The 110,869-nt window shown below is 38.5% G+C and overlaps 6 protein-coding genes and 1 long non-coding RNA gene across 12 annotated transcripts; 4 read left to right on the top strand and 3 right to left on the bottom strand.

Annotated features, from left to right (window-relative positions):
• The first annotated feature begins 8,418 nt into the window (after positions 1 to 8,418).
• On the top strand, positions 8,419 to 18,469 carry LOC139327506 (veficolin-1-like). The gene is made up of 8 exons (XM_070957349.1): positions 8,419 to 8,551; positions 9,586 to 9,723; positions 10,381 to 10,443; positions 11,516 to 11,551; positions 12,214 to 12,347; positions 14,014 to 14,143; positions 17,628 to 17,762; positions 18,157 to 18,469. The coding sequence occupies exons 1-8, from the start codon at positions 8,452 to 8,454 to the stop codon at positions 18,405 to 18,407; spliced, it is 987 nt and encodes a 328-aa protein (XP_070813450.1). The 5' UTR covers positions 8,419 to 8,451; the 3' UTR covers positions 18,408 to 18,469.
• A 3,817-nt stretch (positions 18,470 to 22,286) lies between these two features.
• LOC139327505 (uncharacterized) lies at positions 22,287 to 24,414 on the top strand. Its single transcript, XR_011601666.1, has 2 exons — positions 22,287 to 22,668; positions 24,225 to 24,414. It is a non-coding gene; the product is annotated as an uncharacterized lncRNA (long non-coding RNA).
• A 4,172-nt stretch (positions 24,415 to 28,586) lies between these two features.
• PSMD13 (proteasome 26S subunit, non-ATPase 13) lies at positions 28,587 to 41,615 on the bottom strand. The gene is made up of 13 exons (XM_070957348.1): positions 41,434 to 41,615; positions 39,857 to 39,935; positions 39,017 to 39,051; positions 38,882 to 38,937; positions 37,788 to 37,831; positions 36,050 to 36,136; positions 34,713 to 34,884; positions 34,162 to 34,241; positions 33,955 to 34,080; positions 31,650 to 31,712; positions 30,767 to 30,847; positions 30,322 to 30,438; positions 28,587 to 29,388 (listed from the first exon to the last, which is right to left on the bottom strand). The coding sequence occupies exons 1-13, from the start codon at positions 41,526 to 41,528 to the stop codon at positions 29,293 to 29,295; spliced, it is 1,131 nt and encodes a 376-aa protein (XP_070813449.1). The 5' UTR covers positions 41,529 to 41,615; the 3' UTR covers positions 28,587 to 29,292.
• A 215-nt stretch (positions 41,616 to 41,830) lies between these two features.
• Positions 41,831 to 55,531, top strand: SIRT3 (sirtuin 3). 4 transcript variants are annotated; one of them, XM_070957345.1, is made up of 10 exons: positions 41,831 to 41,856; positions 44,882 to 44,929; positions 45,905 to 46,000; positions 46,393 to 46,582; positions 48,336 to 48,533; positions 51,109 to 51,341; positions 51,485 to 51,585; positions 52,640 to 52,801; positions 53,456 to 53,665; positions 54,728 to 55,531. In XM_070957345.1, the coding sequence occupies exons 3-10, from the start codon at positions 45,925 to 45,927 to the stop codon at positions 54,746 to 54,748; spliced, it is 1,191 nt and encodes a 396-aa protein (XP_070813446.1). In that variant the 5' UTR covers positions 41,831 to 41,856; positions 44,882 to 44,929; positions 45,905 to 45,924; the 3' UTR covers positions 54,749 to 55,531. The 4 variants fall into 4 exon arrangements, with proteins under 4 accessions (XP_070813446.1, XP_070813447.1, XP_070813445.1 ...); XM_070957346.1 differs by lacking the exons at positions 52,640 to 52,801; positions 54,728 to 55,531 and having other exon boundaries at positions 53,456 to 53,747; XM_070957344.1 differs by lacking the exons at positions 41,831 to 41,856; positions 44,882 to 44,929; positions 54,728 to 55,531 and having other exon boundaries at positions 45,836 to 46,000; positions 53,456 to 53,747.
• Positions 55,532 to 56,330: 799 nt separating this feature from the next.
• On the bottom strand, positions 56,331 to 84,564 carry RIC8A (RIC8 guanine nucleotide exchange factor A). 3 transcript variants are annotated; one of them, XM_070932117.1, is made up of 12 exons: positions 84,473 to 84,564; positions 77,124 to 77,191; positions 76,731 to 76,912; positions 73,742 to 73,789; positions 68,708 to 69,322; positions 67,264 to 67,358; positions 65,749 to 65,899; positions 64,077 to 64,172; positions 63,312 to 63,456; positions 62,372 to 62,516; positions 60,823 to 60,942; positions 56,331 to 59,219 (listed from the first exon to the last, which is right to left on the bottom strand). In XM_070932117.1, the coding sequence occupies exons 3-12, from the start codon at positions 76,812 to 76,814 to the stop codon at positions 59,084 to 59,086; spliced, it is 1,635 nt and encodes a 544-aa protein (XP_070788218.1). In that variant the 5' UTR covers positions 76,815 to 76,912; positions 77,124 to 77,191; positions 84,473 to 84,564; the 3' UTR covers positions 56,331 to 59,083. The 3 variants fall into 3 exon arrangements, with proteins under 3 accessions (XP_070788218.1, XP_070788234.1, XP_070788226.1); XM_070932133.1 differs by lacking the exon at positions 77,124 to 77,191; XM_070932125.1 differs by lacking the exon at positions 84,473 to 84,564 and having other exon boundaries at positions 76,731 to 77,316.
• An 86-nt stretch (positions 84,565 to 84,650) lies between these two features.
• Positions 84,651 to 88,100, top strand: BET1L (Bet1 golgi vesicular membrane trafficking protein like). The gene is made up of 4 exons (XM_070932146.1): positions 84,651 to 84,879; positions 85,614 to 85,705; positions 85,948 to 86,004; positions 87,127 to 88,100. Exons 1-4 carry the CDS (start codon positions 84,861 to 84,863, stop codon positions 87,292 to 87,294), a joined length of 336 nt encoding a protein of 111 aa, XP_070788247.1. The 5' UTR covers positions 84,651 to 84,860; the 3' UTR covers positions 87,295 to 88,100.
• Positions 88,101 to 89,697: 1,597 nt separating this feature from the next.
• Positions 89,698 to 99,584, bottom strand: CIMAP1A (ciliary microtubule associated protein 1A). The gene is made up of 6 exons (XM_070957343.1): positions 99,476 to 99,584; positions 96,292 to 96,489; positions 95,164 to 95,265; positions 94,274 to 94,395; positions 91,457 to 91,594; positions 89,698 to 89,775 (listed from the first exon to the last, which is right to left on the bottom strand). The coding sequence occupies exons 1-6, from the start codon at positions 99,582 to 99,584 to the stop codon at positions 89,698 to 89,700; spliced, it is 747 nt and encodes a 248-aa protein (XP_070813444.1).
• Between the last annotated feature and the right edge of the window lie 11,285 nt (positions 99,585 to 110,869).

The raw sequence follows: 110,869 nt of genomic DNA, 5'->3' as shown, positions 1-110,869 counted from the left end.
CTGAAACCAGTGAACAGATATTTTTCCCCCTTCACTGTTCTGTCCCCAGATATTTTTATGATAACCTCACAAGCACACCAGTGAGCCATGACAGGATCCTAGTGCAATTATTAGTACCATCACCTCAGCATTGCTTTGTACGGTGCAGGGAGGAGAGGGAGATTTTAAGAGGATGCTGAAGCCAAATTTCCAGGAGCTCTAGCTGCTGTGACCAATTCAAAGCAATCTGACATGAGTTCAGATTCCCTGCCATCGGCACTATATTTTATCAAGGCGCATTTACACATTGATATTGCAGTAATGGGGAAGAGGAACAATTCATTTGTAAACCTAGAATGTACAGCTTATTATACATCATTTGAAAATAAATTGCTACTGAGAAATTCCTAATATTTGAATTCTGCTGTTTCTTTGCTATACTACATAGTAATGTCGTGAAATCGTAATATTCATGTTTGGATCCCCTCATTCTGTATATTTTTGTGAACATTCCTCTCATGCATGTGTATAACATCAAACCTACACTGCAACACCCTTTTAATAACTTCCTGCCAGACTGCGACTTGTAACTTCTTGCTGGATTCTCCACTGACTTTGGTTATGGGAAGCTAGCAGGAAGTAGCTTGACTTTACAAATCAGTTAATGATGGCAGCTGGGACTACAAGATTGCTATTGTTTAGCAATGTGGTTATTATGGAAGTCTAGGAACTGACACGGAATTCCGGGATCAAACAGAAAAGGTTTATTGCGCAAGGTTCAGTGGCAACACAAGAAGCAAAAACTGAACCCCGAAGGGTTCTGATGTAGTTACTCTTATACATACTTTTGACATCTTATGATTGGTTACAGTTCTGACAGTCCACAGCCCCCTCCCTTGTTGCTACACCATACTCTTTAGCTAGCCTTCCTTTGTTTCTTAAGCAGAAAACTCCATGTGGGTTAGTTCTGCAATTTGACACAAGTGCTTCTGCGGTTTGAATTCTTGAACTCTCCAACTGTAGAATGGTGAGCTAACCTGTGATTTGAGTAACCTTGCGGTTTAACTTTTTGAACCCAGTATTTGTCTCTTATATTTATTAGTTAAAGGACCCTTCAGAGATCCTCTAGGCTGACCCCATATTATTTCACTTTTATATCCAATTTCATTATTCTATATTATGGTCACGCTTTATGATAATACTCAGGGACATCAATTCTGGTCTCCTCCCTTCATGTACAGAACCACCACAGCTGGCCAGGGGGTCATGAGAGGAGGAGGAGGGGAGGGGGAGGGGGAGGAGGAGGAGGAGGGGGAGGAGGAGGAGGAGGAAAGTCTCGGCTGCGGGTTCCTTGGTTCCTCAGCCAGCCCGGATTTCCAAAAGGAAGAAAGAAAAATGGGTAACGAAAAGCCCCAAGGAGAGCACTCAGGGCTTTCCAAGAGAGCAAGAAGGGACACAGAGATGGGGAGCAAGAGATACACACACGCGCGCACATACACACAAAGACACAGAGAAGGGGGAGAAAGCAAGAGAGGGAAAGAAAGAATGAGAGAGAGAGATGAGGGAGAGGGGGATGAGGAAGATAGAGAGAAAAAAGAGACGAGAGGAAGGGAGACAGAAAAAGAAAGATGAGAGAGTGAAAGAGAGACAGAGAGAAAAAGAGAAATGAGAGAGGGAGGAGAGAAAGAGAGAGAGAGAGGGTGATAGAGAGTGAGATAGAGAGAAAAAGAAACATATGAGAGAAAGGGAAAGATGAGAGGGAGAGGGACATAGAGAAAGAGAGATGAGAGAGAGGGAGCGAGCGAGAAAGAAGAGGGAGGGAAAGAGGAAGATACCTATTTCCCATAGAAAACATGGGGAGTCAGAAAACCTGGGTAGGCATGGCTGGGGGGCAGTCATGTGACTGGGTGGAGTGAGTGATGTCGAGTTGGCCACGCCCACCCAGGTTTTGTTGCTCCCTGTGTTTTGTTTTCTGTGGGAAACAGGCCCAAGTGGCTCTTTGAGTGTTTAAGGTTATAAACCCCTGTCCTAGGCAATGAAGATCCCCCTCTCCATAATTGATCCTGGGATCACACAGCTCCAGAATGCTCTTTCCATATCCCATGTGTGAACTTCCACAAAATTATTTCTGGATGCAAAATTCTAGGATGGAGTTTTATAGCCAATGCTTATGAATTTATGCTAACTTTTTATTTTGCTAAAATACCGCAACCATGTTTATTTCTACTTCTTATTATTTAATTACTTCTGGAATAATTAAATTATCTGCATTGTTATGTTTTGGCACAGAAATTCAGTGTGCAACTGATTTTGTTTGCAACTTAATAAGAATCTACAGCCCCAGAGAAATAATACGATTACTGACTGTGCCTATATAAGAGCCAAACACATATAATTGTTACACAGGACGCTAATATATTTGTTTATAGCAAATGTGTTCCTGTGTTTCTTTATAATAGTGCACTTATTCAAAGTAAGTTAAAAAGTCTCCTATGGAGATGGATGTAAGATTGTGTAAGATGTGTGGAAGTAGCTAGGAATTGTGCATGGATAATTGGCAATTGGGCCATAATAAGGATGAATGATTTTAGCTCTGTCATTTTGTAAATCTAAATCCCACATCCTTTACTTAAGGTTAATTAAATTTCCTTGAAGTTGACCAAAGGATACCGAATCTGGCTTTCAGGATCTTAGACTGAGCAGTTTCTAAAGTAGAGACATTCTTATAATTACAAAGTTGTGCACTATATAACAACGGACTCAGAATATTTGCTTTATACAATTTCATTGTTACATGGATATTATTACTGCCAGGAAGACTGGCATACTTTAAGATTATGTTAACAACTTTTTGAGCTCTAATAGAAAGCTCATTCACTTCGTTATTCCAATGGGTGAAGGTAACCAATTTACTTTAAATCTTGATTCATTTGTTTTTTAAATTGATTTCCTATGTAACAGAGGAATTAAAGTCCATTCTAGAGAAAACCAGAACCTTTATTTTTGAGTAATTGATTTCAAGAAATTCCCTGGAAGAATAAAACACTAAAGCATCTAGGCCCACTTGGGTTACAGATAAATAAGGTGCCCACTTATCAAGATGATTTCAATCTTCTTTAGAAGAAGATGGATATAGGACAGTTGACAAGCATTATGGGGTAAAATCAGGGGTGAAATGTAAAATTTGTTACTACCGGATCTGTGGGCATGGCTTGGTTGGGGTAGGGGGGTAATGTGACTGGGTGGGCATGGCCAACTTTTTTTTTTAACTTTTCAAAGCATTTTTTCTAATGCTTTGAAAAGCCTCTGCCGATCAGGCAACTCAACTGGGGTCATCAGAGAGGCTTTTTAAAAAATACCTCTCTGCCGATCAGGCAACTCAACTGGGGTCATCAGAGAGGCTTTTTAAAAAATACCTCTCTGCCGATCAGGCAACTCAGCTGGAATAATCAGAGACTTTTCAAAGCATTTTTTTTACCACTCTTCAGCCAAGAGGTTGCAGAAAAAAATGCTTTGAAAAACCTCTGACAATCCCAGCTGAGCTGCGCGATCATCAGAGGCTTTTTTTTTAACTTTTAAAAGCATTTTTTCGTCGGAAGAGGTTGTAGAAAAAATGCTTTTAAAAGTTAAAAAAAGCCTCTGATGATTGTGCGGCTCAGCTGGGCATGGGGGGGAGGCGCGCAGGGATTTTTGCTACCGGTTCTCCGAACCACCGTCCGCCATCGCTACCAGGTAGGGCGATCCAATCCGAACCGGGAGCATTTCACCCCTGGGTAAAATCCTAATTTAGAAAAAACTGTAATTGTGTTGTTTATATAGAAGTTGACTAAAGAACAAGGATATAGCCCTAACTCTTACGAAGATGGGAGTGGTTAAAACATCATTACAGATGCCTCTAAACTGTGATATAGATTTGAATCTAACAGAAGGAAGCAACGAAAATGGATTTTTTTACTCTGACTTTGATCAAGAAAGTAAATATATTTTGATTGTTAGGATTAGTGAAGTGAAGCAGCATCTTATCAGCTCATTTCAATAGTATTATGACTAGATACAGTATAATCACTGATATTATGAAACAAAGAATTCAGAAGATAAAATGAATAACGTGTCACAGATTACAAACAGCAGAATCTGATCTTCATAAACAGAATTTGAAATGTAAAACATTTCAGAAGAGAGCAATTCTTGGGCATATATAACAGCTGCTTAGAAATTTGCCTGGTATTGCAGACATGGAGGAAGCTGAGGTGGAGTACGTGATGAAACAGAGGAAGTTGAGAAAGTAAGTTGAGCAATGCAGCAGTTTCTGTTTGATGGTGGACTTTGTGTGGTGGAAAGATGATTTATGTGTGTGTATTTGTGTGTGTGTGCACATGTGCCTGACTTTGTAAAGCAACTTCGAAGTCGGCTTCACTTGAACTTTCATGTTAGCAGGGCAACTCTTTTTTCTAAATAATTTTATTGCATAAATTGCATAATAAACAACATAAATTAATGAACAAAGAAATGATAAAGAGTAAAAAAAAGAACAGGGACAGAAGTGTAAAAAAGAAAAAAACACAAATTATACAAAGAATGACTTCCGTCTTCTTCTTCCGAGGCTAGAGATTGGCTCTAGATTGACTATCCAAAGATGCAGAGGTACCGAAGCTCTTTGTTCCTGGATAGCACAAATGGGGCTTTTGTTGAACAAGCTGAATAGACTTGGGTGGACTTGGAAGCTGGGTCAGGCTTGAGGAACACTATTGAGTTTAAGCAGGGAGACTTGAGCTTCAACAAAAGTTCTCCTAAGAAGGAGCTCCAAAGCTGGAAGGGACATCGATTTCTAGTGACTGACTGCCCTGGTTGCTTGAACCTTCCTTGTGACAGAGTTCCCGGTAGAGTAAGTCATCACAGATTGGACCCTGATTGCTGCCTTCCTTTGGGCTCTGTATTGGTTTGGTTGTTCTCCACTGAGCTGGGTGTAGCTCATTCTGGCTTCAAAATTAAGCTGTCCAGTGATACCTTTATCTCTCCCAGTTCCCTAACCCAGACAGAACAGAACAAACCATTGTTAATCAAACATTCAATACATTGTCATTTTGTCCTCTGTCCCAATGAGGGGAGATCAAAAAGTCAACATGGCAACCATAACTTCACAATCAAAGTTCCACCTTTTTAAAGTATCCAATGATATTCATGGCAGATTTATTTATCCATGTGTTCAAAGTTGAACACACAGTAGTTATCCATCTCCGACTGACTCTTCAAAAATTAAAAAGCTGTGGGGTTTCAGTTGCATGTTTCCCTTCCCCCCTCATCCTCAAGTACCAATTACACAGAAATTGCAATTGAAGTCAGGAAAAAAACTAACCATTACCTGGAATGAAAAAAAATTAAACTGGAGGTATGAAAAAAATAGGTTCCAACGGCAATTGGGATCAGAATTTCCATTACTAAGCGATGCAGTTGTAAAGCATGATGTTACAAAAGGACCATTCTCTCTCCCAACCTTCTCCTCTACAATGGAAAAACTAGGGAAGGTCTCTTCTGAGCCTCTTGCCATATCCACTCTCTAGCTGCAGGCTATGCTGTCCCTTGGTAACATCTCTTCACCTACTGTCCCAAGATCTTTCTCACATTTTTTTTATTTATTTAACTTATTTGTCGAGTATGTATTAGATAATATATATAAGTATAAGCATGAATTCAATACATAAAATGAATACAACTAAAGGGAACATTAGGACAGGGACTGTAGGCACGCTGGTGCTCTTATGCATGTCCCTTACAGACCTCTTAGGAATGGGGTGAGGTCAACAGTACCAGTTTAAGGTTAAGATTTTGGGGGGTTTGGGATGAAACCACAGAGTCAGGTAGTGCATTCCAGGCATTGACCACTCTGTTGCTGAAGTCATATTTTCTGCAATTGAGTTTGGAGCAGTTCATTTTAAGTTTGTATCTATTGTGTGCTCCTGTATTGTTGTGGTTGAAGCTGAAGTAGTCATTGACAGGTAGGACATTGTAGCAGATGATTTTATGAGCTATGCTTAGGTTATACCGAAGGCAGTGTAGTTCTAAATTCTCTAAGCCCAAAATTTCAAGTCTGGTGGCATAAGGTATTTTGTTGTGAGAGGAGGAGTGGAGCACTCTTCTTGTGAAATATTTCTGGACACGTTCAATTGTATTAATGTCCAATATGCAGTACGGGTTCCAGACAGATGAGCTGTATTCGAGAATTGGTCTAGCAAATGTTTTGTATGCGCTAGTTAGTAGTGTAATATTACCAGAGAAGAAGCTATGCAAGATTAGGTTTACAACCCTTAATGCCTTTTTGGCAATGTTGTTACAGTGGGCTTTGGCACTTAGATCATTTGATATGAGTACTCCAAGGTCCTTGACAGAGTGAGGGCCATCTACAAGATCGTGTCCACTCAGCTTGTACTTTGTGTTCTCATTCCTTTTGCCAATGTGTAAAACAGAGCATTTGTTGGTTGAGATTTGGAATTGCCAATTTTTTTACCATTCTGACACAAAATCAAGGTCTTTTTGAAGGGTAGCAGCATTGTTAGTGGTGTTAAATAGTTTTACATCATCGGCGAAGAGAACACAATTACTTATAATATGATCACAAAGGTCATTTATGAAGAGTGTTGGTCCTAGAATGCTGACTTGGGGGACACCGCTATTAACAGGTGCAGGATTTGATAGAGCACTCCCTATTTTGACCACTTGTTGTCTGTTTGACAGGAACACGGTTATACAATTATGGAGGGGTCCGGAGATGCCATAGGATTGTAGTTTTAGAAGTAGTTTGTCATGTACCACTGAATCAAAGGCTTTACAGAAGTCTATGTAAATTGCATCTATTGCTTTGCCCTGATCAAGATTTATAGTCCATTTGTTTTTGCAGTGTAGAAGTTGTAGATTACAGAATAATTTTTTTCTGAAACCAAATTGTTTATTAGAGAGTAAGTTGTTTGTTTCTAGGTGGAGGGTAATGGATTGGTTGATGATTGATTCCATGACTTTGCAGGTAACACAGCATAAAGAGATTGATCTGTGATTTTCGACTAGGCTGGGGTCTCCCTTTTTGAAGATAGGGATGACCATGGCTAGTGACCATAGGTTGGGTAGGGAGCTGGTCCTGAAAGATTTTTCAACGATTATGCTTAGAGGTTCTGCTATAGCAGTGGAAAGCTTTTTTAAGAAGTATGCACATAGTTCATCAGGTCCAATAGATAGAGATGGTTTAAGTCTACGTAGTGGCTTTTCAATGTTATCTTCTGTGAAATCTATTTGTGTTAGATCGTTGTAGTTATTGGTGGTACGATTAGGGAATGTTGGGCATGAGCAATTGCTGTTTACAAAGAGTGAACCGAAGAATATGTTAAAGAGGTTTCCTTTAACTGCTTCATCATTGCATTTGTTACTGTTAGGTCCTTTTAGGGGTGGAATGGATCTCAAGTCTTTAAGCTTGTTATTTACAAAATTATAAAAGGTGAGTTTGGATTTCGTGCGCAGAAGGTTTTCTTCTTGTTTGATGTGGTAATTGGTGCGTTCAGTCTTTATTTGATGGCATATATTTTTGTAGTGGCTTTTAAAGTTAGCTATATAGCCAGTTTTGTTTTTTCGCCAGAGGGATTTTTTTGGGATTGGAGCTTTCTTACTGATATGGGTAATTTGTCTTTCCTGTTTTTTTTTTAATTTGACCTGCTTTTATGGCAAGACTGGCGAGGCTAGCACAAATTGCCTTTTTGAGAACAGCCTAATAGATATTGATATTGTCTAGGTGTAAAATACCTGGGCTGGCTTGAGCTAAATTTTAAATTGGTTTTAAATTGGGTTGTTTTAATTTACGGCCAGAATATCTAATTATTTTAATACTGTTTTTTAAATTTTGTATGCTTTGTTTTTACTTAGGCTGTGCACCGCCCTGAGTCCTATTTGGAGAAGGGCGGTATAGAAATTTAAACAAATAAATAAATAAATAAATAAATAATCCATAAGTACATATGAAAATAGCAGAAGAGATTAATGAACAGCTCTTAAATTACATACAATCAACTTGCAAGATAATTGGGGTATTGTCAGTCTTTGTCAGGGTGTATCTATCCAAGAAGGAAAATTGTAAAAGCTGACGTATTTGTTTACCTGAAGTGCAGCTCACTCATGTTTCTTCTCTCCCTCTGATAACCAAGGTTAAAGATCCACATTGTACCACAGAAAATTCTCAAGGAAAGACAAAGGGTGGGGAAAGTAATGCAATGCAGAGATTTCTATTTTTTTCTAGAGTTCCATCCCTCATCTGAAAATATTGCCAAGATTTGTGAAAGCAGGTGTTGCAAGAGAAGAAAGAGAAGGAAATTCTATTATTTCCCCATTACTCTGTTTACAGAATAGCCATTGCTATAAATACAAGAACGCCAATTCCCCAGCCCAGTTCAAAGACATATTTAAAGGACAGCAAACTAGGTTTCCTGAGGCAAGATGACAACTTGGATTGGTTTTTGCTTCCTATTCCTGATTGCTCTGTCTGCAGAGAGGGGACTATCCACACAGGAGGAGACAGAAACCAGCTGCTGTGCACGTGAGTCTCAATTGGTCCTTTCTGGGGTGAGAAAGTTAATTAAGATAGATTGCTCTAGAGAGCTTCTCCCATAACCGCAGGACACCAGTGGGAACTCCATCTCCCCTCTTGTTTCACGTTCCAGCTGCTGGGACTTCCCCTCCCTTTAAGGAAGGTGCTGTTTGGCACTTTTGCCACACCTGCAGGCTATGGTTAATTTTCTTTTTATTTTTTCCTCATTGTGAAACCCAAACACAACAATGTGGGGAAGGCATTGTCTAGTAGCCATTTTCTGATTGGTTATTGGCCAGAGGGAGGAATGGATGTTCAAGGAGCAACGTTGGCAGACCACAGAAGGAGCTTTAGTGAAATTACAGCCATTCTAGAAGGGTTTAAAGGATGGGGAAAGAAATAGACCAGTGGAGTTTGTCTTTGGCCAAAAAGTGTGTAAGGTAATCAACTAGAATATTTGAAAGGAAAATGTGTACATCATAATAACAGGGTTTGTTTCCTAAGAGTATTCTGTACATGTCATTGTTCTTTTGCCTTCTCACCCTTCCTCTTGCAGTTCAAAAAATGCAGGCTTTAAAAGCTTGCAAAGGCTCAGTAAAAAATAAGAGTGAACTTGTCTAAAATTCCCCAAAATAGAAACCCAATGTTATCTGCTGCATCATGCTGGTTTTCTAGCATCTAAACCAGTGGTGAAATTCAATTTTTTTTACTACCAGTTCTGTGGGCGTGGCTTAGTGGGCATGGTGTGGCTTGGTGGGCATGTCTTAGTGGGTATGCAAAATCTCCATTTCCATCCCACTTCAGGGGAAGGATACTGCAAAATCTCCATTCCCACCCCACTCTGGGACCAGACAGAGGGGGTATTTGCTGGTTCTACAAACTACTCAAAATTTCCGCTACTGGTTTTCAAGAACCTGTCAGAACCTACTGGATTTTGCCCCTGATCCAAACTAGGGCCACTGTATGATTTGTCAGACTGTGAGAAAAACCTTCTTGCTTTTGTTTAGTTTCTCATTCGGTTTATGCTCTTTCTTCTATTCCAGAGCTGAAGAGCTTAGCACAATGTGGGAGTGACAAGATTGTTCTCCAGGGCCAGGCAGGGATACCTGGAATTCCAGGTGTGCCAGGAACAAATGGTCTTTCTGGAGCCAAGGGTGAGCCAGGACCTCAGGGGCCCCCAGGTAAGTTGATACCTACTTCTGTTGTCAATTGATGTCAAAAAGATCTAGCAGCTTATTTGCTCTGTTACTAGGAAACTCAAAGCCTGGACAGTCTAGAAGAAAGGATGTTGGAGAAAGCATCACCAAGGTTACTTGGCAGAGGGATGAAAAACATGCCCTGCCCCTCAAATTCCAGCTAGGAAGGGAGGGTGCTGTACTAGGAAGGTTGCATTTCAGGTCAGGAAGAGGATTTTAAAAATGCTGATGGTTGTACAATAGTAGCAGTTGGGAATGCCTCTGTAGTTGGAACTTCTAGTTCTTTTTTAGGGAGGATGGATTGTATCATTTTGTTAAAAGAACTATTCTTATGCCCATCAGCTTCCTTCCTTTCCAGGGATCAGTCAGTTCTTTCCTAGCAAGGTGTTACGGTCTTTACAGTGCTTGAGAAAGATGAGGAAAACCTGAAAAACAATGCAAGTTCAGAATAGTTATACATCCTTCCATTATGTGGAAAGTGTGTAGGTAGCTCTCCTGTTTATGAAAGGGTTGTTGCCCCCTTTTTGCAAACTGAGAGATAAAAGCCTCTGTGATTGTCTTGCTTTTTACAAAGACAAGATTTGGAAAACTCTTGGTATATTCTAGGTGTTCTTTTAAGGAGCTTTGTTCTGTTCTCCTTAGGTGAAAAGGGCTCTGCTGGGATACCTGGAAAAGCTGGACCAAAGGGAGACAAAGGAGACAAAGGTAATGTATCTCCAATGAGGGAAATATATGGAAATCCTAAAGCCTCTTGGCCTCCAAACAAATATTCTTACTGAAGCTTCTACTTTGGTGATCACTCTGCAAGACAAGTTCTTTGCAGGTGGATTTTCTACCTGTCTATTCCTCTAGGCAAGAAAATAGATAAGGAACTTGCATAAAGAGAGGTGTTGATAAACAGATAGTTCTCAATGCATGACCACAATTGAGCCCAAAATTTCCATTGCTAAGACGGGGGAAAACTCACTTAACAACCGTCTTTTATGACCTTTTGTGCCACAGTTGATAAGTGAATTGCTGCAGATGTTAGTAAATCTGGCTTCCCCAGTGGATTTGATTGTCAGAATGTTGCCAAGGTGATGACAAGGCTCTGGGACACTGCAGCCATTATGAGCCAGTTGCCAAGCTTCCAATTATTATTTTTTTTGAAATTTTTTTTATTTATTTTTAAACATAGATAAAATACATCTTTTAGAGCAAGGGTTTGATCCGGTATAAAATAAGTACAATTGCTCACATTCCCTTCCAAATTTCATCCATTAACATCTTAAAAAGGTGAGGGGGGGAGAGAAAAAGACACAAAGAAATCCAAACCCAATTTTTATCACTCAATCTAACATCTTATTCTAAATATTTGGCATTCTGCTATATCACCCTAAATCTTAAACTCCAACTATAGACAGCTCTTTGTTATATTCATTTATCATTTTAACAATCAGTATTTCATATATGTTCCTTACTTCTAAGACCCAAATCAAATCAATATTTTCTTAAATCACATCTAATGTCCATAGTTTTAACATAAAATATTTTACTCCTCTCTTAAAATCCTTTCAGGATTCCAAATCTCCGAATTTTGATAGTGTGAATACAGAGATGCTGCAACAGTTGTCATAAGTCACTTTTTTCAGTGCCTTTGTAACTCCAAATTGTCATTAAATGAATGGTTGTAAGTTGAGGGGAAACTGTGAAATAGTTCTCATCTTCATATTTCCTTTGACTTGGAGCCCTGAGTCTGTTCAGCTCAAAAGCAGTTTTTTTTTCCCTCTTTCCACAGGGGAACCGTGCCAATTAGAAGGCTGTCAGCCGGAAGGTATGTCTAAGCATTCTCCCCTTGCTTATTCAGTCACTTCAAACTTCTCCAGATAATTGGCACAAATGCCATCAGCTTGATTTTATCTTCATTTTTTCTCTTTATCTCTCTTTTTATGACCTTTACACTCAGGATAATAAATGCAAAACTGCCTGAACAGGCTAGAATGGATGTTTGGAATAGTACAAATTGTCTGATCACAGTTTAAGAATCATTGTGATGCATTTCATCTGCACATATCAGCTTTCCCCAACCTGTGTCTTCTAAGAATGTTAGACTCTATCTCCCGTAATTCCCCCCACCCTGATAATTAATGACTTTAGTTTGGAGAACCTGCTACATATGCAAATACTGTATGTCTTATTCAGGTCTTGAAGGATCTACCTATACCTATATGCTGTAAGCCACTCAGAATCATTGGATATGAGATGGATAGCATATAAATATTATAAATAAATAAGTAAATAGATATTTTCTTTAATTTTAAAAATATTATTGCATACCAACGTGTATCCATTCTCCTACAATAGGCATTATGGTGATTTCAATGAAGACATTCTTGCACAGAAACCTCTAATTGTCTCACCACATATATTTTCAGAACAGAGAGAATCTGAACTGATCCACACATTTTTAAATCCCCCCCAATATTCTTTTCTCAGAGGGAAGAGCCAGAAACTGCAAAGAGCTCCATGAACAAGGAGAGACCCTCACTGGCTGGTACACCATCTATCCAATCACAGGGAAAGTGATGGTGGTTTTCTGTGACATGGAAGTAGATGGAGGGGGCTGGTTGGTAAGTAAGAGATCTTAGAGATGTTTCCTAACATTATTCTCAACATAATGAAAGCAGGAAAATACCTTTTAATTCATTAGTAATATTCAAAGGCTAACTCGGCTTTTGTTCTGTCCCCTCCCATGAGTGGCCTTGTAGGGGCTCAAATAGCCCGGCAGTAACAAACGCAGACTAGAGAGACTGAAGCTGGCCCTTTAATAAATAGTTCTCTTTCAAAGCGTATCTCAGTCCAATAATTACCAGGCAATGTTCCAAAGGTCTTGGCAGACAGCCAGCAGGCTAATGCAGGAATGCAGACTCTTGTCAAAAAACTCCAAACTAACAGTTGTAAATCCACTATATCCAAAACGCCAACAAATTGTTCATCACGCCTTTCCAGCCCAGTCACACCCCTTTTATACTTTGTAGGGTGTGGCCCTATGTCTCCTGACCACACCTCTTGGGACGTGGCAATAGCTGTTCTCTACGACGTCTCCTATGTCTCTTTCTTGCATCCAATAGGGGCTCCCCCTCCTCGTTACCGGCCTCTGTTTCCTCGTCAATTTGGCTGGGGTCCAGAGGCACGTCAGCAACTGTCAGTTCTTGCTGACGCACCAGTGAAGACGGCCCCTCCGGCACATAGCTCGTGACAGCTTCCTCCTCCTCCATATCATCCTCCGACTCAGTATGCGAAGATAAATCAGCCTCCGGGGTCGGGGTCAAAACAGCTTTTTCCAACCTGGCTCCCTCCAGATCTGTTGGGGTGACAGTATCTAGGATTCCCAGCTGTTTGTCGTGCTGGCTGAGAATGTCAAGAGTTGTTGTCCAGCATACCTGGACAGGGCCAGAGAACCTTTGTACAGAGCACAGAATACAGAATAACGGAGTTGGCAGGGACCTTGGAGGGCTTCTAATCCAATCACCTGTTCAAGCAGGAGGCCCTATGGCCTATGCCATTCCAGATAAATGGCTGTCCAGTCTCTTCTTAAAAATCTCCAGTAACGGAACCCCCACAACTTCTGGAAGCAAGCTGTTCCACTGATTAATTGTTCTCACTGACAGGAAATTTCTCCTTAGTTCTAGCTGGGATCTCTCTTTGATAAGTTTCCATCTGTTACTTCTTGTCTTGTTCTCAGGTGCTTTGGAGGAAATTATAGAAATCTCCCTTCTACCTGCCTGAAGCAGAGTTCAGCAGATCTTGGGTTGCCCCTTCCTCAGCAGGAACCCTAACCCCTCAAGCTCTGCAAAGAAGAGAGGGCAATCCTTATTCTAGAAAAAAATAGGCAATTCTATGCCACCTCAGTTTTTCTTCATTCCTTTCTTTTGGTCCAAATGTGAGTGCAGGCAAAGGTGGCCTTTCATACTGCATTTTAGGTCCAGACAACATGGGTAGTAGTCAGTGGTGGGATTCAAGTAATTTAACAACCGGTTCTCTGCCCTAATGATTTCCTCCAACAACCAGTTTGCCAAACTGTTCAGAAAGTTAACAACCGGTTCTCCCGAAGTGGTGCGAACTGGCTGAATCCCACCACTGGTAGTAGTGCTTCCAAACAACTTTTTTAATTATGCAGTCACCCTGCCACAATGCTTTACTTTTAAAGAAGTAGTAAGAACTTGCTAAGCCAGGATGAGAGACCCAAGTGGAAATGGTATAATATTAAGAAAGCAGATTGTCTCTCTCAACCAGGTCTTCCAGAGGAGGCAGGATGGCTCTGTCAATTTCTACCGTAACTGGGAATCATACAAGAAAGGGTTTGGGAGGCAAGGATCAGAATTCTGGTTGGGCAATGATAAGATCCATCTTCTCACCAGTTCTGGTAAGTCCAAAATCTCCTCTTCTACCTGAGGCTCAGTTTGATAAATTAAATACTTTTACACTGATAACGCTCATCATTATCAGAATTAATTTATAAGGAAAGATGAATATCAGACACACACACACAAATGTTCATAGGACGTAAGCCACCATCCTTCTTACCTCGAAAGAGGACGGGTGCCGCTAAATGCGAACGACTGGGACGAATAAATCCCCGGGCCAGGTTTTTATCTATATACGTTCGCAATTCCTTCAGTTCCTGTGGTGTCATCGAGTACATACGGGGTTTTGGCAACCGGGCTCCGGGAAGTATTTCGATACCACAATCCGTATCCCGATGGGGGGGCAGGATGTCACATTCTTCCTCGCTAAATACTCGGGCGAGGTCATTATATGCTTGGGGGTATGTACCTTGTCTTGTTGTTTCTTGCTGGAGAGCCACCCTCTCTTTTGTACATGGCAGTCTGAGCCTACGATAACCCCCCTCCCACCATATGTGTGGTTCCCACCTGTCCAACCACGCGAGCCCAAGAATGATGGGTTCGATCATCTGGGTTACTACAATGAACCGGATCATTTCCTGATGGGCTCCTATTTGCAGGAATACGGGTTCTGTAACACTGGCAGTAGGTGTGCCTCCCAGGATGGACCCATCCATCTGCTCGAATTTAATGGGGGTACGAAGAGTCAGGATCCGAAGGCCCAAGCCCTCAGCTACCGACTGCCGCATAAGGCATCGAGTACAGCCTGTATCAATTAAGGCTTTTTGTTCACACTCCTTCTTAGTGACAGGATGTCTAAGGGTCACTGGTATCAGGAAGGGGTGTACAGGGTCACTTACCATAGGATCCTGCAACTCATCTCCGTTGTCGCTTTCTTCGGATGCGTCGGGGACACGAGCCGTCCCTGGCATGGTATTACTGGACCGGGTTGTCGGTTCTAACGAGGGCGTCTGCGTGGCTGCCCTAGAGCGTTCTGGTGTTCGTAGGGGTCGGTCACGTGGCGTGGTAGTCGGAACGGATGGCCGGGAAGTTGACAGTCGCGGGGCTGCGACGGGGCAGTCCGCAGCTCTATGACCCTCTTGGTTGCATCGAAAGCACCGGAACGGGCGTCTGTTCGCCTCGGTAGCGGTCGGCCCGAATGCCGGGGTTCCTCTAAACGCCCCGCGGTCACTGGATCTGCCACTTGGACCACGACGGGACTGGAACGGTGGTGTGTTCTGAGGCCTGAATTCTCGTAAACCAACGTCTAGGCTCACCGCTGCCTTGTACCATTCGGACAATCGTGGGCCTAGACCCCGGTATACACAGGCCTGTTTTATTTCTCTATCTAGCCCTGCCTGGAATTGGTGGATAAGTAATCGCTCTGGCCACGAATGGAGTTTTCCTGCCAGATTACGGAACTCCTTGACATAATCCTTGGCAGGGCGACCACGCTGTCGTAGGTTGACCAATTCACCTTCGATGACCTGGGTCCGAGTTTCATCCTCGAACCTATTGCGTAATGCTTCAAGGAACAGGCCCAGATCTGTTAACTCGCGGGCGTGTTCACTATGCAAATCGGCACCCATTCAGCTGCCTCCCCCGTGAGCACTGCTGTGACCGCCACGACCATGGACCACTGCGAAGGATATAATCTGCCATAAAGGTCCATATGGCTTATTACCTGACTCAGGAACAGTGCCACCTTTCCTGCAGTTCCATCAAATGCAGCCTGCACAGGCGGTAATCCCCAGGGATGTTGCTGGAGGGGGGGTGCCCAGGGACCGTGGCCCCATGCCGGTAGCGGGTCTCTGTAACGCTGTTGTGGTGGCCTATCTCCTGTGCCGGGTAGCTGTCGAGGGGCGTCTCTCACGGGATCTACTCTCCTCTCTCTCCCGGGCTGTGTAGCGGCACCGGAAGTTGCGTGGCTGCCCTCGCCCCCACCGTATGAATGTACAGCCTGTCTCCGCTCTCCACTCACCCAGCGTTGTTCACGCCCCTCCAACTTCAGCTTCGGGCTGGCAAGGCGGAATTTGCTGTCAGAACTCCCACCCGCCGTACCGCCTCCCGACCAGGAGGTGGCTCCCTCCATGCTGGGCGCCCATGGCTGCCAGGAGGGCGCGTCGCGAAAGCTCGCCTCGCCAAAACGGTCGCGTAGGATCTCTAGGGTGGAAGGCCCCAGGCCAGTGGAGTGGCTCCAGTCCCCTTCCTCGTCTTCCAGCCATCGCCGTTCCCTCCAATCCTGGAACTGGGAACCGGCATAGGGCGGGGTTTGAAGACGCATCCCACCTGTCTCTGGGCCGGGCGTCTCCCGGGCGTTGCGTTCGCGTTCCTTTCGTTCACTAGGGGCGCCGTCGACCCCGGGCTCATGCTGTTTCGGCCGCACCACCGGCGGGCTGGCCGCCCCATCCATCCCGGCGTCAACCTCCTCCTCCGCTTCGCCCACGGTCTCCGCTGTATCCTCCGGCAGCACGTCGGCCGCTACGCCCTCTGCCATCCCGTTCCTTCCTTCACGGGGGGGCGGCTCCAAAACGGCTTGTGAAAAGGGAGAGCTGCGTCTTCCTCTCGGCTCCCCTAGGACCGTGTCCACGCTCAAAGAACACGCTTAAAGCCAAGCTGGTGTATCTTCATTTAATCGTGGCAATCAGCGCTTACAGAAACCGGAATGCAAAGCTAGCAAAACAAAGACGCAGCTGTCACGCCCTTGCAAGCGAGTCCTTATATAGTTCCTTCCAGATTACATTCAGCTGGAAGGTCTCGTACTTCCTCATTTCCTTCGGACGTACTGGGATGCCGTCATTTTTCTAGAGTGTTCTCAGAGTAGTAAGCTAACCCCACGCGACCCCATAAGGCACCCGTGCACATAAACGCCTACTCGGAAGCCTATTCCACCACCATCACCCATGTGGCTCAACCCCCCCCCCTTCCAGTCGGGTATCCATGTTCTGCCGGTGCATGGACATGATGTCGAGTGCTTCTTGACGCTCGACATAGATAGATAGATAGATAGATAGATAGATAGATAGATAGATAGATAGATAGATAAATATAGATATAGATATAGATATAGATATAGATATAGATATAGATATAGATAGATATATAGATATATAGATATATAGATATATAGATATATAGATATATAGATATATAGATATATAGATATATAGATATAGATATAGATATATATGGAACCAGGACACCTCAGCATCAATCTGTATCCCTCCTCACTGCCTTACTTGCTATATATAGGTAGACAGTTATAAAAATATTGACTTTGTGAAAGCAAAGGAAAAAGTGGCAACGCATGGATGACTTTCTGGCTAATTGTGCAAAATGACCCGACAAAAATTGTGACTTTCTGACAGTGGTTTAATTTTCCTGGCTCAACTCTTGTGCTCCTTGTGGAATGAAAGTCTACTACAGCGATCAATATGCTTCCCTTCAAGGATTTCTGCATCTCTGGTATTCATTCCCTAATAACATCTAACCTTTGGTGTTTAGGAACACAGCAATTGAGAATTGATGTGGAAGATTTCAACGGTTCCACAACCTTTGCAACATATTCCAGTTTCAGAATCACAAATGAAAATGAAAACTATAAGCTAATGTTGGGCTCCTATTTGGATGGCAACATGGGTGAGTTATATAGAGGCTGTTCTTCATTTGAGTACCTGGTATGGAATAGATCATAAAACACAATTATTTTAAAACAGTTAAAAATTTGCCATATACAGCAGGTGTTTTTCTGACGGCTTTTAGCCAAGTTAGCCTCAGGGCACCATATGAATATAAAAAACATTTCTTATGGTTTTGCCTTCCACTTCTATTTATAAGAAATGTATTATTTTTTATAGTGAATTTTAGAATTACTAGTATGGCTAGTATTTCTGCATATAAGATGCATTCTATTATTTTTTATTTCCTGAATTCTTCCTAGCAGAGAATATACATTTTTCACTGTTGTAGCACTGTGACTGAAAGTAACAATACAGTAAATCATTGACTTTCTCCTCTGATTATCTTCATTCAGGGGATTCTTTCTCAGGACATAAAGGCTTGGCATTCTCTACAAAAGACAAAGACAATGATACCTATGAATCCGGAAGTTGTGCTGTGAGTTACAAGGGAGGTTGGTGGTATGGTGCCTGCCACTCTTCCAACCTGAATGGCCTGTATCACAAAGGAGAACATAGCTCTTATGCTGATGGCATCAACTGGTCTGCTGGGAAGGGGCACCATTATTCTTACAAATATGTGGACATGAAAATTAGACCTCAATAGGTGAAATATCAGTATATTCACAATTGTTCAACTCTTACTAAAAATAACTCTTCAGATTTGTTTTTCACCGGCTGTGCCAATATGATGTATCCAATAAACCTGTTCTTAGAGGAATCTACCTGCCTCGGAGTTTTGCTTTCAATGAGTGCATTATTCAGAATGCTGACAGGTAGTGTTTGACTGACAACAGCATTTGGGCCTGGAATTTCCATCACTGAGTAATATTGTCATAAAGCATGACCGCATTGCTTAGCAACAGCAATCCCTGCAATCCTGTTTTTATAGACGGGGCTATTTCAAGACACTTTCTCTTAGGCTGGTTTGCTTTCTATTGAAGGAAAGAAAGATTTTTTTCTCATCCTGGGTAATGATTGGTCAATTTCTCTTCTCTTTCTAGCGTGAGTGCAGATGCAAAGAAGGAGAGAGGGAATAGGCTCATATAGAGTTAAAAAACTAATCAGTAAGCCAGTTTAGTCTACTACTGTGTTGGCGAACCTATGGCACGCGTGCCATAGGTGGCATGCATCCCCCTCTCTGTGTGTACATGAGCTATCGCCCCAGTTCAGTCTGTCGTGCATGCGTGTGTGTCTCCCGCCGGCCAGCTGGTTTCGGGTCTCTGCTGTGCATGCAGAGCCCATGCAGGGGGGAATGCACACATGTGCAGGGGTGGGGCGCAGTGGGGCTGTGTGCATATGCACAAGCACATGCAGGGGTGTGCACATACGTGGGAGTGGGGCGCATGCACGGGGGCCATGCACGCATTGCATTTTGGGGGTTTTTTTGGGCACTCGGTCCAAAAAACATTAAAAAGCTGGTGATCTGGAAGCGCCTGGAGACAATGCAGTAGAGATAGGTTTTCTATTCTTTTCCATTAAAATTGTCTCGCACTTATTTGAATTCTCCAATCTTCCTATTGAATGTATTCCTACTGTATTACGACATATTTCTTGTGATCTACTGGAATTTACTATTGGGAAAAGACATGTAACAAATTTCTTTATGATGCAGAAAATAAGTCTGTGTCCCTAACAACGAGTGAGATAACTCATTAGATGCAAGTTTAGCAACTGCTAAAAAGTAATCAAATATTAAATGGGAATCTAGCACGTGTTCCAAATGCATACTACCGTAATATATTTGGCTACTTTAAAACCTGTGTGTAACTTCCACTTCCATCAGGGTCAGTATGCTACACAGACCTTTAAGATATCTAGAAATATAGCTATGCTGTTATAAAAGTAGAGTTGATTGGTTTATGGAATTGATTCATATGACCATTTTGCAAATGTGACTCTGGGCAGTTAACAATGTACTTAAAACAATACAAATCACAAAGCAGCATTATATAAAAATATATAAAATATATAACTGTTGCCAAGAATGAGCCCAATGAACACTCTATGGTACCAACATTTCATAGGTCATCTAATCTCATGACCCCCATGCTGGTAAATTCCATCTTGGAACACAATTTCTATAGTATCAACTAGGAGAGGGGAAAAAAAGAAAGGGAAAAGTCAAATATAAGATTTAAACATTCCAAATTGTGCTTTTAAGAGATCAACTTCAAAAGGCACTCTTCCTGTTTATATATCTCTGTGTCTCAATCAGCCGGTGAACATATTACCACCGAATATTCCAAAATTTAGGTAAGCAATAGCACCTATTATGGAGGTGTAGAAGAGTTATGTTAATGGTTAAGACCCAAAGATGTCACCATTCTGCAAACACTATAAATTATTCTTTTCTTAAAGTCAGTGAATCATGCCTCACTAGCATTAGAACAATTAGTTCCTTACTGTATTATGTGCATAAACGTAAAGGTTCCCTGCACATGCATGCTAGTTGTTTCCAGCTCTAGGGGCGGTGCTCATCTCCGTTTCTAAGCCGAAGAGCCAGCGCTGTCCGAAGACGTTTCCGTGGTCATGTGGCCAGCATGAGTAAATGCTGAAAGCGCATGGAGCACTGTTACTTTCCCACCAAAGTGGTCTCTATTTTTCTACTTGCATTTTTTACATGCTTTCAAACTGCTAGGTTGGCAGAAACTGGGACAAGTAAGGGGAGCTCATTCCATTATGCAGCACTACGGATTCGAGCCCTGAACTGCCAACCTAAGGAGCCTGGTGGCATAGCAGACTAAAGCAGACTGTTATTAACATCAGCTGCCTGCAATTACTGCAAGTTCAAATCTCACCAGGCTCAAGGTTGACTCAGCCTTCCATCCTTTCTAAGGTAGGTAAAATGAGGACCCAGATGGTGGGGGCAATAAGCTGACTTTGTATAAATATACAAAAGTATGAAGGCTATTGCTTAACGCATTGTAAGCCACCCTGAGTCTCCGGAGAAGGGCGGCATATAAATCAAATTAAAAAACAAAAACCTTTTGATCGACAAGCTCAGCATCTTAGCCACTGAGCCATCGGGTCCCTTATGTGCACAGTTGTGTTCAGTTCTCCATATTTGTATCACTGTACTGAAGTGGATCAAGTAATTGCAAATTGGTAAGATAATAAAACTGTGTAGGACTACTAAATCATACTATAATTTTGAGTTCAAAGATGGAGGAGCAGCTGTATCAAGTCATCCTTGTGCTGTTCGGATCATATCAAATTAGCTAACAGAGTCATTTCTAAGTTATGGAGAATATAAAAAGATATTGCTATTAACAATCTCTTTGAAGTGGCATGGGAGTTTGTATCCTATTCCACTATTAAAGGTCAGGAGGAGAAAAAGTCACCTGAGAAGGGATGAACCTGGCCTTTGCTACACAAATCACTCCCATTTCAGGATTTTCCACCTCTGACTGATTTTAAAAAAGCGGAGTAGGGTATGCATTACAACTCAAATCACCAATTCAACACTGCTTATTAAGCCATGAGCATAACCTGTCTTAAATAGCCTGTAAAGGAGAGTGGGGGTACTCCATGCAATGGACAATTGTGCTGGTGCTGATTTCTCTCTGTGGGAAAGGACATTAAGATGACATCCAGTGAACTCGCTCCTTTATAAGAACCTATAGGAAGCACCACTTCACGTCTTCAGAAGCTAGTCAACTTGAGGGGCTAAACTCCAAAGTCCAAGCTTAAGGACGGATATATTTTATTTTAATTTTTTTTATTTGATTTGTTTGTCAAACATATACAAGGTAGCAAGTGTAAATATGAACATGAACACGAATAAAGGAAATAAATACAGATAAATGGGGACAGTAAGACAGTGACAGTAGGCACGCTGGTGCGCTTATGCATGCCCTCTTTACGGACCTCTTAGGAATGGGGTTGGTGGGCGTGGTGTGGCTTGATGGGCATGGCTTGGTGGGCGTGGCAGAGGAAGGATACTGCAAAATCTCCATTCCCTCCCCACTCCAGAAGGATATTGCAAAATCTCCATTCCCACCCCACTCTGGGGCCAGCCAGAGGTGGCATTTGCCGGTTCTCCAAACCACTCAAAATTTCTGCTACCAGTTCTCCAGAACCCGTCAGAACCTGCTGGATTTTACCCCTGATATGAGAGTTTAAGATTGAAGCTGTGAGGGTTTATATATTATAATTAGAATTAGAATTTTATGTATGTATGTTTCTATGTATGTATGTATGTATGTATTTATTTTTACGGATTACATTAAACCGGGTATCTGAATAAATTCGTTTTCAGGAATAGATTAGTTATGGATTGATTAGAGATTCCGTCTTCCACTCTCCGGAATGATAAACTATTCTAGATAGAACGCGAAGGGAAAGAACGCGGGAGATCGGCTTCTCCCTCCTTTTCTCTTCCTCCCCCCCCCCCACCCCCACCGCGCCTCTCCTCCGAAAGCTCCGCCCCGCTGCGCCCTTTCCGTACTCTCCATAACCCAGCCCCTCCCTTCCGTCTGCTCCTCTTCCGCAGCGTGTAGCGCTGTCGTCACATCCGCTGCGTTCCGAACGAAGCACCTGCAGGCGGCGCTCCTCTCGCCGAGCCTGCGACAATCTCTCTCTTTTCTCTTTTCTTTTCTTTTTCTTTATCCCCCCTGCTGACCTTGCGCAGATCTTCCCGGCCTAGGCGCGGTCTCGGTCGGCGGCTGCAGCAGGTTCAAGGGCGGAAGGCCGTCCACGCGTTTCTCCCTCACCCCCTCCTCAAAGGGTGAGCGGGCCGAGAGGCAGCCACCGGCGCAGTCATGCCGGCTTTCCAGAGGGGGCTGCGGTTGCTGAATGGGACCGTGAGGAGCCAGATCCTCCCAAGGGCAAAGATGTCCACCAAGTCAGGAAAGAACAGCTTCTTGGTGAGAGGTTTTTTTTTCTTCCTTTCCTTAAAGCTTCCAGCACTACACACACACACACACACACACACACGACTAATGAATGTCAGTGCTGTTCGCCTTCTAGAGCAGGTTTCTGAAGGGCTCAATCGCATCTGCCAAGATTCCCCTGGCTAGCCCTAGGCTAAGAAGAGCACCGTCCGAAAGAAACACGGGGTCAGGTCAAAGGCTTCTATTTTAATTGCTCTGCTACGGGGAGGCCGTCTTATATCGTGCCTCTTTTTCCGGGACGGACTGAAATAATGTGGTGGAAGAGGAAATGCTGCTCCCAAGGACAGCGTCACGTACCTTCGTGTCTTCTCTTTAAAAGGGAATTTTAAAATGGTCGTTTAAATGCCTACGGTAAAAGTCTTCAACGTAGCTGGCTGGAGAATTCTGGGAATGGAAGTCCACAAGTCTTAAAGCTGCCAAGTTTGAAGACCTCTGGCCTATGGTATTAGGCAGAGGACCTTCACCTAGTTACATGTGGGCCGTATAGTTGCAGGAGGCCTTAATGGAAACCAATAGACATAAGCCTTAAATCCTGTCTGCATTCTTGCACTCACTTTGCTTACTAAAATAAAGATCATCATAGGAAGGCCGGAGAGATTAACTCTCCCTTCCTTCCTCAGCCGCCAATATTTTCCCCCTGAAATTCATTTAAATGTGTAAGATTTGCTCTTAATACCGGTAAATAGACTTTTAATTGCTTGTCACTTTAAGACAGTGTTTATATCCAACATTTTACAATCTGAAGCATTATATCCCCCCACCACAAATGCCCAGTGTTGTAGCAATCTGTGTTCCTGAGAGGCTGCCATGTAAGATGAAATCACAATGAAAAATAGGATAAGTGGTTTGAGCTGGTTGTTTAAAAATCATTATGATTGGTTTCTTAGTTTGGAATGCTTCCACTCGGCGCATTTGTGTTTGCTTCATAAAGAATTTTATGGGAGTAGACTAGATAGTGGCCTTTTACAGTTTTTAATCTTTTCTACATTCCCATTTTTTTCATTTCACAAGAAACTGGTAAGAGGGGAAAGTCTTACTGCCAGGAATTCTTATTTCAAGACTATCTAAATTTTAATGGTTTCTTGCAGCAAACATGAGTACATTATTTTTCATGTTGAAGATTTCCCTGCAGTAAAGCACTAACTGCATACATTTAAAATAGACTGCAATACATCTGAGATTTATGTTACCATTGTATTTGCTGTAAGAAATAAAGTAAAACGTAACAGATAGAACTTAATTTGAAGGCAGTATTCTGTAAAATTACCTCAAGGAATCTACAGGAATTTGTACTATTGAGAAAACTCAGGATCATTAAAATTACAATGAATATTGTATATGCCATAAGTTATTTGCTATATGAATTATAAATCACATGTACAGTAAATTATAGAAGTTTGCACGTAGTCCATAAGCTTTCATATATAAACTACAGTAGAAATGAAACAAACAGTCACAATTCTCACCTCACTTGTGCGTCTACTATCTTGTATGCTGCATCCTTAACACACTTTTTTTTCAATTTACAGGAAAATGCCATTGGATTCACAGTGATTTTTACTGGCGGCTTTTTCCCAATTTGTTGGGTTATGGGCAATCTGGACAGTTACTCTAAATGAGAAGAAAAAGCTTTGGGAACATGGTCACGAAGAAGAAAATATCAATGTTTGTTATTCCCAGAGGCTTTCATTATTAAAACTAAAATTTAAAAATTCACAACAGCAGGTCCAAGTTTTTATTTAGAAAAACCAGTATGCATTATCTATGATAGAAGTAAATATTGGGCTTTTCTATATTAATTACACAAATATTTTATGCAAATTCCAGACACAAATTTTTTAAAAGCTTCCCAGGAACAGAAGGCACAGTTGAAGAAAAACAAAGTAGGCCCTCATCATCATGAAATTTATATTGGCAGAGAAAGAAAGATATGATATGAAGAATAGTTTGTGACACCAGTTACAGTGTTTAAAATAATTTTTATTGGCAGGACACCCAATCTTGAACCTAGTCACCCACATCTAGCCTAACATTGTACAATTCTAGTCTGCAGTTGGTTTATAATTCAGAAGGCCATATGAAAATGTGATTGACTAAACCATGGCTAAGTAAGTGTAAGTAAATGTAAATAGTGTAAGTAAATACAACTAGTACTCGGTTAACAGCAATTGGGACTGGAATTTTTGTCACTAAGCAATATGATCTTAAAGTGAGATGTCAGATGACCACATTACTTATTCACATCAGTTCCAGCCTTTCCTGGTTGCCATTGTAATAGAATTCCATGTCATTAAGTGAGGACATTGCTGCCATTTGTGACCACCTGCTGGTTCTCATTGAGTTTGTTTGTAAGCTGGCAAACAAGGTTGCAGATGACAATCACACAATTTTGGGATACTGCGATGGCTAGAACTTTGAGGATTAGTCGTAAATACCATTTGTTCAATGCTGTCAACAGGTTAAAACTGTCAGTGAACAAGTCATTAAATGAGAACCATTTGTGTTATAAATAACCAGTCAATCTGGAAACAAATATGATTTGTAACAAAGATTGAGAGTAGGGAGCTATAGGGTTTATGAGAAAGAATGCAAGGAGTTACAGCTCAGCATTACATTTCTGTTTCTGGGTTCTATCACACTTTTTAATGTGATACCTCATAAGTATTATATGGCTAGTTAAAATGCTTTTTAGTTTTTCTGATAAAGAGAAAAATTAAGCTAGATTTTTATTTTAAGTTTTTTAACCAGGACTGTCAGCTGAACCTAATTACAGGTAGTCAACTAACAAAGGTTCATTTAGTAACCGTTCAAAGTTACATCACTGAAAAAAGTGGCATGACCATTTTTCACGTGCAGCATCTCCATGGTCACATGATCAAAATTCAGTTGGTTGGCAGTTGATTCATAAGTTGCAGTGTCCAGGGGTCATGTGATCACCTTTTGTAACTTTCTGACAAGCAAAGTTAATGGGGAAACCAGTTTCACTTGTGCGATTAACAACTAGTGATTCACTTTAACTGTGGCAAGAAAAGTCATAAAATGGGACAATACTCACTTAGCAAATGTTTCACTTAGCAATAGAAATGTTGGACTCGATTGTGGTCGTAAGTTGAGGACTACCTGTAATTTATGTTGACTTTAAAAAAATGGCATTTATTTAACCCATTTAGGCTGATTGCATTTTTACTGTTTCTATAAAATGTGAGGGTAGCATTAAATTATAATTCCTAGTATCTTTCTACATCTGGCATGCAGGGCAAAACTACTAGTGTTTATACTCTGAAAGCCACATAAATACATTAATGGTACCATAAGTACATTAGAGGTGAGTAAATAGGGCACATAATTACTGAAAAAGTAACATTAATGAGAACAGGTTTATTTAGCTGGCATATTTGAACTATGAAATAGTCTGAGGAATTAACTTTGCTTGTTCTATAAATACCCTATGTAATTTTAGATAAGCAACTGAAGTTTGGTATACCTCATTTGCTGAATTACCCTAATATCCCACAGGTCTTTATGGACTATCTTTATACATGGAGTATTCAGATTTTTAAGATAAATCTGGACAGTGAAAGCTTGACATTTGGTTGGAGAAGCTGAGATATCCTGATAATGAGATTATCTATTATGCCAAATCTATACTGGGTGGGGTAAAGTAAGCATTTAAATAAAAAGATTTGGTGAGAAAATAAGTTAATGTTTGGCAGGAAAATATAAATGGCTGTAGTTTTAAAGACATTGGACAAAAATAACATTTTGTAACGTTTTAGACCTTGGCTGAAAAATAAGACTCATTAAATGGTCTTAAGCTAGGTTCCATTACATATTACATTAAAAAATAATACAATTTTTGGATATATCTATTTGCAGGCATTATTCAACTTGTGTGGGAATAAAGCTTGCAGTTTTTGAATATAGGTTTTTAGATTCAAAAATATGTGACTTGTTTTTGTTCAGAGTAAGATAACATTTCAGATGAGCAAAGCACCGTGATTTACATCCCATCTTTTTTAAGCAGAAAAGGGTACTGTAGTTGCATTTTTTCCCACCAATCTTGTGAAATAAGCTGACTTCATTATGTATGACTCGCCTACTCATTCAATGAATTTTTGTGGCTAAATCTGGGTTTCTCTGCTCCTAGCTCAGTACTTCAATTGCATTAAATGCAAACTCTTTTCCATTAGAAAAATAAAAGGCATTCATTCCTTATCCAGCTTACATTTTTTGAAAAAAATTATGGTAGATCTGGCTGAAAGTGGTGATCTTTTTTGCAGAGCACATTTGCTTTCATCTGATACTCATATACATAAAACTGTTGGCCTTAATGCATAGGAATCCTGATTTTCCTTGTGAAAGCATGAAATTAGTTTTAAGCAGCTACGCCTGATTTCTAACCACTTAATACATAGTATAGTAAGATTGGCCAGTGATATGCAACACTGTTCACTTGATTCGGTGGAGGTGAAGCCTTATAGCAAATGCCAGAGAAGCCCATGCAATTTTGGGGACAACAATCTTAGAAGTGATTAGCCATTGCTTCTTTTCCTGGGGCTGAATGAATATGAAGTTCCCTATTGAATTTGTACTTATGGAAGGATTAAAACTGTCTTCTTGTTTCTAGCCCAATGTTCTTTCCACCACAGCAAAGTGACTCTTATTTGGAGTGTGTGTGTAGTTGCTGCAGTTTTATGCAAGATTTTCAGAAGTGGTTTGCCACTACCACCTTCTTAGGACTGGCTTTATGCCAAAGTTGGTGTCAGAGTTCAGTTTCTTTCCAGCTTAGTGCATTAACTACAGCAAACTGGCTCTCATGACATGTCCTTATTTAGTGACTGTTTGCTGTTACACCAGTGGCAACAAACTAACTTTGTGACCAATCATTGCGTTTATGGCTTTCACAGCCTTTAAGGCAAAGGAAAGCTGAATTAAGGCCATAAGCACAGTTTCACTTAGCAACCATTTCACTTAACAATGGAGTTGATGGTCCAATTGTCACTAAAGGAAGACTACGTGTATTAGAAATGTAGTGGTGCAATCATTAGGACATCTTTGCACATAATCTACACAAAAAGGCAATGAATTAAGTGAAGTATGAAAGATATGATGCTGCCAGAATTATTTTAGAAGACCCAGCCCATGTACAAAAGACATGTTAATTAATACATTTCAAATGTTATAGTATTACCCTTTAGTTTGTTTTTCTGCACCTCCAGTAGATAAGCTGTTGTAAATACCACTTATTTTCACTTGGAGACCATTCGATTTTTGTTAATACTTTTTAGAAAGCAATATTGCACATCATAGCAGAACAAGGAAAATAAATTTAGTCTTAAAATATGGCACTCTAATAAAAGCTCACTTTTCCTGTTTCCATCATAAAATGTTCAAGTATGCATTTTAATAGGACTTATTAGCGCATTACTTATTTCCATAAAAAAAATATTTGAACACATGGGTACGTTAGTCATTATATTCCAGAAAAAAGTCACAAGCACCTTTTTCCAAAAATCTGTTTTAATACAGATAAGTGTGACTGTTCAAATCACAGGGAAGGCAGGAAATTTTAACAGACCAATGGTTTTGCCTATCCTACCATTTTTTAAAAAACGGCTATGATTTTTCTCCAATGAACTTTTGAAATTTGAAATAAATACTGCGTGTAAAACAAGTATCTTTGTAAACTACAATAAAACTACAACCATTTCCCTTACTCATCCATTAAAGTTGGAAGAGACTATACCAGAAATTATATCAGCAACACTAATTCCATTCATGATCAGAATCTTTTAAAACTATTTCTACATCATTAAACAACACCTTGGATCTCTTGAAAATACTCAATTCAAAAGTCACTTTGTAAAAGAAAATCAATAGAAATGCACAAGAGGGATGGCAGAGACATTTATTCCAGCAGTTGTTTTACTGCATCATATTTCAGGATAAAATATTGTAAAACATGAGGAAACCCAAAGAAAAAAATATAAAAACAAATCCACAAAATTTATGACTTTATTCTCAGAAAACTCACGATGGGACTGAGCAATTTCCTTTATTGCAAAATATGGGGAGGCAATGGGAAAAAGTGTGAGTTCCCAGTTTTGTTACCTTTGAGCTATCAGGAAGGTTTCAAGAAAAAGATCATATTTTCGTCCACCCATCAGAAATGCCTGACAATGGTTGAAGACAGCTTTACCTTCTTGCACAATAAGTGCAAAATGGAAGTCTTGCTGCTATCCTACTGTGGAGCTAATGACCTGCACCCCTTTAGTATATGGAGCACCTAGCATTCTCCAGTGGAAACTCACAGCAAGACAAATTCGCCATTATAGACTACCAAACCCCATTTTGGTGACAACAGGATGAATGCTCCCAAGGAATACACTACTCAAATGTTAGTGCATAGGAAGGAATTCCTGACTCCAAGCACCAAAGGGTCATGCAGCAAATGCCACTTAGATCTCTGTACAAGCATGACAAAACGTTTCCCCCAGCCCCTCCCCCCTTAATAGCATTTAGTACAGAGTCAGTGGTCAGGGCACTGCCAGTTTCAGCAACAGTACAAGATATTTCCTCAGCCAGTGCAAAGTCCTCTTATGTTAGAATATCATGGGCTTGGTGTTCCACCAACATTTCCATGTTCTTCACATCTGTGCACCAGAACTCCAGACGGTCTTTCATACCCTTTATCTAGAAAACAAATCAACAATCATTAGAAATTAAGACACAAATGTGACAAACTGAGACACTTCAATTGCCATATCGAAAATTTTGCAAACAGTGCACAAGAAGCTGTAAAGGCTCTCCTAGCTCTCACATTTGGCAACCTGTGGAGCTGTACTCCTGAAATACATATTTGAAATATTCCACCTGTTCAATAGAACTTCATCTATCTAGTGAAAGGGTTGAAAATTTCTTGAAAATACCAGGACATTTGTTTTAGGTAGTTCATTTTGAGGCATTCAAATACTGATAGTGCTCTACAACAGCTAGGTGCCCCAACTTTCGCTACGGTGCTGCACTGGATGGTTGGATCATCCATATATAAAATTATATGGGGCAACTGATGAGAGGGAGAATGAGGTCCATGGGTGGAAAGCGATAGGTGAAAATAGCTGGTATAAAACCTCAAATAAAGGGATAGTAGATGTGGAGTATAGGCAGCTTCAAAAAGTTCACTCTGAAGACCTCTAAATTCTAGCATTCATTTAATCCAGACTGAAGGTGCTGTGAGAAATGTCTTTCCAATTCTAAATCAACAGGAACAAAAACTTCCAAAACACCCTACATTACTGGAGAAAGCATACTTTTTTTTTTCAACTCAGAATTCATTTCCCAATATCTTAATGGTTCCATCTGTCTTGGTAGCAACATATTACACTGATGGAAAGTGTTGATAAAAGTAGATATGCTGGAAATTAGACAGAATTAATGTGATTTCTGCTGCTCATTACAAAAATATAAGATTTCTACATTCTAAAACCGATGTGTGTGTATATATTTAAAATGTGAGGATTAAACAAGTGAAACACACTGCCAACAGCCTATTCTATTTTCCACCATAAAACTTTTTGGTATAGTTCTAAAACAAAACCTGTGACGGAGTGCATGAGGAGAGGCTACCTGTTGTAAATCCAACACACGTGGTTGAACCCATGTCATGTGAACCTTTTTATCCACTTCATCAATACTGCCTTTCACCAAGCCTACTGAGAGTGCTTTCATCACTAGCAGCTCCACCTGCACAAGAAAAGAAAACAGGGTCTTTACTGTCTTTCGAAGTAGTATCCAATATGTCCCAGGTACAACTTACTGATCTGAAAACATGGTACAGCTAAAGGTGAAATAGTGAACAAATACAGAGAACACATAGAACTTACAGGAGTTAGTTATAGCCTTGCCCAAGAGCTTAAACAACAAAAGTTACTTGAAATGAAAATGTTAAATTAAACGGTGGATTGATTTCTATTCAACTGAGTAAAAAGATGGTATATAAAGCAAATAAATAAACTGCACATCGGACCAGAACATCTGGTTACAACTGAGGTTATTTCCAAAAGTAACTCACCTCGTTTATAGTAACTTTGGCACTTCTAGCAATTTCTTCAAAAGTAAGTTGCCTGTGATTAGCTGGTCTGGTGAAGGTCATCTGTAGCCAAGAAAAGCTAGAGGATTAAAACTAATATGGACTTTAAAAAATTATAACATGCCCACTGCACAAATCTGTTTTTATCTATCCTTGCTGACCTCAGTACAAAATGTTATTGACATATAGATTTTTGATAGAAACCTTAAGAAAAAATAGTATCTTGTATTATAAATTAGAACTATATAATTATATAGTTATAGAACTATATAATGATCTCAAAAACACGACCCCCTCAAAGCAAGCTTTCAAATAAAAATTTAAATTAATTGATATTAAGCACGTGATTAACATTTAATATATATTTAATAACAACAATCAATCCATATGAAAATATTTAATATAATGGCTTCCTTTATACTGTTTTGGGGTCTAATATTTTGAACAACGGACATTAAGACTGACATACCAAATGATTTTTCCCCACTAGTATTAAATACAAGCCAATACAGAATGCAATTCAATTGAATGACATACTGTATATGGAAGGACAGTAAGCATAATATAAATATTACTAAGAAACTAACTGGTGTTCTTAAAATCCATTTATTTCAACCACCATGAGAAACAGCCACTCTTTTTGCATCATAATTTAGTTTCACAAAACTTAAATAAAGTTTCAGTGATAAGCAAGACAGTTTCCAGAATAGGGGGGAAATGATCCTTTGCAGTGAGGATGCAAATTAAAGTAAAAGCAATGTCAGTTAACAACATAAATATACATTTTTGGCCCATGATTTTGACCAAAAAAAAATTATGCTATCCAGATAGCTAGCAATGGTGCTATCTTTGTTGCAGGACCTACCTCCATTAAACACAGTAGTTGGATTTTCTGCAGCAGAAGGGTTTCATTTGCAGCCAAGTCTGGCTGTAAAACATAAATCCAAAAAAGTTAATCTGCATTATTTTACAGTACCATTCATTTTGTGTTTTGCTTCTGTGCTCAAAACTATTCTCAAGCACACTACAAAATCATTCTAAACTTCTAATAGCATCTATCAAGATGAATTAAAATATATCTTGTGAAGGGAAAGTGAAGACAAATAATAAAGAATTCCAACAGTCTTTGCAAATTATCTTTATCTCATTTTACTGGAGATTCTTAGCTCTGGATGTTAGGGATGCAGTTTTGCGGAAGAGGTTCTGCAGAACTCTCTGGAGTGTAAATCCAGCTCTTATCTGCAACTCTTTAAAGCTGCATCTTTTTCCAGGAAGGGACAGTTGCTTTAGTGAGCCAAAAAGTGTTATACATTCCAAAACATTGTACAACAAACTGTACAACAAAGTAGGCCTACACAACATGTGGAAAGCCAAGCAGATTGGTGCAGCCCATTAGCATTTTTTGAAAAACAACCAGTCCACTGACACAAAACGTCACTGCCACCAGAAAGTATCTGCTGTTATTGCCTAAGTTTTCAAGGCCTCTTCCATCCTGAAAGACTTGCTGTCAAGCCCCTAAAATGCCTCCAGGCCTCATGGACACCACTAACCCTACTCCTGCCACTGCACTACTAGCAGCCAACAACTGATCATCTCACCAGCTATTTCAATGTGATCTGTGATTATCTTTTAAGGTATAAATCTGGCCCTTTTGCCTCTACAAACTATGTAGGATTGATTTTACCGTGTTTCCCCGAAAATAAGACATGTCCTGAAAATAAAGCCAATTGGGCTTTTCAGGACATGTGATAAGCCACCCCCGCAAAATAAGCCCCCCCACCAACTACGCACCCCACTCCCCACACTGGGCATGACAGGGCTCCTGCCCCTCGTTTAGCCACCCGCCCCCTTTAGGGTGCAATTTGGGGGTGGCAGGTGGGGCGGGTGAGAAGCGACTCGCTTCTCCCCCACCCCACCTGCCACCTCTCAATAAAGAGACTGTGGGAAAGGAAAGCAGCCAGGCTGCTGTTGCCATTGGCGTGAGACACGAGACACGCATTTACCTTTCCAGCACCATCACATTCGTTGCCTTTCTGTCCAGGGAGACACGTTGTAGAAAAAACTTTCTCGTGAGTTCAAGGAATTTGACTGAATTGATGAGAAAGTTTTTTCTACAACTTGTCTCCCTGGACAGAAAGGCGAGGAACGTGATGGTGCTGGAAAGGTAAGACATGTGTCTCACGGCCCAACACGACCCCGTCCCAACCCAATGGCAACAGCAGCCTGGCTGCTTCCCTTCCCCACCGTCTCTTTATTGAGAGGGGTGGCAGGTAGGGCAGGGGAGAAACAAGATGCTTCTCGCCTGCCCCACCTGCCACCTCCTAATTGCACCCTAAAGAGGGCGGGTGGGGGCGGGTGGCTAAGTGAAGGGCAGGAGCCCTGTCATGCCCGGCGGAGGGTGGGGGAGATGAGACGGTAAGGAGAGCCACGTCTCGCTTCACGCATCTCACTTCTCCCCCGCCCCACCTGCCAGAAATGAGTCTTTGTGAGACTCGTGGTGCCACCGCCACCGCCTCGTAGAGCAGGACTCTGCAAGGTTTGTGCAGTTGCATGCAGGAACTGCAGCACAGCTGCAAGGTTCGACCTACTGGCACAGTCACAAGCAGCAGAGCGCCAGCTGTGCCAGTATGATGAAGCTCGTGGCAGTGCTGCTCCATGAGGAAGCAGCGGTGGCAGGAGACGTTAGAGCAGCGGCCAATGCGAAGAATGGGGAGGGGAGGCAATGACAACAATGGGACATCCAGTCCCACGCTTACCGCCTCCTGCACCCCCAAAATAATAAGACACACGCACATCCCTCCCGATAATAAGGCCAAGCCCTTATTTTGGGGGGGGGGTGTCAAAAGAAAATAAGACTCAGTCTTATTTTCGGGGAAACACGTTAAGTCAATCCAGGTTTGCAGGTTGAGTTCTGCTCACAGAACACAGTCAAACACGGATTGTGTTCTGCAAGATGCTCAACAGCTCTTTCAATTTTGCAATACTGGGCAGGCAGTGAAACTGGGGCCTCTTGTTAATTAATCAGCTTAACAAACCTAAGCTTGCATAAGAACTATTAAAATGATTTGATCTCTCTGAATTCATATCTTTACAGAAATAAAGAAATCGATTCATCTAAAGGTGTTTATATTGCTTTCCTAAAATGCTGCCAGGTCATGCCAATCACTAACCTGTTGGCCCCATGATGATTTCAATGCTTGGAATTTTTCCACATTGCCACTATTGAAGGCATAAAGGGTGTCAATCAGCCATTGTCTGTCAGTGTCCCTCAAAGATTCCAGTACAGGATGCATAAGCTATAGATGGAGATTAAGATATATTATTAACAGAAAACTTTTTTTAAACTCAACTGTTAAAACTAATATAACTCTACTTACCAGTTCCCCGAAGTTATAGACTCCTTCGCCCAAGAGTCCTGCCAAGCCTAAAGTAAAAGCTCTTTCCTGCTGGTCTGCCACTGAAAAGAAAAATGTTCTACTTCAGTGACTATCCCACATTCCTTCTCCCATTTCAGTAGCTGGGAGAATCCACAATTTCATAATTGCTATTTTAAACTCCATTCATATCTATTATATTTAATAAATCTAATATCTATTATATTTAATAAATACATGTAATATCTATTAAATATTTAATTCTATTAAATAATATTTAAAGCTGAAACACTGACTTTATGTATAAAATAAACACATATTAGTGTGCATTCCCCACCCTTTTGAAAAATAAGGCTGTCTCTCTCTGACCATTCTATTCATAGAAGTGCCTTGTTTTTTCCTTAAAATGTTTGATGTGTATTTTTCCATCTGTGTTAGTTTTTTATAAAAGTAAATTCTTGAGTGGAGTTGCTCCTTCTAAAGGCCTACCTTTATAAGCATTACACTGCCAAACACATTCAGTGGGGGGGTTGGGGGGGGAAAGAAATCACTACCTGGCAGGTCTTTGACATCTATGCAGCCCAGAAACCTTAATGCATCCTTATAGTAAGAGGCATGATTTCCAATTGTTTGATAATACTTGCTAGAGAGATCATAGAAGCGGCTGTGAACAGATGTCACTCCAGGAAGATTATTCAACATCTCCTCAACTTGTTCAATTGTCTCCTAAGGAAAATAAAATGGATGCCAAATCTTAATTTTCTTAATTCTTCTTCTTCTTGTGCCATATCCGTCATTGGATGTTGGTAATCAAGTTGGCAATCCTATTTTTATCAACAGCCACACAAAAAAGTGCTGTTGAGTTTTATCCAAACCAATTTTCTTAACTATATGTTATTATGGAATATATATACGGAAAGAGTATAAGTTTGCTTTTAGAAATATATACATATGCTCAATCAATTCCGAAGAAAATTATCAGTATTTGAATCAATGAACATTAGTAGATATAGCCTTGGGCTACCCATTTATTTTAGGAGTATGGCAAATAAATAGGCATTTACATGTCTCTAGAGTACATGAAGTTAGCTAGATTGTCCTGAAGAAGGCCTGGTATAATTAGGCAGGGAAATTTGTCAGAATGAGTGAACAATATCTGAAGTCGAGCAAGAGACTTCCTGGTTTCTAAAGAAGAACTAGGTCGTAATATCTGTATCTGTATATTTATTGGCAATAATTGCTTCAATTTCTCTGAACTGATATAAAGTATACTCCATTTATGTAAAGTAGAAAGGTACAACCTAAACTCTCCTGTAATTCCACATCTTAAGAGTCACTCTTAAAAATTGTCACCAGAATTGTTTAATTCTGGTGACAATTTTAATCAGAAACAAGAGAGGATGAATTATTAAAAAATTAAAAGAGAATATGTATGATTAAAAATGGAGAAAATAGAATTTGAGGGCGAAAGAAGATACTGTTTATAGAAATAAGAATAGAAATATTAGGATTTGATTAAAAAATATGGAAAAAGAACACTTTGGCAGAAACTGTAACTAAGCAAATATATTTGGATATGACAAATTGTGTATGATATGGTCATTACTCTGTTTCAAAAAATATGTGGGTGTGTATTGGGGGAAAAATTAATGAAACTTGTTTTTTTTAAAAAAAAAGAAGCAAGAGAGGAAACAATATATAGGAACAGCCATATTAACAATATTTCATTAATTTAATTAAATCAGATTTTAATTTTCATGGAATTCAATCGTAAGCACAGGAATACTGGAAAGGAGAAATACTTAAAAATTGTGAGCAACCTAAAAATATAACTATTTAATGCAAAAGGCAAAACTGAGTCAATGAACATACTAATAAAATACTGTCTCACCTTTGTAACTTGCAGGTCACCAATGTTTAATTTTAGAGCACCAATGGCTGTTTTACATAGAATTACAGCTTCATCGCTGCTTTTCACCTACAATCAATATAAATGTCAAGTCACAAAACAGCTGTTGTATATTGATACATCTATATCAAACAGTAAAAATATCAGATTAAAAATCCTAAATCTGACTTCTGCCCTTTGTCTATTTTCTTAGTGAAGAAAGCATACAAATAGATAGATCTCAGTGTGATTAATGAATCCCATAAATTAGTCATTTTTCAAATATTCAAAATATGTCTATGGAAAATAGGGTAATTGGTTTCAGTTCAAATAAGCAATTAAAATTTTTAAAGCTTACATTTATTACTGAAATACAGCTAGTTCTCATTTATCAAACATTCGGCAACTGTTCAAATTTACAAAGATGCTGAATGAATGATAAGTTACAACTACTCCTTGAAATATAGTTGTTGCAACATCTCTGTAGTCACATAATCAAAATTCAAGCACTTGGAAGGCCACCCACATTTACAACTGTAGCATGTTGTAACTCCTCCTGCAACTCCTTCAATCTCCCTCTCTCTCTCTCCCATATATGTCTTTTGGTTACCCTGCACTCTGCTGCCACCATCCATCATCTTCATCCTGCTGTTGACAAATCATGCCTGGCCTAGGCAGTTGTTGGTCCTTCACAAAGCCTTCACAACAGTCACCTATCTTCCCCCATCTCTGCCCTTTGGGCTGCCATGCATAACCTTCACAAAGGGCCAGAGACTGCCTTGGCCAGATGTACCTCATCATGAGGAGGAAGAGGATCATGAAGATCAGCTGGGCCAATGGAGGTACATGGTGGGTGCAGGATGGCTAAAAGGGCAGAAATGGAGGGGGAGGAAAGGCAGATGTGGGGACTGAAGCAGAGGGGAGAATGGCAGGGCAGGAGAATTGTACAGTCCCTCCCTAAAGACTACAACCAAGACTACCAGAACTTCTGTCACTAAGTGGCACAGCCATGTAATATTTGCCTAACAACCACTTCGCTTAATGAAAGAAATCCTGTCCCAAATTAGGGTCGTTAAGGAAGGACTACCTGTACTATACTAGAGTAAAAGGGGATAAACCTATATCCAAAGCATACCTGCTATTTTAAGTTCTTCAAAATTAGTCTCTTCTTTGAGTTAAATTTGTATTTACCAACAAAGAAATAAAGGGAGACTAGTATAGATCTATTTCAAGCTATTTAGCTCTAAATAGCTCTACGGCTATTTAGCTAGCCATACCCTTCTGAGATTCAAACCTGGGCTTGAATAAATAGCTTGAAATAGATCTATACTCCTCTCCCTTTGTCAGTAAATATAAATGTAACACAAAAATAGTTTGTCGCAAAAGTGACTGCCTGCGAAGGTTCCTGGATTGGGGCTGAAAGGCGAAAGCGGAAGCAGTATGCTCCGTCCCATATTTGGGTAGACCAGGTTACCCTGATAAAAAAACTTAGTCTCTTCTTTGAATTTTCCTCAAACAGAATTTTCCTTTTCTCCATTTTATACACGCAGCAATTAACACCTAAAACCCAAACAGCAACCTGCACTAACTGAAATGTGACCTGATATCAATTTATATTTTGTATTAAATTATTATTTGCGACCTACTTGTACATTGTATACCTGGCCAGTATAGCACATGTCTAAAACTATTTGAATTAATAAAAAATTATATATGACTGTCGATTGAGTTCTTTCCTTACCTTTTCGCGGGTCTTTTCCAGAAATGTAAGAGCAACATTAGGATCTAAAGAAATACATACCAGAGGCAACATTAAGGATTAGTTTAAAAATATATGCCATGCCCATCATGCATTTCAGCATTAACCCTTTAAAAATTATATTATGTACAATGAAACATATTAATATAAAACTTATAAAATATAATAAAATGCATTTCCACATTATTTTAAAAAGGAATTGTATACAGTGAAATATATTAATATAAAACATATAAAATAGGATAAAAGAACTTCAGGCATGCTTTTTGTATCTCTTAATTGTAATTCTCTCAAATTAAAGGAAATCTATGGCATAAATAAAAGTGGATTTCTTGCATATAATTTCATCCTATACTGAACGAACTGTAAACACAAGATAAAATCCTACAAGTAAATGAGCAATAAAATAATATTTCAATTTCAATTGAATTGAATACTTTATTTGGCCAAGTGTGATTAAACACAAGGAATTTGTTTCCAGTACAGAAGCACTCCAGAAAAGCAACAGAAAAAAATATCAATACATACCATTAAAAGAGGGGAGTAAAGAAGATAACAAGGATAAATAATGCTACAGCCACACTACATGGATAAATATACATAAACATTACATAGTACTGTGAGAATTGGGCATTCAGCAGAGTAACGGCATGAGGGGGGAAATGTCCATAAAAAATTGTTTTCAATCTATACTTTCAGAATTCAGCACTTAGCTTGCATATTAATACCATCTGTGGGCAAAATACTCAAGTTTGAAAATATTTTTTTGAAAATGTTCAAATAATGTTTGTTATCTTGGAATACTTTTGGAATAATCAAAAGTTGCACACAGCTATTCTAGATTTGAAACGGTTTACATAACACAAATACTCCTTTGCCGTATTTGATATAGGTATTTCAAAGTCAAGCAACAGTAAGTACACACAAAAGGCTAAATATATAGATGTTTTTCCCTAACAGAGTTAAAGGGTCAGATGCTACTACTTTATTGAAGGTTACTGTATACCATTCCCAGCTTCAAAATTTCAACCTGAAATTTGTTTTTAGGAAAATAATTATGTGTAAAAGGAGTTTACCTGTCATTTGCCGTACCACATGAAGAATGATTTCTACAAGGGATAAAGGGTTCACCCTGAAATAAAGAGAAATTACTATGAATCGATGAAAATAATATAGGCTTTTTAAAGTCCAGCTATATGAAAAAAAATTACCTGTGTTCAAATTCACTGATAAAGTTCTCATAAAGCTATAAGCCAAAAGAAAAAGAAGATAATTTTAAAAACACAGAAGCACATGTTAAGTATCTACAAATATTGCTACTGAGCACTTTCTTGACAATAGAAATATATCTGAACAAAAAAAGGGACGAGCAATGACAGTTCTATGAACAGTAAAGAGACAGGATAGGGGTGTGGAAATCTGGCAAAATCACTTTCCTCTGTCCCAGTTCTACAAAGATATAAGAGAGTATATAGCGGAAACCTACAAAATTAAAGTGTCTCATTAAATCAAGGATAGTATCCCATAATCTATTTTATTTTAGAAGTCATCCAAGTAAGAAAGTGCACCCCTATCTCCAGGCATTAATGTAATGCCCTTAATGTAAGAAAGATTCATTACATGCTGCATCAGTATCTTTAACTGAAACTTGTTAGTTATAATTCTTCTAAGACAGAAACCTAGTTTTGTGTCCCATTCTAAATGGTATCCTTTCAAGAGTTTGAAGAGTATCAAGTTCTCCAATAGCAAGGAAAAATATATCCATTTGATCCTTCACTGGATTTGTTTTCAAAATCACTACAAACTTTTTATTTTTGCTATATAACTTCTTCAGGACCTTACTTCATTGCAGTGACATTACATGCCATTCTACAGCAATGTGAATATCTGTGTTATAACCCTAAAAAGTAAAATCAAATTACTAAAATGAAGTTCCTTTGGATATATAAATTACAGTACTGAAAACAATAACTACTCTTTGCATTTGTTAGGGATGATTCTTAAATAAGACATTCTAATTGACACAAATTTAATAATACTAGAACACATACCTTGATAAGACCATCTCCTTGAGCAAAGCAGGGATCTTGCACAAAGTCCAAAACCTGCAATGTTAGTTGGTGCCAGAGCCTGTAACATAGACAAAAGAAATAGTATCAATATTGACAAATGTATACACGAGCAAATCCAAACTTAAAATTCACTCTAACACCTATTATATATGGAATATTTGTTTGGATAATAAGAAAACTTAAATAACATTGGTTTTAAAATAATGTACCAACAGAGTATGTTGCTTAAAATAAGAAAATAACCAATAATAACAAAATAACTTCCTAGGAAAAGTCCATCATTAAGAAATATCAGGTGGCAGGTTTTCAGGGAACTTCTGCCATTTAAACAATACTGAACAAAATAGACTCTCATTACAGAATAGCTTCAATATATCCATAGTCAATACTTTACAACAATGTATGCAGGCCATCAAAATCTGGGTAGGTATGTATGTATGTATTTATGTGTTTTCAAGTCAATGTTGATTCCTGGCAGTTGCCTGGACTGCAGTTTTTGTGGCAGGAATTTTTCAGAAATGGTTTGCCATTATTTTGGCAATACCTACATGTTGGTTGAATCTCCCAGTGGAGCAATATCCCCCACCTGTTCTCTAATATTTGAGAATTAGTAGTCTCAAATGCAGAGCAGATAAGACCTGTACAAGGGATTGCGGAAATAGAACATCAAATGGAAATCTGCTCTGAGAGAATGGAATTTTATATGCCTGGAATATATTTTAACCTTACTTTAAAAAACAAAACAAAACCAAAACGTTTTGTTTGGAGCATAAACATTTAAATATTCTGCTCAGAGGGCAGAATCAAATGCTGTACTGGCACTACCATTAGCTGCATGAAAAACCAGGAAATACAGAAACTAGCAACCAGCAGACACCCCCACCCCAATGTGCATTTCCAGAGTAGACCAAGTCAACAAGATCGGCCTGAAAGCAAGCAGGACGTAACAGGGCAGGAAGTCTTGCCAGGACAAGTGAAGCTGCCTCGCCCAGCATGAAGAAGGGGATGAGATAAAGAGACAGGTGAGTGTCCTGTCTTAAACACACACAGCCTGCTGCGAAAAATGGGGTCTTTTTTTAAAAAAAATTGATTTATATTTATATTTATATTTATATTTATATTGATTTATATTTCTCCGGAGACTCAGGGCAGCTTACAGTGCGTTAAGCAATAGCCTTCATACTTTTGTATATTTTATACAAAGTCAGCTTATTGCCCGCAGAAAATGGGTCCTCAATTGACCTACCTTAGAAAGGAGGGAAGGCTGAGTCAACCTTGAGCCTGGCGAGATTCGAACTTACTTTAATTGCAGACAGCTGGTGTTAAATTACAGTGCTTAGTCTGCAGAGCTATCCAGGCTCTTCAATCTCTCTTCAGTCTTCAAGCTCTCAATAGCTTAGCCGTTGCTTCTTGTGCTTCGGCATCTCCCGAGTAAGGCAACCCCCTTGCAGTTAGCAAAGATCTCCCCCCCCCCACCTCCCCATCTCCAAAGCACGTGTACCCATTTGCTTCGCTCCCCTTCCCCCCCGCTCTACTGAACCGATCCCCAGACTCACTTTTTATTGTAAAGCTCCTCCAGCCGGTGCCAAACGGCGGCCTGACCAGGCCCCGAGCTCTGGCTCTGCTGTAGGAAAGCTGGGACGTCCTTCATGGTAGGACCGGGAAGGGAACAACAGCACGGAAAGAACCGCCGTTCACTCCGAAGAGCAACAGAGACCGGCCCTTCTCGCCGCCGGAAATGCACACTCACTTCCGGCACTTTCAACGCGGAGCATGCCGGGTACCGTATGGCCCTGCGTAGAGTAGCCTCGCTTCAATATTCCGCCCCCGAAGAAGGATTGGTCGGTCTCTGTGCTAAGCTCTCCGAATGGTTACTTGGGAGTGTTCTTCTGAGCTGCCTTTCTCGCTCGGGCGCCCCCTGCCGGTCAGTTTGCGAAGTGACAAGAAGGCGCAGTTGGTTAGCATTGGGCAGCTGCCAGGTGGGAACGCGTCGTCGTTTCATTCCTTTCTGTCGCGTGTCGTGTCACAAGGATAGCAAGACGTAGTACGATTCATTATTGTTGCTGCCTAGGTGCGTTGACGTTACTGTAGTCTCTCTTGTAGGGGCCCAGGACTCGGTGGCCTTGCTGGCCATGGATCTTGGGTTCATACTCGTAGCAGAACCAGTAAATGGGCTGCCCGTCCTCCAATAAAGCTCTTTGCTGTTTTCTGTATATTCGGGCTTATTTTAGAATTGAGCAAATTAGAAAAAGTTAATGTTAGGAAAGACATTTCTATTCCGTTCTGTGTAGTTTGGAAAAAGCAGGTGGCCCTTGCATTTTAAAACAGTTTTGGGGAAAGATTCATGGTTTGTTTAGAAAAATGCATGTGAGGAATAGTAGGAGAGAGATTTTTAAATTTTTGTTGAATTTTTTTTGCAGAGTAAAACAGTGCAACTTTAAAGAAGGAAAAGTAGAAGCAAAAATATATAAAGAAGTATCTTCTACTCTTTACAGCAATTATAAATGCATTTATAATTTCTTTTCTATAGATATTGCTCCATTCTTTCCATATTCTTTATAATCGTCAAACCCATAAAATCACAAGTTCATTTTTATTCTATTTTCAGCTTAAAGTCCATACAGGATTCCAATCACAAAATGTAGTTGCTGCCTTTTCCCTAATCAAATAACTCATTTTTTGCCATCTCTGCAAATTCTGTCATCTTCACCAACCTCTATTGTGTGTGTTTCACAGTGTTTCCATCTTTGTGCAGGTGTTAATGATCTTGCTGCAGATAAAAAGTGAGAACAAGATTTTGACTGGCAGACAGTTTTTCTACAAGGCCTTCCAATCTATTTAATTAGCCAATCTTACAGTACATACCGTGTTTCCCCAAAAATAAGACCCTGTTTTATATTTTTTTGAACCCTGAAATAAGTGCTTGGCCTTATTTTCGGGGAGGTCTTATTATTTTGGGGTGCGTGGAGCAAGATGGGACTCCTCTTGCCATTGTAGCTGATTTCCAGCTCTGCGTTTTATTTAATTAAATTAAATTAATTAAATGTTTAATTTTCGGGGAGGGCTTGTTTTCAGGGGGAGTCTTATTTTAGTGTACGCACTCAAAAGTCCGATTGAGTTTATTATCAGGGGATTTCTTATTTTCAGGGAAACAGGGTAGCTATATAGGTGTGCCCCTATACCTAAAACAGTGCTTTTCAAACTTGCAACTTTAAAATTGTTGAACTTCAACTCATAGAATTCAACAACCAGCATTTTAAAGTGCCAAGTTTGGAAAAAAAGAACCCAAGGAATATTATTTATGGCATTAATCTTATTGGTTTTCTAAAATACAACTTTTGTTCATACAGCTGTGTTGATAATTTTAATAATCTCCGCTTTTTGGAAGGAATTTTGCTTCCAGAAATTGAGCCTTTCCACTTTACTAAGTTAAAACTCTATCTATCCATCCATCCTTAAGCTGACAGAAAAATACACCTGCATGGGATTTGCTATCCCTATTCCAGTCCCAGTCCAGTTTCTGCCAGTCACCTGTCTTGCTTCCAGAACTGTTTTAAATATCTTGATGCTGCCCTTAGTTGGTCTTGGAATAAGAAGAGAAATGTTCCTTTTGACAGTGGTACAGTTTAGGAAATGTTAAAACTATCTCACAGTGTGGGGATAAAGGCAATATTACAGATGCAAGTTTCTACTAGTTAGTTGAAAAAGGGGATATGGTTTTAGTCATGTAGGTTTCAGTGAATCTTGTCTAAGTGAAACTGACTAGAATTCATCCTGTATTTTTTTGTATGGAAATGTAGCCACTTGTTGTGATAGAGGGATGGTAGAGGACAGGAAGGCCTGAAGAAAGGGATGGTAGAGGACAAGGAGGACAGGGAGGCCTGGAGGAACGTTGTCCATGGAGTCGCAATGGGTTGGACACGACTTTGCAACTAACAAGAAGCCACTTGTTAAATTATTTAAAATTTTGGTTTTAAGTTTGTGGTGCTTAGTCAAAAAAATCTGATGATTACAGAATTATATAATGGCTAACACTGGAAATTTAAGCTTAAAGTTCCACCGAGCAAGTAACTTAATTATCACTATACTTTGAGATACTTTTTTCCCTAGTGTTTGCTGTATGTGTATTTGGTTGGTTTTCCATATGTTTTTCTTCTTGTTCAAAATTAAATAGAAAAGATGACTATGAACACTACTAAGGGAATAAATATATTCCTTTATATATGAAGAAGGGGGATAATACCCAATAACATTTTATATCATCTGAGCATTAACAGAATATTTTATGTTTTGTCAGTTTTGCCTTGCCTTTTATACTTCCATTTTCCTAACTATAGCAATGTAGTACAATGCCAATTTTCTTAATTCATGCTAAGATCTTTATTATATGCATCACATTCTGGCAAATGGCAGAACATTTCAGTTACTAATTCCCTCAGGTAACACAAACATTTGCTTAGTTTTTAATTTTACATTTACCTCGTGTCATAGCTGTGCTTTCATATTGTACAACTTCTATCATTTCTACTGAAAGGCTGATTAGCATTGTCAGCTGTAATGAAAATGATTGATAGCAGTGACTGTTAATAACGCAACTCTCCAAAAGGTGATTAGTAGTGAAGGCAGTGTTGATAACAACTAATACATGATTTAACTGATTTTTACTAAATCACAATTTATTGGCTTATTAATCATGCATTAATTCGTATGTTTTATATGTATGCTTATCCTTTATATATATATTTTAAATATTTTTGTTTTCACAATTATTAACTCTTTGTAGTCTGCCCTTTCTATTAAGACCATAATAAAGATTTGAAAAGAAGCTGTAATCACATTAAGACTTAGCTTAGTGAGTATATCTAAACTAAAATTTTGAGGCATCTAGAAAATCTTCTAGTTCAGAATCAAAATTAATTTCATATGTCAATCAATGAGTTCTGCAATAAATCAACATTTGAAAGGAACCATATATGAGAAGCAGTGTTGTGTTTTCTTCCTCAGTTCTCATATGGTGATGGGATTCAGCAGCCCCCAAACTGAATATACCAGGTGAGTTAAGCAGGCAGTTTTTCACATAGTGATGTGCCAAGTAATAAAGAGCTTTATAGGTAAAGACCAGCTCTTTAAATTTTATGTGGGAGCTACTAAAGCCAATGCTGTTTTTATACTCCATGTAAAGTAAATGATTGAAGCAAGAGGTATGCTTTGGGAGAAAAGGCGAAATCTCCTTTGGATTGAGCTCAATTCCTGGTGATTTCATGGTCAAAGTCATATACTTTGTTTAGAAACATATAGACATGGCAAGGGGAAATGGGACTGGCTGGATGCCATTTTTTTACATTCTCCCCTTGGTTAGGTAAAAGAAACATTGGCTGATTTATGTTAGTTTTTTAGTATTTCAAGATTGACTGCAGTGAGAAAAAATAGGGGTGGGTCTGAAGATGTTTCTGATGATTTTGGGGAGTGAAAGCAGGAGCCTTTTGGGAAAGCTTACATTCACCAAGGTCTATCCCAAAACACATCTTACCTCCTACTCCAACCCTCACTATTGCCTTGCCTCACCTGTAGCAGGTCCTTCGTCTTGAAAGAGAAATGATGGGGCACAAGCAAAGCAGAGCAATGCCCATTCTACAGGTTTTCACATTGGATAGAAGGGAGGCTATAACCATTTCAAACACCAGAGCTGTTTTGTGGCATAGGTGCTGCTGCGTTTCATTTCTGTTCTTATTTTTTCAGAGGTTTAGTAAGAGAGTAGTAGTGGAATCAATCACACTATTTTTATACTATGCTCAAATACTGATAAAATAGGCTGTCATTGGTCCTTCTATTAGGAACATTGTGGTAAACAGTGTTCAGCTGTGCTTCCTGGCTCAAGATAATTGAAAGCAAACAGAGCTATGCTGCTTTGCCCTATGTCCTAAATTAGTCGTTAGATCATAGCCACTGACTAAATAATGCCAGGCTTTTATCAGCCCCTATAAAAACAATACTTTAAAAATCACTTCTCTTGGTTTTCTGATTTAGGACTAGGCCACTGAAGGGAAATGAACTGGAGAATGCATTTCAGAGTCTCTGCAAGGAAAACTGTGCTTCAGACTGCCAGTTTACAGAGATTAATTGGTAAGTCTCAGACTGTTTCAGGTAGCTCGCTGGATCTGGGAAAAGCATATCGGAGTTTAGAAAGGCTATGGAGATTTGTGACAGTAGGTGGACAAATATATGGGAGTTAAAATATTATGAACAACAAAGGGAAAAGTTGAATATAGGAAACAATGCTGTTGAGATCCTCATCTAGTCACTAGGAATAAAGCTCAATTTACTTATTTTTACATTTTATTGCATAAATTGTAAGCAAATGCAACATATAATAAACAATGATAAAACTACTCCCATATGGCAAGCGTTAACCATGTACAATTTTGTTTTGCTGAGCTAAATTATTTGTCATTCCTCTACAAAATGATTCTTCACTTTCAATATTTTCCCCAAAAATGTTTTTTAATAATTTTTAGGATGGAAGTCTCTGGATCTCTGGATGTATGCCCAGCATCAGCATTTTGGAAATTCTTCCAGTCTGACAGCCAGCAAAAATCTTCCCTTAATTCCATTCAGATCTGCCGTCTGCTTTCCTCATGGAAAACATTTGCTGCAGAAGACTTCAGAAAGTAGCTTAAAAAATACAACAGACTTGTCTGGGATAAGGTAAGGCCTTGATATCCTTTGTGTAAATATTCTTTAACATGAAATTCTATTAAATCTTATTTAACAGTAAGGCTCAGTAAAACTCAGGAGATTTTTGACTGTTTGTTATGAGCCTATAATAAGCTACCTTTCAGGTTCAAAGTTCTCATTCTTATGATAGTTTTATTGCTGGCAGAAGGAAAGGATCCAGAGGACACTTTGTCTGTTTGGTATTAGATTAGAAAGCATGTAAAAAGCTATTCTCTGCATAAAATGATATATATTTTAAAATGTCATTAACTTAATAAAAAATACTTTTAAGTATTCCAATCCATAGATAATAATACAATGTACAGTTATCAGGCATACAATTTAAAAAGATTTTTTTTAAAAAAAAATAAAATTATTTAAACTAATGTAAAAAGATTTTTTGTTACAAGGACAAAATCATCCCCATTTAATGATACTGTGGAGGAAACATTTATGATGTTGGATTGTAGTCAATCTCCAGAGTATTTTTCAGAGCTGTCTTCTGTGTTTTCCATAAGAATTCAGTTTTATGGGAATCAGGGTAGAATCCTTCTTTTTCAGATCAGGTTCTAAACATTTGGCAAGTACAGCAAAATAAGTTGGTCAGGAGAAAGATAGCATGAGATACCTTCTACATTGCTTTTCTGACAGAGACAGACTTGTCAGCAGGGTAAGACTTTTAGGAGAATGGCTGTCATTTTTGGCCAATGCCACTTTTTGTGCTTGAAATTGTGTTAGTGCTGATTGGAGGGAAGTTACAGTAATATATTTCAGATGTTGCCTCCATTCAACTAAGTATTTTCATACTGCATATCAAGGTCCAACTTTTTTGTTAGCAATTAAACTTTAATCAGCTTTAATCCTGCAGATACAGTATATCTAATACCCTGCTCTTGAAAGTCTATCAAAGCGTCCCCAAATGCAAAAAAAAAAAAAAAAATGGTGAATACCACGTTTTACATAACATGTAAAAAGTGCTTTTCTGTGTAAAAAGTAGGAGCTAGCAAACATATACTATATGAGAAATGATGCCATTGATTGTCCGTTTTGGCCTTAACTTTAAATGGAATTATCTAATAATTAAAAACACTCCATTCTCCATTGAATCTAATGGTGCAAATATGCCCAATAAAGTTTTTTTCCCCTACTATATCCCCATGATGTTGCTTCACTTAAGTCCATGAATGAGAAAGCCCTAAGTCATCCTTGGCTGAACTGATGGTGTTTTTCACTTTACCTTGGCATGGTCCAAGGACAATTTGTATAAAATTTCTTAAGCCATATCATCCTTTATCAAGGAAGTCAAGCGATTGCAATTATTTGAATGAGAGACAATAGGAACTGGTAATGGGAACAGAAAGCTCTATGCTAGTATAATTTTTTTTCAGCTAAAGGCTGGGTAGATCTGGGTAGAGATTGCTTTAACTCCGCATCAAGGGAAGAGGATCATGCTGATCCTTTTCTGAGTAAATTAGATAACAATCCATGGATGGGTATGCCTATAAATCATGGATTGGACTGGAATATTGGTTCTTATTTTTTCCCTTATAAATGTGCTTCTTTATAATCTAAAGCAGGGGTGTCAAACTCGTGGTGTCACATTGTCGTTACGTGACATATCACAACTTTTTTCCCCTTCACTAAACCAGGGGTGGGTGTGGCCCGCATGTGACGCATCCGATCCGTGGGCCATGAGTTTGACACCCCTGATCTAAAGCATGCTTACTGATAATGTTTCCTGCAGGACCCAGGGAGTAAGGTTCTTGTCCCTCTCCACATTCTCAAGAGTGTTTTTTGGAATTGGCCAAGGAGGAAATAACGGTGGAAATAAGAAGCTCAGCCTAAGAGATGTGATGGAACGCATCCGGAAGAAAGAATGCCATAGGATAGTAGTGATGGCTGGAGCAGGACTCAGTACCCCGAGTGGGATTCCAGATTTCAGGTACTGTATGGAACTAGTTTTATGGCTTTGCCAGCTTTAACCAAATAAGCATCCACCTCACCAAGCCACAAGGATGGTCATCCATGAAACCTGTTTTCAGTAGGTGTCACACTGTCACATAACTTTTATCATGTGTTAAATATCAGCGGCTCAAATAGGTATTTTTTTTGGAACTGTAGAGAAATGTCAATGTAATTTTTCTGCCTCTCCCAACACAGAGCCTTGTTTCCTTGAGCTACATGAAATGTCATACCTTCAAGAGTTTCTTTAAAGGTTCTCAAGAATGATTGTGTTGCTAACAATAATGTTAGTATTATTGACCAAGAATCATTCAGCCTTTTACTTTCCTTTTTTCATTTGATCTTGCTATTCTAAGATATTAACACACTTCCTATTTATTTATTTAGTGTTCAACTAGATTTGATTATGTGGTTATTTCAGAAACATTTTCAGAACTGGTTTAGCATTGTCATTTTCTTAAGGTTGAGAGCAGGGATGAAATGTAAAAATGTTTGCTACCGGTTCTGTGGGTGTGGCTTGATGGGCGTGGGTTGATGGTCATGTGACTGGGTGGGTGTGGCCAACTTGACATCATTCACTATTAGAGCCAGGAGCTGCACATTTTGAAGCACATTCTGCCCTTCTGAAGCCCCCAACGCTTTGAGTTTCCCTCCACCACCCAAGAGAACATCGGAGCCTTCTCTTGCAGAAGCAGAATCCAGGCACAGAAATGGAAAAGGGGGGGGATGGGGAGGAGAAGGTGTAATTATCAGAATCCAGATATAGAAATGGAAAAGGGGGGGGGAATGGGGAGGAGAAGGTGTAAGATGTTTCCTTAGATCGCTGACGCTCCCAACAATGAGTTTGGCAGCGATCTAAGGAAACGTCTTCCAGCTCTTCAAGATCAACTTTAAGCCAACAGCAAAAGTAGTGGTGGCGGGGTGGGGGCAACGGGGGCATGTGTGTGTGTGTGTCCATCCCTCCCTCCGCAAGAACTTGGAGGCAGACACTACCCCTCTGAGGAAAAGAGGCGGTGAAGCCCTGGCTGTCACCTGGGAGAGGAGGACCACGGAGGGACACAGACACACACACATGCCCCGTCGCCCCCGCTGCTGCTACTTTTGCTGTTGGCTTCTTGGCAAGTCGATCTTGAAGAGTTGGAAGACGCTTCCTTAGATCGCTGATGCTCCGAACAATGAGTTTGGCAGCGTGGAAGGCAGGCAAGCATGGCAGGCCTGCTGGGAAGGGAGTAAGCTGCTAGCTCCCTTCCCCACAGCCCTGCCATGCTTGCCTGCCTTCCACGTGGCCTTACACTTGCCTGCCTTCACAAGATGGCCACGGGAAGGCCGCATGGAAGGCAGGCAAGCATGGCAGGGCTGCGGGCCGTGGTCTGGTTCGGGGGCATGGCAAGCCAGCAATTGCTACCGGTACAGCAAACTAGCCCCAATCTCCGCTACCGGTCCTCCCAAACCGGTAGCATTTCACCCCTGGTTGAGAGGGAGTGACTGGCCCAAGGTTATCCAGCTGGCTTACTATGCTTACATCAAGACTAAAACTCATGTTTTCCCATTTGTGATCTAACACTTTAGCCACCAGATCAAACTGAATTTATAAATTAGTTGCAAATTAAAAATATTTTTCTACAGTTGGTCCTCACCAATAGTAATTGGGACAGGAATTTGATTGCTAAATGACATGGTTATAAAGTGCAATGTCACATAATTGTGCTGATTTACAATGGCAGTTCCAGTAGTCATTGTCATTAGGTGAATCATACGTGACGGTCATGTATTTGCCATTAGTGGCCTCTTGCTGGCTTCCTCATTGACTTTGCTTATGGAAGCCATCAATGAAGGTTGTAAACCACAATGATTTGGCCATGAGATGCTGCACTATCATAAGTGCAAGCTGGTTGCCAAGCACTTGAATTGCTGTCGTGTGTGCAGGAATGTTGCAACAGCTGCAACTTAAATAACCCATTATAAATACCCCTTGTTCACTGTAATTTTAAGCAATTGCTAAGCAAGTGAATGTTACACAAGGACTACCTGTATATGAATTCATTTTACCAGGTAGGCCAGTCATTTCTGTTGTCTCCAGTGATACTATTGGAATGTTGTGTTGCCTGTTGCATTTGGTAACTTGTGGATAGCAGCAGAAACCAATTAAATATCTGCTGTCACTGTCTTAAAGTTGGGTGAGGTGAGCTTCTTCCTTAAAGCAAATCCAACCTATTGCATGCTCATTAAAACCCACATACATGCAAAGTAAAATATGTCTGGGAGAGGTAAATTTATTAGGTCCAACAGATGTTCTGTATTTTGTGGTGACTTCTTGGGATAATTTTTTTCTTGTCAAAATACTTCTAACTTGGAACATTCTAGATGTAATTGTTTTGTTCTGAGTGAAAAATAAAATGCATTTACCACTTTCCTTTCCTTAGAACTCTAATCATGTTGATTTCTTGGATTAGATATTTCAGTACTGTACCTAGGTATTTCTCTGGTTAAGGCTTGGTGAACTTGGATTCCTGGCCTATCATTATTCTAATTTTACTCTACTACTCTTTTTGCAGGTCTCCTGGGAGTGGGCTATACAGTAACCTTCAGCAGTATAATATTCCATACCCTGAAGCCATATTTGAACTTAGCTACTTTTTCCAGAATCCCAAGCCTTTCTTCAGGTTAGCTAAGGAGTTGTACCCTGGCAATTACAGACCAAACTATGCCCATTATTTTCTTCGACTTCTGTTTGACAAAGGGCTCCTTCTGCGCCTCTACACACAAAATATTGATGGGCTGGAGAGAGGTGAGCCACTTGCTACTGGCTCTGAGAAGATAAATTGAAAGCAGATTACACAGCAGTAATATTTGTGGTGATGGTGAGGGATCATCCATTTTAAATATCTTTTGAGTTGGTGAAGATCTTATCTTCCTGCTTGTGTGTTCTAGTTGCTGGGATTCCTCCAGATAAACTAGTTGAAGCTCATGGCACATTTGCTTCTGCTACATGTACTGTCTGTCGAAGAACATATTCAGGAGAGGATTTCAGGGTAAGCCACATTGCAGCAGATAACAGCACTCCAGGAATAGTACAAGTATTACATGTATCATTTTTAATGCAAATGTACAGTGAGCCTGCTTCTGTTGATTCCAGGCCTCCAGAAAGGTAACATTTCAATCAGTGGTGAAATATAAAATTTGTTACTACCAGTTCTGTGGGCGTGGCTTGGTGGGAGGTAATGTGACTGGGTGGGCGTGGCCAACTTTTTTTTTTTAACTTTTAAAAGCATTTTTTCTACAACCTCTTTGGCTGAACAGGTTGTAGAAAAAATGCTTTTAAAAGGCTATGGCGATCCCAGGTGAGCTGCGCGATCATCAGAGGCTTTTTTTTTTTTTTTTTACTTTTAAAATAATTTTTTCTACAACCTCTTTGCCCGAAAAATGCTTTTAAAAGTAAAAAAAAAAAGCCTCTGATGATCTTGCGGCTCAGCTAGGCATGGGGGGGGGGCAGGGATTTTTGCTACCAGTTCTCTGAACCACCCACCACCATCGCTACCAGATCAGGCGATCCGGTCTGAACCGAGAGCATTTTACCCGATTTCAATCCTTGAAAGCCTTGTCCTACTAGAACACCAGCCAGTGGAGATATCTGCTCCTCATCTTTACCCTCACTTCATAGGGAGCATCTCCCTTACCCCACATCTCTCATGAGACAATCCGAGATCATCATCTTTTCTCACGTATCAGTGAAGTTAGCAGTGTGATTTCTCCAAAATGCAAAGCAGTCATTGATAAGACAAAGACAACCAGCCACTAATGCTCCTCCAGTTCTTAGCTTTTTCCTGGCTGCTCCTATTCATAGGCTAGGCCTCCTTCCACTGGCCAGGCTAAGAAATCACAGTTGCTGCCAAACTCACTGGCTCCTCTTTTCAGGTGGATCCACGTATTTCGACTTGATCCTAGATCTTTGCTTCAGCAGGCTCATAGGATTGCCTTTGCTTTTATTGCAGTTTTGGTGTGCGCTGTCCTCAGTTGTGATGTCAGTCTTGTGGCTTGTGCTGCCTGATTAGGAATTTATATCCCTATTATCTGATTTCATTTCAGGGGGATGTGATGACTGACAAAATTCCCAAATGCCCTGTTTGCACTGGAGTAGTCAAGCCTGATATTATATTCTTTGGAGAAGCGCTTCCTCATCGGTTCTTCTTGCATTTGACAGATTTTCCTATGGCAGACCTGCTTTTTATCGTTGGAACCTCTCTTGAGGTCTGGCTATTATGAACATGGGAAAGAATAAGAGATGGGTTTTTAAGACGAAGTGATTCAGAGACTCTGGAGAACAGAGAGAAAAGCCATGAGAAGTCAAGGGAATGGAAGGGTGGCAGTTCAGCAATCAACAAAAGAGATGGGAAGGAATTTCAGAGTTTTAAGTTCATTATATTGTAGAACAGGGGTGTCCAACCTTGGCAATTTTAAGACCTGCGGACTTCAGCTCCCAGAATTCCCCATTCTGGCTGAGGACGTCCATGAGTCTTAAAGTTGTCAAAGTTGGATACCCCTGCTGTAAAGCCTTAAGAATTCATTATCTTCAGCTGTCTTCCCCTATATGAATAATATTGCAGGCCACCTTGCTAGGAGGTTTCACTCAAAATATATTTTAAAGACTCTTAGGAAAATCAGCATATAAATAAAAGTACTGTATCATCATCTTAAATCTTGACGGTACCATTTTTAGTACCCTGTGATTTGCGCACGGCTCATATGGAGTGGGCATATTCAGATGTTTGGTGTGAGCTTTCAGTTAGCATTTGAAGATCTATAACAATTTTTTTTCTTAGAAAAAATACCCTAAAGTGCAGCAATTTTTACTTTGCAAGAGAGACAACTCCGTACACTCTCCTTTCTAATGCTTTATTTTAGGTGGAGCCCTTTGCTAGTCTGGCAGGAGCTGTCCGTGGTTCTGTGCCCCGTGTTCTGATCAATCGAGACCTGGTGGGGCCATTTGTGGTCCAGTCACAGCACAATGATGTAGCTGAACTGGGAGATGTAATCAGTGGAGTGGAAAAAGTGGTAGAACTGTTAGGCTGGAAAGAGGAGTTACAGGAACTAATAAAAAAAGAAAAAGAAAAGGTAGGTCATTTTGATTTGAAAACTTTGCGTCTTGCACTCTTTTTATTTTGCTGGCTGGAGTTATGAAAACAATACAATTAAGGATAAGACTTTAATATAGACTACGCAGTTATTTTATCCATCATAGTTATATAGGTTTATTTTTCTTGCATTTGTTATAGCCACCCAATTCCACGGGATACTATCACTTTCCATCTTGTATAACTCAAGGGAAATGACTATGTCGCCTGTCCTTTGTGACTATTTATTGCATTTTATTATTTAATTCAGTAACATTTTGCTTTCTCAGAGTGAAATTTGAGATTTGGAAACAATAAATGAAATTATAATGTGGGTATTCCTTGCATATCAAACACTCATTCAATAACCAAAGTTGCAGTAGAACTGAATGAATGGTACTTAAGATAGTTCCTCTAATTTCCTGCCATCACAGCACCCTAGAGTCACATGATTGTTATTTGCTTACCTGGCAACCAGCTCATACTCAAAAAAGTTGCAGCATCCTGCAGTCATAGGATTGCCGTTTGCAACCTTCCCTACAGGTTTCTCAGAAGCAAAGGCAATGGGGAGTTGGCAGGGAAGGTTCTGGTCAGACTCCCACCTTCTGCTCACTGCACCACACCCTTCTTTTGGTTTCCCTGGCCTTTTATCAACCTGTACCTTTCTTCCCTCTGTGTCCCTGTACTCGTGTGAATGTGCCCCCCGTTCCCTTGGCCTCCCTGCACTCGCAATGTACCATAGCACACTCCCAACTCATGCAGTCTGTGCCAATTATGTAAAATGAGCATCACTCTGTTTTGAGAGAAGGCCGCACAGACATATGTTAAACATATTTTGTCTGACAACCCAGAATGATATGATGCAAAACGTCAGTACATTCTGCTCAGGTTTAGGTAAACATAAGTGTGGTTAAAATTGGTTCTTCTTTGTGCATTTATTTTACCATTTGGCAATGGTAATGTTTTTGTTTAACTAAATACAGTCTCTACTTCATCACTTTTTCTTTGGGGGGGGATCTCAACAGTTGGTGTGGGTTGTAATCCATGTTTTTTGTGTTTTCAGCTGGATATAAAGGAGAAATAGAAGTGTATTCTCTACTTTTGGACAGATTTAACTCCTCAAAAAGTAACGTATGCCTCAGCCAAAGGTTATAATGATAAATTCACAGATTGGGGTGAAAAGGGGTTCTTTTGTTCACCTAATAGGTAACGGTAAGAACTATCTGGAGATAGTAATTTAATTCCTTGGACATTTTTGACGCCTCAGAGCAGAGCATGTTCTCAAGGCTCTTCGGGAAATGAAAATAAAATAATTTGATGAAGACTAAACCTTTGGTCCCGGTGACCAACCCAGATTGGATCCTGCAAATAATTTGAATTTTATTTTCTATGAAGATAAGCTGTAAACATTTTCAATGTAGCTGCTACCTCCCTTTTAGAAGGCATTAATTTTCTCCCATATTTTTTTTTTTTTACTTTTTCCACTTGGATTATTTGAGTCATTTAAAAAGTATCACAGATCTGAGATTTTAGTCAGAGCCTCAACAAGAGTATTATTTCATTCATACTGAATCCATGATTTTCTACCCACTTGGAAGAAATCAATATTGGGAGTGCAGTTTTTTATCAAAAAGTGAATTCCAGCTTTATTTATTTATCAATGTGTAAAGAAAAAGTTCTTAAAATAATGTGTATATTAATTCACAGATATCACTTATGTATCTTGAAAAGATAATTTGTTTATGCGTCAACATTTCTAGTAAGAAACTAGCACATACAGGAATGCTATACTGTAGCTGCTGGATGAATGTGTAGCATTTGCAACTACAGTTCAATTTAAAGCAAAATAAAATCTATTTTAACAATAGCTCAGTATTTCTTTTGACTAATTAAAGCTTTTATTCTCTGACCTTGATTTTATTTAATACTTATATTTCAAAAAATCCTTATAATTTGGTTACATCAATCCATCAAACTATTCAACCATTATTTGAATCCATTCAGCAGATTCAACATCAGTTAACTAATTTCCTGTTTATCCTCCTCTTAAAAGAGATAGTGGTGTGCCTTTTAAGGGTTTTTTGTTTCATTTTATAGTAGTCATTACAATAAGTGAAGAGCTATTCAGAAATTTGTTGATCGACTACAACTCTCAACAGCCGTAGCCAAAATAGGCTAAGGTTAAAAAAAATGCTTTGAAATGTAATCCAGCAAAATCTGAGGAAAGTCACAAATTCCCCTTTCCTGCCTTGTTATCTTCGTAAACTGTGACTCTGGAGGCCTCCGCCGGTCCCGTTTTTGCCCTCCCCGGCGTCCAGAAGCACTCTGCAGGCCAAAAATGGGCCCATTTTTGGCCTGCAGAGTGCTTCTGGATGTGGGGGAGGGCAAAAATGGGACATGCAGAGGCAAAAAACTATTTTTTGTTCTTGTTTTCCTCCTCTAAACCTAGGTGCGTCTTATGGTCCGGTGCATCTTATAGTCCGAAAAATACGGGTAATTAATGAAATTGATATTTTGTTCCCTTATCAACTCAATATTGTCTTGACTGTAATATTCCTGTAAATGGAATCATCCACATTGATTTTAACTATGCCTTACATCTTCTATAAATATCCATCTGTTTTTAAGAATCATCACCCAAATAATTATAGACAAAAGTTCACATCTTGGTATTGGAACAGTTTGTTTATTCCAATGAAAAATTTTAATTTACATTTGTGCTAAGTTTTGAAATGCTAGTAAAATGAAAACAAGCTGGGAAATGGCATTTCTTTCTAAACCAGGAAGTTTAAATTCAGGTAAAGGATAAAAGTAACCTGTGAATGCAAAATGCTATCGAAATACAGAAAATAAAGCAGATAATTTATGGAAATAAAGCAGTCTTTTGTCTCAACAGTACAATGAGCAATGTTATTTCAGACAACTAAACTTGTAGGAAGAGGAACACAAATGTAGTTACGACTGAAAAGATCAAAGTCCTACTCCAAATACTGTATATGTACTTCATTGTGGACCAAATACATCTCTGTATTTCCCATATATTCCCATATTTTATTTTGTGTGGTAATTTTATTAAACATTACAATTAAAAATTTAAATGTTAATGCAAACTAAGAAAAAATAAAAATGTACAGAAAAAATCGTGCAGAAAACAGAAAAGAAAAAACTTAAGGAAAATGAATATAAAGAAATGACTCCCCTTTATCACATGCATAAACAATTTTAATCTTTTTATCTTCTCTTAAAATACAAATTATCTCTTACTAGATCTCATCTCATCTATAAACAAATCCTTAAAACTTCATTACTGATCAACAAAAGTCCATTAAGCATTACCAGAGATGTTTATTTTAACTTGATCAAATAAACCAACTTTATATTTCTACCTTTTATTTTTAACAAACTTGATTTTTAATCCCTTCAAATAATGTTTTAGAACTTGGTTCTTTTTCTGTCTCACAATTCTTCTCACAAAATTCTTTAAAATTTTAACAAGTCTCTGGTAAATCCAATATAGGGTAGATATCCAGATCATTCTTTTCATTTGTTATTTGTATATCCAGTGTAGCATTTTTTTTCCTATATCACTTGTGTAGCCTATTACTTTTAAGTCATCTGTCTTATCCAGGAAAACATGTTCCTCTTCCATAACATCTTTTAAACACTGTCTATTTATAACAGCAGACATTCTGAAAATTAACTTTTGTGCTATTGTTCACAAATATCCCTCAAAAAGTTTAATCTTACAGTATTTTGTTCCACCCTATACTAGTAAATCAAGTTTAAATGTCCTTTAATTGTAATTTTCAGTTCCTTCTGGCATCCAATTTTTAAAATGTTTGCAATGTTGTGTTAAAGAATTCAAAAGGACAGCATTTTCCCTGGGGAAGGATTCTTATAATTTCAGATTTTTATTTCAAATTTATCTGGAGTATTGCTCCATTTGTAACTTTTCAAAATCAATGTTCTAATCATTTTTTTGCAATTTAATTAGAAAGTTTTTTTTTAAACTCCTTAAACTTAACCCGTTTTGCTAAGGATTGAACTAAACTTACCCATTGCTGTAAAATCTGTTGTTCCAAGGATTCTGAAAACAGTAAGGAATTTCCAAGTGATTAAAAAAGGAAATATGTGAACCTTGTGTCCAAAAGGACGTGAACTACGGTTTGAATGAAGATAGTGCTCTCTCATCTTCCAAAGCCCTAAACCTGCTGGACTCTTCATGAGGAGCAACTGTCTGGACCATGTGTGGGCAATCCCAAGTCCTTTCTTATCTGGAGAGGAATCCAAAAGAGTTGGTCCACTTGCTGTCTCTTCATTCCACTGTAATTGTTGGCTCCCCTGTCTTTAGCTCCTCATTTCTTCCCTGGAAATTCTACATTCCCATATTTATTTAAACATACTTCCTTGCACCTACCTACACACACACACACACACACACACTCATACTTTCAACAATGGCTCTTTCATGAAGATTTCCAACCATCCTTCAAAGGTAAATGTTCCCCTCGCACATATGTGCTAGTCGTTCCCAACTCTAGGGGATGGTGCTCATCTCCGTTTCAAAGCCAAAGAGCCAGCGCTGTCCGAAGATGTCTCCATGGTCATGTGGCCGGCATGACTAAACGCCAAAGGCACAGGGAACACTGTTACCTTCCCATCAAAGGTAATCCCTATTTTTCTACCTGCATTTTTTACGTGCTTTCGAACTGCTAGGTTGGCAGAAGCTGGGACAAGTAACGGGAGAGCACCCCATTACGCGGCACTAGGGATTCAAACCACTGAACTGCTGACCTTTTGATCGACAAGCTCAGCATCTTAGCCACTGAGCCACCACGTCCCTTTCCAACCATCCTGAAGGTGTTCTAAAAAGGAACGGTATGCAACTACATTGATTGTCACACAATACATTCATAAAAATGCACACTTTGTTCACACATTTTCATAATATATTTCTAGACATGTATATTATACATACAAATTCATATTTGCCTACATTTCCCATAACACAGTTTTTAAATGTTGTGCTTGGCCCAGGGATTAAGGTAAATCCCTAATTCATACAATTTTTTCTCCCTAAACAATTGACTACATGTATGTACCCTTAGTGTTTCATGTGTTGTAAGCTCACTTGAAACCACCCTCTCTTGCATCCTTGCCAATCTGCTGGAAAATCTTTGGAATGCATCAGAGGGTGAGACTCTTAAACAATGAGGAGAAAAGACAGTCAGAAAGACAAAGCTATAAAAAGCTTTCAACAGAAGTGCTGTAGGGTTGCCGAAAGAGAAATCAGATGGATCTGGGTGGAGGAATCTAAGCCATCGAAAGTCTTTTTCCAGGTGTTTGTATCAGAAGATCAGTCCTGATATATAGAGACAATAGCAGGTCCATAGACTTGTGAGAAATAGAGGATGATGACTCAGTCTATTTCCAAATCAGAATCAGATGATAACCTCTGCTCAGCTATCTGATGAACAGCTTCATCCAGGGAGGTTACATTGACAGAGCTTAAATTGCCATCAGGATCCAGGCCCATAGGTCTGATGATTTGCTGTCTTCAAAGGAGAAAAAGAAGAAATTGCAGGGATGAAAAAAAATGTGGTTTCATCCTAGAGAAAAGCCTTATAGAAACTGCCACGAAATGTCTTCTGACAAGTGAATATAATGAAGTGTTCATTCATCAATTTAAGCCCTGAAGATCTTGTGTGAGGATCTGCATCCTTTTATTAAAATTGAAAGAAAATATTTCCAGAGATTGATCCACAATGCATGTACTGGGACTGGTTTTGCTAACTGACATTTTTTGAAGAAGGTATGAAACTTCAAAATATTCTAAACAGACACATTGAAATGTAATTGCTGTTTGTTTTATATGAAAAACTCTTAAGCGATTTGTAATTCATCTTGGCCCCAATCAGATGTCTTTTTTAGCTCAGTTTTTTAAAACCTTTACGGAAATCCATACTGAATTTAGAACCTATATATGGCAAACCTATTAAGATCCTTTTAACTACCAAAGGAACATGACTAAATTTCCTGAGTCTCAGTTCTGTGAAGGTCTTAGAAAGCAAACAGTTCATACAGGAGATACTACTAAATAATATGGAATGCAAATTCTTCAGGTAGCCATTAGGATGTTTAAAGTAATAAAATTATGCTTTCCTCATATGGCTCAAGCAGCATTTTAATGCTCATAGAATCCAACAGAATTTTGAAACCCAAACAAAATTAAACTGGTATATTAAGTCATATCCCCCTGCAAAACACATTAACCATTTAGTATGATGTGTGAACTCAGCCTAAGAACATGGTTTTGGGATCCCTAATGTTCTGTAGCAAGGCCAAGCCAATGTTAGAATTGTCACTGGTAATTCTGAAAGTAATAGCCCTAACATTGTTCTCTGTTGAGCTAACTGGAAAATTGCTCTGCAATTCTTTCTGATATCATTTCAGCTGATATCTGATATCTTTGTCAGAGACATCCTATTAGTCACCTCCTAAAATTCCACTTTTCACATACAGCAAGATTTTTCAGCGAGACCAAACATGTATGATACCATGTTTCCCCGAAAATAAGACACTGTCTTATGTTTTTTTGAAACCTGAAATAAGCGCTTGGCCTTATTTTTGGGGAGGTCTTATTATTTTGAGGTGCATGGAAAAAGATGGGGCTCTTCTTGCCGTCTTACCTGATTTCCAGTTCTGCGTTTAAATATTTTCGGGGAGGGCTTATTTTCGGGGGAGGCTTATTTTAGTGCATGTGCTCAAAAGCCTGATTGGGCTTATTATCAGGGGATGTCTTATTTTCAGGGAAACAGGGTAACTATTACAAACTGTCCTGGATAATTTTACTGAAGTTTGAAGGCAAGGCACCACCTCAGCCCCTTTCAGTGCAGATTATAGTAATACAGGTAAATGAAGAAGAAGAAATCAATCTCTTCAACCATCCAGTTGCCTTCAGACATTTCTTCCAATGTTAATAGAACTCTCAAACTAAGTAGCAAATTAGTTCAAAGAAAATGAAATAAGTTGAAATAGCTTGTCTGAATCCATTGTAATTTTGTATTTTAGAGGTTTTGATTTAACCAATTGCTTTCTTTCAGCCTGTTTGCCTACTAACAATCCATTTCTGAATAATTATGCTGAATCATTTAGTACCTGGAGAGTTTGTCAAACATGTTCACCAGTTTCATTGCCTCAAGCTCCTTCTGTTCATCTGTCATCCCTTCCATTGGATTGGGAAGCTTTTCCTCCACACGTCCAGTAATAGGATTAATGCTAAATAGTTGAATCACATAGTAACCCAAAGAAAAGAAGGTAAAATATATGAAACACAAACAATTAATCAACAAATCCAATTCTTCATTATTTTTTCAGGAAGGTAACTAAGATCAGCTTTCCCATTCGTAAAAATCAAAAGGGCACAGGGACTTGGAAGATACGATAAACACATCAAAATTTATATCACATATTCCCTTGGATGTTGTTTTTTAACGGATAAGAGTAAAAAAGGTATGGCGAGTAGCCTAAAAATATAACTCTAACATTCATTTGATTAACACAAACACATGCTACTAAAATGAAGAGGAACTATATGGAATATGCAGATGATGATGTGTTTCTCTCCCCAAAACATGTCCATTCCATTATTCTTAATTCAGTTTTGTCTATCAATTTTCTGTTACTATTCTTGCTTCTAAGGTAACAAGGAAATTCCCAATTTAATAACAGTACATCTTACATAGAAGAGTTTCCTTTCTAGACATTAAGTAAATGTATGTAAATGTACAATAAATGTGTGCAGAAAAATTGGAGGTAAGGTGAAGCAGGAGGGAAACATATTGCATTATATGTTTCCCTCCTGCTTCACCTCTTCCAATTTTAGAATAAGATGTAATTAAAAAGAGAATGTCAAAACACCTAGAGTATAACTTTGTGTGTATCTATTGGGCAATTGACTCTTGATAACTGTCACTGTCAATTAAGTCAGAGGACTTAAGCTGGAGGTAAAAGGAATTGTCTATTTGTGAATAACTTGGCAAGAAGTGAAAAAGACCACTGAACAAAGAAGCAGATAGAAGAAACATAAGAGAAATCAAATAATAAAATGAACTAGGGCAGGGGTGAAATACATCAGGTTCTGACAGATTCTGGAGAACCGGTAGCGGAAATTTTGAGCAGTTCAGAGAATCGCTAGCGGAAATTTTGAGTAGTTCGGAGAACCGGCAAATACCATCTCTGGCTGGCCTCAGAATAGGGTGGGAATAGAGATTTTGCAGTATCCTTCCCCTGGAGTGGGGTGGGAATGGAGATTTTGCAGTATCCTTTCCCTGCCATGCCCACCAAGTCACACCTCGCCGACCAAGCCACGCCCACAGAACTTGTAGTAAAAAAATTTGGATTTCACCACTGAACTAGGGGCAGTCACAGAGCAGCAGGTCTTTTTAAAAAAATTTAAAAATGAGATTCAACTGAATATCAGGAGGTATTTTTATGGTAAGAGTTCATAAGCAGCAAAACGGGCTTTGTAAAACAGCTGTGATATTCATAGGGAGGCTAGTTGATTTAATGGATTCCTGCAAATGATTTATAAGTTCATTCCATCTCATCTATGCTAAGATTCTAACATCCAGATACAACAGGGATTTGCACCAAAGAAGCAGAAGCAAATATATTTAAGGAAGCAAAGCATGAAATGCACCCCTACTTCGGTTTTGCTTCCTTGTATTCCTCTGTATCAGTATCTTCATCCTCAGAGTATTCTCCTTCTGTCTGCCCCCCAGCCATGAGGCCTCTTGCTGCCAGAAGACCAGCAGCATTTCCATATCCCGTGTACTTCACAAACCGTGACACTGTTGAGACATAGAAAGTCAAACTTTCTCTTATTAGTGTAGAAGCAAATGAATTCAAATAGTAGCACATAGTCTCATCTTCATCAGACTAACTTTTCAAGGAGGTAGATTCTTGCAAACTCCCAGATAAAAAAGAAGCTGAGATGACTGACAGGATTCCTCTGTTACTGATACAGCTGGATGGAAGCATGACTCATTTGGACTGGAAAAAACTCTTGATCGTGACCACTTGTTTAGTACCATTCTTCTATATTATAGTGAATCTGGTAAAAATTTAATTCTATTTTTCTTCAGGCCACTTCTTACCTTTTCCTTAAGTTAGTATAATAACTACATTAGGTTAGGGTTATAGATGTCACATAGGTTATATAAGGTTGCATACTGTCTACCAGGTAAACCATTTAAAAGAAAAATACCACTCTGAAAAAGGCATCTTTGCAAAGCTGCTTTTCCTATTGTAATGTTCAAGAAAACTAACAGTAGCTTTGCTGTGAGGAAAAGTCTGATTAACAGCTATAAAGTATTCACAAGCCCGGCAGCAACAAATTTTCTTCAAGTTTATTTATCTTCTTTCCTAATTTTAAAATTGGTCCGGGGAATGATATTTCCCTTCATTTCCATGCAATGTAATTTAATCCAAATCCCTATGAGATTCCAGTTTACCTGTATTCTTAATATTCAGCCACCATCCAAATAACGTCTCAGTTAAGATGGATTAGCTTGTTCCTATTTACTGATTCAAACTGCCAGCATACAACAGGCCTGAGATGAACAAGAGAGAGCATGGATAATTACCACTTTCCTTGCAGAGTACAAACAGGAACTCAGCAGCACAGTGTTTCACATCCGTGTCAATGTGAGTCATGAGGCGTACAAGTTTATTTCTCAGCAGGTTTCCCACCTCAGGTCTATTTTTCACATCCCGTAATGGAGGAAGTACCTGTGAATCCATGGAAAGCCAAAAGTGATGCTTAGAGCCATATTAAACTTGGTTTCATCAAGCCCTGAAAATACTGCATCAAAGATGCCTCAGTAAGAATAATCTCATCCTGACACTATAACAAAGATGTCTTCTTAATGTACTGATGTACTGATATATTGATAATTCCTCCCATTTGTACTTTCGTGGCTTTGTTGGACCCTGATTTGGAGGAGGGAGGAACCAGGGAGGGCATGGCCCCCTCCAAATGAGTGGAAAGGCCAAGGGCTGAGGACAAGGTGGTTCTACGCTCGTCTGGCAGTGGGGGAGAGCAGCTCAGCAGATGGAAAACCACCTGGAGGAGCGGAGCAGGTGCACTGATCCAACAGATGACAAGCTCCAGACCACCACTAATGAAGAACAGTTACCTCCCCCATCCAATCCGTGGGTAAGAAGAGAGCAGAGTCACAGAGGAGCTTGCAAGGAAGCAGCCCCATCCCTCCTCACAAGGAACACATGGGGAAGGGTGATTTAACCAGACGCTGGGGGAAGTAATGTTTGCCAGGAACATCTGTTTGCTTTGATGTGCATCTTTCTGGCTTTCGTGAATACTGCCTTATGAACCTTGGATCGTGTTGTACCTTTGTTTTAAGGAATTTCCTTGTCTGTCGATGGACCCGGGCACTTTCAGTCAGCAAGTTCAACACCGGGGTAAGACTCTCCTTGAGTTTATGACCCTGTGAAAGAGGCGTAAAAAGAAACAGATTTAACTGTTCTTTTTAAGTTTTCCATGCACAAAAATGGTGCAGGTCGGCAAAAGACTACATCACTCTGACCAAGACAAAAAAATGTTTTTTTAGGAAAGCCATCTAAGCTTCATTTTTACATAAAATTTCCTCCCCAGTTTCCCTTTTAGCAACTACTACTACATATTTCATGTCCTGGCATTATTATGTTCAATGTTTACCTGTATAGCTTTTTTTATAATGAATGGCCTAGCAGGTGGCAGCATCTAGTCAAGGTTTGATTTCAAAAAGCTCTGCAGGATCAAACCTGGTTAGTAATTAGATAGAAAACTATCACGGCATCCCATAATTTAGTCTAGACCAGGATATTAAAAAAAAATCCCAGAAAAAGACAACTACAAACCACCTTTGTATTATTGCCAAAAGCCCCTACACATTTGTTCATCACTAAGAAGTCAGCTTGACTTGAGGGAGTCTTCTTTTTTTAAGATAATGAATAATCCTAGCATTAATGCATGCAAAAAGCAATATTCTTCTGCATGAATGTCTAACTGGGTGAGAGTTGCTTCATGTACAGGTAGTCTCTGACTTATCACCAGTCCCTTAGCGACCATTCAAAGTTATAATGGACTCCCCAAAAGGTACTTATGACCTGGTTCCAATGGCTGCTCCCCTCCCACAGTCACCGCATTTTGGGCACTCAGCAACCAACTCGCATTTATGACCATTTGCAACATCCTGCAGTCCATAATTGCCATTTACAATGTTTTTGTAGAAAACCAGAATTTACTTCATTTTCAACAAAAACATCCCATGGTAACAATGGGTTTGCTTAATGAGAGCTGCAAAACAGGTCATAAAATTGGGTGCGTTACATGGGTGGGTGACCTGCTTTATCACTGTTGTGACTTTTGACTATGATGGACAGGTTATAGTCATAGTCAAGGATTACCTGTATTAATGAAAAGCAGAAGCATCTGGACTCACTAAGACAGTGTTTCTCAACCTTGGCCACCTGAAGATGAGTGGACTTCAACTCCCAGAATCCCCCAGCCAGCAGAGCTGGCTGGTGAATTCAGGGTGTTGAAGTCCACGCATCTTCAGGTGGCCAAGGTTGAGAAACACTGCATTAAGAGATATCTTTCTGATTGGTGCAAGAAGATTATAAAAGATGATCACATAACCCCTGGACTCTGTAATCATCATAAATATGAGTCAAGTGCCAAGCATCTGAATTTTGATCACGGGACCATGGGGATGCTGCAACGGTCCAAAGTGTGACAAACAATCATAAGTTACTTTTTTCAGTGCTGTTGAAACTTCAGATGCTCACTAAATGACTTGTTGTAAGTCGAGGATTACCTGTACCAGGCTGATTGCTACTACATAAATTTTCTTAGAGAATGATAAATAATTGAGATTTTCATCTTCGTGTGGTAGGGTAAATGACATATATTTAAGCACAGGATGGACTCTCAAATGAATCCTAATCAAACATGGGTATCATCATAAATCAAAGTAGCTTGGGACAAGCAAGGAAGTTGTGAAAATGTTTCGCTTTACCTACCCTATCAAGACGTCGATCAAGGAAACTCAGGAGAACATTGACAGCATCCATATTGACTCCCATGTATTCAAGGGAGCCCCGGTGGACCTTGGGAGTCAGCAAAACATCTAAACACTTGAGAGGCAGATTGCCCAAAAGGTTGATTGTATGGCTGAAGGCAGGATACAAGGCAAAACAGGAAAAATTAGCAACCAATATAAATGAAAGAATGCTTCATTCTGAAAACTCTGGTACTTTCTAGGTTTTAGCAATAGGAGAACAAATTTCAAATTGTGCCATATAAAACAATAGCAAACCCTTCCTTTATAGTTCAAGCTTCCATCATCTTCTCCATTTGCTGTTATATATCCATTCTTAGAAGTCCAGTAGAAGTCACAAATTTGCCAGATCTCTTGTTCATAATGTGCAATGTGCCCACATACTATTATTTATTAAATGTACAGTATATCAATGTCTCTCCTTATACAACAATGTAAACATGGTTTACAATTGATCAAAACACAAATGATAAAATACAAGAGTAAATTCAATTCAAGGCAAAATTACCATTTACATCAATGAAATCAAAGTTAGTTCAACTAATGAAAAGTGGTGGAAAAGATGCATTTTCACTATTTTCCTAAATTCCTGCCCTAAGATCACTAGAAAAGGCTTTCTCCTGTGTACTAGATATGTACAAATTTTCAGCAGTAACAGCAAATATTTCCGGTTGATAATGTTTATAATTATTTAAAGTTATTGTTGGCTGTGTCAAGTACATCAAGCAGAATACTAAAAAACTCTACTTTTTTAATACTGCACAAGCTGCATAATTTTTCAATGCTAAAGCAATCTCAGTCATAACATTCTTTTTTCACTACTAAGAATTACTGTATACTGTATTGGGGTCCACATTTTTCTCTTTTAATAGTTTTATTAAACTTATCGAAGTATAAAATACAAATGAAAATAGTGGGGAAAAGGGAGGGGAAAGGGGAAAAAAGAAAGAAAAACGGACTTCTGACTCTTTTTAGCACAAGAGTTATTAGAATATAACTCTTAGTTATTAGAATATAACTTTTATTCTAAACATACAACCTCAACTTTTTACTTTTACATAATAATATGTATTAAACATTAAACATTTCTGTAACAACAAACTTAACTAATCAGCAAAACCCAAAGTCAATGTTTCATTTTTTTTCCATCTCAAAATCAAGTAGTGGTTTACAAGTAGGTATTAGGGTCCACATAAGCAGGATACTACATTTATTTCAGTATAAATGTAGAAGAAGGAGAAATCTATACCTAATCTGCAGTAATGAATTGATGAGATACATGGTTTTTGTCAATAGTGGGGAAAAATATTTTAAGCAGCGTAGCCCAATTTATTTAGCTGTTCTATAGTTAGCTACTACCAGGCTTTCCCTGTTCCTCCCCTACTTTTATTACTAAACCTACCAATGTCGTGGTTGTTATCGATCGTTTAATATTGTTCTATGTATTTTTTGTTTGTTTTATTGGCAATACAATCACCTGTGAAATTCTTCTGTCCGATCATCACCATCTGCTGAAATCATCAGGCAGTGACGGAGAAGGGCACCCAGACGTCGGTACAGAGCAGCATCTTCCTGGCCCAAAAACAAAATTAAAACCTTTTAGTATGAGAAAAGAGCACATTTTTATTTTAGGCAGTCTGTTTATTGACACAGACTGTTCTAGCAATGCATTTTCAGAACCAAACATACATTTAAGTTCAACGGGAAAATGGCATACATGGGATTTGAAAATCTGCAAATCAAATCAGCATACACAAAACAAAGATCTGTTAATTCCTGGTTCCCTAATTTGTGACAAATTGTAAAGTCATATCAACAGATGAATTAGCATAACTGCCTTATCTAGCATTTGTTTCCCTTTGTCTCTTCATGTATGTCAGTAGACATTACTAAGTAAATAAGGGGGAGAGCTGTAAGGTAAAATAGAGCAATGCAAATTTCCTCTGGAACTCATTCCTGGTGTATCCCAGATGTGGACATCCAGGAAGACTTGAAACATGTCCCTAACTATAGGAATCATACGTGAAATGAAATGGCGAATATAGGCAGTCCTCAACGTTATCACCACAATTGGGATCGTAATTTGTGTTGCTAAGCAAGATGGCTGTTACATGAGTCATGAGCAATTTATGACCTTTTTTGCTGTGATCGTTAAGAAGATCACTGCAGTTGTTAAGTGAATCGTGTGGTCATTTAGCAAATCTAGCTTCTCCCTTTGACTTGTCAGAAGCCAGCCAGGAAGGTCACAAATCACATGATCCTGGGGGGTCTGCAACCATTATAAATACATGCTGGATTTCAAGCGATGGTTATTAAGGGTGAGGATCAGCTGTAAGTCACTTTGTTCAGTACTATTGTAATTTTGAACAGTCGCTAAACAAATGTTTATAACTTGAGGACTACCTGTGAAGAATAGATAGAAATAGAATAACAGAGTTGGAAGGTACCTTGGAGGTCTTCTAGTCCAACCCCCTGCCCAGGCAGGAAACCCTACACCACTTCAGACAAATGGTTATCCAACATCTTTTTAAAATTTCCAGTGTTGGAGCATTCACAACTTCTGCAGGCAAGTTGTTCCACTGATTAATTGTTCTGTCAGGAAATTTCTCCTTAGTTCTAGGTTGCTTCTCTCCTTGATTAGTTTCCACCCATTGCTTCTTGTTTTACCCTCATGTGCTTTGAAGAATAGTTTGACTCCCTCTTCTTTGTGGCAACCCCAGAGATATTGGAACACTGCTATCATGTCTCCCCTAGTCCTTCTTTTCATTAAACTAGACATACCCAGTTCCTGCAACTGTTCTTCATATGTTTTAGCCTCCAGTACCCTAATCATCTTTGTTGCTCTTCTCTGCACTTTTTCTAGAGTCTAAGACCAAGACATCTATGAATGAACTACTCAGTGTCACTTCTGGGTGTTTTACCTCATCCACGTCCTTTTTGTTGATATCAAAAGTGATATTGAAAAGGATCTTCAGGATTTCCATAGCACGCTCTGTTTCCTGCCGAGGTAATGGCAGGGAAGGATCCCCTTTGGCAGCTACCTCATGAGGATCAATCCATTTTACTCCCAGTGTAAGTTCCAGGGTATCTGTCATTAAACCAATACCTCGAAGTTCTTGTGCAACCTGCTGCCGAACATCCACCCTTAGTGCCGTCAATAAAAAGAGAAGGCGCAGGTCAAAGAATTTTATGTCATGGGGGAAGTTTCTCTCATTGTAGAGTTTGATACGATCTGTAAGTCCCACCACAAACTGAGCCTCAGCCATCAGTTCCTGAGCCCGGGGACTACTGAAGACAATATTACAGAGGCACTTAAGTGCCTCCAGAATTACATCCAGATCAGGAACCTCCAGGATTTGCTCTTCCCTATAAATAATCCCAGCATGCCTGGCTAGTGTCTTCAGACTTTCCATGGTGGTGAAAGGGCCAAGGCATTTTTTATCCCGGGACAGAATTCGTATGCTTTCCAAGCACGTCACTTGACAAGAAGGCTGGAGAACCCTCTCCAAGAACTTGATCAGAAGCATAGCCAGTTTCTAAAATATCAGAAAGGAGATAAAAAGAGATAAAAGAACAGATCTAATAGTATCAATGAACTTCTGCATAAGACAACAGGACTATCTATATTTGCATTTGTACAATTTCAAAAGTCCAATAAACTCTAACGTATCTATCTGCATATAACCAATGTTGCTACAACATCCACTTTATAATATCACAAGTTGACACACAGCAATTAGAATGTGCCTCTACTTCTTAGGTTTAAGCTGCAAATGTCTTTTCTTATACAGACAAAACAGCACCATAAGGACAGTACTATATAGTAGGCTCAGAGAAATTCTTGAGATTTACATAACATAAGGGAAATGGAAATTCTGAAATAATGTAATGATGACTGAGCATGCTTAGTGATTATTTAATGCAGATTGACACGTGGAGGGAGAAAAGCGGAAGGAGGAACGTTCCACAGCAAAGAGACTGAACAGTAATTCTTCTCCCTGCAGTGAGGCATTGACAGCATCACTGTTATAGTGAAAAAGACATACAAGATGGCAGCCAGCCAGCAATTCAGCCCCTTACCTCAGTCTTCCCTCAACATGTTTGCCTTTCAAAAAGTCAGGAATTTTTTTTTAAAAAGTAACTAGTGACTGAATAAGCAAATCAGCAAAACCTTCCAGAGATTATCTGCAGAGCCATTGGGTAAGGGAGTGGAGGGGATAGAGAAAGCAATATCACACAGTCATGCACTTTTTGTTTGTGTATTATGACCTCTTATGACACGTATGCAGCTTTTTCATTATTTCACCTTTGATTCTGTGGAAGTCACCCCACATAATACCGATAGTAGTTAGTATTTAATTACCAAGTATACTCTGCCTTGGCTAAAGGAGGGAAACAAATATCAAGATTCAGGAGGCAGAGTTCCTCCAATGATAAATTATCTACTCACAGCTTGTGACAATGTCATGAGGGCTTTGGGGGAAGGGGGGGGGGTGGAAGGATGCCAGGGCATGTCTGTACTGCAGATAGATGTAAGTGGGGAAAGGGCCTTAGTCATAACACTACCAGAAACACAAAGCCTAGCAGTGCAATGATTACTTAAATTGGGTACATGTAAAGCATAGAGTTGCGCTATTTCAAAAGAGGGAAATGCATTCAGACTCAATTAATTTTACTAAACATACTTGACTTTGCTCTCTGTATTTCAACAATGCAGCAGGTAGCTATTTGTTTTCCACAATAGTTTTTCAGACATCAAACATAGACATTTTTGTCACTTTGCAGGCAGTGTGGCCCCAGAAGCACGACAAACAGTCAATTCCCAGATGGGCAGACTAGACATTTTCCATCTCTATATGGAACTGCCCTTGAAGAGTATCTGGAACCTTCAGCACAGGCATTTATATGTGTTCCTCATAGAAGACATTACCCCTCTGGTCCTTGAGCTGCATTGGTTATCAGTTTGTTTCAGGGTCCAATTCAAGGTGCTGCTTTTGGCCCTTAAAGCCCTACATGGCCCGGGGCAAGGTTTCTGAGGGACTGTCTGATTTTTACATTTTCCCATCCCACCAGATCTAATAAAAAGGAAATGCTGTAGATTCCATCAGGGAGATACATTTGGTGGACGCTAGGTGGCAGGTCTTCTTGTCTATGTGGAATATCCTCCCCCTCGCCCCCACTTCCCCAGGTTAGGCTTCTGACTTTCCGAAAATCCCTCAAGATCTGGTTGTGCTATCAGGTCCAGGATTTCAGGGAATTGGTGCTGTAGCTCCATTATTATTAACATTCCTTTTTAAAATTTTTTTTAAATTTTTAGCTACATTTTATTTAATGTTTTTAATTAATAATATGTGTTATTTGTATACTGTTGTTTTTTAACTTTGTTGTACGTTGCCCAGAGTAATTTGTTGTCTGACATGGTTGGCTATATAAATTTTAAAAATAAATAAATGAAATCTCAATAGCTTACTCCTGCCTCTTAAATACAGAACCAATGTATTTAGTATGAGACCTTCCCATCTGCTCCCACCACTTTGGATGGTATTAAAGTATGCCATCATTGGCTCCTTTCCATTATGAAAATATGACAATGAGCTATTTATGCAGCTTATACCTATTACCGTTTTAGGTTGGCATTTGGCTCTTGGGCAGGATCCCCCTTTGAGAAATTTGCTGTTACCATATGGAATCTTGTGGTGTGACTTTTAAGGCTCTAGCCTAGCATAGGAATTGATGGGCTGCCCTACTCTCAGGTGAAAGGATAAGCTTATGATCAGCTCACAGTAAGATGGAGCACAAACAGCTCTGCTCCCTCTCTATATAATCAGTTGGTAGACAAGAGCATGTTCAACAGCAGGCAAGCAGGTCAAGAGAGGTTCGTGCTCTACAGTATGCTAACTTCTTCTAGCTGTAACGATACAGTTGAGGACTAATCTCAGTGAAGTTTGTGAGCTCTCCTTTGATGTCCCCTGAATCTATTACCACAGCAGATTTATGTTGCAGCATCATAGATAAATGTGGTGAGATTTAAATATCTTTGGGACTGATGTAATAAGTTACTATCCATAACATTTGTGGATAAGGAAGCATCTGATAAGTAGGAAGAGGAAAAGAAAACAAGCTGTACCAGCTTTCTCCTCCAGTAATAAATGGAAGAAAGGTATCTGAATGCAGATGATACCTTCATTTCTACTCTTATTGTTGAATAATAATAATCCAAGAAAGAGAATTGTTGCTTTTGGTGTGTGTTTCTGATCATGAATAAAGTTGTCTTGAAATTGAATATAGTTTAATGAAGAACTTGTCTTCTTTTGATCACCCTGTTACATACCCCATCCATCTTGTCTTCCAAGCTGAACAACAGTACAATAAAAGTGAACAAACCATATAAAGCAATCCTTTATATATTGTGAATATATAAAAACAGCAATGCTTTTTAAAACAGTTAATAGCTCTTCAATAGTTATCTATTAAATAGTAATATTTAAAATAGATATAAGAGCAGTATTATGTGCAGATTGTAAATAGTATTTATCAATGGTATGTAATGGTAAGAAGAGAGAGATCACAAACACTGCTGTCACCTGATCAAAGTTACAGTGCATTTAATGCATTATCATATTTTTGCAATGAAGTGCATCTGATGTCTAATTACTTGCTAGCTGCTACCAATGATCATTTCCTTTACAATTTGCTGGTGTGTGCAAGAGGATTTGCATCACTTTCTGTATTTTATAAATGCCATATGCTGTGAAGAGTTACATCTGGATGTTAAGATGTACAATGATATACAGTGAACAGAAATACTTATTACTATAGAATATATGTGTGTGTACTTTTTTCTGTTTAGACACAGCATGCACACAGACAATAGGAAGAGGAATGTCTGTTGGATATGTTGGCCACTTTGAGTTATTTGTAAAAATAATAAAGATGGGAAATAAATAAAATTAAGCTACTTTGTCAGACTCTTGGTCTATATAACTCAGTAGCGTCTTTTCAGTTGGTTGCAGCTCACCCAAGTGATTTCTCAAGATCTGGGGAATTATTTTGGGTAATTTCTACAAGCAGTGCCTGTGTACTGTCACATTTGGTACTTCTAATTGTTGTATGTTCACAGTTTCTAAGAAAAGAGGTTTATTTAAATGGGGAAATCTATTTAAACTGATCACAGCATTTCCAGATCTTTATTTATGCTAGGAGATTCCACAGAATTAAGAAAGAAGAGAGTCACTGCATTTTTGGCATTGCTGCTCCAACAATATCTGTGCCCAATTTGCCAGCTATGGAATTTAAAATCTGGTCTGTACTGGCAAATGGAAAACGATGCTGGATTAAATTGGAACCTAAAAATAGAAACCTGCACAGCTGGAACATCTGATATTTTGAGGCTCTATGTATTTGTATGTGTGTACGTATGTGTAAATGAGTGAATTTTTCTTGTTGTATTTTGAGTTAATCGACATAACTGATACTGATTGATCCACAAGCAGACACTCTCTTGGATAGAGATAAGCCTTATAAGCTCATACAGAAAATCAGAACAAGATGTTCAGCTACCAAAGTATTCCAGTGTAGGTCTTTTGGAGCCCTTCAGATATAGTTGGACAACAACTACCCACTTTGCTCATCATTAGCAATGCTGGCTGAGACTACTGAAAGGTACAATACATCTAAAGGGCCACAGGCTGTTGTATACTTTAACCATCCTTACACCCAGATGGATTTAATTCTCACTGGACATTACCAGCGTTTCTTTTCTTCTTGTAGGCACTCCTGGACTTCAAAAGCAAAACTGTGTACTATGTTAAATATGCCTTAAAATGGCTATGCTCCCGCTCTCCATTTTGCACAGTGAAAAATAGTTCATGCCTTTCTACAGCCAGAATCCAGAAATTATTATTTTTCTCATCCAATATTCCTGGTGGACTACAAACAATGAGACAACAACATACCTTTCTTTCTTCCTGCTCTTCATCATCAAAGGTGAAACAATGAGAATTCTGAGAAAGAAAAAATGGAAGTTCATTGAATGAATTAAGAAAATAATTTTCTCAAAACGTAAGAGTTTTTTTTTAAACAAATGGCAATTACTCAATTTCTTCCAAATACCTAGCTACTCAGATGCTAACCAATTAAATATTTAAGCTGAGTAAAGAAGGAAAGAAAAAGAAAGGTAAGATGGATTATTACTTTCTAAGTAGCTTTATTAATTGGGGCAGTTATTTTCAAACTTATCTTTTTAAAAAAATATTTCTATGACTACTTGTTTTTTGAAATAAACTCTAGGCACTGTAAAATATTTTGAGGCACATTCTAAGGTAAATAGTCTGCTCAAACACGCACTGGCTTGACATTATAATTTAAATGTGGACCACATGATTACCAAACTTTTTCTACCATTGCACATTTCAGATGAAGATAATGAGCAAGACTTCATGCATAGGTTTGCCTCCCATTACCTTTTTTTCTAACCGAGGCATTTCTCATTAGCCTGTAATGATCTCCCAGGTGGCCCAGTTCATAAACTGGGATTTTGTCCAAATTTTCCCAAATGGCAAATACCTTCACCTTAATAGAAATTTCTTCCCAATTGCCAATCATGTTCTGAAGAAGGGAATTGAAACAACTTTTTCAGTTGTTTTATTTATTTAAATTGTATTCATACAACTATTATTCCACTTTGGAAGTCCGTTAATAGACTTCACTGCATTTGGCAATAGAAAGCATAAGTTTACAGCAGTTTATTTATAAGGAGACTAGATCTGTGTGCCTTTCTTGGTTACTGAAATCAGAGACATCAGCTCTAATATAATCCAAGAATTTTCATTTATCATAGCATATTTTACCGCAAATGAAAATTTCCAGCTTGCAGTATCTTGAAAAAGTATGCTTGACATTGTTCTCAACAGACTACTATAGCTTAGTTGGAAGCTATAAGCACATTAAGCAATCCATTCTCAGCTACTTTTCAGTGGTGACAGCTTGAAAGAGGAACATGGGCTACAACTGCTACTTTTAGAATTATATCAGGTCTTTTTGGAACAAGATATATTTCTCTGTTATTATTAACTAGGAAAGGAATTGCCATATGTTTTGCTTTATCCATTATGCAGTACCTTCTGGAGTTATCTGGCACAAATTCTTAGAAAGCCTCAGCATTAGCCTTTTTCCATATTGAGAGGTATCCATGAATCATTCATGTGTTTTCTGAGAATGGCATCTACCCACCAGATACTGAGACTGATGGAGAAACATGTTAACGAAGGTCTCAACTTCTCTGTAGCGCAACAATGGAACTACAATCACATTTTCTCTAAACAAAACTGTTAAAAATATCAGTATCTGAAAAGACAAGATAATCTGATATTTTATCTCCCAGAGTAAAAAGTATTGATATTATCATTACTGCAGTTAAAGTTTTCACCAAGATAAAATTTCCCGGTTGAACATTTTGGGCAGATCAGAGTAGCAGAGTTCATTCTCTCACAGTATTGCCAGTTAGGAAGGTTTTATGGTCAACAATGTTTTTTTTAAAAAAGTCTGCTTGAAGTTTCAGAGACCTCCTCCCAATTGATGGACAATGGCCAAATAGGTAGTAGATAGGTAGTTCTTGACATACAACAATCATAATAAAGCCTGCCCATTATAATTGTATGTCATGACAGTCATATGACCAACCTGATCTTATTACTTTTTTGGAGCAGTTGTTAACCGAATCGCCTAGGTTATTAAGTGAAGGTTATAAAGTATGGTCATTGAGTGAATGCCACAGTTGTTAAACTGCAATCATGAAGCAAATCAATGGTTCACTATGGGCGCCATTTTGCTAAAAATCGAAAGTGCAAAACATTTGGCAAAACATCGTAAAGAACAGTCACATGATGCAATACCCTGTATTTTGCTCTGGGAAGTTGGGGGGGAGGGAGAAGGGAATGGGTGGGGGGAGGAGGGGGGAGAATTTGTAAAACATTTTAAAACTTTTCAATTAAAAAAAAAGAATAGTCACATGACTGTGGGATGTTACAAACTATTATAAATGCAACTTTGTTGCTAAGTGCCCAAAGTTTAGTCACAGGATTGCTAAGGGGATCTGATTGTTGGATCCTTGAATCTGGATCATAAACCCCCTTTATTGATGGGGTGGCCCTTTATATCGTTAGATGTAAGTTGAGGACTACCTGTATAGCAGCTTCACAGATGTATATAAAGAGAATGCAATCTACCAATTGATACTCATATTCCTTCTCATTCCCCTCTATGAAAATAACATTTGGGGTTACATGTATTACATGCAGCTATTCTGAAAATCTGTTGCAGAGAAAGTCACAAAGATGTCAGAGCAAAAAGTATCCATGATAAAATCAAATATAAATCAATTCACAACTACATATTCATTAGTTTGATTTCAAGTTCCTAGAAATGTTTAATACTGAAGGACATAGTTCAGGTTGTGTAACATTTTGAAGTAAGTGAGGGTGACTAAGTATGAACACTTAGCCTCACCACAACCATTTATTTTGTTTTATCATTTGTTATATGAAAAGTTCCAAGGTTACAATAGATTTTATCTAAGCCAGTAATAATCAGCATAATTCTTTACATACACTATTTCCTAGGACTGTGGATTTGTGGATTTCATACACCTGTCTGTCAGTTATTTCTTTTTTTTTTTCCTTTTTCATCCCCACCAATTCTCTGGCATGAGACATTCTCTCACAAGAGCATACTTTCACTGTTGCATCCCAGCTGCAGTTCATTTTTGAGAAAGGAAGGGAGAAAGTAACCCCAAATGGCTAGGTTAAAAGATTAATACCAAGAATATACTGCCCAATAATACAGGCAGATGAAACTGAAGGCAGCGTCACAAGAATACCTTTAAAACATGCAATGTGAATTCTTCAACACTCCATCAGGATGCCTCAATTCTCAATGAAAACTCACCTCCTGGTTGTAGATCTGTAGCACTTTGAGGACAGTATCTTGCTTCCCATTTTCTACAGTCTCTAGCACAGCTTGGAGTGTCATGTCTGCCCAGAGGAACAGGGCCGACTGCAGTGAAATGTAGTAGAAAGCTTTGTGGCGTGGCTGGATATTTACTGATGCAAAGAGTCCTTGTTAGACAGCTGATGAGAAGAGGGAGGAACATTAGCAAGCCTAGCCACTCCAGGATGCCAAAGTACAAAGCAGATGAAAGCTCCCAGTAAAACCAGCCAGTAGCTTGCTATCTTGCTCACACACTAATCCTCTTCCTCTTTGGGCTTTTCAGCATTTAATAAATGTCCTTTGAGCAAAGCATTACCTAGCTAGCCTCCCCTTCCGCCAGTCGAGGATTACCTTAAAACAGATAACTGCATGATGTAGCTCCTCAAAGCACCTCCTCCACCCATTGTCCTCATTTCTCTCTATAAATATAAAACAAAAGGAAAGAAATTCCCCTATGATAATAAAAGGATGCACTCCCAGCAAAACCACCCATATCTCCTTGCTGGATTCAGATGGCAATACATTTTCTGGTGAAAAAACATTGGAGGTCTGAAAACGTACTAAAGCTGTGCTCACCAATCAGAGTACCTCTCAAACTGACTCATCCCACAGATTCAAATCTCTGATCCTGCTTAGAAAACATGAGGTGGGGGTAACCTTTCCACCCTACAACCTTAACTCTTTGGTTGCCAAGTTCTCTGCATTTCTAGGTCCAACATTCAGTCTGTGTCACCACAAAGACAGTAGCTGTTTAAGAATGCAGATATATGTTTGTAACCCTCCAGTAGTCATGCTAATCACAGTGCATGTCACAGTATGTGATGGTAACAACTGTGACAGGGGAAGGGACCGGCAGGCTGTCAAGGCAGATGTTAGAAGAACTTGCCGCAATCATAATGCTTAACCTTATGATTTAAATTAGCGCGCCCCCCCCCCCAAACTGTTCAGCTTATGGATCCTTTCATGAAGTTTTAGATTGTTCATCAACCCTCAAATATTTATTATATGAAAATAATTTAATGAACACTGCTTTAACTAAGAGTACTATGAATAACAACAACAACAGACAGACATCTGGCCCACAACACGCCTGACATCACTATTGTGGAAAAGAAAAAATGTCTGGTTCATTGATATTGCAATACCAGGCGATACATGAATTGAAGAGAAAAAGGCTAGAAAACCCCCCCAAAATATCGTGATTTACAAATTGAAGTTGAGCAATTGTGGAGGAAGAAATCAATGGTTGTACCAATAGTATTTAGGAGTCCCTGGAGCAATACCCAAAGGGCTGCCTAGATACATGGAAATCTTGAACATTAGATCTGAATATTCTGACTTTGCAAAAAAAATCCACTCTACTCGGAATTGCCTGTATACTTAAGATGTTACCTTAACAGCTCTTAGGTCCTTGGTTAGGACCTGAATTGTTAATTTTTTACCTTTACTCAGACTGAATCAAATTGAAAATTAAATAACAACACCTTGGAGATTCCCAATGAGGATCTGGTGGTCAGGCCCCCTCATGTGTATCCCATAGCAGGGGGACCTTTAGCAAGTGCTCCCTAGTTCTCTGTGTAGGGAGGCAGAAACTATTAGAGAATTTGTTCGGTACAAACCAGAACTGCAAATAACAGTTCCCAGAATATCATGAATGCTACTATTTCAGTCACTTCTCACTTTCTAAAGTGTTTGTCCTTCACAGTTTACATATCTGTTAAGGAAAACACCAGGCAACTTAGTTGCCACAGAAATGATGAAGTGGCTTTAAAATAAGTAAACTGCTTGTTGTTTTTTATTTGCAAATTTCAAGAATAGCATGGAATAACATTTAAATAAAGAGGAATAATGTGCCAAAATGTGTATATGACTGAGCAACTGCCAGGATCAGCAGTTCTGGCAAAAGGTTTCCCAAAGCTTGAAGCAATCTGTAGATTACAAATGCTTCATATCCTTCCACAATTGTTTAAAAGAAACAACAACAACATTTGACTACTCATACTATAAACATGCAGCAGAGCTTGAAAATTTTTAAAAACAAATTAGAATATTGTAGTCAACTTTCTTCTGTGCAGAGAACATGTACAGAATATCTCCTCACCGAGCACAAGTAATATCTACATACAGCCAATAACTTGTAACTGGAATTGGCTGTTGTAGCCCTGAAATCATGAGAGGAAAGAACTTCATGGCATTTTAATTTAGCATATTTTTTAAAAATGCTACAGAAAATTATGATCACATAATTTCAATACAATTTTTTAAATCTACAGGTTTGATTTGTTAACAGGTATAACTGATAAAAATTTCCAATATGGTCCCAGGCATTACAATTAGCCAAGATGAGGAAAGCTATCCCTGTATATCATCTTAAATATTTGTGTTTCACAGTTCTGTCATTGTTTTCTTGATTCATCTAAATCATTACTGACCTACTTATCAGAAATTAGGGACACATTTGTCTTCTAAATCCTCTGAAATCAATTTAGTAGCCAGGAATTATGGAATTATGATTGGGTTTTGAAAAGTCTCCACCACAATTATTAAACCAGATTAAAGCATAAAAATAGGGAATTCTATGGAGCAATAGTTCTCAATCTTTTCTTCACCATGGACCAAAGGACCAAAAACTGCCATGACGCAATTCATTCCCTTTACTGGAAATGGGGAAACAGAGGCCCATGGGAGGGGGGGGAGGGGAGGGGGGAGTTTCTTGTACAGCTGTCTGACTCTAAGAGTGAGCAAAACATCAGGAGAACGGTAGTACATGTAGTCCTCAACTTACGACCACAATTGAGCCCAAAATTTATGTTAACTGAAATATTTGTTAAGTGAGTTTTGCTCCATTTTATTACCTTTCTTGTCATAATTGTTCAGTGAATCACTGCAGTTGATAAGTTAGTAGCCCAGTTGTTAGGTGAAACTGGTTTCCCCATGCTACCCAACTTCTGATTTTTTTTTGTCAGGGTTTTTGTTGCTATTGTTATTGCAATAGCAATGAATAATCATTATATACCAATATATAAATTGTACTTTGTTTATTTATTATTCATCAAAAACAAAGCCATTCTATTTCTCTCTACATGTTTCGACCAGGTTTCTTTATGCACATCAATGAATAGATTGCAGATATGTTTATTTCTAGTACAAAGAGTACCCCTGTGCTCAACTCATATCCTGAAAGTCATAGAATTCATTATGAATTTCAGGATAAGAGCTGTAATAGATTGTGCACCAAGGTCCTTCATCTTACAGTGTTTGTAACTAAGTCTGAGACACTCGGACAAAAAGTGCACTTGGCATATCTTGCCACTAAATTTGTAACAGTCACCTGTAACTCTATCTCTTTAGATTTTCTTTTGAAAAAAATAAATATTTTGAAAAAGGCTCTTTCGGGTTTTTTAAAAATTTCGATTTGCAAACTGAATATAGTGGAACACTGCAAAACAGACAAGATCTTTACACAAAGATGAATTGACCAATTGGAAAACTGTTAAGATTAGAATCAGGTCTGTTTTAGATCTGTTGAGTGGTATTACTGCTACCTACATAGTGAGTCTACTTCAAAATTCAACATCTAGATTCCTTTGAAAACATTCACACACTCCTCCACCACCCATTCATCCACTCTTCTTAGCATAATGGACAATTTATTTAAAATAGATTGTGTAAAATAGCCTTTTTATACACTATCAGTATTTTTAACTAGCAAGAATAGAAGACAAACACTTTTTCACTTTAAATTCCATTCTAGCCAGCACCAGCGTCCTGTATTAAAAACCGTAAATTTAAGAATAATTAGAAGCAAAAAGCAAAAGTTACCTTCTTTATAGCACTGCTGTTTTTGTGTACATAGTTATTTAGCAAGATTTTTGTTTCGTTTTTTGAATGAAGCAACTATCCTATTTTCCCTTAATCCTCCTAATGCAATTTTCGAGTGAGAAGACACTGGTGGTGTTTTCTTTCTCCTGGATAATCTTACTAGCAGAAAAACAGAGGGAGCAGTGGGGAATTGTAATGCAGGGTTACTGATCCACAAATTATAGCAAAGGAAGAATTGATCTCTAGGGAGCTCCACCCCTTTAACAAGCTTCCCTTCAGCTGCAGCTACTGTACAGCTGCCCAAGGCTGATGGGAAAGAATTTATACAAAACTATACAGAAAAAAAATCTAAATCATGGCACTGAACAGACTGTCAGCTGTATCCAATTGGATCTTGATTCAGAGACAACATTAAGTACATGAGAAGGCATCCAAAAGAATAAGAGCTCAGACAAAGACTTGAATTTTTAGCTTTAGAGACAACGAACAATAATTCTTTAGAGGGTATGTGAGCATTGTGTCAAAATCATCTAATAGAACATACAGGGAGTCCTTGACCTATGACCACAATTGAGCCCAAAATTTTTGTTGCTAAGTAAGACATTTGTAAAGTGAACTTTACCCCATTTTATGACCATTCTTGCCACAATTGTTAAGTGAATCAATTCAGTTGTTAAATTATTAACCCACTTGTTAAGTGAATCTGGCTTCCCCATTGACTTTGCTTATCAAAAGGTTGCAAAAGGTGATCACATGACCCCAGGACACTGCAAACATCATAAATAGGAGTCAGTTGCCAAGTTGTCTGAATTTTGATCACGTGAGCGCAGGGATGCTGCAATGGTCGTAAATGTGAAAAATGGTCATAAGTGCCATTTTTTCAGTGCCGTTGTAACTTTGAACAATCACTAAATGAACTGTTGTAAGTCGAGGACTACTTGTACATCTTGTAAAGGCATTGATATAAATTCTTAGCAGAATGAGTCAAGAATTACTACTACCTTATAACTACTGGTATGTGAGTATTTTATGGCCCCTGGGCCACATCTGGCCCTTTGGCTGTCCCTGTCTTGCCCACGTGAAATCAATCAGAAATTAGAAATCAAATGCAAATAAGTATATGCAATGCACGCAATTCACTGCATTGCTTTTATTTTGAAGGCGAGTGTTCTTTTTTTTCAATTTACGTGTGGGTCCATACACACCTTCACAGCACTATTGGTTCGGCCCTACACAACAGTCCCAGTTTTTTATGTGGCCCCTTGGGAAAATTGCCGATGTAGCCCAATGTAGGACAAGGCTTTTTTAAACTGATCTCTTTTTGGTAAATATGGAGAGGAGAGAGAATTCATTTTATTATTATTTCACTTCTATTACCCTTCATCCACATTACATGTTGGCTACATGTCACACTAGGTTCAAATGTATTTTCTCAACTATGTAAGGAGTCCATTTACATATAGGAATGGGACATCACAAACAAGAACTTCCCCATTTCACATCATCTTCTTATAACCCGTATCTAGTTATTGGTGAAGAAATGCCCCAAAATCTAGCTTACATCTCTGGGAATGTGAGATCTTTTTGAACACTGAATTGTTTTAGGATTTATTGCAACTCTGCAACTCCATAACAATTCATCTGAGTTTGGAAAGCCCTGTCTCTATAAATTTTTATCCTTTTCAGGAAACTGTCTCCTAGCTTTTCTCCTTTTTCTTTTGATCTTAACAGAATCATTTTCTTTCTACCTTAGATGCAAGTCTAAGACAAAAAGCTCCTTTCTGTTAAAGTTTGAAAATAACTTAATTAAGACAGGTTCAGAGTAACAGATTATAAGTATTAAAAATCACTTCAGGATTTTATTTGAAATTATTGATTTACATCTATGACAGAAGAGCAACAACTACATTTTATTAGCATTTCTTTTGTGACCTTTGCATTCATTTTTGCATTTTGGGAATGGGGCAGAAGTGGTAATATAAATATTCTACACTTTATAAATACGTGCATCCATTTCACCCCTTAAAACTTGAGCATCCCTTTTAAAACAAGCTTAATCCTATCTAACGTTTGGAATATGGGTCTCTTAAATACATTCATATTTGAGTAAGTGTTTGATCTTTTTTTTTTAAATCACTGATGCTGCTTTTTGCAGAATATACAAATCACTGTAATAAAATTGGCTCTGACTACAGTTATTTTCCCCTTCTGCTGAGCAACACACCTGCTACTGCTGTACTATCATATTTGCATGTGACACCTGGGCATTCTTGCTTGCTAGGATAAAAAATATATTTATTGCCAACACATTCACAAATAGTTTTGTAAAAGAGCATCATTCAATCATCTAATTCTCAAGCAGCATTGCAACTGGAACAAGATATTGGGAACAAATGTTAGCACTTCTGTAGGCCAACTTATTCCAAAGGAGATTTGCTTTGCAAGTAAGAGAAGCAAATTGCATTTGATTTGTCACAATAATGCCTTAACATAGGTAAAGGTTTCCCCTGTCCAGTCATTTCTTACTTCAAGGGGAGGTGCTTATCTCCGTTTCTTAGCCGGGGAGCCAGCATTGTCCAAAGACCTTTTCGGTGGTCATGTGGTCAAGGCACACAGAATGCTGTTACTTCTCTTTGAAATGGTACCTCTTTATCTACTCACATATACATTCTTTCAAACTTCTAGGTGAGCAGGAGCTGGGGAAGCAACAGAATCTCATCCTGTTGCACGGCACTTGAAAGGCTGCCAACTTTCCAGTTGACAAGCTCAGGGTCTTTAACTGCTGAGCCACCATTCCCCCACCTTAACATAACATGTGAAACTACTCATCTTTTTTTTTTAATGCAGGTTTAGTAAACTAAGTTGTGACTGTTTTTTGATCAATTAGCTATGTGCCATCAAAGTCAACATCATCTCTAAGCAACCAACAGATACTTTCTCCAGGAGGACCATGACTATTTTCAACAATAATAAAAGCACAAAAAGAACATATTAGGGCAGAGAAAATGAGAAGGGAAGATAATTTTAGGTTCTGACCTATGGAGCTCTATCAGGTCACTCAGTTTATGCTCAAAAATTTCCTAGATGGAAGTAATTGAAGCAGTATACGGTAATTATGACTCCACACTTCCACACTAAAGCTGTAGTTGATGGGTTTGGCATTCAATGTTATACACCTGCAGACACCTACTTTCCTAAAAGAAATATTTCTTGCTTTTACCTGCACAATACAGGACAGATGTGACTATATGAAACATGCAAGTATGGGACACTATTAGCTTGTGCTGTTCAAGGAAAGAAACGGGAGGATTTCCAGCTTTCCCGGAGCATGGAGAGTACACAGAGCACTACCACTTAAACTTTCCCCACTGATAGGAAATGGGACCTTTGCCAATTTACACCCCATAAAATGATGCCCCCATTGAAACTGCGACGTGTCCTCCTTTTTTCCTCCCCCCCCCACTAAACTCCAATGCAAATTTTTAATCAAGGATCTTTTCTGCAATAAAAAAGCTGATACCACCAGAATAGTGTGTTCCTCTGCTATTAAATCATGAAAAGTAACCCTTGTTTATGACCTTGCACATTTGCCAAAACCCTGGGAAGCTGAACCCTGGTTTACCCAACTAAGGCACTGTTAAACCAACACTGAACCGTAAACCAATTAACGCCAGGTTGAGTCAGCTACTGGGTCAATGCGTCGTGGGAAGACCATTATTTCATATTTAGTCCCCCCGCTAACAACGCACGAGAAGCCCTGGGCTGCTACTTATGCTTCTTGCCTGATGACACCGAGACCGGGAAAGGAGGGGAGGCAGAAAAAGGGGGGAGACTATACTTAAGCCTCCCTGGAACCCCCGAGAGCAGAAGTTACCTACGTTGCGTAATAAAGAAGTCGCCCGCAGCATTTCTCTGCCTGGGGCGGAAACTCCAAAGGCGCTCCAGCGGGGAGCTTCCCCTTTTGGCTCCCGAGACGGACGGGCGTTCCGCGCGCGAGGGTTGCCGTGCCCCTCTCAGCCCCGCTTGCCTGGGCGCCCGCGCCCGCTTCCTATTACAGGCTAGCCCTCCCTTCGTTCACACGCAGCGGCAACGCGCAACACCCCGCCAGCGTCAGGCTCCCTAGGCCAAAGAGCCCGCCTTCCCCCAAAGACCTATCCGCTGCTGCAGCCGGGCCCAGAGTCCTCCTCTTTCCCGCGAACCAAAACAAACCTCCGCTTCTCGGGGGGCGGAGCAGGACACGGAGGGACACGGAGGCAGGAAGCGGCCATGGCGGACTGGGGCCGAGGTGAGTGCAAAAAAAAGGAGGAGGAGGAGGAGGAGAGGGGGAAAGAGCGAGTGGGTGCCGCGGCTCTCCTTTTCTTCATTGCCTTGACAGGTCCATTAGTTTTGGAAGAGGAGAGGGATGCAAAATAAGGAAGGAGTGTTTTCGAGCCATCCTCTGCTTAGAGTTCTCTCCATTCCTTTCGCATTACTCCAACCTTTTGGGGATGGGGACTGGCACCATCGTCTGTGGAACATCTGGCAGGCAGCTGGCAGGAGAGAATGTCCTCCGGGAAGAACAGTTGACTTCTCCGTTCTCTTCTCTCCGTGGCCACTACGCCTGCTTTCCTGCTTTCACTTAAGGGTCTTGGTTGGGGCTGAAGAAAGGCAATAGTAAAATAGTAAAATACAGCAATAGTAAAATACAGAATAACAGAGTTGGAAGGGACCTTGGAGGTCTTCTAGTCCCAACCCCCTTGCCCAAGCAGGAGACCATACGAAATGGTGATAGGATACCCTGGTATATGGAACTGGGTAGGCTTTGGTGGCATAGCCATTTTTCATTGTTTTTATCTTTTTACAAAAGTATTTATTTTTGAACTCTTGCCAGCTCAATAACATTTTGAAGCTGGATTTTTGGGAAATGTTCCCTGTGTGTGTTAAATTCTCTAGAGATCTGTAGGTTTGTCCTTTTCTATGAACTCCTACATGTATTCTTAGCTGTTCTTAAGTTATGACTCTTTTTTTTTTTTTTTGCAGGTCCAAACACAAATGCGGTGGATGATATGTTAGATGTGGAAAATAAGCGCATGACAGAAAATCTAGCCACTAAAGTCACCCGTCTAAAATCGGTTGGTAGCTCACTTGATCTGTTAGTTTTTCACTGCTAGCTTATTATAATGAGTTCTCTATGCTGGATTTTTTTCCTTTATGCTGGATTTTTTTTCTCTATGCCGGATTTTTTTTTTCTCTATTACTATTGAAGAAATGAAAATTGTAATTTTGATCAATCTTTTCCGAAATCAGTATTATTACTAAAATATGTCAAAGATGAGAATGTTAAAAACAATAATTTCTTCTTTTTTAAATCTAGCTTGCATTGGACATTGACAAAGATGTTGAGGATGAAAACCAGTACCTGGATCATATGGTAAAGAACTATTTGCAGTTCATGTGGAATTATTAGTGAAACCTTCCATATACTTGTGCCTTCATCCTGTGAAGGATGAGTTATATAATATCGTACAATACACTTGAGTTATATAAAAATGTGATTTTGTGAGAAGATTGTACCAATCACACTTAAAGAAGTTATTACTACTAAACTTTCTTCCTTCCTGGCAACTTTCGTCATTTTGTCTTCATTCCAAAGCAAAACAACAACAAAAACCAATGTATTTTATCCTGCCATGGAGTTCCCAGAGATGTATGTTGTGTGTGCTACTTTTCTAAAAGAAGTCAAATATGAACCTTTGGTCTCCATTGCTCATGGAGCAATGAAGCATTGCTCATTATATATAAATATTTTAAGAAACTGCTTTGTATAGTCAAATTGGTGAAGTCAATTTCAAAAGGATTTCCTATATATAAACATTTCCATGTATGCAAGTACAAATCATGTGTAGGCTATTGCATATTATAAAAATAACAAGTGGTCTGTAATGCTGGTAAATCACAACCAGTCATGGCAGCTGTGGCTTGTTATTTCATGCACATGTTAGTTTTCATTTTATATTATCCATTGTAATATTTTTTGCATATGATATGTTCTGTTCATCACACTGTTTTGTAAGACTTAAGTTTAAGAGTCTGTTCATTATTAATAAAAACGAATGATGGACCTCAGACATGTAATTTTTCTCCTATTGGATAAACTGTGAGGATAAATAATGTTAGAAAATTCATAGTGAAAAATACTGCAGCATCACTATAGTATTACATTGTGAATGTTGCCAATGTAAGAAGTATGTTTGTGTATGTTTACAGTTTAATTGATTTGATTAGGATCTGCCCAACTGAAGAATGACTAGGCTGCTCACAATACAATGAAGGAAATAAAAACACAATTCTAAAAGACAAAACCAGAAGAGTAAGGAAGAAAAAGAACAAGATGATTGATAGAATTTTCTTTTCAAATATTTAACAGTTTAATTAATTATTTCTTTAAATGGGAATAAAAAAATCTCTCTGATTTTAGATTTTCTTGGCTATTTTGAGCAATGGGATATCTAATCTATAATGCATTACAGTTATCTTTGTTTGTTTGTTTTAGGATTCTGATTTTATGAGCGTGACAGGTCTTCTCACAGGAAGCGTGAAGCGTTTCTCTACTATGACTCGGTCAGGAAGGGACAACCGCAAGCTTCTCTGTTATGTCTCTGGTGGACTGGTTCTTGTCTTCTTCATCTTGTATTATTTGGTAACAAGAACACGAACTTGAGGGAAATTATTAAAGTTTTGTACTGGATGTTAGTTGAAGGAAAAAAGTGGTAGTGGAAAATGGAGCTGTGAATGACCTTCAGATGTGTATCTTGGGAAGGATTATTTAAATTTTCACAGTAACCCAGAAGCTCCTTTATGAACTACAGCATGATCTCTCCATTCTAAACTCATCTTTTTTCTTTAAAGGGGATATGATGTTGTCTCTCTCTACTTGAAAGCTCAAATGCAACACAATTCACTGAAATGAAGTCTCTTTCCCACTGCCCTTGTATTAGCTTGCTGTCTTTACTTGGTGAAAGAGGAAGCATAATGGTGATTTGCTTTCTGCAGTTTATGGTTCAGCAGGAAAATCCTGACAATGTTTAATAAAAATGTTCTAATGCCCATTTTGATGGGGAAAAAAGTGTTGCTTAAAAGACTGTTGTTGGAATATGTGCATTTTTTAGAAGTAGTCTGTCACATTGGAATGTCTTCTAAAGCAAAATTGCTTTATCACTGTTTTTGGATAAACCAGCAACTATAAACAATGATCCTTGCTTGTTAACTCTCAAAGAGGTGTGCAGAAGAACAGAGTTGGACTTAAAGCACTCACAAAACAGAAAACACCTTGAATATATGACATTATTTCTGCTTTTTTCTTTTTCTATTCTAATCAATCCTTTAACTGATTTGCCAGTTTTGAGTTGTACTAACCATGTAGTAAGTTAACATATCTTCATTTTTTAAACTTTATCCAAATCAACCTTAAGGTTCTTTTTTAATTTGATGTACTGATTCTAGATTAAAATTTCAATTTTATGCATATTTTCCTAAACTGTATTTTATTGAATTCAATAAGATTTATTTTTGAGTAACGTGCATAGGATTTCATTGTAGTTCTAGAGGTATTTTGACAACTAATGATTGCTTACTGATTCTCATCTCGCTAGCATCAATAATGTTTTCCTTCTGATGTTTATTATTAAAACATTAGCAGCATTTAAGCCAAGATAGTATGTACAATTACAGGTACTGCTCAACTAATGATCACAGCTGAGCACAAAATTTCCATTGCTAAGCGAGACAATTGTTAAGTGAGTTTTGCTCCATTTTATGACCTTTCTCGCCACAGTTGTTAAGGGAATCACTGTAGTTATTAAGTTAGTAACATGGTTATAAAGTGAATCTGGCTTCACTATTGACTTTGCTTGTTAGAAAATCACAAAAACTGATCACATGACCCTGGGACAATGCAATTGTCATAAATACATGTGTGTTGCCAAGTGTCCAAATTCTGATCACATGACCATGGGGATGTTGCAACAATTGTATGTGTGAAAAACAGCCATAAGTCATTTTTTCAGTGCTATTGTAACTTTGAATGGTCACTAAAAGAAAGGTTATAATAAGTTGAGGGCTACCTGTAACAAGGCAATTGTGTATTTGTCTACTGAAAAGAACTCTAGATGTACAACACAAGATTTTTATTTCATATCTGATTCATCAATACTTTTGGTTTCCAAAATACAGTTTGCCACCATATATGATTCCATAGTGGGGGGGAAAAGAATAGAAGGAACAGGATATCCAGTGCTGGTCCATTTTGGATCTTCCTGTAATTGGTGTACATGTACCTTTCACTTGAACCAAGTGAATATTCTTTTGTGGGTGAATCTGAATTGCAACTTATCTCACAATTGAAATAGTAACATTCACATTGTATTTAAATTTGAAAATAAAGTAAGTTTAAACATTATGACAACATTCCCAATTTTCCAGAGCATTCATTAGGCCAGTTTTTCTCAATGTTGGCCATTTTAAAATGAGTGGACTTTCAACTCCCAGACTTACCCAGCCGGCCATGCCTTCTATTTTCCATATTGTGTACCATAAATGGAGAATTAATTTTCATTGAAAAAAAGGACAAAGTAGACACTGACTTTCCAATTTATTTATTCTAAACGAAGTTAGTAAAGTGATATACAAAATATTTTTTAATGTGACTTACTGCAAGAATAGCAAGTTCTGTGAAATAGTTCTGAAGCAGGAATCCAAGTAGGTTTTTAGAAAAAAATATATAATATAAAATTTTTCTAATTTCAATTTCTGGAAAATGACACCATGGTCTCTATATTAGTGTCAAGAATCTAGGCATATATTCAGCAGGGCAAAATTTGGGCTCTCTTCATCACAAGAGGTGGCTGTGGCACATTCTTTTTGTCAGAGAGATTAGAACGTCAGTCTCAAACAATAACTAGTTACTGAATATTTGTGATAGTCCTTCCAGACAGGTGGTTATAAAACATGGTGAAACAGTTGTTAGTTGGTTTTGAAGCTTTAAAAATAGATAGCTTTGAAACGTGAGCAACATGATATAAAAACAAGTTGAAAAACCAATGTGATTTCTGCACAGAGGACAAAGTCAGTAAACGTCCACAATCACAGGGGTTGTATAATCAGAATGTCTGATTCCAAAACTGATTACAGGAGCACAAGATATCTAGAGATAGGAGGATGAAAACAGGTAAGGCAAAATTGACGTGTCTTCTGACTATTGGTACATTTTTGTACTGTAAAATTAGTACATTTTAATAGCATTTATTTTCTTCGAATAAGAAAAATATTGTTTATAATAGCAAACATAGTGGTAGACACCAAGACCCATTTAGCAGATGGGGTCCTCAAGAGAGAGAGCTCAAATACTATGCCCTTCCCTCAATCCTGACTTTTAACTGCTTACAGCCAAGAAAAGGACATACAGCCACTACTTTCCTACTGATACAGCAGCTGTAGGCTTGAACCTCATGACGGTCTCTTCTGACTTTCAGCCACCCATGACCCTCAACTTCTTGCCCCAGAAGATACCTTTCCCCCACTTAGCCAGGTAAGAGTATCCTTCTTATATGCCTAGGCTATATCTCTTTGCTGCCATCTAGAGGTCTTCTGAAGCTTTGATAATGGAATCCCTGGAGGTATATTGCAGTACAGCAGACTACAGACTTTTTCAGGCTGCAAAAATTTTTGTCTTTTTAAAAAAACTCAAAACCTCTAATTAAAAGGCGCACATCTGATGATATACTATCTGAACAGAAACCAGAGCACTGTAATGTTAGAAAATTAGCTGCATTTGAGTGAAGAGGTTTTTTCTTTATCCTTATTCTCCCATTAAGTCTCATGGAACCTTAGGTTCTCCATTTCAGATTCCATGGATATAATTTGAAAAGGAATGTCGTGTGGGAAATGCCTATTCTTTCTCCCTGCATCCCTTCAAAAGCTAATAGAAGACGAGCCAGAAGAAGAAAGGGAGCAATCAGCAGAAACAGTTGAAGAAGCTGTTGGAGCCTCCAGGGATTCCAGTTCCAGTGCATGCACTAGTCAAAGGGCAGTAGAAAAGAAGGGGAGAGCAATCCTTGTAATGTCAGTTCTTCTATTCTTTGCTTCCTTCTTCAATAACTTTTTTCCTCTATAACTCCTTTTGAGGCCCTGGACTTGAGCTACCATGTCTGGATCATAAAAACCTAGGCTTTACAAAACTCTTCTATTACTTTAAGGTCTAGATCAGCATTTCTCAACCTGAGCAACTTTAAGATAGCTGGATTTCAACACCTAATTCTAGGCATTGAAGTCAACCTATCTTGGAGTTGTCAAGGTTGAGAAACACTGGTCTATTTTTCGCAGCTTCGATAAGATGGCCCTTCTTTAGATAATCAGGCTTGTTGACAGCATGGGACAAGGGGTGGGTGACCAGAGGAAGCTTTGCAGCACTTTTCTTAGATTAGAGCTAAAACCTACAGATTTATCTTAGTTTGTGGGAAGAGCTTACATTACAGTTGGGAACTCTGAATATCACAGTCAACTGTAGTTTTAAGAAAGCAGATGTTTCTTCTGGGGCAAGATAAAAGTTAGGAAGAATGAATGCCCAATTTCATTCCTAATGTAACAAGTTATTGGAATATGAGAATGGATTATATGAATGTTGCAGGGTAAAGGAAAAGATCACATTCTTAAAAATAAAGTATGTAGCGAAACGGTCTTCTATTGTACAAGAATAAATGCAACATTCTTCCCTCCATACATTTTAGCCCTAATAAATGTCATAATCCTTATGAAAATTAAGTAATACTTTTTCAGGTGGGTGGACATTTTTCTTTTTTTCTGTAAAAAAAATATAATTTTCTCACCTTTCCCAGTTCATACTCTGCAGGTCCAGGCATTTTGTCAGTCTTCTGATCTTTGAGTCGGCCAGCCATGGTATATTTTGGTGCACTCTTTTTGTAGATCTCTACACTGGGCTTGTGATATGCTGCTGGACCTGGGGTCTAGAAAGGAAAAGCCACACAGTGCCCCAAGTTGAAAAGGAACTTAGGTAGCTCATATATCATCTTCTAGAAAAACTGGGCAGCTCATTATACATTTCAGGAATCATTGTTATGTGCATAGTCAGGAATTATTTTGTTCCTTCTGCTTTTTATTAATTTAAATAATGTTCATATCTAGCCTTCTTTGATTGAATACAGCTTCTCTACCAATCTGAGAGTATTGGGGAAAGTTCTAGATAGCTGCAGACTATAGGCAAAGAAGTCTTCCTTCTGTCAGCCTCCCTGCACTCACAGTTATCCCGCTTAACAACCCACACATCTGAACGCAACTAAGACTGTCTGGATTTGCTGTCGCTAAGTGATGCAATCCATGACATTCCTCTTCACGGCCACATCACATAGCAACTGCAATCTTGGTCCCAATTGCCACTGTAACCTAAAGACTAGCCGTAGAGTTCATTGCTAGGAGACAGGTTTATGTTCTGTTGGGATAGGATGGAGGAGAGAGAAAAACAGAGACGAGGGCAAAGAGGATGCTGGCTTTGGCCATGGGGCTGATTTCAGGAAAAGACAGCAGCACTTTAAGGAGCTGGAGATAGATGCTGTGTGTGTGTTCCCATCTGCCCCAAAGCATAACTGAAGGGCTAGATAGCCCAAGAAAATATTACTTTGGCCCAACTATGAATTATTTGAAATTAAGTATCCTAGTCTTCTAGGTGACTCATGTTGGTATTGTATGTGTAAATGCACTGTCACTCACTTTTCAGCAATTCATGATCTACTGACTAACAGAATGACAGAGTTGGATGGGACCTTGGAGGCCTTCTAGTCCAACCACCTGCTCAGGCAGGAGACTATACCATTTCAGACAAATGGTTGTCCAATCTCTTCTTAAAATCTTCCAGTGTTGAAGCATTCACAACTTCTGGAAGCAAGTTAGTCCACGTTAATTGTTCTAACTATCAGGAAAATTCTCCTTAGTTCTATGTTGCTTCTCTCGATTAGTTTCCATCCATTGTTTCTTGTCCTGCCTTCAGGTGCTTTGGAGAAGAGCTTGACTCCTTCTTCTTAGTGGCAACTCCTGAGATATTGGAACACTGCTATCATGTCACCCCTAGTCCTTCTTTTCATTAAACTAGATACATCCAATTCCAGCAACTATTTTTTATGTTTTAGTTTCCAGTCCCCTAATCATCTTTGTTGCTCTTCTCTGCACTTTTTCTATGGTCTCAACATCTTTTTTCCATTTTTTGGTCATCAAGTGATCAAAATTGGATGTAGTATTCCATGTGTGGCCTTACCAAGGCATTATAAAGTAGTTGTTAACACTTCACTTGACTACCAGGGAGCAGTGGAATGTAGATAGAGAACTAAAATTGTGCACTCTTTCTTCTCTATTTTCTATCCCTCTGCCTGTTCTTTGTTTATGATATTCCTAATCTCAGGTTGCTTCCTTCTGCCTTTCTTCCTAGACACCCAAGCACAGAGCACCTATTTGGCACTCTTCCTTGTAGGATGTAGGTACTAGGCTTTGCCTATCCCTACCATGTATTTCCTGTAAGTAGATTTTTTTTTCTCTTATAAAATGTGTTTCACTACACATTGCTCAGGTCGGATTTCTGCTCTTTGGAATGCTTTACCTTTAGCACCCCATCCTTGAGACTATGATGCAAAAATACAACTGCAAATCCCACACAGAATACATCCCACACAAGTAAACCAAGGAAACTGAAAAACAATTCTGTACAACTGTTGTGCTTTCCTCCAACTTCAGAGAAAGATCATTTTTCTCCCCATTATATCCAAAGAAGCCACACTGATCCCCCACCTCCAAGCAGACAAGATCTTGTGAATAACCAATAGTCAGTTCCCGTGAGAGTTTATGCTGACCAAATATTCATGAGCATAGCCAAGATATATGAAGTAGAACAGTACTGTATTCCGAATTCTTCAAGAAGGAAGTGGAGAAATAAAGTTCCTGCCTGCGGAGCTTAGCTATGTCTGTTAATAATGAGTTATGACTTAGAGTATTGTACAAATTTAGTCAGTTGTGGATTGTTTATCAAAAGACTCAAGCAATATATGACTCCCAGATGTCTTCCTTGGTGTCTAGATGTCTTCAAGTGGATCCCAAACATTTTCTTAAATGAGTAAAATGCTGAGCAGCTGCAGTCCAGAATTCGGCTTAGAAATCTAACCATCCACCCCTCCCACACAGAAAAAGATAAGAAGATGCAATGGAAAGTGTCCTGTAGGGAGTAGGAGATGGGGTAGCTGGTAGCAATCTAGCAAATCATGTCCGTAGGACAGCCATTTTGTAACTGGGCAAAACTTTCACCCAGCAGCTGCTTTTGCAAAAGTATCAGAATTCTATATATGTTCACCAGTACAATCCCCCCCTCCACTTTTCATATTAATTATTTAATGAATAAAGTACAAATTTCTGCTTTTTATCATTCCTCTATTAGTCATCTGGATGGAGTTTTGACTCCATCAAGATAGAGACAATGGTAAGAGTTAAGTGCAACTCAACAATGTAACCATTATGCTGCCCAACTGTAAGTAGCAGAAGACCACAAATGTTGGGTTTAAAAGCCAAATGTGTTTCCAGATTGTCCATTGTGGTAATGAAATTACAAAGTCTGGTACAACAAAATAAGAATTGAGTCCACAGATTACCTTGTGAAGGTCTTCATCAAAACGTCCAAGCTTACTCTTTCCTGTCATAGAATAGGAAGGGCTGCCTGAGGTAGCCACTGAGTGTGGTCCAAGGACCTCTGGAATCATATAATTGTTAGGACCTGGAAAAATGTGAATATTACCAAAATGAAGAGTGAGAATTCTGGCAATCCTGGAGAAAGAGACTGGTAATCACTGATTTTCAAAGTGCTACTTTGGGTTTGTCTAGACTAGGATTTGGGAATAACAGCCTTCCACTTTCTGGCACTTTCTAGACATGTTCCAGGATTTCAGTTCCCAGAATTTTCAGCGAATAAACTTTCCTGTGGCATTGCTGATTGGGAATTCTGAAAATTGAACCCACAAATTAGACTATGGAAGGTTGTTCATGAGAATAGTTGAGTATTTTTCTTTGATTGTCAAACTATCACAAGACATCACAACTGATTTTTGAATACTTTCATGTCCAAAAGCAATTTCTGAATTTTATTGTTTAAAAAGGTATGAAGGGCTCTTTCTGTGCTATGCCCATTTTGTTGTTGTTCTTGTTCTTGTTTAAATCAATTTCCCACCACGTTTATGTTCTAGCTGCACAATTGGTCCAATAAATTGTGGATAGGCATAGTGCAACAGAGATAGGCACAACTGAAACTTACCTCAATGAGAAAAAAAAATCTTTTGTAGTGGGAAGAATCACAATTCTATGATCTTCGGTTCAATTACACTTAATCAAATTCAGTTGGGCTTTTCTCCAAGGAAACCTGCATGGAACTGAGCTGCATCCCAGTTTATTAGATGATATTGCTCTGAATTGTGAATTAACAGGATCTGGCTATGATTCCTTCAAACAATAGCAAAGTCAAACAACAAACAGAAGGAATCAGACTTACCTGGTGTGCTATCCACCTTTCCTCCATGAGTTCGATATCCCATGGAATGCATGGGAGAAGCTTTATAGATAACCTTTTTTGCCTTATCAGGTGAGTAACAGGCTAGGAAAAACAGACAACATTGCTGAAAACTAGATTTAAACTTAATTTTCATTGTACCTTGTATGTCTTAAAGTAGGATTGAGCAATTTTATTCAGGACCAGGTATTGTTCTTTCTTTTTGAGGTTAGATCAGAGACCACACTTTAAAAAAGTAGATAGGGTTGGCTCGCGAAATTGGGCAGGAGTGGAGCAAAAAAATAAATTTGATTTAATTTGATTTAATTTCAAATTTCCAGAAAATAAAGTAAATAATTCAGATACGATTAATTATTGAGTGACCCCCCACCCCCCACCCACCCCGTTAAAAATATAGTGGCCATTTCTTGAATGGCTTTGGGAATTGTGTTTAAGGCATCAAGAAATCCCAGAACTGTAAGCCGAACTAGGATACTGGGGAAAAAAACCATTCTGGAAGAAGCAATGGTAAATCACTTCTGTATTGTTGCTAGGACATGAACCTCTTCTGTGGCCACCATAAGCCAAGTTAGTTACAGGATAAAATATAATCTTTGCACCATTTTTTCTGCTTGCAAAGAGGAACAGGGTTAGAACTTTAGAAGTAATATAGAGGAGAAAAAAACATTGAAAGTAATAAGCTAGGAGAGGTATGTGTGTGTACACAAAAAAGTTATCTTGTCAACGTGATCAATTTGTCCATCTGAACATTCACATTTTGAACAAATAGTAGGCTGTTCATGCCCATTCTTATAATCTAGGTACACTAGTTTGCTTATTTATTTGATTGATTGATTTGAGTACTGCCCACATCTGATCTAAAGGTGACTATTTTCTGAACGTTGAAGTCAGTTCTTCAAGCACCAAGATCTATTTTTAAACAAAGCCTTCTTGTTAACTGAAAACAGTTCTGCATGATAAAACTGCGAAGGATAACATCACTTCCTTTTCTTGTACAGGTGATAACAGGGTTTTGTTTCTATATAACCACCCAGAATCTTTCAAAACCAGAGCTTTTAGAAGAGGCAATCCACTTGATTTATATACTTGGGATCGAAGTCTGTTACTCACCGGGACCAGGGGTAGTCTCCACTTTTGTTTCAGTTCGCCCACTTAATGAATAAGAGGGACCAGTCTTCTTTCCTCTATTAGTCACAGTACCCTGCACAAAGTAAGGACCTGGAACATTGTCCTTGCTAGATGGAGGCTTTGCACCATACATACTGTAGGCAGGCGCTTTCCTTTTGGTGGGAATGTGCGATACATAACCTGGAAAGAAAAGAGTTGCATCATGTCAACTTTATAGTAGTATGACCCCCTAAAATGATAAATATCTTCCTTTTGCAAGGAGATCCCAACCACAGTCAGAGAAACCCTTAGACGAGAGATAGTAGTAGCAAAAAATGAGGAGTCTGATAACACCTTTTCTAACTAAGATTTTTTTTTTTAATTTGATTTATATGCCGCCCTTCTCCGGAGACTCAGGGCGGCTTACAATTTTTATTTTTATTTTTTATTTATATGCCGCCCTTCTCCGGAGACTCAGGGCGGCTTACAATGTGTTAAGCAATAGCCTTCATACTTTTGTATATTTATACAAAGTCAGCTTATTGCCCCCACAAACTGGGTCCTCATTTAACCTACCTTAGAAAGGATGGAAGGCAGAGTCAACCTTGAACCTGGTAAGATTCAAACCTGCAGAAATTGCAGGCAGCTGTGTTAATTACAGGGTGCATTAAACCACTGTATTACCAAGGCTGAGTCAACATTGAGCCTGGTGAGATTTGAATTTACAGTAATTGCAGACAGCTGGTGTTAATCAAAATGCTATCAGTCTGCTGAGCCACCAGGCTTTTATTTAAAGGCATAAGTCTTGTGAGCTTCATCCAATGCTTTTATGTGGTGCAGTTCATGAAAGCTTATGCCTTTTAATAATAAATTTGTTAGAAAAGGTGTAATCAGATTCCTGACTTAGTATTCAGAAATTTCGCATTAAGTTGTATCATCTTAGCATCTTCTCTTCAGATAACAACCAACACAAACTTTGTAATCCCTGTCTCCTGATATCCTATAATCCAATACAGAAATGAGAGGCAACCTAGGATTCTGTTCTGAAAAACTAATTTTTCCCCAGTTTAGCAACTGTCAGGATGTACTGACACTGCAACGCCCAAAATTTCCTTCTGGCTGGGAATTGTGATTGAAATACATCTGTAGGGTGCCAAGCCAAGAAACCTGGTCTAGATATTAATGGAATAACATAGTTGGAAGGGAGCTTGGAGGTCTTCTAGTCCAACTTTCTGTTCAGGCAGGAAACCTATACCATTTCAGACAAATGGTTGTCCAATCTCTTCTTAAAAACTTCCAGTGTTGGAGCACCCACAACTTCTGGAGGCAAGCCATTCCACTGATCAATTGTTCTGTCAGACATTTCTTCTTAGTTCTAGGTAGCTTCTCTCCTTGATTAGTTTCCATCCATTGCATCTGGTCTTGCCTTCAGGTGCTATGACCTCCATCTTCTTTGTGGCAGATCCTTCCTTAGATATTGGAATACTGTTATCATGTCACCCCTAGTCCTTCTATTAAACTAGACATAACCAATTCCAACAATCGTTATTTATATGTTATAGCCTCTAGTCCCCTAGTCATCTTTGTTGCTCTTCTCTGCACTCTTTCTAGAGTCTCAACATCTTTTTTACATTACGGTGATCAAAACTGGATGCAATATTCCAAGTCTGGCCTTACCAAGACATTATTTTTGCTGGCGCTTTTCCCAAATGATGTTTGAAAAGTTGTTTGATTTCTGGGTATAAACCAACTGAAAATAAAAATGGCTCAATAAAGTAACTTCCCGATTTCAACCTCACTTCAATTTTGGCTAGAATGAAGTCTTTGGTATTCCATCTGGACCATGTTTCCCGTGGCCCTGAAGTGGTGCAATCCTCTTATTTTTTTTATCCTTCCCACCAATGCTAGGAAAGCAGGAGCAAACCTTTTCCCTTTACATGAATGTTTCTTTGAGGATGTGTAATTTTCATTGATGGACAACTTCCCATTAAGGGCTTCTATTGATGGGTTGGTTATAAAGCAGGAAAAAAAAGACCTAAAGAGAAAACACCATTGTTTTACCATTCTTCCTGTCACCTGGGCTAGAAGGGGAAACTGGCAAAACTCTTGTCAATTTATCTTATCTTTATTTAATAATCCCCCATTATTTTACTCTTCCGTTGGTGAACTTAGAAGGAAAAAAAGCTTCTTGAGTTTCATACTCCAGTGACGAATTGGATTCATCTGTGAAGAGCAGTTCAGAAATGGGGAAGGCAGCTAAGCAGCACAGGGCAAGATGGTTGTGGAAAGCAAGTGACCTATAGCACCTCATGGCCAGTTAGAATGCAATATTTGTCTACAATGAAGTGAAGCACAACAGATAAACAGGGCAGCATGGCCAGTGCTGATACAAGTTGAAAAATTTTGATGTGCAGCACAAGATGGCTGAGGTTATCTTCCTGATGGCTAGGGTAGGGGGGCAGGGAAAGGATGGCCTCATCCATGTTGCCCTTGGGAAACAGTTAGGAGTCTGGATTTATGCTGGCACAGTTTGGATGTGCAGATCTACCCTCAACAGCATCACCAATCTGGAACCAAGATTAAGTGCTTCCAATTCAAAAGTTTGTCATTTGCCAACTATTGTTGTGTTGACAGAATTCTCAGTGTTGCAACCTCATCACTTTTGGAGGATATTAAGTGGAGGTGGCTGATCTAGATTTTAAGAGTTATGATGTTCCTAACATAATGTCAAGACCTGAAGTTTGAGAGGATGATTTTTCAGGAGGTCCCCAAGCCCTGAAATTAAATTCTACTTGAATCAGGGGGAAAAAACACCAAAAACAGTATTACAGTTTTAAAAAGCTATAAAAATAATAAGTGTAGAACATTAAATATCAGCATCAAGCAAGTACTATATTGACACATCAGGCACTAACTGGTAGGGATCACACTGTTGAAATGTGCAGAAAATCATTACAGAAATTTATTGCCAAAAGAGAATACATGTGGGTATGTTGTGATGTCTTTTCATGTTGAATTCTTTTTTTAAAAAAATCAGTTCTACTAATTGTTATTATTGGATGCTTTACATTGTTATCTAAGACATTTTTGGGTGGGGGTCTGCTATAAATGGCAATGATAAATAAATATATAACAAAACACTGACTATATTTTAAAGTCTTGAACATTTTTATTTCTATTTATTTACCTGTTGCTCCTTGTATGGAGTACTTGGGGCCAGGACTGGTATACTGGGCCATGATTGGGCCTCTTGGACGATGAGGCCTCCATGTTCCTATCCAACCTCCTTGGCTCATGGTGGATACTTATTCCAAAACCTGAGAAATGAAGAAATGAATACAGAACAAATGTTTTAAAACACCAACTGGATATTTCCTTTTATATTTTATACAGCCTTGTTGCATTTTCTCTGCTTTATTGGCATACAAGTGCTAAGAAAACATTTGGTCTTTACTTCCTACTTTAAGGTAGTCCTTGACTTATCACCATTCATTTAGTGGCCATTTACAGTTACAACAGCACTGAAAATTGTGACTTATGTGACTTCTGACCCTTTTTCACACTGCCATTGTGGCATCCTCATGATGAAGTGATCAAAATTCAGACACTTGGCAATTGTCATGTGCTTATGATAGTTGCAGTACCTCAGGGTCACATGATCATTTTTTGCGACCTTCTGACAAGCAAAGTCAATGGGGAAGCCAGATTCACTTAACAATCATGTTACTAATTTAACATCTGGAATGATTCACTTAACAACTGTGGCAAGAAATGTCATAAATGGGGCAAAACTCACTGATGAACTATCTTGCTTAGCAACAAAAATTGGAGGCTCAATCGTGGTCATACGTTGAGGACTACCTGTAATCCCTGTCTTCTTCTGTTTTTACCTTTTCTATCTACCCTTAGTGGGAAAGTATCACCAGGCCTCCCCTAAAAGCAGAAAAGGCATAGGAAGCAGCAATGGCATTGGGAAGAGTCGTGGTAGACTTTTGTGAGGAGAAAAGAATTTTGATTGAGTAAATGATTGTGTATCAAGTCACTATTGATCTTTAGCAATCCCATATTGTGGATAGATTTTTCCATTACAATCTGTCGCCAACAAGATTTTTCAAGTCTTCCAGTATTGGGCAAAAATAAATTTGTCACCAAATGCTGACTCCTAAACACTTTCTCCTGAAGAATGTATATTGATTTTTTCTGGATTGAACTCGCCTATACAAGTATTTAAGATTACACACCTAATTTATTTTTTCAAAATGTTGTTTGGTTATATTTCATAGGATTGGCAGACATTGTAAGAGGAATGATGTGTTCAGATCTATGGTAGCCAGAAATCAGGAGTCTAGTAGCATCTTTTCAGACTAACATATTTTATTAAAAAGCATAAGTTTTCATGAAGTACCCCTCACTTCATCAGATGGATGGATGTTTGCTAAGACTTTCTGGATTAGCCTGAACTACTTTTGAAGTACACAGTCTCTCATTCAACTCATAAATCAAAAGGCTCAGGCTATTATAGAATATTTTAATAAACTCAACAGGTTTCTAACACATTTCAATTGTTAAATTGGCAAACAATTTTATAAGGACAGATCAGTTTGGTCCTAAATGTGAATTGGGCATACTAAGTTAAAACTGGTAATAAATTTGTTACAAAGAATGTCATTAAGAGCCTCAGCACTAAGCACTGATCAAACTAAACAAATGGATCATAAGCTGGCTCCTAACAAAAGGCCTTTAACCTAGAAATATGATAGACAACTTCATCTTTTTTTTCTTTTCTTTTTTTACTGTGAGCATACTGGCTCACATTAAAAATGAAATTCTGTTGCCTGCTCTCAAGAGAAAATATATATCTACACAAACACATACATAATATACATATAAACATCCTACATACATATATACATAAATAGGTTGACAGAATTATACAAGACTTGCTCCCAAATAAAGGATCTGAACGTTAACAATTAAAAGATACTGTGCAGCTTTTCTTAAAGCCAATCATTTGGCTGCATTGATTTATCAGTTTAAGGGGCACAGAGAGATGTGTAATTATAGAAGATAACCAAAGACCAAGAAGACAATGCAAAGAAGAGTTTGAGCTGCCCTTCTTTTACTAGAAAGAAAAGGGAGCTTAAACCTAAGCTTAATTAAGGGATTTAAAAAAGAAGCCTGGTATGTGATTAATCTGAAGACAGTATTTAGGCTATTTTGAAATCTGCCTCCCTCTGTTCATATGGTAATTTATTTGGTTCATTATTTAAATTGATGTATTCTGCAGTTCCTTATAACCCATATCAAGCTTCAAGTTGGCATTAATTTCTAAGGACTCATAGAAACTAATTACACTATAAAAAGAAATGGGAGAGAAATGAGGTATATAAGGATTTTCTTAAACAATCGAACGCTAACTCACCTTTCGCCTTGGGATATTGGATGTATATGAGTAACCTTCTTGTCTATTATATCTTTCCTTACTTCTGTTCAACAGGCTATGGATGGGTCAGAGAGAAGATGGAATGCTGGCCAGTCAGGACCCATCTCTATTTGCAAGGATTTGCCCTCCCCTCCATGAGGGCGTAAGAAGAATCTTCATGAAAGTGTCATAGAAACAAACAATTGCCTTTCATAGTAGTACTTAGTGTTCTAGAACCCAAAGAACAAGTAGGAAAGTCTGGACTGTGTGTCAGGAATTAGGGTCAATCTATATATGTGAGAGATCCATGATTAGGTCTCCTAATGTAATTTTCTATATTATAAAAGAGAGGCTTGGGTGGTCAGTGCTGCATTGGAAGTGAGGCACTGATCTTCCCATATACACACACACCTATATTTTCCTAGGCAAATTTCTTCCAATACTATTTGCCTTGGAGGTGAAAATCTGTTAGACCAACACATTCTGAAAATACAGGGCAATAATTCACACCAATAAATAAAATTGCTTGGAGTCTAAATATATTGTTTTTCATCTAGATTATTTCTGTGTTTCCTTACCATTTCTTTCTCTTTTTCCTAGAGAAAATCCATTAAGAAAGGAAAGTTGTGTAATGTCTTTTGGCAGCTAAAGCTACAACTCTTTCATTTGGCATCACTTCTGAATAAGTACATTTGTCCATTTTGTTTTATTTTTAAAACAACAAGATTATAGAGTGAGGAAAGGATGGTGGGGAGAAACTGATAAATTCATACCAACTACTTTGAAGCTCAGAGAGCTAGGTTCACAAAATTTATAGCATTTATATCAGTATGATGGCCTGCAATTCCAGACTTAAAAAAGGATGGACTCTGTACATCTTTGGACGTGTCTAAAATGCTACTTTAGATGAAGTCATAGTCACTTCTTTTAATTTCTGCCAAAAGATGACTATAGGATTTAGGGACTAGCCTACATATGAAATAAATAAGACATATGATATTCTCCTTCTGAATAATCATCATATTTATTTCAGTTAAAGCTGATATTCTTTATCTAGAGATTTTCAGAAGCCTAGAGGAAAACAGTCTTCACAAAACTGTATTTAATATGCAGGTAATAGTATGTTTAATCTCTTCGATTCATGGGGTTCCCATATGGATTATATATATAAAAGATAGTTTTGGGAATGTGGTGATCATTAGTCAAAGAACAAAGAACCATGTAAGCAATACTTCCCATACAAAATTACATATACTGAAACAGATAATGTTATTATCCCTTAAGATGACCTTCCGCCAAAAGCAAATAAAATATTAACAAATTTATGGTTCTCACAAAAATGAAACTCACTTGCATTTTTATATATTGTATGAATGGAAATGTATATTTTGATCAAAACAGAGGAATTCTCTTTTCTTAACCCAGACTAGGGTTACCAAAATTGTAACAGTGGAAACCTGTATCTTATTAAACAAATGCAAGAAAAAGATACACATATTTTGTATATCTTCAGTTGTGTCTAATGTACTGAATCTGGTGCATACATATAAGTATCTAAAGACACAGTCTCACTTTCTACTGTAGCCTGTTGTGTAAAATAATCTTAGGTTATTCTTGCATTCCTACACATAGCTATTGGAAGAAACCAAGTCTGCTTCTTTCCTAATACTTTGTCTCAGGCAACAGAGAAGAAAGGGAACTTACAATAGTTACACAATTGACCACAATTGTGACCACAATTAAGCCCAACATTTCCGTTGCTAAACGAGACATTTGTTAAGTTTTGCCTCATTTTAGAACCTTTCTTGCCACCGTTGTTAAGTGAATCACTGCAGTTGTTAAGTTAGTAACACAGTTGTTAAATGAATCTGGCTTCCTCATTGACTTTGTTTGTCAGAGTATTGCAAAAGGTGCTCACATGACCCCAAGATACGGCAACCGTCATAAATATGAGTCAGTTGCCAAGCATCTGAATTATGATCATGTGACCACAGGGATGCTGCATTGGTCATGTGAAAAACACTTGTTTCAGTGCCATTGTAACTTTGTGTAAGTTGAGGACTACCTGTATTTGCTCACCCAGGTTGGATTAAAAATGAGAGAACTTTATTTTCCATGTTGACTTAAATACCAAAAGAATAATGAAAGTTTTAACTTTATGATGGTTTGGAGAAAGGCATTCATGGAAACATAATTGCCTGAAGTAAGATTTACCAACCCATTTGACCCACAGAGTGTTGGATGGAGAAATGCCCAGATCTTTAATAGAAAGCACCAAAGACAAGAAATGGCTTCAGTACAATCAACAGCCACCTCCCTTTGGAAGCTGAGCAGTTTGCAGAGAATGACTATTGCTTACAAAGAGACAGTCTTTAGCTTGAACTGTGTGAGAAAAGATGTGGTCCTGCAGATCCAGTGGTGGGTTGTCCCCAGTTCACACCGGTTCTATAGAACCAGTAGTAAAACCGGCGGGAGGCTCCGCCCACCGACCCTGATGTCATCAAAACGCTTCTGCGTATGTGCAGAAGAGTGCGCGTGCAGCCCCGCTGCGAACCAGTAGTAAAGGTAAGTAGAATTCACCCTGTGCAGATCATCAGACTTTCCATTGGCTAATTCTTTTCAGCTCAATTTAAAATACTCTTGGTAGTGATTTGGGCGCTTTGGATTATTTGAAGTTTATTTGGATGTTACAATGCTATCTGCATTGACAGGTCTACATCTTTATGAATCTAGAGTTTAAAGAGCACCGTCAGACAATCAGCACTTACCCTTTCTGGCCAATGGCTGAGCAGAGAAAGAGAGTTGTCATCCTCTATCATGCACTATTCATCCAGTGCATAATTGATATCAGGTCAAAATGCCCAAGAATAGAGTGATGTACTTGTCCCCTTAGATTTCACTGAGCACTAATCAAACAAACAGTTCTTCGCTACTTCACAAAAAAAAAAAAAAAGGCTAGTTCTGTGTATTGGCCTTCTATTCTGCAAAATATACCAGAGAAAATGTGAAGGGACCCTATACCACAGGAAGACAAGTTGTTTAAAAAAGTAAATATGTTTATTGAAAATCCTCAAAAGCTTCCAGGTCAACATGGTAACAAAACTGTCTTGTCCTTCAAATACCTGCAATTTATAATGCTGGTATTCCAGCAACCCGACAGCTTTTTATAACTGTCCTAAGGCATTACAAGAACAGGAGCAGAGGAGTCCCAAGGTGAAGTGGGGCAAGAATTTTTCCAGTGCATAGGCTGCTCCTTAAGCATCCAACATCAGTAGACTGTGAGTTGTAAAGCAGTATTGTAGGACTGAAATGATATTTGAAATGATATATTGATGACTAATATGGAGATGGAGCTTAAACAAGCCACTGCTAGTGGAAACTCTTCATTTATGAGTAGTTTCCAAATAACGAATGGATGACAGCATTGTCAATACGATGAATCTTTTGATATAGACAAATGCCTGGCGAGGTTGACTTTTGATATCAAACCCACCAAGAATTTTTCCCTTTCTTTCTGCTGGAGGCTTTTCTTTTACTTCAATTTCACAAATAGTCATAGAGCCCAAATTATTATTTTGAACATCTTACAGCATGAATAGGCTACTGCTTAGAAAGACAAGAGTTTTCTATACAATTGAAGTTAACAATATTACAAGTTCCCAGAAATTCATGAGATGGACTGTTAAGACTTACCCTAACAGATGGAGATGCACTGAACATAGAAACTGAGGACTCTGGACAGAAACTCACAACTGACCTTGAAAGTCAGTTGCGAGTCAGGAGGTTGCATACTTTGTAAAAGGGAAAGTGCATAATTTGAGAGTATTAACTGAGAAAACTTAGCCAATGCTAATTATTGATTGTTGCTAGCTCATACTTTACAATAAGGTTAGTTCTGTTCCAGAGGATGGATTTCACTTTTGATGGGTTTGGTTTTTTTGTTTTGTTTTGTTTTGTTTTGTTTTTATATCCTAATTATAATCCAGGCTAAATTGCTGTTTTTTTGCTTTGCATAGATTTGTTTTTAAAGAGGTCTGAATATGCCAGTTGGTATAAAATATAACTTCCTGAACACTGCAAGTTCAAAAATGGCTAAAATATATAATGATGTTGCATTGTAGTGATAACTGTATTATTATAATGTATTTGCAATATAAAGCACAAAATATTTAAAGCCTTAACCGTAGGGAGATGAATGCCTAAAATTAGTTTGTGTATCTAGAAAACATCTGATTCGTGAGTTCAAGAGAAAACTTTTCCCCCACCCCCCATGATAATAGCACACTTGTGAAGCCTATTATCTGCCAGCATAAATTAAGATTTGTTTCTGGAGGTCTTTAAAAAGCGCTCCTTAAAACAATAATATTCACTAATATTTTTCCTAATATCTGTGTTCTGTATTAAATTTGAATGTTTACATTAGGGTGGTTTTTATTCTACAGTGGGTTTCATTTATGTAAGCTGTCAAGAGTTATTAGGATTGAATCGCATACAAATTTGCTATACACACATATAAATAATAATATTGTTTTGAATAGGCTTTATTAATTTTTGTGAATGATATTTTATGAATTTGCTAAGCCTTTATTCAAAGGCTCTTTTTTATCCTAATAAAAATTTCATTGGCATCCTTATAACTAAATAAAAGTAAGCAACAGCATTTGTCAGGTAATCATAAAACAGAACTTTAAAATTACCAATGAGCTCAATGAAACAAGGCCTTTAAATCTTTTGGAATATTCTTGATGAACATTTTATACATGAAAATTTGAACTTCTTTGTCTATAGAAGCTCAAGGTGACAGGGTCCAGTGTTCTTTCAGTATTTCTTGATTACTGCTAGTAATTAAATTATAGGCTTTTTATATTTTTCTTTGAAAATTCAAATTCCTCAGATGATCAGCACTTCTTCCCCAAAATCTTTATCTGAAAGTAAATAAATGGAACAAAAATAAGCTTAAGTGCAGAAGTCAATGTTTTGAGTCAATTAAAGCCTTATAGAAATATCAAATGTCTGCCGAAGTCTGTATACTATACTCAGGCTAATCTTCATCTAAGGTCATAGGAGCATCGTGGCCCTTTGTGGTATTAAGGATGTTATGATGGACATACTAGTGGTCATGTTTTTCTTGCTGACCATAAAACATTATCCTGAGATGGATGTATTATTCCATTAACTAATGTGAACAGGGAGAAGAGCAAGAAGGGAAAAGGCCACTGAGCCAGGAGTCCCAACAAATTGGCCAAGAGTGTCAATCCTTGTTAGGATGTAAAGCCTCAGCAAATGCCTACTGATGGTCACTTTATAAGAAGATTTGGTAGTCCTGAATCCTACCTATCGGGCAAGAAGAGAAGGAATGCAAGGGATGTAAAATAGGTAACTGCCATTTCAATGTGGAAACCATGAGGAAGGTGTGCTGGATTTGAGTCTGAAAGAATTTGAGGTGGGATGACAGCTTTTACAGATACAAGATATTAACAGTTGAAAAGAGGTTCAGTTCAGAGTTACAATATGGATTCAGTCTTAGTTATGCTTTGAGGAATTCTGGGAAGCGTCAGTGTAGTTCTACCCAGTTAGTGGACCCCGGAAATTAAATTCTACTCCATACTCTATTTGATAGCCTTCACCTTTGTTTTGTATTTGTAAAAAAGCATGGAAGAGTTAATCACAGATCTACTTGTATTTATACGATATAACAATAGCATGAAATAATCTAGGCCAAGGAAAGGCAGCCTATAGTTCACCAAGTGTTGTTGAATTTCAGTTGCTAACAACTCCAGCCAGTATATAATATTAGGTGATGCTAAATATTAGAGATCAGCTAGATGAAAATGAAGTCAGTGCAATCTTGCTTTATCACCAACTGTTTATTTCTCCTTGTCAGAAGAATTATTTAAAAGTGTCCCTTCCCTGAAAGAAGAAATCCTGTGAACTATATTGGATATATTTCTGAACCCTCTTCTATAATTCAGGGCTGTAATTCAGTCACAAATAGAGGACTACAGCTTGCTGCACTCAGAAATCATGATTTTTGACCATTGGAAGCCTGTGTGATTCTTTGTTTTTGTTCAGTATGTGGTTGTTGGATTTCCAGAATAACTCATTGTCCTCATAAGAAATTTATATATAGGTCATAAACGTATCATATGAACTCCTTAGTGCTGAGATTCAATTGCAAAAGAACAAAAACAAAACTAAGAATAACATATCAATATAATTACCATGAGAGTCACAATGGCATATTTTTCGACAAGTGAAAACCTGGAGACATGGTATTTCATTTTTAACGCTGCATTGATGGCATTACCATTGCTAGTGTACTTTAAAAGTTCTTGCTTCAATTCAGTGTCCGAATGGAAGATTCCTTTCATTACAATAGTCTCAACATTTGAACAGATCGAGAAAACTAATTTTGAAGGGAAAAAAGAGCAAATTATGCATAATTAAGAAAATAGTTTGAAACTCTTTTCATATTGAATCTTTCTATTTCTAAAACTTATTGAACCCAGAATACTGAGTTAATTTATCAGAGGATCCCTAATAATTAGCCATAAGTCTTCTTCTCTTATTCAGATATGATGTGTCCTATCCACAAAAAACTGGGGGGGGATGGGGGGGATAGTAACCATGTACACCAGCACATATGTAATTTGGTGTTGAAAGTATGCCTTTGGAATAAGTACAATTGTACACATACTGTAACTCACTTTAAAAGGTAAATATTACATTTCCTTCGAATTGAGCTTGATGCCTGGAGATTTCATAGACCCATTGATGAAGTTTCCTTGATAACAATTGTAAGTGGTTTTCTATTGTCATGTCATGTCCAGGACATTTTAGTTTACGGCTCTGGGATGGACTCTCTTACAAGCACTAACCAGGTCTGAGTCTGATCCTACTTAACCTTTCAAGTTGAGACACAATCAGCTAGGGACAGCTACTTATTTGGACAATTTACTATAAATGACAGGAAAATTGAATTTTTGAAGGTTAAAATTTGAATGCCAGGGAAGTAGAATAAGCATTAAAAATATTTGTAAAACCCTTCCTATTTCATATTTAAATCACTGTCAGGCTATGGGCAAGAAAACTATCTGGACTTTGGGTATTCTGTAGAATTTAATAAATTCTATTAAAAATTCCAAATAAATAAATCTAAATCTCATAATTTATATGTTTCAGAATTGAGGACACTCCAACAGAACCAGTTTAATACTATTAATTTTAGCTTGACTAAATTTATAAACATGGAGTTCCAGTAACATTTATTATTAAAATTGCATTAGTCATAGGTGGCAATAATGATACTTACCTGAGCCACACCAACATGCCAAGATGAGGAACAAAAAGACATGTGTTGACTTCATAGTTTCAAGGAAGGGTGCCTACTAGATGCAATACAACTCTCACCAACTTGTTTTGAACCTCAGCACCCATAATTTATATAGGAATCAGGAGGAGTGACTTTCCTCCAGCACTGAATAGCAAATCAGGTGATGTTTTGAGTTTCATAGACTATTTTTACAGACAGAATCAAAGGTCAAAACCACCAAGCAACTTATTCTTGTTCTATTCAAAAGTTATGGGAAAAGAAAATACCATCAAGGGCTTTAGTTTGTCTCAGAAGATGACACAATTACATTATGATAATATGCATTGCAGAATTTATTAGAATGTTTATTACGAGCACAATTTTTCTCCCAAAAATGCTTTGGAATCTTCACTGAAAAAATATGAATAAGGTACATCCTCAAGAGCCTAGTATTTCCTCATTTCTGGCATTTACAAAGACATATCTCTGGTCTCAGAAGAAATTATCTGGTCTCAGACTGGTTTTTAGCCAAAGATAAAATAGCTATGTTCTCATGATTTCTGAATTTGCATGAACCAGAAATTAAACACATCTGTTGGATTCATTGAAATGCAAGACTAAAATAAGTTTGGATAGTTTGTGGTTTTAAACACAGCCTGTAAGAAGCAGTTAGTTTTTCAATAAATAAAATATATTAATTCCTTTATATATGAATTAAGAGGAATTATATAATCCTTTCTAAATTCTAAATCATCACTTCAGTAATGACTGTAGAATTACTTCTGCTCTTGCTCATTCTCAGGTAATTTAAAATCGATTGAGATTTCAGAATGTGATTAAACAACCTCTCCATGGTATGATAGTGCTAAACTGTAGTGTGACATCATACTGAACAGCTAATATTTTATTTGTTTACCCTAGATAGAGAATTAGAATAGATTCCTATAGCATAGTTTATTGTCTATTACTTAAATAAGGATATTGTGGAAGTTATATTGTGTTAGAACGATGATATGTTCTAATACAATATAACTTCCACATAATAGGCGGTTTGGTTTGCTTGGAATTTAACATCCTTGGATTTACTTCTTTAAAGAAATAGGTTATTGACCGAGATAGTTTGCTAAACATGATTTTTGTGGAATTTTAGTTTTATCAATTTATCAATTTCTGGATGATATATAAACCAGATTGGTTTGGCTCCCTCAGAAAATTTAGAAGATGAGTCTCCTCCACCCCCACCACCCACCCCCAATCCTTTAGGATTAATTTATAGTGTTTCAGGTTACTGGAAAAATGGATTCTTTTAAGTTTTATGAATTATTGATTTATTCCCTTCTGATCTTCAACACTGTATATTAAACTAAGTACATGGAAATTTGGCACTGCAAGCAATTTTCTGGAATGCTCTTAAATGCCTAGAATATCATTGTATCTGTCTGGAAACAACTTGTCTTGTTAAAAAAAATGCATGGATTTTCATTTTAAAAGTGTGTTACCAAATCTTTGCAATAGCAGTAACTGAATGATGTTAAATCTTCTGAACCTTTCCATTTTGTTTCTCTTGGCTTTCAGGTTGAAAGAGAAGTAGTACAGATTCAATAACATTGAATACTGATGTTATTTCTGTTTCTTAGCTACTGATTCCAGATGTCTGTTGACATCCTATTACTTTGGGCAATAACTTTATTTACAGAAGAATTATTTTGGCCCATTCTAAGATCTCTCTCGTTCTGACAATGCATCCCCTCTGTCTTCTCTCCCTCTTGTTGTTATGACTCAGGGCTGACAGATATTAATCTTAAAACTAATATCTGCCAACTGGCTTATCTAGTTTTTTTAAGGAT

Source organism: Pituophis catenifer, unplaced genomic scaffold, assembly GCF_029215685.1.
Source record: "Pituophis catenifer annectens isolate HBS135680 unplaced genomic scaffold, rPitCat1.0.hap2 SCAF_1, whole genome shotgun sequence".
In the NCBI taxonomy this organism is placed as follows: Eukaryota; Metazoa; Chordata; class Lepidosauria; order Squamata; family Colubridae; genus Pituophis; species Pituophis catenifer.
Note: the sequence above shows the minus strand (reverse complement) of the source record. Positions and strands in the feature narration are given on the sequence as shown.

Bases quoted from the DNA above. Each gene is read 5' to 3' on its own strand.
- PSMD13 (XM_070957348.1), bottom strand. From the start codon at position 41,528: ATGAAGGACGTCCCAGCTTTCCTACAGCAGAGCCAGAGCTCGGGGCCT. The intron at 39,052-39,856 runs GTATGTGTTCTA...TTTGGCTTATAG, and splicing joins AAGGAGATGGTCTTATCAAG to CTTTATGAGAACTTTATCAG. The intron at 30,848-31,649 runs GTAGGTCCTGCA...TCTTGGCTACAG, and splicing joins AACTACTGTGTTTAATGGAG to ATGACCTTCACCAGACCAGC.
- CIMAP1A (XM_070957343.1), bottom strand. From the start codon at position 99,584: ATGAGCCAAGGAGGTTGGATAGGAACATGGAGGCCTCATCGTCCAAGA. The intron at 95,266-96,291 runs GTGAGTAACAGA...TGTTTTTCCTAG, and splicing joins GGAGACTACCCCTGGTCCCG to CCTGTTACTCACCTGATAAG. The intron at 89,776-91,456 runs GTGAGAAAATTA...TCCTATCTCTAG, and splicing joins CAGAGTATGAACTGGGAAAG to ATATCTTGTGCTCCTGTAAT.
- SIRT3 (XM_070957344.1), top strand. From the start codon at position 45,925: ATGAACTGGAGAATGCATTTCAGAGTCTCTGCAAGGAAAACTGTGCTT. The intron at 46,583-48,335 runs GTAAGGCCTTGA...TGTTTCCTGCAG, and splicing joins ACAGACTTGTCTGGGATAAG to GACCCAGGGAGTAAGGTTCT. The intron at 48,534-51,108 runs GTACTGTATGGA...CTCTTTTTGCAG, and splicing joins AGTGGGATTCCAGATTTCAG to GTCTCCTGGGAGTGGGCTAT.
- BET1L (XM_070932146.1), top strand. The intron at 85,706-85,947 runs GTTGGTAGCTCA...TTTTAAATCTAG, and splicing joins AAGTCACCCGTCTAAAATCG to CTTGCATTGGACATTGACAA. The intron at 86,005-87,126 runs GTAAAGAACTAT...TGTTTGTTTTAG, and splicing joins ACCAGTACCTGGATCATATG to GATTCTGATTTTATGAGCGT.
- RIC8A (XM_070932117.1), bottom strand. From the start codon at position 76,814: ATGACACTCCAAGCTGTGCTAGAGACTGTAGAAAATGGGAAGCAAGAT. The intron at 67,359-68,707 runs GTAAAACACCCA...TTTTTGGGCCAG, and splicing joins ACAAAAAGGACGTGGATGAG to GAAGATGCTGCTCTGTACCG. The intron at 60,943-62,371 runs GTAGGGGTGCAT...TCAACTATTTAG, and splicing joins TACAAGGAAGCAAAACCGAA to CATTAATCCTATTACTGGAC.
- LOC139327506 (XM_070957349.1), top strand. From the start codon at position 8,452: ATGACAACTTGGATTGGTTTTTGCTTCCTATTCCTGATTGCTCTGTCT. The intron at 8,552-9,585 runs GTGAGTCTCAAT...CTTCTATTCCAG, and splicing joins AGAAACCAGCTGCTGTGCAC to AGCTGAAGAGCTTAGCACAA. The intron at 10,444-11,515 runs GTAATGTATCTC...CTCTTTCCACAG, and splicing joins GGGAGACAAAGGAGACAAAG to GGGAACCGTGCCAATTAGAA.